Source organism: Pleurodeles waltl, chromosome 9 (assembly GCF_031143425.1).
Source record: "Pleurodeles waltl isolate 20211129_DDA chromosome 9, aPleWal1.hap1.20221129, whole genome shotgun sequence".
Lineage (NCBI taxonomy): Eukaryota > Metazoa > Chordata > Amphibia > Caudata > Salamandridae > Pleurodeles > Pleurodeles waltl.
In genome coordinates, this window is record NC_090448.1 from 1160798212 (window position 1) to 1160942390 (window position 144179).

A 144179-nucleotide genomic window follows, 5' to 3' on the forward strand; every position below is an offset into this window, starting at 1 on the left:
GCCACCTGTGAATTCACCACCAGCAATAAACATCTTTTATTCTGCGCTACGATGCACTGAGGGGTGGATGTGTGCTTTACAAATACACATTTTATTCTTTGTTATGCTTTCACCTGCACAGGGGAGAAGTACACTGTTCAGCGGTGTTATATTCCTTCGGTTGCAAGGGTTTGCATGTACCGTGTGGAGATGGAACCACATTGTGAGTGAAGCACAAAGGCTGAGAATGCTGGTGCATGTGGGTGGGTGAGAGCTAGGAATAATCCACAGTTGGTGGAGGAAGCAGTCCTCTCAAGACCCATGTTGGAAATTCTGTCCCTCTGTGGGAGTATGGTGAATAAAAGTTTTATGAACTATATTACAGCATCCTGTGGATCACTCTTGTAAAGACCTTCATCTCCAGGTGCAACATACTGGAAATCCTGCGTGCATGTGTCAGGAGAGACTGGAGGAGCCATTAAGCTGCCCTGGCATGAGTTGGCTCTGCCACGAAGAGACTGACACTGTGATTTGCTGGCTTCGCTTAAGGCTGACTGCCACACTTCCGCCAGCAACTTCTGTCAGCGTCTGCTCCTGGTGAGGAGGACCCCATCCAGAAAGATGGGCTTCTCCTGGGCGGGAGGAGCCCAGGGAAGGACCGCAAAGATGGGTTTCAGGCTGCGCTTGTGACAGATCGAAGCCCTGTGCTGGTGGGTTTTGGTGGCGTGTGAACGTCGGTGATTGTTGGTTGTCTTCTATAACTGATGGTTAGCAGAATCCCAGGGCACAACGTGGGCTATGTATTTGGAACTGGTTGTGGTGCTTAGCGTCAACGTTATATTGTTTCAGAGGTGGAGATATGAAGATTAGTCCTGAACATGGCACCTTGCATGATTATACCTCAGAACATGCATCTGTGGCCTGAGTCCTGCCAGGTGTGTGTGACTCTGACCTCTGGAGACCTGGGGATCATAGTTGGTAAGGGTGAAGAGGTGCCCCTGGTGGTGGCGTTCTTTAAACGTGGGGCTCGAGGTTCTCCATTGTGTGTACATGTCATTATGTGTGTTAAATGAATACCACATGTGGAATCAGAGCAACATGTGAGTGGTGCAATCTACCCATCTTTCCATTCCCTACCAGTACATTTCATGCATGATCAGACACATGGTTGAAACACGGCTATACGTAGGACACACAGACATATGGGGGAGCTTCTGTGGTTACCTCTTAACTAAGTGAGTGGGGGCTTCTGGGGCCAGAATAAGGAAAAAATGTTGGACCTGGGTTTACAAGGTCCTTTGCTGTAAGTTTTTCCCAATTCCAGGAATTTTAGCGCAGATCAGAGTAAGTGGTAATATCTGCAGGGGGACAGGTGTAGATTGCCGGGGGTTGGAGGAAGGGCGGGGGGGTCATGGGCAGTGTGGGGAGCCTGGGGAGTCTTTAGGGGTGCTTTGTCTCCTCCCTACATGGTGATGGAGGAGGTTGCGGGGGCCAGGCAGTCCCTAGGCCTGAAGCCCCTGTCTCTTTTCACTGGCGGGAAACCCCAGTCACGTGTTTCCGGATCCGGTGATTCCCAGACCGGAAACACAGGACAACCCATAGTTGTACAGATCGACATACGGCCCTGATATTCCACTCTTGGACCTCTTGAAATGAAGGCTTCGGTTTGATTGTCTGACGTCTGTCTGATTAATAGAAACTGAGTAGTCGTTATGTGTTCATGTGACCTTCAAACTGCCCTTACTGGGACCAGTCTGTTGTGTGTGAATCAGAGGGTTCGACAGGGGAGTGTCCTGGTTCCCACATACATGGGTGTTGGTTGTATGACGCGATTGGCGTGTATACATGTGGGTCTTAGTTTGGCAGATCACGCAGCATGAGGGTGTGTGGAGTGTTAGTGGACTCGTGTAGGACAATGTGCCTCACACATTGGCGAATGACCTGCTATATATATATATATATGTGCCACGTGCACGTTTATACCACACAGTTATCTTGCAGAGAATTTATTTTTACAGATTGAAGTTGAATGGGATTAACTTTCCATTCTCCACGCAAAGGGGACGGAGGACAATGTTTTTTTCTATTTGTAAGAGATTTTGAACCGGTCCATACCCTTTCGGAGCGAGCTCCTTGGAACGCATCCTCTTCTGGTAAGTGGAGTTGGCGTCTGGGTGTTTTGCGCTGCCGAAGTTGCTAGGTGATACGCGGCCCCCGGGATGCTGCCCACGAAATAATAAAGGACTCCTTAGCTGAGCTCTTCTTGTGCGAGGCCGGAGTTCTCTGCTGAGTGGAATGTTTTTTATCCGAGTAAGTATGACATTTAGACATTTACAATGAACCCACAGGTATTGTTGGGAAGATATCAGATCAGAGATATCAGCGGATATGTGGGAATTACTCACAAACTCTGCTTACATCTTGGTTTTGACTGCAACGTCTCACTTCAATGTTTCTGTTTAATTGTAGCTGTTTTTTATAGGGGAAATGCAGTTAAATGTCCAGAAGATGAAAATCTGTGGCCACTGTCCTACGTCCCTTTGGCACCGAGGCTACCTTAAGCGCACACTTGAGTAGCCCGAGTGGACACACACTAGCCTGGGTGGGCACACATCAGCCCGAGTGGACACACACTAGCCTGGGTGGGCACACATCAGCCCGAGTGGACACACACTAGCCTGGGTGGACACACAATAGCCCGGGTGGACACTTGCCTGGGTGGACACACACTAGCCCGGATGGACACACACTTCCATGGAACCAATGGAGAGCAGTCTGCTAAAACCTCATGTGTGTCTTTCCGCTCTAATGTGTAGCCATAAGAGCTGCACATCAACTCTGGTCCCATCAAAGTGTCCCGGGGCGCAACAGGCATATGCATTCGCTTTGCGTGCTCCGGGTACTTTGGTATTAAAGAACGGGCCACAGGGCTTGTGTGGACCCATTCTGTAATACAGACAGCGCTGGTCCACATGCAGCGCCTGCACTATCATCAGAGGGTGTTCCCTCATTTGCATAGGGGCGTGGCCGCATCGAAATAAGGGAATCTCTTTCCATCTGGGCCTGCGCCGTATTATAGATGAGGGCGCGGAGGCACACTGACAGTGCCCCACAAAAAGGTGGCGCTGTGTCGGTGCATCCCCTAATGGCAGTGCGCTTGATAAGGTGAAGGGGGTCCTATGGACCCCCCAGACATCCCCTTGCAGACAGGTGCAGTTTACAGAGTGTGAGTTTGTGGCCGGCCTGGGGGCAGCGCATTAATTCTAAAACTGCACACTCTCCTTTTTTGCGCAGGGTGCACCTTTTGAAAGGTGCACCTGGCGCAAACTTAGAAAATACGCCGTATTTGTAATACGGCCACTGGTTTGCACAATAACCACTGAACCTTTTAGGTACATTCTTCTCATGTGGACGTACTAAAAGTTTGCCAACGCTCAATCTTTTGTGGACAAGAGTCTGAAACGCATGATGTGTTCTAAAGTTGTACCAGGAGCATTTTCATTGTAGGCAACGCTCGCCTACTTCCACTTTTTAGTAAAATTAGAGTCGTATGCCTTTCAGGTGAAATAAGGTATTCCACCGTAATATCAACTTCATAATATTGTGGACAACACATCTAGGACCAAAATATCAACAGGGTAACTGTATATTGATAAATTTAGGTGTACTTAACTTTACAGCCCATATTTGAACCTTCACTGTATACATTTCTTCAAGTTACATACATGTGGAGCTAGGAATAATAATCTATACTTAGCTTCGTGCATTTGCATTCTGAATATTTTAGTCTTTAATATTTTGGTCATGTACAAAATGTTGGTATTACAATGTTTCTGTAGTCAATATTTCAGCATACAACCTAAAGTATCACAGAATATACAACGCATTAAAAAATGTGTTTGTTGGAAAGTGTCGGTCAGAGGTATATCGATGAGGTTCTGCAGAACTTTTTCAGGGGGGGGGGCATAATTTTAACATCATTCTCCGGCATCCGGGACTATTTTTGGCAGCGGCCACAGTCGTACTAGTGCAGGGCAGGCGAGGTAACACTACAGCGGGCAGCCGAAGTGTTACACTGTGAGGACAGGCTGCAACTAAATCCAAGGGGGAGGCAAGCACCCACTTGCCCCGCCCAGCAGGCACCCATGGGCGTATCGCCCGCTTCCTTCCGCGTAGATCAGTGGTCTCCAAACGTTTTGATGCCGCCCCCACCCAGTTGAAAAATAAAAATCATTGGGCCCCATTCAGAATTTTTCACAATTATTTTATAAAGATGGCAATGTTTAAATGTGTCTAGACTTATTTAAACATTGCAGTTAAGATCTGTTGCCTTTTTAAAAATGCAATAACATGCTTCTGCTTAAAACAAAGCACTGTAATGCTTCTTTTGGCCAGAGCCTGGCACCCCCCCCCCCCGGGATCACTGGAGGTCCCCCAATTTGAAGACCCCTGGCATAGAGGTAAGGAGCAGCTTCTAGATGCCATGGCACGAGCCATCAGCAGAAAGTGCAGTGGGAAGAAAAGGTCTGTGCTGGGAACACTGTGACATTCTGCAGCCGATCTGTCACCGGTAATAGGTTAGGAAGCGAGCTGACTAAGGGAGGTTCGCTTAGGGACTTGGCTTTGCTGCAGGCAGACACAAAATACCCTGAGCTCAGCATGGTGTACGTCAGGCCGAGCAGTGATACGAAAATTGATCGTAAATGCAGAATCTTCCTAAAAATATGTTTAGCATTGATTTGTGGTTCCAGATCAGTTTTTGAAGGGCCAGGACTTTCTACAAAGGTCCCCTGTTTACTATAAAAAAATGTGCGGAAAGGGACAAATTGAGCCCCTGTTCTCGTCTGCTGGGCCTGGTGACATTTGCTTTAACCTATTTGTATGAGGGTTTGCAAAGAGCTTTTTCAAACTTTGTAAAGTTATCTGGAAAATTGGAACTACACAGAGGTTTCGTAATGTTTGTGTTGCATGGAAAAACTGACTTTTGTGACAATATGGCACATACGGATCTCCTTCTTTCTAGATTTCATCAAAACTTCACTTTCTAGTAAGCTGCGTTTCTCAGGCCAGTTGTTTCCGAGCCCCATATCAAAACAATTCATTACATTTCAATAAAGTTGAACATTGGATCATTCACTAAGGGTGCATGTGTTTATGACTTCTCCTCGTTCTTAATTTGGTGGCATTCCAAGTAATGTTCTCTTCTTACCCAATGAGGGAAAGCCAGCATAAGTTCTCTGCTTTTAAGCTGTACCACCAGAAGATGCTGGCCCTTGACTAAATACTTGTGTATGTGTGGTGTTAGCAGTTCACAGGTTGTACGCTTCAATAACACCCCACACCAGACTCATACCATAATATATTATACAGTAACAGGCCATGACATACCACACCATAACATACTATACAATAAAAGACCATTCCATGCCATATTATACTATAACAAAGCTTACCATAAAATACCGTACCTTACTATACAATAGCAGGCCATACTATCAGAGGCGGCTCCTTCGCTATGGCGATGGAGCATCACTCTCCTGCCCAAGAGCCAGGAGATGAAAAATGAAACAATAGTTTTCTTTTGTTTTATTTTTCATCTGCTGGCTCAGAGCAGGGAGGGGCAGGGCTGGGCTGCGGGAGGTGGGAGTAGGGGAGAGTTTAGTAAGTGCACATGTGTGTTTGGCCAACCGTCTCCGGCCAGCCAAACACACATGCGCACTTAGGTTTCTCCAACCCAGCTGTGCTACACAACCGAGCTGGAGAAACTGCAGAGACCCCAGGCTTGTGTCTGAGAGCCAGTGACCAATCCTGACGCTGTTTACATGCTATGTTTAGCATGCAAGCAGCGCCCGGATTGCTTGGTAGCATGTGCTGGCGTCCCAGTGAATGCTGGGACACCACATAGAAAGAAGAGGAGCGCGAGGCGGCAGGAGACGGAGATGGCGGTAAGGTAAGCTTTTTTATTATTTATCCCCCCCCTCCGTCCCATCCCTCTCCTTCCCCACCCCTTGTGATTTGTGGTGGCTGTCGCTGCACACTATACCACAACCTACAATACAATGGCAGTCCATACCACACCATATCATATTATACCACCATGCTATACAATAGGAGGCCGTAACATACCACACAATAACAGCCCATACCATACCATAAAATAACAACATATACCATACCATACAATGACAGGCTGTACTATATCATACTATCCAATCAAGTCACCCTCGCCTCCTTTTACCTGTGCCTACCCCTGAATCATCAAGGCACCCTCACCTCCCGTTACCTCTACTCGACCCTGAGCCCTCAAGTCAACCTGCCTCCCTTTACCTCCATCTGTTCCTGAGTCCTCAAGTCACCCTCACCTCCCCTTAACTCTATCCACTCCTGAGCCCTCAAATCAGCCTCATCTCCCTTTATCCCTACCCACCGAGCCCTCAAGTCACCTTCACCTCCCTGTACATCTACTTCCTGAGCTGTCAAGTGACTCTCATCTCTTGTTACCTCTACCCTACCCTGAGCCCTCAAATCACTCTAACCTCTATTTTCAGCTACACACCTGATCCCTCAAGTCACCAGCACCTCCCTTTACCACTTACCTACCCCATGACTTTGAGTCACCCTCACCTCCCTTTACCTCTACCCACCACAAGCTCTCAGTTCACCGTCACCCCCCTTTACCTCTAACCACCTGCAGCCCTTGGTTACCCTCACCTCCCTTTACCTCTGCCCACCCTCAAACCCTCAAGTAACCCCCAACTTTTCTTATCTCTACTCACCTTTGAACCCTCAAGTCACCCTCACCTCCCTTTACCTCTACCCACCCGAACTCTCAAGTTATCCTCATCTCCCTTACCTCTGCCCACCCACGAACCGTCAAGTCACCCTCACCTCCTTTTACCTCTACCTACCCCTGAATCCTCAAGTCACCCTCATCTCCTTTACCTCTACCCACTATGAACCATCAAGTCACCCCATCCTCCGTTTACCCAATCTCAACTCTAAAGTCATGCTTACCTCATGTTACCTCTACCTATCACTAGATGCAAAATTAAATTTTTCACAAATAACATATTTTCTCCTCAGGCAGGACACAAATGCTTTAGAGGAACTCTCAGTTGTTTTATTCGCTTCAGTATGTGTGGTGGGCACTTTCAACTCTTTGTCAGTTTGCCCCATCCCTCCCCGCTCTCTAAACTTTAGATTTTGCCTGAGACAGCATGTGAGCTGTGTCTTACAAGACATTCTGTTTACTTAGCAGGCATAAAGTCTGCCCATTTCTTACCACTGGTTGGCATCAGTGGCACTCTCATTTTCTTGCTACTCTTTGGCCAGCAAATGCTGGCTTCAGTTCCTCTTTGTGTGTTTGGTATTACCATGGAGCATGGCCTAAGTACTGCTTCCTGTGCCCAGTGTCCTTCCACTACTCAATGCTTTCAGGGGTATTTATTTTCCTTTCATTTGCATCCTGTCCCTCCCCGGTCCCGCACTGTTACTTTCCCTGCCCCTCACCCTCCACCTGCATTGTTGCTTGTTTGGTCTGCCCCTTCCCTGCTATAAATTGAGTTGTCCATCCCCTCAGCTCCCTCTTTCTTTTCTGCACACTCTTGTCCCACCAGAAAAAGCACAAAAAAGAACACCAAAGGGTGTCAAAATATTACAAAGATGCCAACAGCAATTCGCTCCCTCCTCTGAATGCCATTTCTGGCGCTGTCTTTGTGCGGACCAAAATAGTGAACTTCAGCTTGCCATAGGATAAATGAACAGTTTTTTGTGAAGGCACAGATTAATCCCATACTAAGAAAACAAATCATAGGCGGGCTGCTGTACAACATGGCTAAAAGCAATTGATAAAACCTATATATATATATATACACACACACACACAAATATATATATATATATATATATATATATCTACCTTGTTTCCTTGGTCACGAGTAAACATAATGCCCATTTTACAGCTTATTTAAATCAATGTGCTTCGGTGTAAAAAACACCAACATAGACAATGGACTTTCCTTGTCCGGCTTCCTACTACATTCAGAAAAACGTCGGCAATCTTTAAACATGCTATTCTCTATTAATACCAAACAGATTTAAATGCCATAGCCCTGCCTTGGTGGTTACATAAAAATCAATACTCCTCACATATTTTAAACCATCATTCATCTATCATTGTTAAACTATTATCTCTGCACTGGGGGGTAACCAAAATGTAATCGTAATATAAAAAATATATATATTCACTAAAAAAACAAAGGTTAGAGGGATGTTAGAGTGATGTTATAGTTAGGTTCAGATTTTACATGCACAAAACCACAGAAATTCAACAGTTATAGGTACACTTATCTAAAGACACTATGGGGGTCATTGTGACCCCGCAGGTCCTGGACCGCCGGGGACAGGGTTGGCGGGAGCACCGCCAACAGGCTGGCGGTGCCCAGCAGGGCATTCTGACCGCGGCGGTTTGGCCGCGGTCAGAAGAGGAAAACCGGCGGTCTCCCGCCGGTTTTCCGCTGCCCAAAAGAATCCTCCATGGCGTCGCAGCTCGCTGCGCCGCCATGGGGATTCTGACACCCCATACCGCCATCCTGTTCCTGGCGGCTCTGCCGCCAGGAACAGGATGGCGGTATGGGGTGTTGTGGGGCCCCGTAAGAGGGCCCCACTTTGAATTTCACTGTCTGCATTGCAGACAGTGAAATTTGCGACGGGTGCAACTCCATTCAGAGCCGGCGTCCTCGTGGGAAGGTTGTTTTCCACTGGGCTGGCGGGCGGCCTTTTGGCGGTCGCCCGCCAGCCCAGTGGAAAACCCAGAATCACCGCAGCGGTCTTATGACCGCGGAGCGGTGTTCTGGAGGGGGGAACTCTGGCGGGCGGCCTCCGCCGCCCGTCAGGGTTAGAATCACCCCCTATAACTCGTGCTGTATAGTAACTAGAACTCATGCCCCCACCATGCGCAAGTTTCTCATCAATATTTTTATTGCAAATGTTGGTGTTATAAATGATGTCATAGTAGATGTTATTACTGATGTAATATGTGGGGTAAGTAGCAGTACATGGCAGGGCACAAGGTATAGAGCACATGTTATAATGTCTTGAGAAAAGTAAGAGTATAACTGTTGAATTTCTATAGTTTTGTAACTGGAAAATCTGTACCTAGCTATAATGTTCCTCCAACCTTTGTTTTTTTGTGAACTTCTAAGGTTCTTTTAATGATATTGCCTAACTATAATGTCCAGGTAACATTTGAACGTTTCAGTGAATTTCTTTGTTTTTTAAACATTAAGTAATATTTAATTATGTTACGATAATCCAACCCTCGCAGCGAATGGACTTTGGCAGTGCATGTCGGGGGTTGGCAGCAGGGCCTAGCCTGTGGCCTGACCCTGTGGTCAACCTCATGTAGGCACCTAATCCCATGTCATGCACAGTCTTTGGCCATGCACTTAAGCACCCAAACCTGCACCATGCAATGCCTTTGGCAATGTGTGGTGGGGGTTGGCTGCAGGGCCTGTCCAGGGGCCTACTGTGAGAAAGTAGCCTCTTTCTAGCCTTGTTACCCCCACTTTTGGCCTGTTTGTGAGTGTATGTCAGGGTGTTTTCACTGTCTCACTGGGTTCCTGCTAGCCAGGGCCCACTGCTCATAGTGAAAACCCTATGTTTTCAGTATGTTTGTTATGTGTCACTGGGACCCTGCTAGTCAGGACCCCAGTGCTCATAAGTTTGTGACCTATAGGTATGTGTTCCCTGTGTGATGCCTAACTGTCTCACTGCGGCTCTGCTAACCAGAACCTCAGTGGTTATGCGCTCTCATTTCTTTCAAATTGTCACTAACAGGCTAGTGACCAATTTCACCAATTCAGATTGGCATACTGGAACACCCTTATAATTCCCTAGTATATGGTACTGAGGTACCCGGGGTATTGGGGTTCCAGGAGATCCCTATGGGCTTCAGCATTTCTTTTGCCACCCATAGGGAGCTCTGACAATTCTTACACAGGCCTGCCACTGCAGCCTGAGTGAAATAACGTCCACGTTATTTCACAGCCATTTTACACTGCACTTAAGTAACTTATAAGTCACCTATATGTCTAACCTTTACCTGGTAAAGGTTGGGTGCTAAGTTACTTAGTGTGTGGGCACCCTGGCACTAGCCAAGGTGCCCCCACATTGTTCAGGGCCAATTCCCCGGACTTTGTGAGTGCGGGGACACCATTACATGCGTGCACTACATATAGGTCACTACCTATGTGTAGCTTCACAATGGTAACTCCGAATATGGCCATGTAACATGTCTAAGATCATGGAATTGCCCCCTCTATGCCATGCTGGCATTGTTGGCACAATCCCATGATCCCACGGGTCTCTAGCACAGACCCGGGTACTGCCAAACTGCCTTTTCAGGGGTTTCACTGCAGCTGCTGCTGCCGCCAACCCCTCAGACAGGTTTCCGACCTCCTGGGGTCCAGCCAGGCTTGGCCCAGGAAGGCAGAACAAAGGACTTCCTCAGAGAGAGGGTGTTACACCCTCTCCCTTTGGAATAAGGTGTTAAGGCAGGGGAGGAGTAGCCTCCCCCAGCCTCTGGAAATGCTTTCATGGGCACAGATGGTGCCCATTTCTGCATAAGCCAGTCTACACCGGTTCAGGGACCCCTCAGCCCTGCTCTGGCGCGAAACTGGACAAAGGAAAGGGGAGTGACCACTCCCCTGACCTGCACCTCCCCTGGGAGGTGCCCAGAGCTCCTCCAGTGTGCTCCAGACCTCTGCCATCTTGGAAACAGAGGTGCTGCTGGCACACTGGACTGCTCTGAGTGGCCAGGGCCAGCAGGTGACGTCAGAGACTCCTTCTGATAGGCTCCTTCAGGTGTTGCTAGCCTATCTTCCCTCCTAAGTAGCCAAACCCTCTTTTCTGGCTATTAAGGGTCTCTGCTTTGGGGATTTCCTTAGATAACTAATGCAAGAGCTCATCAGAGTTCCTCTGCATCTCTCTCTTCACCTTCTGCCAAGGAATCGACTGCTGACCGCGCTGGAAGCCTGCAAAACAAAGTAGCGAAGACAACTACTGCAACTCTGTAACACTGATCCTGCCGCCTTCTCGACTGCTTTCCTGGTGGTGCATGCTGTGGGGGTAGTCTGCCTCCTCTCTGCACTAGAAGCTCCGAAGAAATCTCCCGTGGGTCGACGGAATCGTCCCCCTGCAACCGCAGGCACCAAAGAACTGCATCACCGGTCCTCTGGGTCTCCTCTCAGCACGACGAGCGAGGTCCCTTGAATCCAACAACTCTGTCCAAGTGACTCCCACAGTCCAGTGACTCTTCAGTCCAAGTTTGGTGGAGGTAAGTCCTTGCCTCCCCACGCCAGACTGCATTGCTGGGAACCGCGTCATTTGCAGCTACTCCGGCTACTGTGCACTTTCCGAGGGAATACTTTGTGCACAGCCAAGCTAGGGTCCACGGCACTCTAACCTGCATTGCACGACCTCCTGAGTTGTCCTCCAGCGGCGTGGGACTCCTTTGTGCAACTTCGGGTGAGCACCGTTTCACTCCACTTTGTAGTGCCTGTTCCGGCACTTCTGCGGGTGCTGCATGCTTCTGAGAGGGCTCCTTGTCTTGCTGAGCGCCCCCTCTGTCCTCTGACGCAATTGGGGACATCCTGGTCCCTCCTGGGCCACAGCAGCATCCAAAAACCCTAACCACACGACTTGCAGCTAGCAAGGCTTGTTTGCGGTCTTTCTTCAGGAAAAGACTTCTGCACAACTCTCCACGGCGTGGGACATCCATCCTCCAAAGGGGAAGTTTCTAGCCCTTGTCGTTCCTGCAGAGTCCTCAGCTTCTACTGCCTAGTAGCAGCTTCTTTGCACCCACAGCTGGCATTTCCTGGGCATCTGCCCACTCTCGTCTTGCTTGTGACTTTTGGACTTGGTCCCCTTGTTACACAGGTACCCTCGTCTGGAAATCCATCATTGTTGCATTGCTGGTTTTGGTCTTTCCTGCAGAATTCCCCTATCACGACTTCTGTGCTCTTTGGGGAACTTTAGTGCACTTTGCACTCACTTTTCAGGGTCTTGGGGTGGGCTATTTTTCTAACCCTTACTATTTTCTAATAGTCCCAGCGACCCTCTACAAGGTCACATAGGTTTGGGGTCCATTCGTGGTTCGCATTCCACTTTTGGAGTATATGGTTTGTGTTGCCCCTATCCCTATGTGTCCCCATTGCATCCTATTGTAACTATACATTGTTTACACTGTTTTCTAAGACTATACTGCATATTTTTGGTATTGTGTACATATATCTTGTGTATATTTGCTATCCTCGTACTGAGGGTACTCACTGAGATACTTTGGCATATTGTCATAAAAATAAAGTACCTTTATTTTTAGTATATCTGTGTATTGTGTTTTCTTGTGATATTGTGCATATGACACTAGTGGTACTGTAGGAGCTTCACTCGTCTCCTAGTTCAGCCTAAGCTGCTCTGCTAAGCTACCATTATCTATCAGCCTAAGCTGCTAGACACCCTCTACACTAATAAGGGATACCTGGGCCTGGTGCAAGGTGTAAGTACCCCTTGGTACTCACTACAAGCCAGTCCAGCCTCCTACATTGGTTGTGCAGCGGTGGGATAAGTACTTTGTAACTACTTACCACTTTTGTCATTGTACTTTTCATAAGAGAAAAATATACAAAACAAGTTCAGTGTATGTACACCTAACCAATCAAATTTGCTTTTCTTTTCTCACTTCTTTTCTAAAGTGCTGAAAAGTACCTCTAAACTTTCTAAAAAGATCTTTAAAAGTTTTAAAAGTTTTTTTCTGTCTTTCCAAAAGTTCTGAAAAACTTTTTTCTCACTTTTTCTATCCCTTAAACACTTTCTAAAATGTCTGGCACAGGCCAAACTGTTGATCTGTCCAAACTTGCTTATGATCACCTTAGCTGGAAAGGAGCAAGGAGTCTCTGCACAGAAAGAGGTTTAAGTGTAAGGAAGAATCCCTCTAGAGAACTGTTGGTTAATATGCTTGTTGAACAGGATAAGGCCAGAGGTGCCACTTCTGTTGAGAAATTAGCTGATGGTTCCCAATCTGACCCTGGGGCACCCCTAGCAAAAGATTTAGAGAAGAAACTTCCTAGCCTGCCCATTATCAGACAACCTAGTATAGCTGGTACTGATGTAGAGTCACACCATACTGATAGTGTTGTCTCACATCACAGTAAGAGTATTCCTTCTCATCATAGTAGAAGTGATGTTTCTGTTAGCCAAGCTGTTAGGGTGCCATCTGTTAGGGACAGGTCTCCTTCTGTTCATTCTCACCATACTTCTGTTTCAAGGCATGTCCCACCCACCCACCCTGATGACAGAGTGTTAGAAAGGGAGCTCAATAGATTGAGAGTGGAACAATCCAGGCTGAAGCTCAAGAAGCAACAGCTGGATTTAGATAGGCAGTCCTTAGAGATAGAAAGAGAAAGACAGAAATTGGGTTTAGAAACCCATGGTGGCAGCAGCAGTATTCCAAATAGTCATCCTGCAAAAGAGCATGATTCTAGGAATCTGCACAAGATAGTTCCCCCTTATAAGGAGGGGGATGACATTAACAAGTGGTTTGCTGCACTTGAGAGGGCCTGTGTTGTACAGGATGTCCCTCAAAGGCAGTGGGCTGCTATCCTATGGCTATCATTTAGTGGAAAGGGTAGGGATAGGCTCCTTACTGTGAAAGAAAGTGATGCCAATAATTTTGCAGTTCTTAAGAATGCACTCCTGGATGGTTATGGCTTAACCACTGAACAGTACAGGATGAAGTTCAGAGAGACCAAAAAGGAGTCTTCACAAGACTGGGTAGACTTTGTTGACCATTCAGTGAAGGCCTTGGAGGGGTGGTTACATGGCAGTAAAGTTACTGATTATGAAAGCCTGTATAACTTAATCCTAAGAGAGCATATTCTTAATAATTGTGTGTCTGATTTGTTGCACCAGTATCTAGTGGACTCAGATCTGACCTCTCCCCAAGAACTGGGAAAGAAGGCAGACAAATGAGTCAGAACAAGAGTGAACAGAAAAGTTCATACAGGTGGTGACAAGGATGGCAAGAAGAAAGATGGTGAAAAATCTCAAGATAAGCATGGGGATAAGGGTAAAACCAAAGATCCCACTTCAAATCTTAAACACTCTTCAGAGGGTAGGGATAAAACAAATTCTTCCTCTTCTTCTCAACCTGCACACATTAAAAAGCCTTGGTGCTTTGTGTGTAAAAACAGAGGCCATAGGCCAGGGGATAAGTCCTGTCCAGGTAAACCCCCTGAGCCTACCACCACTAATACATCAAGCTCTAGTGCCCCTAGCAGTAGTGGTACTAGTGGTGGGACTGCTGGCAACAGTCAAGCAAAGGGTGTAGTTGGGTTCACTTATGGGTCCATCATAGAAACTGGGGTAGTCAGTCCCAAGACAGTTTCTGTCACACCTAGTGGCATTGGCCTTGCCACACTGGCTGCTTGTCCCCATACAATGGATAAGTACAGGCAGACAGTTTCAATAAATGGTGTTGAGGCCTTGGCCTACAGGGACACAGGTGCCAGTATCACTTTGGTGACTGAAAACCTAGTGGCTCCTGAACAACACATCATTGGACAACAGTATAAGATTATTGATGTCCATAACTCCACTAAGTTTCTTCCCTTAGCTATAATTCAGTTTAGTTGGGGTGGAGTTACTGGCCCTAAGCAGGTGGTGGTATCACCTAGCTTACCTGTAGACTGTCTCTTAGGTAATGACCTAGAGGCCTCAGGTTGGGCTGATGTAGAGTTTTATGCCCATGCAGCCATGCTGGGCATCCCAGAGGAATTGTTCCCTCTCATTTCTAATGAAATGAAAAAGCAAAGGAGAGAAGGCCTGAAAACTCAGGATCCCTCTCCATCAACAGGTAAAAAGGGTATCACAGTATCCCCTAACCACCCTGCCATTCAGGATACCATTCCTGTGGTGGGAGAAACCTCTCCTGGGGTGGCACCTGTTCCAAGGGAAACATCAGCTGGCATAGCTGTACTCCCTGAGGTGGAAGTACCTCTCTGTGGGATAACTAACATTGGTGAGGAAAAGAGCACCATTTTAGTTAACATGGAGCATCCCTCCAACCCTCCCAGAGAAACGTTAGTGCAGAAACCCTGCACTGCCTCACAACACTTAGGACAGCATCCCTGCCCTAGTGTGGAGCTAATAGGACAGCATCCCTGCCCTGCTCCAAATCAAGAGAAACAGCATCCCTGTTCTCTCTTCCAGCCATATGGACAAAGTTTTTGCCGAGCTATGGCTTTACTGAGACAGCATCCCTGTCTGGCATTTTCATCACTACAAATAGGTTCAGTGGACAATTCCCACTGCTCTAAACTAAAACTTACTGATAGAAACTCTGAAAATACATCTTCACATTGTTGCTTAGTTAAAAAACTTCAAACAGGGTGGTTTACATCCACACAGGGAAGTAACCATATAGTGGATGATAAAGGGAGTAACCAGTCTATTGCAGAGCTACTCTCTACTTATCACCACTTAGACAATAAAGTCTCAACTGGCCAAGGTTAGCCTTATTGTCCTTCGTATGGGGGGGGGGAGGTTGTGTGAGAAAGTAGCCTCTTTCTAGCCTTGTTACCCCCACTTTTGGCCTGTTTGCGAGTGTATGTCAGGGTGTTTTCACTGTCTCACTGGGATCCTGCTAGCCAGGGCCCAGTGCTCATAGTGAAAACCCTATGTTTTCAGTATGTTTGTTATGTGTCACTGGGACCCTGCTAGTCCACACCCCAGTGCTCATAAGTTTGTGACCTATAGGTGTGTGTTCCCTGTGTGATGCCTAACTGTCTCACTGAGGCTCTGCTAACCAGAACCTCAGTGGTTATGCTCTCTCATTTCTTTCAAATTGTCACTAACAGGCTAGTGACCAATTTCACCAATTCAGATTGGCATACTGGAACACCCTTATAATTCCCTAGTATATGGTACTGAGGTACCCAGGGTATTGGGGTTCCAGGAGATCCCTATGGGCTGCAGCATTTCTTTTGCCACCCAGAGGGAGCTCTGACAATTCTTACACAGGCCTGCCACTGCAGCCTGAGTGAAATAACGTCCACGTTATTTCACAGCTATTTTACACTGCACTTAAGTAACTTATAAGTCACCTATATGTCTAACCTTTACCTGGTAAAGGTTGGGTGCTAAGTTACTTAGTGTGTGGGCACCCTGGCACTAGCCAAGATGCCCCCACATTGTTCAGGGCCAATTCCCCGGACTTTGTGAGTGCGGGGACACCATTACACGCATGCACTACATATAGGTCACTACCTATGTGTAGCTTCACAATGGTAACTCCGAATATGGCCATGTAACATGTCTAAGATCATGGAATTCCCCCCTCTATGCCATCCTGGCATAGTTGGCACAATCCCATGATCCCACGGGTCTCTAGCACAGATCCGGGTACTGCCAAACTGCCTTTTCAGGGGTTTCACTGCAGCTGCTGCTGCTGCCAACCCCTCAGACAGGTTTCTGCCCTCCTGGGGTCCAGCCAGGCTTGGCCCAGGAAGGCAGAACAAAGGACTTCCTCAGAGAGAGGGTGTTACACCCTCTCCCTTTGGAATAAGGTGTTAAGGCAGGGGAGGAGTAGCCTCCCCCAGCCTCTGGAAATGCTTTCATGGGCACAGATGGTGCCCATTTCTGCATAAGCCAGTCTACACCGGTTCAGGGACCCCTCAGCCCTGCTCTGGCGCGAAACTGGACAAAGGAAAGGGGAGTGACCACTCCCCTGACCTGCACCTCCCCTGGGAGGTGCCCAGAGCTCCTCCTGTGTGCTCCAGACCTCTGCCATCTTGGAAACAGAGGTGCTGCTGGCACACTGGACTGCTCTGAGTGGCCAGGGCCAGCAGGTGACGTCAGAGACTCCTTCTGATAGGCTCCTTCAGGTGTTGCAAGCCTATCTTCCCTCCTAAGTAGCCAAACCCTCTTTTCTGGCTATTTAGGGTCTCTGCTTTGGGGATTTCCTTAGATAACGAATGCAAGAGCTCATCAGAGTTCCTCTGCATCTCTCTCTTCACCTTCTGCCAAGGAATCGACTGCTGACCGCGCTGGAAGCCTGCAAAACTGCAACAAAGTAGCGAAGACGACTACTGCAACTCTGTAACGCTGATCCTGCCGCCTTCTCGACTGCTTTCCTGGTGGTGCATGCTGTGGGGGTAGTCTGCCTCCTCTCTGCACTAGAAGCTCCGAAGAAATCTCCCGTGGGTCGACGGAATCGTCCCCCTGCAACCGCAGGCACCAAAGAACTGCATCACCGGTCCTCTAGGTCTCCTCTCAGCACAACGAGCGAGGTCCCTTGAATCCAGCAACTCTGTCTAAGTGACTCCCACAGTCCAGTGACTCTTCAGTCCAAGTTTGGAGGTAAGTCCTTGCCTCCCCACGCCAGACTGCATTGCTGGGAACCGCATCTTTTGCAGCTACTCCGGCTCCTGTGCACTATCCGAGGGAATCCTTTGTGCACAGCCAAGCTTGGGTCCACAGCACTCTAACCTGCATTGCACGACCTCCTGAGTTGTCCTCCGGCGGCGTGGGACTCCTTTGTGCAACTTCGGGTGAGCACCGTTTCACTCCACTTTGTAGTGCCTGTTCTGGCACTTCTGCGGGTGCTGCCTGCTTCTGAGAGGGCTCCTTGTCTTGCTGGGCGCCCCCTCTGTCCCCTGACGCAATTGGCGACATCCTGGTCCCTCCTGGGCCACAGCAGCATCCAAAAACCCTAACCGCACGACTTACAGCTAGCAAGGCTTGTTTGCGGTCTTTCTTTAGGAAAACACTTCTGCACGACTCTCCACGGCGTGGGACATCCATCCTCCAAAGGGGAAGTTTCTAGTCCTTGTCGTTCCTGCAGAATCCTCAGCTTTTACTGCCTAGTAGCAGCTTCTTTGCACCCACAGCTGGCATTTCCTGGGCATCTGCCCACTCTCGACTTGGTCGTGACTTTTGGACTTGGTCCCCTTGTTACACAGGTACCCTCATCTGGAAATCCATCGTTGTTGCATTGCTGGTTTTGGTCTTTCCTGCAGAATTCCCCTATCACGACTTCTGTGCTCTTTGGGGAACTTTAGTGCACTTTGCACTCACTTTTCAGGGTCTTGGGGTGGGCTATTTTTCTAACCCTCACTGTTTTCTTACAGTCCCAGCGACCCTCTACAAGGTCACATAGGTTTGGGGTCCATTCATGGTTCGCATTCCACTTTTGGAGTATATGGTTTGTGTTGCCCCTATCCCTATTTGTCCCCATTGCATCCTATTGTAACTATACATTGTTTGCACTGTTTTCTAATACTATACTGCATATTTTTTGGTATTGTGTACATATATCTTGTGTATTTTTGCTATCCTCATACTGAGGGTACTCACTGAGATACTTTGGCATATTGTCATAAAAATAAAGTACCTTTATTTTTAGTATATCTGTGTATTGTGTTTTCTTATGATATTGTGCATATGACACTAGTGGTACTGTAGGAGCTTCACTCGTCTCCTAGTTCAGCCTAAGCTGCTCTGCTAAGCTACCATTATCTATCAGCCTAAGCTGCTAGACACCCTATACACTAATAAGGGATACCTGGGCCTGGTGCAAGGTGTAAGTACCCCTTGGTACTCACTACAAGCCAGTCCAGCCTCCTACACCTACCCCCTGTAGGCACCCTACTCGATGCCATGCACGGTCTTCATCCATGCACTGTGGGTGTTGGCCACTGGGCCTGACTTGGACTAGGCCCTGCAGACAACTCCCCCGAAGGCACCTAATCCTGCACCACAGAATCATCTGTCCCGCAGCCAAGCTTTGCAGCGAACTCCCTGTAGGCACCCTATCCTGTGCCACGTACGGCCTTCGGCAATGCGCCACAGGGGTTGGCTGCAGGTTTTTTAGTGAATTTCTAAGTTTTTTTTTAATTCTACTTCCTAACTACAACGTCCCTGTAACCTTTGAGTGTCTCAATGAACTTCTATGTTTTTTAAAAACGTTAAGTAATGTTTAATAGCCTTATGTTAATCCAGCCCCCCCCCCACCCCCCAAAGGCAGTGTACCGCAGGGGTTGGCCGCAACCAACCCCCTTGTAGGCACCCAATCCCATGCCAAATACAGACTTTGAACGTGCACTGTGGGGGTTGGCTGCAGAGCATGGCCTGTGGCCAGGTCCTGCACCCAACCCCTCTTCAGCAACCCACTATGTGCCAAATATGGCCTTTGGCCGTGTGCAGGGATTTGGCCTCATTGGGATCCTGGGCAGTCGGCATTACTTCCGCACACAGGGAGCAGAAAAAAAAATGCTGCTCCATGCATGCGGGAGCAACTTTATCATCTGTTTTCCTGCCTGCTTAACAGCAGATAAGAAAACAGATGAAAAGTCCACTCCCAGTGGGGGAGAGCAGGTTCCTACTCCCATCCGCTGGGAGCAAACCTACTGTTTATTCTAACTTGGTGGGAGCTGTCAAATCTCCTGCCAAGCAAAACCAAACATATATGTCCCCATGGTGGGCACCTTGGGGCATAGGTAGTCAGCCCTGGGGGGTGGCGGTCCTCAGGGCCATTAATGGCTCCTGGAGGGTGCTGCGCGGCCCTGCTCTTTTGTTTTGCTGGCCCTGTCTAGGGGGGTGGTCATCCCTGGGGTCGAAATGGCCATGCGCAAAGGTGGGTCAGCTGTAGGGCCTGGCCTGTGGCCAGGCCTTGTGCCCAACCCTTTGTAGGCACCCTACCCCATACCACATACGGCCTTCAGCCGTGCGCAGCAGGAGTTGGCCACAGTTTTGTATTTTTAGTTAAATTCTAATGGTTTTTTAAATTCTATTTCCTAACTATAATATCCCCTTAACCTTTGTTTTTCCAGTGAATTTCTATGGCTTATTAAATGTTTAGTAATGTATAATTACCTTACATTAGTCCAACCCTCGAGGGTGGTGCGCAGCCAACCCCCGTAGGCACCCAATCCCGTGCCACACACATCCTTTGGCCGTGCAATGTGGGGGTTGGCCTCAGGGAGATCCAGAGGGGCCGACATTGCTCTTGCACCCAGGAAGCAGCAAAAAATGCTGCTCTATACGTGTGGGAGAAATTTTAACATCTGTTTTCCGAAAACAGATGAGAAGTCCGCTCCCAGCAGGCAGGAGCAGTTTTCCTGCTTCCGCCCGCTAGGAGCAGACTTACTGTTTGCTCTTGCTGGATGGGAGCTGTCAAATCTCCAGTCAAGTGGAAGCAAATATCTATGTCCCGAGGGTGGGCACCTCGGGAATAGGGAGCCAGCCCTGGTGGAGTGGTCCCCAGAGCCATTAATGGCTCCAGGAGGTGGCTGCACGGACCCCTCCTTTTGTTTTTGCAGGGCCTTCCTAGGGAGGTGGTGATCCCTGAAGCCACAAATGACCAGGGATGGGGGGCTGCATGAGCCCCCCTCCCTATTGAAAATTCGGGCTAGCCCTGGGGAGGTGGTGGTAGCCAGTAGGTAGTTTGGTCTAGGACCTAGATCTATAGGAAAAGCATTTGTTTATATACTAATAACTTTGGCGCCATTTGACGAATCTTCACTAAATTTTGAGAACTAAATTGCCAATCACTTAGCTGCTGTCTTGAAAGTTTTGGGGTGACCTGTTAAGCGGGGGTCCAAGAAAAAAATGGGTCTCAAAATGTGTGTTTCCCCATTCCTTTTTTTAAAAGGAAATGTAGCCACAGCTACAGCCTAAACCACTGATTAGATTTACATGCTCACCCTCTGTGATAAAAACTGTCTCCAAAGGCAAGACAGAATGTACACAACCTCCATCTGAAAGGTCAAGAAATGACACTGCACTCAGAGGCCACAGGCTCACCTAAAGAGTTCTCAGTCAATCAATCAGGATTTATAAAGCACAGCAAATAACCCATAAGGGTCTCAAGGCGCTGGAGTTGCTCCTGATTCGCAGTGCTCTGTTTATTCGAACAGCCATCTCATTTGTGAAGTCTGTAAACTTACCAGCACCTTAGCAAATGTAACTCTCAGTAGCTCTATGAAACTACAAAAGGTGCTACCTGCAAAGCGTATTGTCCTTTAACACTAATTGCCGATATCTCAGAGTCCCATTCCCTAAATCAAGCTTTACTCAGCAACCAACTTGGCTGGAGAGAAATTGAAGTTGCACCAGCATAATTTACGTAAGTTGGGGAATTTTGTTATTACTCTTGCTATGCAATAGTTACCCAAATCATACCATTATGCAATGCGGTGTAATTATGTGCTGTTTGTGGAAAGATTTAACTGCAGGTGAGCAGGAATAATGCAAATGGCCATAATGTAAGCAGCTGTTGCTTGTGCCACTTGTGTGTGTCACACAAATTGTTTTTACCGGGGAATGAGTCCTTGCACCAAAACTGATTCAAGGGCATATTTCAGCCTAAAATATAGAGCTAAATGATGTATTTGCATTTGGAAAAATATTGTGTAATGTTTCCCAAAATGTGGTCTAGTTACACACAAGCAAATTAACCACATTTCTCACACACCCTACACCCAACCCATACTACTGTCTTTCAGTCTACTTATAAATATTAAAACCACAAACTTAATTAAAACGATATACAAGGCTGGATCCCCAGTTCATCCGGACCTTTCAAACTTATTCAAAACCATTTTAAAAAAAATCATTTCTACTGGGGTCCAGAGCTGGGCCAGAGAGATTATCAACTCTTTCTTAACAACTGGGGAATTCCCAAGTGACCTGAGAGCATCATCTACAAAATCTAGTCTTAAAGAAGCAGGGTCTCAACCAGGCTTAGCCACGTCAATAGTAAATGGGTCCCTTTTGTGTAAACTCATCGAGAAGGCAGCTTTGTCCATGCATCAAAAGTCATTGAAAATCACACTCTACTGTAAGACACAGAGGATTCAGAGAAGCACGGAATCAGCAGTAACCTCCATCCGTGACATCCATGTCTCAACAACAGTGGGGTCGCTGCTCTATTACATTATTTTTTAAATTCAAAAGAGGTCGGTAAATGTTTTATTTTAAGTCTCTTCCTCCTCTATTTTCAATGGGAGGGAATTGCAGTATCAGTGGATGGCCGTGTGTAGTGCTGAACTTACTACAAAAGTAAATGGCTACAAAGGTGACGTTTGTGGATACTGAAAAGTAGCAAACATACTCAAAAGTGTAAACTTACTCCACAGTGCAGTTTGTGAATCAGACTCTCGGAGTGACTACATTCTTCTGATTGTATGAACATTTACCCTCTACATGTCACCATTTTGGAACCGGTGAGTGGGAGATTTTGAAAAAAATCAGAGGAATAGATTTTACCCATTGATTAGTCTTAAAGGCCAGGGCATTTCAGCTGGAAGACAGCAAAAATAAAGCCACTTTGGCTTCAGAAATTTGGAGTCTCCTAGCTAAATTGGGTGTATTGTAGGGATGGGAGGAACTTGCTGAGTTTTACTCTGTGGAATTCCGCAGAGTTACATAAAAAATTTGCGAGAGTCCGCGGAGTTCCGCACCCGGACGGAATCGTCATGTCATGCTGCTCATGCTTATTTTTAGCGCTGGGAGCTCATTCCACACTGAAAAATCAGCATGAGTGGCACCATGCGGTGCACCAAAGTGCTCTGCCACTGGAATAGATTTTCTACTCGGGCGGTAATTTTCTCTCGTTTGCAGTGAGAAAATCTTGCCAAGTGCCCTACTAACGCCCGAAAATCTCTCTAGGGGACACCAATTCTCGCTCACACTCAGCAACTTACTGTTGGTGAGCCACATGTGAGAAAGAACGCCCCCACATGGCTGTTGGCAGAATTTGGCCAGAATTCTGTGTTACAAACATGACACGGAGTGGCCAAAATTCCGCCAACTCCTCCAGAGGAGTGGAATGTGTCCCCCAATCCTAGTTTATTGGCATGGATGCCTACCTGGGACTCTTATACGAGTTACAAGGGTTTGGTTCAGTACTGAACCCATAGCCCAAAGGCAGCCCACTGTCCTACAGTCCACGGCTGGAGTGGAGGAGGGGTGGTTGTGTTACATGTGGAGCAAGGCCCTTGGGGTCTGCTCTCCCCTCACTTGCATGCCTTGTGATTCCAAACACGTACTATAAAAGGGTTAACACATGAAACGGCCGTATCCTCGTCGCCAAAGAGATGCTCTTGGACAACCTGATCGCCTAATGTGATTCTGAAATAAGATAGTTTAAAAATGTCTCCTTGTTTTTTCATAAAGCAGTAAGCTCTGTAAAAGGCCCCCTGCTGCCCCGAAGGAGCAAGCCGCAATAATGACTCCCTTCGGAAGGCCCCGGAGGTAGACCACGGAAGCCGCTCTGAGGGTCACCACTGCTCGCCTCCGAAGCGCTTCTGCTGAACAAACGCGGCTTCTCAGTCAGAACACATGTCGGATGTATACAGTAATGGGCTTTTTTAATTGTCTTGTTCCGGTGGAGCGTGACCACACAGCATGTGATTGGTTCCAAGGATGGAGGACTGAGTGGGTGCCGCCAGTTGTTATGTCTCATCATGTTCGTTGCTTCTAGAGCGTTTATGGCGTGCAAAGGCGGCTTCAAAGCGCTGAGCGGGGAGCGGCAGAGGAAAGCCGGGGAGAAGAGCGGGAAGTATTCAGTGCTTATTCTTTCCGGTGCTGAGCACCTGCACTTATTTTTCAGGGCCGGCGCTTATTCTTCTGCCTCAAGCATTTGCTGCGAGCAAAAGTCACATATGGGAAAGATGGAGGAAGGGAAAAACGAAAAAGCGTCACAATGGGAGAAAGCTGCAAGAGTGAGCTGAAGGGGCAGGGAGTGGTTGTAAATGTATTGAAGAGGCCCGAGATGGCTTCAGGATTACGCTGCCTCAGCATTCTGTGCTCGCAAATTAATTGCAGCAGCCGCGTGTTTAAGAGGAGGGCTTTAGGCACCGGCATCTTTTTATTTTCAAATTAAGCACTGGAACTAATGCACATAAATGGTAGCTATCCAAGGGGAGCCGAGCGGAAGGGAAACATGGGGGGCATATTTAAGTGCCCGTAGCTCCACTTTAGTGCCACCATAGCATCATTTTGTTTGACGCTAAAGCAGCGCTAAAATGGCTTTTGCCACGCGCCATATTTACAAAGTGGTGCAATGCAGGCAATGAGTCACTTTGTTGCCCCTTGCACCACATTGTGCCTGCGCCAGGCATAATGTATGCAAGAGTGGCGTTACGGCACAGGGAGGGAAGCACGAATGGCACAGTGACATTTAACTGATTTCACTGCGCCATTTTTGGCATAATATTTAACGCCTGCTCATTAAACCTATGGGCCTCCTTGCACTTTGCTACACTAGTGTTTTTTTGAAAAACTCCACAATAGCATCAAAAATGTTGATGCTATTGTGCTAATGACCTTCATGGTGCACCATATTGTAAATACGGCACAACCATGGTGTTGTTAGGTGCCGGATGAGGGGTGTTGAAAAAGTGGAGCATCAACTCTGATATGCTACTTTTTTAAATATGGACCATGGTTTTATGCAATGGGGATTGCGTGCTAAGCTCTTTTAATGCCTTCAACCCAAATACTGTCCCGAAGCAATTTTAAGTCAACATGTGGAAGGAGGGATGAAAGAAAAGAACACAGATGGAAACAGAGAATTAGAAAAAATGCAGAGGGACAGGTAGAAAGAACATGGTTATGTCATGATGGCTGCTGGCACAGCTCTTATTCTGCCTTAGGCCATTTCTAGGCGCAATGTTGATGGACAGGGAAGGGGACACATGAGAAGGAAGGAGTGAGGGGGTAAACAGTAGGGGGCGTATAGCCTGAAAGACACGTAGCATTTTGTTGTTATGACGACTGCATGAACAGTACCTAATCTGCCCTGTGAGACAGAGAGGGTAAGAGGGTGTCATGAGAAGGAAGGGGAGGAGAGGACGTAAGGAGGAGGACCTGGGGCGGAGGAAGATGAAGGAAGAGAGGGAAGACGTATGACATATTAATACGCCGTAATGGTTCCTTGGTTAATGCTCCAAGGGCAACTTCAAAGCGCTGCATATGCATTAAGGATTCTGATTTTCCACTGCATGCATGCAAGGAAAGTATATCCTGAATACTATCCATTTACGCGCAGGTCAGACCCCTTACAAGTGCTGGGTGGCTTCCCTGGCTGCATCTTGGCACTTCGCTCCAGGAATACTGAACTTTGTGGTGGGGGTCTCCTCACCTTCCAGTTCCAGGGCCAGATTTAGGGCAGTGCGAGCAGTGCGACTGCACCAGGGGTTCAGCACTAACTTAGAAACTTGTGATTTAAAAACATCAGCTGAAAAGTTTCTTGGGCACCCAGCCTTCAGGACGTAATTAAAATGTCAACATATCTCTTGTGATTAATGTTCTTGCTAGAGAGAGAGATGGGAGTTTTGGTCAGACTCGCCATAAAGTAGCGCAGAGGGGTAATATGCCTGCAGCAAAGAACAGATAATGTATTTTATGTGGATAGCTGAGTGGATTAGTAAAGCCAGCCTTTACAAGCGCTATAAAAGAAATGAATGTATGTGAAAGAAAGGTTATGGAGAGATGAGGGGCACATTTGCCAGGTGGTAGTGAGGGAATCTGAGGAGGTGGTCATGGGGTGGGGGGTGCCAAAAAAAGACTGCCGCACAGGGCGCCACCAGCGCTTAACCCGGCCCTGTCCAGTGCTACCCCCTCCGACCCACGAGGGGCCCAGCACCATATCTTGTCATGCTACAATCTCCATGGAAATGAAAGTCTCTGAGAATGGAATCTCAATGACACACCATGTCGAAGATCCTGTCCAGTTCCCCAAAGTCCCCGGAGTAGCAGGCCTCTGCCAACATGAGGTGGACACTTATTCTTCGGCGTCCCACAGACATGTGCCCATTGTCTCCTGCCCTCTAGAGCGCTTCACCCACCTCTCTTCTACCCCGGCCATCACTTATCTTGTACCAAGGGTCAGCTTTAGGGAAATGAGACTGGTGCGGCCGCACTGATCGCTGACCTGCAGGGTGGGAACTGACCTCAGGGGCGATTGCGGTGTTTAGCAATAACAAGTTCAAAATGCCTGCTGCAGAGTTCTTTCTGTGTCCAGCTTTCAGCCAGCTATAAAAATGTTCATATAAATCTTGTGATTAATGTTTCTGCTATACAGAAAGAGAGAGAGAGAGAGAGAGAGAGAGAGAGAGAGAGAGAGAGAGAGAGAGAGAGAGAGAGAGAGAGAGAGAGAGAGATGGAGTTTTGTCTAGTGGTAGTTATGACTCACCATATAGTATGGCAGAGGGTTAATACACCTGCTGCAAAGAACAGATCTATATTTTATGTGGGTACCTGAGCACATTAGTAAAGCCAGCCTTTACCAGCCCTTTAAAACAAATGAAATGTATGCAAAGGAGGGGCTATGGAGAAATAGTGGGGGGCACTTTTGCCGGGTGTTGTAAGGGAATCCGAGGAGGAGGTCATGGGGGTGCCAAAAAAGATTTTGCACCAGGTGTCAGCAGTGCTAAAGCTGGCCCTGATGTCTCCTGACCTCTAGAGCTCCAAGCCCACCTCCTCTTCTGCCCCGAGTTCTCATGCATGCGTGTCTCCTCCACTCTAGGTGCACCAAACCACCTCCTCTTCTGCCCCAGCCATCACTTATCTTGTGCCAGTATGTCTCCCGCCCTCCAGAGCACTGGACCAACTCCCTCTTCTATACCGACTGTTGGACCTGGCCCTTTTTACAGGGTCATCCCCAAACTTTTTGCCTCCTTCCTCCTATTTTTCTGACCTGTTGTTGTTGGCTTTTGAACTCTGAGCACTGTACCACTGCTAACTAGTGCTAAAGTGCAGATGCTCTCTGTGTAAATTGTACTGTTGATTGGTTTATTCATGATTGGCATATTTGATTTACTTATAAGTCCCTAGTGGAGTGCACTACATGTGCCCAGGGACTGTAGATTAAATGCTAATAGTGGGCCTGCAGCACTGGTTGTGCCACCCACTTTAGTAGCCCCTTTACCTTGTCTCAGGCCTGCCATTGCAAGGCCCCTGTGTGCAGTTTCACTGTCACTTCGACTTGGCATTTAAAAGTACTTGCCAAGCCTAATACTCCCCTTTTTCTACATATAAGTCACCCTTAAAATGTACCCTAGGTAACCAATAGAGCAGGGTGCTGTGTGGGTAAAAGGCAGGACATGTACCTGTGTAGTTTACATGTCCTGGTAGTGTAAAACTCCTAAATTCGTTTTTACACTACTGTGAGGCCTGCTCCCTTCATAGGCTAACATTGGAGCTGCCCTCATACATTGTTGAAGTGGTAGCTACTGATCTGAAAGGAGTAGGAAGGTCATATTTAGTATGGACAGAATGGTAATACAAAATCCTGCTGACTGGTGAAGTTGGATTTAATATTACGATTTTAGAAAGGCCATTTTTAGAAAGTGAGCATTTCTCTGCACTTAAATCTTTCTGTGCCTTAAAATCCACGTCTGGCTGGGTTTAGTTGACAGCTCCTTGTGCATTCACTCAGACACACCCCAAACACAGGGTACTCAGCCTCACTTGCATACATCTGCATTTTAAATGTGTCTTCCTGGGCTAGGAGGGTGGAGGGCCTGCCCTCACACAAAGGACTTCCACCCCCCCTACTGGGACCCTGGCAGACAGGATTGAACTGAAAGGGGACCTGGTGCACTTCTAAGCCACTCTTTGAAGTCTCCCCCACTTCAAAGGCACATTTGGGTATAAAACAGGGCCTCTGCCCTACCACCTCAGACACTTCCTGGAGAAGAAACCTGAGAAACCTGTACCAGAACCTGCACCCTGACAAAAAGAACTGCCTGGATGCATGAAGGATTCACCTGACTGCTTTCTGCAAAGGACTGCTGCCTTGCTGTTGCCCTGCTGTCTTGCTGCTCCCTTGCTTTGCTGCAGAAGTGCTCTCCAAGAGCTTGGATAGAGCTTGCCTCCTGTTCCCTGAAGTCTCAGGACCAAAAAGACTTCTCTCTTGCACCTGGACGCCTTGTGTGGTGAAAAATTCGAAGCACAGATTGTTCCGCGGTGAAAAATTCACTGCACGGCGAACCGGAAAGACGCCGCTCGACTTCGCGAGGAAAGATCGATGCGGCGCCTGCGGTGCGACCGGAACTTCGACGCACGGCCCACCTGGATAACGCAGCCCGACTTCCAGAAGGGAACTCGATGCAGCACCTGCCGAGAGTGAGAAAATTCCACGCACAGCCCACCGGAAAGACGTGCAGCTGGACAACAAGCCCAGGATTCCACGCACAGACCCCGGAGCGTCTGAAAACCCCATGACCCACAGAGGAGACCTGTCTGCGTGCCAGAAATCGACGCAACATCTTCCCCACATGAAAAATAACGGCACAAGTCCGTGTGTGAAGGGGCGAAACCGACGCACACACCATTTTCCACGCATCTCCTCCTTTGCGGCCCTTTGCAGAGATTTTTCACTCCAAACCAGGTACTTTGTGCTTGAAAGAGACTTTGTTTGCTTTTTAAAGACTTAAGACACTTTATATCACTTTCCAGTGATATCTTTACAATCTCTTATTGCATCTTTTATCGTTTTGACCTGCAAATATCCAGATAAATATTATATATTTTTCTAAACACTGTGTGGTGTATTTTTATGGTGCTATATTGTGTTATTGTACGCTTTATTGCATAAATACTTTACACATTGCCTTCTAAGTTAAGCCCGAGTGCTCAATGCCAAGCTACCAGAGGGTGGTCACAGGATAATTTGGATTGTGTGTGACTTGCCCTGACTAGAGTGAGGGTCCTTGCTTGGACGGGGGTAACCTGACTGCCAACCAAAGACCCCATTTCTAACACCGACCATCACTTATTTTGTGCCCATTTGTCTCCTGCCCTCTATGGCACTAAGCTTGCCTTCTTCGCAGCCCCAGGCATCCCTTACCTCGTACCTATGTGCCTCTGTCCCTCTAGAGCAGCAGCCCATCACATGTTCTGCAGTGACATAATTCATATTGTGCCCACGAGTCTCTTCCCCGCTAGAACAACAAATCCACCTCCTCTTGTGCCCCGGGCATCACTCATCTCATACCTCTGTGTTTCCTCCACTCCAGGGGCACCAACTCCATCTCCTCTTCTGCCCTCAGCATCATTCATCTCATACCTTTGTGTCTCCTCCCCTCTAGAGCATCAAACCCACCTTCTCTCCTTCTCCGGCCATCACTCATCTACTGCCAAGGTTCATCCTCTCCTCTAGAGCAGCAGGCCCACCTAAACACGCAGGAAGCACCAACCTGTCACATCTCCTCACCAGACCCTCAACCACTGACAACTCTTTCAACACCAGTCGAAATACCACTTAAGTCCACTTTTCATCCCTCTTCATGACCTTTCCATTGGACAACCTAGATATCACCAACTGCAATGCCTCATCCTCCAATAATGCTTGTCTCCATTCGTCCTCCATTATGGCCCTCTTGCAAGACTCCTCCATGCTGGCAACCATGCATTCATCTTCTTCCTCACAAACACTGTTGCTTAGTAGGAAACACGATAAGCAATCAGCATTGATATTTTTATTCCAAGCAAATAGTTAATGATAAATATGTGCTCTTGTAGATGTTACAGCCATCTAGCAATGTGACATGTGGCTTTACCCGCAGCCCTAGTTGAGAATAAATCAACCAGTGGTTTATGATCAATGCACAGTTCAAAATGAGTTCCTCATGCCTAAGCTTTAAAATGTTGCACACTCCTCCAGCAAGCTAAAACCTAATTTTCAATGGCAGACTATGTGCTTTCTACCCCCCCACCCCAGTGAGAGTGATGCAAACACCACTACGCTCTCATGCTCATCAAATTCCTGTATTAGCACTGGCCCTAAACCATAACCACTGGCATCAGCAACAACAACGTTTCTATCCTTTGGATCAAAGGGTTTTTAGAGCACAGCTTTACCAATGAACTCCTTAGTAGCTGCAAACGATCATTGATAAGCATCTGTCTACTCAAAGAGCGTAAAACATGAACTTTGTTAAAGAAGTGTTATGCAAGTTTGGAGTGGTACCCTGCTAAACCCAAGACGGAGCACAGTTTATTATCTGTGGGAGCTGATGTTTTTTCAATGGCCTCCACCAATTTTAATTTGTTTTTCATGCCTATTTCTGAAAAAGTATGTCCTTAAAACTGAACCTCATTAATGTCAAATTCACACTTCTCAACTTCCACTGTATCCCCAGCACATTCCAATCAACTGAAAACATTTTCCAAGACAGACTTGTATTCCTCTCTATCAGAACCCCAGATCACAATGTCATCCTGCAAAAACGAAATGTTTGACAAATTCTTCAAATACTCCTAGCGTATTATTCTGAAACACAACAGGTGCAGATGCTACCCCGAATGCTTTTTGCGCCAATTGAAAAACTCCTTCAGGTGTCACAAAGGATGTTAGATGCCTTGATTACAGATGGGGCTGCACCTCGTAACAGGCATTCAAGTAAAAAAATCAAATCAAATCAGTCTTTATAGAGGGCAACTACTCACCCGTAAGGGTCTCAAGGCGCTGAGGAGGGCTGTCCTCTGTGCTTCAGTTGAAGAGCCAGGTTTTAAGGTCCTTCCTGAATTGAGGTAACAGTGGAGCCCGAGGTGCAGGGGCAAGGTGTTCCAGCTCTTTGCCGCGAGGTAGGCAAAGGATCTTCTTCCAGCTGAGGTCTTCCATATGCAGGGTACGGTGGCTAGTGACTGTTGAGCAGAGTGGAGAAGTCTGGTGGGGGAGTAGAAGGTGATGCGATGGTTGAGGTTGGTGGGACGAGGAGTTTGAAGTTAATTCTTTTCTCGATAGGAAACCAATGGAGGTCTCTTAGGTGATTGGGGATGTGTTTGTGGTGGGGAACATCCAGGATGAGTCTGGCAGAGGTGTTTTAGATGTGCTGTCGTTTCTTCAGGTTCTTCTGGGTGGTGTCGGCATAGAGGGCGTTGCCATAGTCAAGTCTGCTGGTAACCAGGGCCTGGGTTATGACATTCACCAGGGCAGTTGAGAAGAAACTGGCACACCACACAACCCATAGCATTTCATTATTATGAGGAAGGGGATGTCACTTTATCTACTTGCACTCATTAAGATCCCTAGTATCTACACACAGCCGCAACTTGGTGTCAGCCTTCTTAACCATAAACAATGGGATTAAGTCATTCAGATGACTCAATAGATTCAATAGCACTACATTCACATCAATGGTTAAGTTCTTCCTTCAACAGACAACTTGAATGTAATAGAACCCTATTAACTTTGGGTACCTTTGGTGAGACAAGGTCCTTTAAAATAATCCTGTGCTCAAACTTCCTAAAAGATCCCAGATTTAAAAAAAAAAAAAAAAAAAACTTTTGAGAAACTTTGGGATAATTTGTCCACTACATCTTGTTTTGTGAGCGATAGTTGGTTATGATGGTTGGGATCTAACACTATGGGGTCATTATGACATCAATCTCCAGCCTGGTGGCCGTCACTTGGCTGCCTGCGGGATTATGAGCCCGCCTATCGCCATGGTTTTCGTGGCTTCCTTGCTGCCCTGAAAACCATGGCGGTAGGCACTATCAGTGACAGGGAATCCCTTCCCTGTCACTGATGGGGTCTTACCCGCCCCCCTCCGCTTCCCCCTCCACAGGCTCCCCACCCATCCCCCTTCCTCTCCAGGCCCCCCTTCATACACGCCCCTCCTTTTACACATGCACACATGCATACACACTCCCATTCCCACATTCATCCATGCATGCATACATCCATTCACACACATATCCACCACACACACTTACATACATACACGCAGACATGCATTCACACAACTCAACATACATGCACTTACACCCCCAAACATGCACATACATACAACATGCAACACACACCCGCATACACGCATGCACAGACATACACACACACACACACAACACCTCCCACCCCCTTCCCTGTCGGAACACCCACTTACCTGTGTCCAGGGGGTCCCCCGCAGGAGACGGGGCGCTGCTGCCAGCAGCAGCATCCACTAGCAGAACACCGCCAGGCTGTATCATCTCTCATGATACGGCCGGTGGCGGTCTACTGGCGTGGCGCTGGTGCTGGCAGCAGGGCCACCTCACCGCCATCCGCTGCCATGGCCACAGCCGGATTTCCGCCAACCTTCTGGTGGAAATCCGGCTGTGGTCATAATACGGAGGACGGCTGTTGGCCGCGCCGACAGTCTTTTGCTGGCCGTCGCCACAGCGGTAGGCGGCACTTACCGCCAGTTTTTTTAATGAGGGCCAATGTCCAATGCTAAATGTCCTCTTCATCCCAACAATGTTTTCCCTTTCTCCACCATATTCACCTTACCTGTCATCCTCCTATTTTTGTACACAGATCCAGCATTAAAGTTCCCACAACTGGTAACTTGACGCCACTATACCCTTCATGCTCGAGATCAGTCTGCGACAACCCACAATTTAAAAGACCTTCCTTTGCAGACTTGTCTACCAATGTGTATGGAGAGCTCAAATCAGCCCGCCCTAAAAACCTATTTTCCATTTACACACAACATTCATTTAGGAGGATGATAACCTTCCTGCTTTCCATTTTGGGACTTCACATCGCAAATCACCAGATCCTTCAGTTCCTCCTCACCTGTACTCACTTCACTCTGATATCTCCATCCTTCCACATTCTCACCAAGTCTCTTTGGTCCATTTTACATATTTTGGCAAAATGGCCTGATTTTTTACATTGATTTTTACACTTATAACACCCATGGTTTTAGTAGCAGGGCCAAGAATTTGATTCCGCCAAATGCTTCCCGCCTCTTCACCCGTAGCACTGATGCTTTTTTCCATCATTCTGCACGAAGACTCGATGAAAGGGAAGTAAATGGGCAGTAGAATGAAGATGTTTAGAGCCCAGACAGGTTCTTGTCTGCAGTCCATGACAGCTTGTGGTCTCGCAGAGTGCCGGGGAAGAGGCGTGGCTCCCTAGTGTTTGATGCAAGATGTCAGTGGTTGAACCTTGTCCCACTGCTTCCATCAGAGGGATGCACACCCCTACGGTGTGTGGAGCTTACAGAGGCATCATTTATGCAAAATCAACAGTGTTGCATTTGGGTGGTCGCTTGCCAACTGAGTTGTATCACCATGCCGTGTGAGTTAGGGCAGCGCCTCAAGACTCTTCCCACCTTTTACTTTTCTTGCACGTGAGCACGTTTTATGGTGGCATACGTGGGACTTATTGTTGCCGAATTCCCCTTACCTCGTTTGATCAGGTGTGAAGCATCAAGGTATAGTTGAGGACTATTTCACAGAATGCGAGTGTGAAGCTTTCTTTGTAGCAGGAGAGATCCCATGAGGAGATGATGTTGTGTGCATTATCATGTTTTGAAAGCCCTGATGAAGGTGGTTGTTACTAAGGGGCCTTGACCCTGAGGTATAATTCCACCGAAAGCGCGTTGGCTATTCCAAAAGCACATTTTTTGAAGTTTATGTGAAATGGATTTCATGATGATTTAAGAAGCGCTGTGCTATTCCAAAAGCACATTCTTGGAAATTAATGTGAAATGGACTTCAAGATGATTTAAGAAGTGCTTTACCTGTATCAATTGGAGAAAGTGACTATATTCTCAGTATAGACTGGATGGAGTAACATCGGCTTACATATGAACTGTTATTTTCAACAGCCATTGGTGCGCCGTTCTTTCCAACAAAAATATTTTGGATGTTTTCTGTACAATTATTTGAAATTCGTACCTGATTATATTTCATTGTGAGTTGAATGTAAATAGGGGTAATATTGGTGTTGTGAATGTTTATTTGTTTTGATGGTGATTGTTTTGTATGTCTTGGATGTGTATACATTTGTGATGTTGGAGTGGATTTGATTGTTTTGTGTGTGTTTTGTTTTGTATATTGGTTTTGTGGAAGGGGGTTTTATGATCAATAATTAAAAATATTTTTCTATCATTTTGATGAATGACTTTGCTAATGAGAACATGTGATTACTATTTAAAGCAGTTGCCTTTCAGTGTCCGTCCAACAGTGGACTGAACTGATTATCAAAAGATTTAGGGAGAGAAATATTTTTGTTGTTTTTGGCATACGTGGGAAGGACACGAATGGCCACAAAACATAGAATTCTGCATGGGTACGGGTCAAGGGGTTGTTTCCCATCTCTGGTGTCTGAGTGGCATCAGAGATGGGTGAGGGGGTGAACAAGAAGCAGAAGAGGGACCCTCCAGCCTAATGCTTGTTATATCTGTGAAGCATCATGCCTAAGTGAAATTGTGGGAGATCCTCAGCAGAACAGGTGGAGCATCTTTCTTTTCCAGCGTGTCACTGGCATCTCTTCCATGTGCTGGTGAACAGACACCCCCTTGTCAGCCTCTTCCATGTGCTGGTGAACAGACACCCCCTTGTCAGCCTCTTCCATGTGCTGGTGAACAGACACCCCCTTGTCAGCCTTTTTCATGTGCTGGAGAAAAGACATTCCCTTGTCAGCCTCTTCCATGTGCTGGCGAACAGACACCCCCTTGTCAGCCTCTTCCATGTGCTGATGAACAGACACCCCCTTGTCAGCCTCTTCCATGTGCTGGTGAACAGACATTCCCTTGTCAGCCTCTTCCATGTGCTGGCGAACAGACACCCCCTTGTCAGCCTCTTTCATGTGCTGGTGAACAGACACCCCCTTGTCAGCCTCTTTCATGTGCTGGTGAACAGACACCCCCTTGTCAGCCTCTTCCATGTGCTGGTGAACAGACACCCCCTTGTCAGCCTCTTCCATGTGCTGGAGAACAGACACCCCCTTGTCAGCCTCTTTCATGTGCTGGTGAACAGACACCCCCTTGTCAGCCTCTTCCATGTGCTGGTGAACAGACACCCCCTTGTCAGCCTCTTCCATGTGCTGGAGAACAGACACCCCCTTGTCAGCCTCTTCCATGTGCTGGCGAACAGACACCCCCTTGTCAGCCTCTTCCATGTGCTGGTGAACAGACACCCCCTTGTCAGCCTCTTCCATGTGCTGGTGAACAGACACCCCCTTGTCAGCCTCTTTCATATGCTGGTGAACAGACATTCCCTTGTCAGCCTCTTCCATGTGCTGGCGAACAGACACCCCCTTGTCAGCCTCTTCAATGTGCTGGAGAACAGACACCCCCTTGTCAGCCTCTTCCATGTGCTGGCAAACAGTCACCCCATTGTCAGCCTCTTCCATGTGCTGGTGAACAGACACCCCCTTGTCAGCCTCTTTCATATGCTGGTGAACAGACATTCCCTTGTCAGCCTCTTCCATGTGCTGGCGAACAGACACCCCCTTGTCAGCCTCTTCAATGTGCTGGAGAACAGACACCCCCTTGTCAGCCTTTTCCATGTGCTGGTGAACAGACACCCCCTTGTCAGCCTCTTCCATGTGCTGGTGAACAGACACCCCCTTGTCAGCCTCTTCCATGTGCTGGTGAACAGACACCCCCTTGTCAGCCTCTTCCATGTGCTGGCAAACAGTCACCCCCTTGTCAGCCTCTTCCATGTGCTGGTGAACAGACATTCCCTTGTCAGCCTCTTCCATGTGCTGGCGAACAGACACCCCCTTGTCAGCCTCTTCCATGTGCTGGAGAACAGACATTCCCTTGTCAGCCTCTTCCATGTGCTGGCGAACAGACACCCCCTTGTCAGCCTCTTCCATGTGCTGGCGAACAGACACCCCCTTGTCAGCCTCTTCCATGTGCTGGAGAACAGACACCCCCTTGTCAGCCTCTTTCATGTGCTGGAGAACAGACATTCCCTTGTCAGCCTCTTCCATGTGCTGGCGAACAGACACCCCCTTGCCAGCCTATTCCATGTGCTGGTGAACAGACACCACTTGTCAGCCTCTTCCGTGTGCTAGAGAACAGGTAGCTCCTTGCCTGCCTCTCCCATGTGCTGGTGAACAGACACCCCCTTGCGCACACATCAGTGGCCGTCTGTGCTTTGCATGTTTTCCCACGGTGATCCCTTCGGGGAAGCACCTTGCACTGCTGTTTCAATAAAATCTCTAATCTGATTTGGTCAGAAATGTCTGTGCTTGTGAAATAGTTCTGTGGCAGATAATACCAAATAACCCGAATTTAGCGTGCCTCTTGCTAAGGAAGAATTGAATGTACTGATTCTCCAAGGAACGCATCTGCAAGCCTTGGCCAGTGGCCCATGGCTAATGGAGGTGGCTCTGGACACCGTGAGGGGTGGGTCTGGATTGCTAGTTAGCCCAAGGACGACCCCACAGTGTGAGCTGTCATCCACCTTCGCTCAGATGGATGGATGGATCCCAAAGGCCATTTTGTGCTCCCTGACCTCACCTCGTTAGTGCTTCCTGTTTCCGGTCCATGAAGTCCACCCGGCCCTGCGCTTCTGTGGTCCCAGCTGAGTGATTTTATCTGCGGGGAGTCGATCATCAGTCATGCGAGACTCGCTCGGTGACCTCCACAGAGGCACTGACCTGCTCAGCCAGACCTTGGGAGACATGGAGGGAGCGAACCGCCCCCCGCCGAAGGTGGATACCAGCATGAATCATGAATGTGTCATGTATGTCCTGCCAGTGTCCCCTCCAGTGCACCTGACTTGTGACATCACCACCGCGCCAACACGCGTCCATCCTTCTCCGCTCTACTCGGGGTGCAGACAGAATATATTTATTACAAGTTGACGTAATTTGATTTACGTGGGTGATATACTTCCTTCTCTACACCTCTCACTCGTACTCACATTACTAATGCGGGGAATGAAGCAGTCCTCTCTATGATAATGTATGGACACTGCCATTGCCAGGACCGGCTTTACGGCGGTGCGACCGGTGCAGCTGCACCTGGCGCTGACTTTGGTGGGGGGCTTTGTGTTTAAAAATAACGTCTTGGTTTAAGGGAAGTTCCTTGACCTTCAGCAATTTCAGGCAACAATAAAAATGCCTAGATAACTCTGATGATTAATGTTGCTGCTGGTGAGAGATCGGAATTTTGTCTAGTGGCGGTTTTGACTACCAATAAAGTAGCGCAGAGTGTTAATGTTCCTGCTGCTAAGGATAGATGTGAGAGTGAATTACTGGAGAAGGAGTTCATGGGTGGGGGGGTTCGGGGGGGCCACGTAATCTATTCTAAAGCCGGTCCAGACCATTACCGCTGTATGTAACACTAGTCTACCCCCCATGATGACAGACAGGCACAGTACTGCTTTGTCGTACAGTATCCTGTTCTGCCTCTTTAAGTGAGGATAGGTGCACACTTCTCAGCGCTACGCTTCCCTACCCGTGAGGACAGATGCATACTTTCTGTAGTGCCGAACGCTATCCTCGTCTCCCCATCTAGATAGATGCATACCCCTGTAGTGCCTAACACAGCCCACCTCTCCCTAAATGCACACCTGTGCTGTTCTTCGCTTGAAAATAGATGCTCATCCCGTATACGGTCTAACACTGTCCCGTTCTCCCCAGCAGGACAGATGCTCACCTCCTGTAGGGTCTAACACTGTCCCGTTCTCCCCAGCAGGACAGATGCTCACCTCCTGTAGGGTCTAACACTGTCCCGACAGATGCGCACCTCCTGTAGGGTCTAACACTGTCCCGTACTCCCCAGCAGGACAGATGCGCACCTCCTGTAGGGTCTAACACTGTCCCGTTCTCCCCAGCAGGACAGATGCGCACCTCCTGTAGGGTCTAACACTGTCCCGTTCCCCCCAGCAGGATAGATGCGCACATCTTGTAGCGTCTAAAACTGTCCTGTTCCCCCCAGCAGGATAGATGTGCACCTCCTGTAGGGTCTAACACTGTCCTGTTCTCCCCAGTAGGATAGATGCGCACCTCCTGTAGGGTCTAACACTGTCCCGTTCTCCCCAGCATGATAGATGCGCACCTCCTGTAGGGTCTATCACTGTCCTGTTCTACCCAGCAGGATAGATGCGCACCTCCTGTAGGGTCTATCACTGTCCTGTTCTACCCTGGAGGATAGATGCGCACCTCCTGTAGGGTCTATCACTGTACTGTTCTACCCAGCAGGATAGATGCGCACCTCCTGTAGGGTCTAACACTGTCCTGTTCTCCCCAGCAGGATAGATGCGCACCTCCTGTAGGGTCTAACACTGTCCCGTTCCCCCCAGCAGGATAGATGTGCACCTCCTGTAGGGTCTAAAACTGTCCTGTTCTCCCCAGCAGGATAGATGCGCACATCTTGTAGCGTCTAACACTGTCCTGTTCTCCCCAGCAGGATAGATGCGCACCTCCTGTAGGGTCTAACACTGTCCTGTTCTCCCCAGCAGGATAGATGTGCACCTCCTGTAGGGACTAACACTGTCTGTTCTCCCCAGCAGGATAGATGCGCACCTCCTGTAGCGTCTAACACTGTCCCGTTCTCCCCAGCAGGATAGATGCTCACCTCCTGTAGGGTCTATCACTGTCCCGTTCCCCCCAGCAGGATAGATGTGCACCTCCTGTAGGGTCTAACACTGTCCTGTTCTCCCCAGCAGGATAGATGCGCACCTCCTGTAGGGTCTAACACTGTCCCGTTCCCCCCAGCAGGATAGATGTGCACCTCCTGTAGGGTCTAACACTGTCCTGGTCTACCCTGGAGGATAGATGCACACTAGATGCGCACCTCCTGTAGGGTCTAACACTGTCCCGTTCTCCCCAGCATGATAGATGCGCACCTCCTGTAGGGTCTATCACTGTCCCGTTCCCCCCAGCAGGATAGATGTGCACCTCCTGTAGGGTCTAACACTGTCCCGTTCTCCCAAGCAGGATAGATGCGCACCTCCTGTAGGGTCTAACACTGTCCCGTTCCCCCCAGCAGGATAGATGTGCACCTCCTGTAGAGTCTAACACTGTCCTGTTCTCCCCAGCAGGATAGATGCGCACCTCCTGTAGGGTCTAACACTGTCCTGTTCTCCCCAGCAGGATAGATGCGCACATCTTGTAGCGTCTAACACTGTCCTGTTCTCCCCAGCAGGATAGATGCGCACCTCCTGTAGGGCCTAACACTGTCCTGTTCTACCCAGGAGTATAGATGCGCACCTCCTGTAGGGACTAACACTGTCCCGTTCTCCCCAGCATGATAGATGCGCACATCTTGTAGCGTCTAACACTGTCCTGTTCTACCCAGGAGTATAGATGCGCACCTCCTGTAGGGACTAACACTGTCCCGTTCTCTCCAGCAGAATAGATGCACACATCTTGTAGCGTCTAACACTGTCCTGTTCTACCCTGGAGGATAGATGCTCATCCCCTGTACGGTCTAACACTGTCCCGTTCTCCCCAGCAGGACAGATGCTCACCTCCTGTAGGGTCTAACACTGTCCCGTTCTCCCCAGCAGGATAGATGCGCACCTCCTGTAGGGTCTAACACTGTCCCGTTCCCCCCAGCAGGATAGATGCGCACCTCCTGTAGGGTCTAACACTGTCCCGTTCTCCCCAGCAGGATAGATGCGCACCTCCTGTAGGGTCTAACACTGTCCCGTTCTCCCCAGCAGGATAGATGCGCACCTCCTGTAGGGTCTAACACTGTCCCGTTCTCCCCAGCAGGATAGATGCACACCTCCTGTAGGGTCTAACACTGTCCTGTTCTCCCCAGCAGGACAGATGCGCACCTCCTGTAGGGTCTAACACTGTCCTGTTCTACCCTGAAGGATAGATGCACAGCTCCTGTAGGGTCTAACACTGTCCCGTTCTCCCCAGCATGATAGATGCGCACCTCCTGTAGGGTCTAACACTGTCCTGTTCTACCCTGAAGGATAGATGCACAGCTCCTGTAGGGTCTAACACTGTCCTGTTCTACCCTGGAGGATAGATGCGCACCTCCTGTAGGGACTAACACTGTCTGTTCTCCCCAGCAGGATAGATGCGCACCTCCTGTAGGGTCTAACACTGTCCTGTTCTCCCCAGCAGGACAGATGCTCACCTCCTGTAGGGTCTAACACTGTCCCGTTTTCCCCAGCAGGATAGATGCACACCTCCTGTAGGGTCTAACACTGTCCCGTTCCCCCCAGCAGGATAGATGTGCACCTCCTGTAGGGTCTAACACTGTCCTGTTCTCCCCAGCAGGATAGATGCGCACCTCCTGTAGGGTCTAACACTGTCCTGTTCTCCCCAGCAGGATAGATGCGCACCTCCTGTAGGGTCTAACACTGGCCTGTTCTACCCAGGAGGATAGATGCGCACCTCCTGTAGGGTCTAACACTGTCCCGTTCCCCCCAGCAGGATAGATGTGCACCTCCTGTAGGGTCTAACACTGTCCCGTTCTCCCCAGCAGGATAGATGCGCACCTCCTGTAGGGACTAACACTGTCCTGTTCTCCCCAGCAGGATAGATGCGCACCTCCTGTAGGGTCTAACACTGTCCCGTTCCCCCTAGCAGGATAGATGCGCACATCATGTAGCGTCTAAAACTGTCCCGTTCCCCCCAGCAGGATAGATGCGCACCTCCTGTAGGGTCTAACACTGTCCTGTTATCCCCAGCAGGATAGATGTGCACCTCCTGTAGGGTCTAACACTGTCCTGTTCTCCCCAGCAGGACAGATGCTCACCTCCTGTAGGGTCTAACACTGTCCTGTTCTCCCCAGCAGGACAGATGCTCACCTCCTGTAGGGTCTAACACTGTCCCGTTCTCCCCAGCAGGACAGATGCGCACCTCCTGTAGGGTCTAACACTGTCCCGTTCCCCCCAGCAGGACAGATGCGCACCTGCTGTAGGGTCTAACACTGTCCCGTTCTCCCCAGCAGGATAGATGCGCACCTCCTGTAGGGTCTAACACTGTCCCGTTCTCCCCAGCAGGATAGATGCGCACCTCCTGTAGGGTCTAACACTGTCCCGTTCTACCCAGGAGGATAGATGCGCACCTCCTGTAGGGTCTAACACTGTCCCGTTCCCCCCAGCAGGATAGATGTGCACCTCCTGTAGGGTCTAACACTGTCCCGTTCTCCCTAGCAGGATAGATACGCACCTCCTGTAGGGACTAACACTGTCCCGTTCTCCCCAGCAGGATAGATGCGCACCTCCTGTAGGGTCTAACACTGTCCCGTTCTCCCCAGCAGGATAGATGCGCACCTCCTGTAGGGTCTAACACTGTCCCGTTCTCCCCAGCAGGACAGATGCGCACCTCCTGTAGGGTCTAACACTGTCCCGTTCTCCCCAGCAGGATAGATGCGCACCTCCTGTAGGGTCTAACACTGTCCCGTTCTCCCCAGCAGGATAGATGCGCACCTCCTGTAGGGACTAACACTGTCCCGTTCTCCCCAGCAGGATAGATGCGCACCTCCTGTAGGGACTAACACTGTCCTGTTCTCCCCAGCAGGATAGATGCGCACCTCCTGTAGGGTCTAACACTGTCCCGTTCCCCCTAGCAGGATAGATGCGCACATCATGTAGCGTCTAAAACTGTCCCGTTCCCCCCAGCAGGATAGATGCGCACCTCCTGTAGGGTCTAACACTGTCCTGTTCTCCCTAGCAGGATAGATGTGCACCTCCTGTAGGGACTAACACTGTCCTGTTCTCCCCAGCAGGATAGATGTGCACCTCCTGTAGGGACTAACACTGTCCTGTTCTCCCCAGCAGGATAGATGTGCACCTCCTGTAGGGTCTAAAACTGTTTGTTCTGCACAGCAGGATAGATGCACAGCTCCTAGAGGGTCTCACACTGTCCTGTTCTACCCTGAAGGATACATGCGCACCTCCTGTAGGGTCTAACACTGTCCTGTTCTCCCCAGCATGATAGATGCGCACCTCCTAGAGGGTCTAACACTGTCCTGTTCTACCCTGGAGGATAGATGCGCACCTCCTAGAGGGTCTAACACTGTCCCGTTCTACCCTGGAGGATAGATGCGCACCTCCTTCAGGGTCTAACACTGTCCATTGGCAGAGAGTGCGCAGAATCAGTATTCATGCAGTGAGATAGTGCTTAGGTGGGAAGGCAATATGACGTTTAATAGAACCGTCCTCCAATTTGCTAAAACTGTAATTCATTTGTTCACACCATGATGATTTTGCAGAAATCAATGTTTTTCCGTGGAAGAAAATGGTATATAAATACCAGTTTTTGTTGGTGAGCCAGAAGACTTTCCTTATTCTCTTAGGTTCTACTAGGGATGCTGCCTGATTTCTCATTGATTTTGTTGCTTTTTTGGGACCTAGAATTCCTCTGATTTTGCACCTTGTTCCGTATTGCACTATTGACTCTGAGCTTTCATGAATTTGCATTTACAATGTCTGTACTGTTCCTTTAAATTCTTTATAATGAATCTTTTAAAAATGTCTATTCCTCCTCTAGGACTCAATTATTGAGTTGGCCCTTACTCAGTTGACAGTATTTTGATATGCGCTAAGGTGCATTATCTCAGGGACACATTGTCTCATGAAATGTAGGTGTAACAGTGTTAAAAATTGGGTCTTTGGTTGACAGTCAGGTTACACCCTGTTCAAGCAAGGACCCTCACTCTAGTCAGGGTAAAAGAGAATCACCCTCAGCTAACCCCTGTTTACCCCCTTGGTAGCTTGGCAGGAGCAGTAGGCTTAGTAACTTAATGAAAAGACTACAAAATGACACAACACCAGTTTAGAAAAATAAAGAATATTTATCTAAACAAAACAGGACCAAAATGACAAAAATCCACAATACACAAGTCAAGTTCTCAATTAAAAAGCAAAAAGAGTCTTTATGTAGTTTAAAACACACACTAACACTGTTAGCGTGAAAATGTACCTTGGGTGCGTCAAAAATAACCCCGCACTGGCGAGTGTGCATCAAAAAGAGCTTGCAATGCGTTGATTCCACTCACGCGCGGTACCTTGCGTTGTTTTTCCTTTCGTCGGGTCGGGGCACGTAATTTCTTCTCTCCACAGGAGACTGATGCGTCAATCCGGTCAGTACTCCCGGGTCTGGGCAGGCCTTGCGTTGTTTTTACACGCCCAGCGGTATTTGCGTGGGAAATCCAGCCTCACAATGGTCCGAAAACCATGCAGCGCGGGTTGTGATCTCCCAGCCTCTGTCAGCCATGCTGCGCGTCATTTCTCCTGCTCTGTGCATCGATTCTTTGGTCACGTTTCCGGCGAGCGTCATTTTTCAGCCGCGGAGCCGACGCGCCTCTTTTCTTCAGCCGCAGATCGGGGTTGCGTCGATCTTTTCCCCGCACAGTGCTCTGTGTGTGGATTTCTTATTCTTAGGCTGCCAGCTTCTCCTTTCAGGGTCCCAGGAACTGGAGGGGCACCACAGGGCAGAGTAGGAGTTTCTCCAGAGGCTCCAGGTGCTGGCAGAGAGAAGTCTTTGCTGTCCCTGAGACTTCAAACAACTGGAGGCAAGCTCTAAATCAATCCCTTGGAGAGTTCTTCTCAAGATGCAAGGCGCACAAAGTCCAGTCTCTGCCCTCTTACTCTGGCAGAAGCAGCAACTGCAGGATAGCTCCACAAAGCAGTCACAGGCAGGGCAGCTCTTCTTCCTCAGCTCTTTAGCTCTCCTCCAGGCAGAGGTTCCTCTTGTTTTCAGAACTGTTTCTAAAGTCTGTGGTTTTGGGTGCCCTTCTCATACTCAATTTCTCCTTTGAAGTAGGCTTACTTCAAAGTAAAGTCTCTTTTGAATGTGAAATCCTGCCTTGCCCAGGCCAGGCCCCAGACACTCACCAGGGGGTTGGAGACTGCATTGTGTGAGGGCAGCCACAGCCCTTGTGAGTGACAACTCCTCCCCTCCCTCCTAGCATAGATGGCCCATCAGGAAATGCAGACTACACCCCAGCTCCCTTTGTGTCACTGTCTAGTGTGAGGTGCAACCAGCCCAACTGTCAAACTGACCCAGACAGGGAATTACAAACAGGCAGAGTCACAGAAATGGTATAAGCAAGAAAATGCTCACTTTCTAAAAGTGGCATTTGAAAACACACAATCTTAAAATCAACTTTACTAAAATATGTATTTTTAAATTGTGAGCTCAGAGACCCCAAACTTCAGATGTCCATCCGCTCCCAAAGGGAATCTATACTTTAATCAGATTTAAAGGTAGGCCCCATGTTAACCTATCAGAGGGACAGGCCTTCCCGCAGTGAAAAACAAATTTAGCAATATTTCACTGCCAGGACATATAAAACACATTACTATATGTCCTACCTTAACCATACACTGCACCCTGCCCTTGGGGCTACCTAGGGCCTACCTTAGAGGTTTCTGACATGTAAGAAAAGGGAAGGTTGAGGTCTGGCAAGTGGGTACACTTGCCAAGTCGAATTGGCAGTTTAAACTGTCACACAGACACTGCAGTGGCAGGTCTGAGACATGATTACAGAGCTACTTATGTGGGTGGCACAACCAGTGCTGCAGGCCCACTAGTAGCATTTGATTTACAGTCCCTGGCACCTCTAGTGCACTTTACTAGGGACTTACTAGAAAATCAAATATGCCAGTCATGGATAAACCAATTACATACAATTTACACAGAGAGCATTTGCACTTTAGCACTGGTTAGCAGTGGTAAAGTGCTCAGAGTTCAAAAGCCAACAGCAACAGGTCAGACAAAATAGGAGGCAGAAGGCACAAAGATTGGGAATGTCCCTGCATAAGCAAAATGTCCAACAAACACAGTTTTCAATTCATCCACTCATGAGCGTGCTATTGAGGTAATATTTTGGAGTTTACACTTATTAATGGGGTTACTAGGCTCTATTCAGTCTCTGCATATGAGGCTTGGTAGATGCTCTCACTGTTTTGGCGTAAAGGTTCTAGTTTGTTCTCTCAATATGTGGCTAGGTAGATGCTCTTATTACTGTGGCGTGTAGGCTCCATTTTGTTCTTTCAATATGAGACCAGGTAGACACGCTCATTCCTGTGGTGTGAAGGCTACATTCTGTTCTCTCAACATAAGGCTAAGTAGACATGCTCATTCCTGTGGTGTGTAGGCTCTTCTGTTCTCTCAATATGAGGCTAAGTAGGTGCTCTCATTGCGGTGCCTTGAAGGTTCTATTCTTTTTTCTGAACATGAGGCTAGGTAGACACTCTCATTACTGTGGGATGAAGGCTGTAGGATGTGAAGGCTCCATTTTGTTCTCTCAGTATGAGGCTAGGTAGACACTTTCATTACTGTGGCGTGTATTTATGTAATTCCTTGTATTACAGTATTACACCCATCCCTAGAAATGTGCACAACACACACACTGCAGAGTGGTTGGCCATTTTGGAGGGATATTGTAACCGGGGGCGGCCCCTCCACGAGAGCAGAGGAGCATTGCCTTGCTAAAAAAAATGCCCCAGAACTAAAAAATAGAATAGTAATAAACTTTGCTTATTACCATTTTATCTTACTGCACCCCATCCTGAGCTGAGTGTCAGGATGGGGGAAGAGGAAATTGCATCCGAGTGGCAGCAGGGAGCTGTGCACTAGTTTAAAGTGCACATATCCCTTTGGCCAGCCATCTTGCGGTGGCCAGCTAAACATGCACACTTTAAACTTCTCTAACCCCGCTGTCTTAAGACAGCGGGGTTAGAGAAAACACAGGCCTCCAGCGCTCTTGTGAGCGCTGAGGGAGGCCGTTCCCACCAATCCTGATGCTTCTTTCTTCCTGATACCAGCATGAAAACACTGCCAGGATTGGCTAGTGCAGTTTCCTGCGTCTTGTCGAGCGCTGGAGCCAGGAGAGAAGGAGAGACAACAAGAAGAGGACGTCCGTCCTATGGTAAGTGCCGCTTTTTTATTTTTTATTTTATTATTATTGTACACCCTTCCCGCCTTCACATTGTAAATACGAGCCAGCCGCCGCTGATTGTAACATCAAAGGGGACTTCAGGAGGTAAACTAATGGCACAAGTTGTTTCTTGTGAGAGGAAGAGCATTCCTGCCACACCGGGCTGCACTAAACAATCTACCAGCAATGAAGAACACAAGCAGGATTGGGAGCAAAGATGTCAGGTGACATACTTTATACAACGAAGAGCCCATTATTTAAGGGAATTGGTGAGGTCCAAGTAGGTGAAAAATACTCCAATGTGCGAATGGGCAAGAAACCTGATTTACAGAAGACACTCTAATACTTCAAGGAATGCGGTGAGGTTAAAGTATACCTTTATGTGTAAGGTCATGCCCGCATTACAGATGAAAGAGCCGGTTAGTCAGGGGCAGTGGTGACCCCAAGTATATGTAGCATAACCTTAAGCACACAAGGGAAAGGGTTGTGCCTTACAGGTGGAAGTGCTCCTTGTTGTGGGGTAGTAATGAGGTCCATTTAGGCGTAGTACATATTACTGCACAAAAGGGAGAGTTGGATACTTTCTAGAAGCGAGAACCAAATATGGCGGGAGAGTATGGTGACATTTAAGGAGAAGCATATCCTTATATTTTTACACACTAAAGGGAGAGGTAGCTACTTTACAGGCGGAAGATCCCAATATTGCAGGTAAGAGGTCAGTTTGGAGTATTAGTGGCATACCCTTATGTGCCAGGGGCCGAGGTATATGCTTTACAGATGGAAGAACCCATGATGTGGGAAGAGTGGTGAGATCAGAGTAGGAGTAGCATACCCTTAAATAGAAGAGGGTGGACTCTCTACAGGGCCATTATTGTGGGAGACTGGTAAGGTCCAAGTAGGAGTAAAAGGGGGGGCACCCGCTTGGCCGATGGAACAGCCTATTATTGCGAGGTGAGGGTGAATGGAGTGTGAGTAGTGTACCCATAAAAGCAACAGTGTGATGGCTCTTCGTCCACCTAGTACCTGGGCTCAGTATTTATTATGCAGAGTACTATTGCACTTTACAGCAACTTACCTTACAATAAGTTACCCAGATGTACTATTCAATGGTGTAATATTTACAAACACTATAAACTAAAGTGGAGAAAAGGAAATTAGATTTCTGGGAAATGTCCAAGAATGAAACAAGCAGACATTCTTGAAAGCACTGCATCAAATAGAAGAAACAATATGTGGAATTCATGAAAACTAGGTAAGGGTGCTTAGCTGGTGGCAGCTGCGGTGACCCTGGAGTACGCAGGGAAGGAAGCACCAATATATTTACAGTGTGCTGCATTCCGGTTGTGTGTTACTAGCCCTAGAGGTGCACCAGGGTAGAAACTGGTTTACGAAATCGGAAGGAAGTGAGGGAAACAGAAGGGGCTGAGCGTTCTTAGAAGCACGAGAAGAGGGCAGCTGATGCAGCAACTAAGAAAGAAGCAGAGTCTGAAAGTAGAAAGAACAATAGGGTTCTGTTGGACTTGGCCTTTTCTGCAGGGTCACCCTCAGACTTTATTGCCTTCCCCCTCCTATTTTTGCTGAATTTGTTTTTGTTGGCCTTAGGATTCTGTGCACTTTACCACTGTCCACGTGCCCCTAAACATGGGAAGACTGGCTTATATTCAATAGGCATATTTAATGTAATTATACATCCCAAGTAAAGTGGTGCAAAAGACCTCTAAATTAATGCTACTAGTGGACATGCTGCATTGATAGTGCCACCCACTTAAGTAGCCCTTTAAACATTTTTCAGGCCTGCCATTACAGCCTGTATGTGCAGTTTTAAAATTACCAATTCGACCAGGCAATATATACCTTTTGTCAGGTCCAAACCATCCATTTGGGCCGTGGACAGCCCAGAGGGCCAAGTGCAGTTTATTTAAAATCTTGGACCTGTATTTTTAAGTTTTACATGTCCTGCTAGCGAAAAACTCTTAAATTATTGTTCACTACTGCAAGGCCTACCTCTCCCATGGAATAACATTGGGGTTACCTTATTACTTTTGATGAGCTGTAACTTCCAATGGGGACCAGGTAAACAGATCAGGTTTGGTGTCTAAAGAATTGTAAATACAAGCCCTCTTTAATTGTAAAGTTGTATATTTAATCACAATTCTGAAAATACCACCCCTAGTAAGAAGGCATTTTTTTGTCCTGGCCATTTGGTGCCTGCAGCATATACCTGCCTGCTACTAGGTGCAGCTGACAGTTGTTCTTTGTATACTGCTACCAGACAGGGAAGGGAAGATAGGTGTCAGCAGGTTGGGCCACTCTGAGTTAACGAGGGTGAGGAGCTGTTACCTACCACACTTACACGTCACAAGGGCTCTACCTGAGCACCCTCACAAAGGGCCTATCCCTATTCTGTTGTGACCACACACTAGGTGGGGCCAGGGAAGGGAGGAAGGGAATGCCCGACACCTCAGTGGGGTGGGTTGGAAACCTCTAGAAACTTCCTCCACTTCAAAGTAGGGCACTAGCTATAAATATTAGACCCCATACCAAGCACTTCATTACTCTTCTGAACCTGTGGATACTCTGACAGGAAGAAGTACTGCTGTGCTGCTGAAATGACTGCTGCTCTGTAGGACTGCTGCCCTGCTGTGCTGACCTGCGGCCTACTGCACTCTTGTCTGTGTGAGAAGGACTGGACCTGCATCTTTTGAACCCAGGACCCCAAAGTGACTCCAAGTGCTAGCTGGCTGGCCTCCTGACTCGTGCTTCTGCAACAGAAGGCTCTAACAACCTCGACCCCAGCACCTAGGCTCTGCCTCTGTGAATTTAAGTTACCAAGTGGTGTCATGCTATCTGTGAATCTACCCTGCCAAGTCGTGCCATCCCAGTCCTGAACCCTTGGAACTGGGCCTAAGGTGCTTTGCCAGCCTCTGGGGACCCAACAGAACCAATGCATCTCATCTGCTGTGCAACCTCAAGCAGAACTGACACATTGCTGCTGCTGCATGTATTTTCTCCATCGCAAAAAGCTGCATTGCCTTCACAGAGAGCAGCCTCCTTGGAACCCCCGCTCGGCGACACATCCCTCGGTGCAGGCCTCTGCATCCCTCAACAACAGCAGCCTCGACAGCAACACTGGACTCTGCATCAAAGCCTTGCAGCTAATTGGAACCAATGCATTGCCTCAACTGCCTCGACTGCACAATGGAGCCTCAACGTCGGACCTCACGTCGCAAGCCCTCATCTAAGAGATCCTCGATGATGACTCAGACCTCGACGTGCAGCCTCGTACCATCTCGAAATTGACTCAGTGCTTCAGTTGCGCAATGCATCTCCGATTCTTCAACGTAAAGCTTTTCAAACCAGGATTTAAGGCACTCTGGGGCATATTTATCAGCACCTAGCGCTACCTTTCACCACATTAGCATAATTTTTTAATGCTAATGTGGTTCAACAAGGCCAAAATCCTAGCGTCATATTTACAAAGTGGTGCAATGCATGCATTGCGCCACTATCTAACCCTTTGCGCTACATTATGCCTGCGCCAGGTATAATTTATGCAAAGGGGGCATTTCCCCATTACAAGGAGGGGGTAGATAAAATGGCGCAAGGAAATCTAAGAGACTCCCTTGCATCATTTTGTACAGCACTTTTAATGCTTGCTCCGAGCAGGCGTTTAAAGGGGGCTTCCATTATTTATAATGGGCACCTATGTACTCTGCAGGAGTAGCACCAATATTTTGTCATAAAAAATGATGCTATTGCCCTCTACCCTGCGCCATAGTGGGCCATATTTTAAACACAACGCACATATGGTGGCTGTAGGGGGGCACTTAGGGGTGCAGGGAAAGTGGCGCTGTAATTGTGCAACACCACTTTCCATGATTCTGCCCCTTTGTTTAGTGGGCCTAACTGGGTCACTGTAGCTGGCCCATACTCCTTCAGGGTCAGCCTGAACTTGTGACTTTGTCCCGGTCTGGTGCAACCAGATAGCCACATTTGGCACTTTGTGCTTTTTCCCACTATTTTCACTGAAACCTTTAAAACAGCATATGTCCAGTTCTTCTAATTGGATTTTTGTTGTTTTGGTCTTTTTTTATTTATTAAAATAACTCTATTTTGCTGTCTTGGTGTACAATCCTTTTTGTGTGGTTTTTCACTTTATTACTGTTTGAAGTGTTTCACAAATACTTTACACATTTCCCCTGAATTAAGCCTGACTGCTCTGTGCCAAGCTACCAGAGGGTTGAGTACAGGTTAATGTAGGGTTGGCTTGTGCCTCACCCCGACAAGGATTGTGGTTGATGCTTTACCAGGGCTCACACCCCACTCAACCAATAACCCAATTTCTTACAAGTTAGCAATTTGGACACTGTCGGGGCAGTGTAATTAACTTGATGCATTTACCATTACAGAAATTAAATTGTTCATTCCCTGACAGTGCTGGACGGCACAAGTATTCTTCATTCCTCGTTCTGTGCATTCCTGAACCACTGCATCAAAAGAGAAAATATTGTACTATAGGGCATTCCACTTTTATTAGACTCTGGAAACCTAGATGCAAAATCGCGGGTGGAATTTTGTTAAGTGTGGATTTAAAAGATACACAACTTTCGCCAATCTTGTTCAATGATAGAAAGGGGCTGTGACTATAGGGGAGCTGGAGGAAGACATTTTGGATGCAGATTGTGGGAAGAGGGTGGAGGAGGTTGCATTAAAGCTATGATGAGAGGAGGTGTATGATAGATGCCTTTGGAATAACTCTTGTTGACTGGAATAATATGGGATAGTCTGATTCATAAGGGAAGTGCTATGCTTCCCTCAGTGGAGTTGGTGCTTGTGCTTTCAACAAGAGGCATACATCTGCAGAGCCTGGCTCTACTGAAAAGAGGTGCACTCAGAGTCCTCCAAACAGGTCAGTCACTCAGCCAAGAGTACTTTATTCAGTTGACTAAGAATAAACGCACACATGAAAAAATACAGTATCAAAGTGCATTAAAACATAAAAAATTCCCAGCAATTTCCTTCAAGGTTCATTCAAAGTTGAAGAATAAATATTTCTTATAAAAGAATACAGTTGATAAAATCAAAAAATGCATTCATATACAATGCTACTTACAATCAATTTTAAATAAAACTTTTTCCTAGTTCTGTGAGCCCCTATTAAAAATCTGCCACGTTAAAACATACCAATACATTTGTAGATTTATTAGAGCTGATCTTACCTGCTGGAATTGTTTCTCTTTTAACAATGGGGCTATAAAATGTTGTCTAAATCACAAAACATCATTAAGTGCAATGTGTCTTGTAAGGAGAAATGATCACAAGGCCAGTGGTCCAGCTCCTCCATTTTACATTGTGCTTACGGGACGGCCATTACCCAATGTTAGAGGTTAACCTAAACCTTGTCAGCAAAAGGCGGTGGTGGGGAATTGTGACCATAATTAAGTAGGACTCAACTGTTACACAGATCTTTAGCAGGATACAAGCCCTTACTGAGGGTTTGATACCCTCTCTCTCAGTCGCCATACATGAGAGAAAGTGCCTCTTAACTCCTAGCAAATCTCTTTACAATACTCTTTGGGTTCTCAAATAACTTTGGGCTTCCCACTTTAACTGTTAAGTTTTGATACACATAAGCCAGGTGATGTGGAGTGCATCCTCCATGGTCACCCAATCATTAATCATTTCCTGATTAAGCTCTAGGTCTGGATTGGACCACATCCTTGTCCATCTCATCAAAGGGGCAAGTGCTAAAAGGTCAGATATGTTTCCCATACCCAGTTCTTCTTGGAATATGTATGCAGGAACTGCTTGGGGGACTGCTAGAAGCTTTCCCAGAAATGTATTTTCTACTGTTTGCAAGCCCATGATATCCTTATAGACCCATAACGTGCCATAGGGATACCTTTTGCTTGCTACACGTTGATCAGACCCTACACCGGTTTGGACCCCAGTCTTTTCACAAAATCAAAAATCATCGCCACAGCTCTTGACAATGTATTCTTCTTTTGGGCTACGCACAGCCCCCCGCTCATCAGAGAGGACCCCTTGATAGAGCTTGGCTCTGGTCAATTCTGTGCCACTTCCAAAATATTTTTCCTGATCTTTTTTCTTTGATTCCACCACCATGGTACGCAATTTGGAGAAATTTGTGCTCAAATCTAGCGCCTCTATAAAATCAATGAAGAAATCAAGCAAGTGCTTTAGGCCCGCTGGTGTTCTAGCTATCAGGACCGCATCATCGGCGTAAAAGTGTGGAGATTCGTTGGGATCCTGCAGGGGGGGCTATTCTTACAAGCAGCCCAGAGAATTGAGCCCAAATTATTAAAATATAAGGTGAATAAAAGTGAGGCTAAAATACACCCTTGTCTCACACCTCTGCGCACTTTTACAGGTGCAGACAAGCTGCCATCCAGGTTATATCTCACTGACGCCAAGAGGTCAAAATGGAGCTCATGTAAGCATTTTACTATATGTCTATCTCCTCCCCCCCTTAATGAGCATAACCCAGAGTTTGGATCCATTCACTCGGTCAAACGCTGATGTGAGAATCATAAAAACAAAATAATCTTCCCCTCTTGGCTACCGTATATTTGCCAATTATCATCTGCAAGTTTGTACACTGGTCTAAGGTCCCTTTCCCCGGTCTGAACCCATATTGTAAATTTGAAATAACATTATTTTGCTCCAGCCATTCAGTTAATCTCGCGAGGCCACCCATCCCCCCCATAATTTTCACAGCAGTATATATCATAGAAATGGATCAATAACATTAGGGCTCTGCCCTTGACCCCGTCTAAAAGACTTTAACATTATTGGGTCTGGATCAAAAGGGTGAAAGTCCTTTTTACAGGCGGCATTAAACACTCATATAAGGATCTTGGCCCAGGATAAAGGGTCCTCGTTGTACAGATCGGCAGAAACCCTTTCCAGGCCAGGTGCTTCGTCTCTTGACATGATTACAATGGTGTCAAAACCCTCTTTTCTGCAAATGTCATGGTAAGATCTTCTCTAGTAAATGCTAAATCCAAATTTTGTCAATCTGCAACTACACTCCCATAAATACTCTGAAAATGCGTGACCCTGTTTCTGGCACAATAGTGCAATCAATCATGGTATTCCCAGACCCTGCGAAAATGGGTTGATTCACTACTTCCCAAAATATGGCACTATTGTTTAACACACTCGTCTGTAGGAGATTGTTCCAAGCCCGCCTTGATTTTCCTCAGTAGGCTCCTAAGATTATTTGCAATCTGCCCATATGACCTCTTAAAACCAGCCAGAACCTCCTCCTCACGGGAAGCATCATCTAAACATGCACTAATGTCTTGGGCGTTGTCAATATAAAGGTTATTAACAAAAGATTCAGGCACCACCCTACTCCATTTCAGTCTAGGGCCTGATCCTCAGGGGTAATTTTGGTGTTCTTGGGGCCAACCATCAAGCTATCTACTTCTCCCAGCCCCCATTCCATTCCAACATTAATGGGTTATGATTCTGGAACTTATGCCAGGTAACCTTCAGGCGTTTGACGTGATAGGCCAGCAAAGCAGTCAATTATGGAGTGACCACCTCTCCCCGTAAATGATGGAGTTGCTTCGCCCTCGGCATCCTGATCAGTACGGTGCAGATTGCTGGCTGATAAAAGTCCTCCAGCAAGCCCCCCTACGCAGAATGGTCAAAATGGGCACTAGTGGTGCCCTGAAGATAGAGATCTTCGTAGACAACACATCCCAGTTGGCATAAATGAATGCTGAAATTGTCCAAAATTATAACCGAGTAAGGGCAGGTCTGGTTTTCCTTAAACCCCTCAAGACATTTTTTTTAACCCAAGCAGGAGCTCTAATGTGTTCACCTGCACAAAAGAGTTATTAAAGTTGACAACCAGCAAACTCAGGACATTCTTCTAATCTAGCTGCGCCCCCAGCAGATTGCTAGAGCCTGTCTCTGTTAAGTGGAGGTGACATGGAATCCCAAGGGAGACTGAGATGAGTAACAACCCATCCATGTAGAAGGAATTATTAGTATCTCGGGTTTCTTGCATCACCACTATATGGTGGCCAGATATAAACCTGGCCATCTTTCGTCTTCTCTTTTGTTGTTTAAGCGCGCAATGGTCCAGCTAGCTCCTCTCAGGATGACCCCTGCTCTAGAAGGGACCTGAGCCAATGGGCTGCCCGTGCCATGTCCCCTGCTGTGACTGATGTGAGTGGGGCTCATGGGTGGGGGTTCAGTCAGTCATTGCTATATAACCCGCTCACTAGCGGAAACCTATTTGTCAAGGAGATAGGCCTAACCTGGTCCCCTCACATTGCTTCTGGGCTTATTCTCAACACAGAGCCGCTCTTCCCTGGGCAATACAAGATTTGAGGTGGATAAAAAGTGCTCAGGGGCAGGACCCTAATCTAAGTGGCAGGTTTAGGTTTATTTAATCCGCATTGTAAACGCTGTCTTGGGTACACGGGATGCCTACAATTAACCACTATATAATTCCCTTCGTCTATTTTCTCTTTTTTGGCCCACCCAGCCCACTCGTCGTCCCATGATTGTGTGTGTGTGTGTGTGGGGGTGGGGGGGGCACATAGTATCCGTCCTCCAGGGCATTGTCACACCCATGTTTGACTTTAGTATTAATTCGTGGGTTGGCTACAACTCCCACTTTCAGAGGTGGCACACCCACGAAAACAGCTGCTATGGGCATCAAGTCAGGAGGGTGATGTAATCTAATAGAGCTGCCCAACCGTTCTTTGTATTTCGTTTTGGGGCCCAGCAAAAATCCCTGATTAACCCCAATATTTTGGCCAGAAATCACCCAAGAAGAATTCAGCTCACAATAGCTGGACTCATCTTCCCACCAGTGGCTTAACGAAACTTGAAGGGCACCTCTGCAAAGCCCTCCCCCCTCCCCCCACACACCCTGGACTCAGTCAGGGGCCTGCCTCCTGTGCACAGTGTACAGTGCTGAGGGGGCCCCCTGGGGCTCATGGCCGTCTCGCACCGCGGGGGCTGCGGGGGCATTTGTTACACCACTGCTTCCCCTTTCCCCGTTGGGCTTGCTTTGTTCCGCACGGGGTGTTCATGTGGGACGGTCCTTGGCCCTTGCGGCCCATCCAGGGTTTCTTTCTCTAGGCGTGGCTCCATAAGGCCTAACATCTGGGAGATGAGTCTTGGAGATTCGACTTGCTACGTGGTAGGTTGGACTATATGAGTGGATGAGACCTCTATGGTCCCCAGCCTTGCTTGTAACCCCTTCAAGGATATTGACAGAGATTTCATAACGTCATCACATAAATTGTTTAGCAGAACTTCCAGGAAAGTTCCTAACTGGGGGCCACAGAGCAGTTAATACTGATGAATCTATTGAGGTGGAAATAAGTAAAGCGGAGCTTAAGTTATAAATAAAAACGTTTCGGTGCTCAAAGCTCTCGTCTGAAACTCGCGGCTGCTGCGCTTAAATGTGCGAGCACGGAATACTGAGGCAGCGTAATCCTGAAGCCATCTCGGGCCTCTTTAATCCTTTTGCAGCCACTCCCTCCCCCTTCAGCTCACTCTTGCAGCTTTCTCCCCTTGTGACGCTTTTTCGTTTTTATCTTCCTCCGTCTTTCCAATATGTGTCTTTTGCTCTCAGTAAATGCTTGAGACAGAAAAATAAGTGCTAGTGCCCTGCACCAGAAACCACCGCCTCAAATTAAGCCCTGGGCCTTCACCTGATCGCAATCCTTATCAGGCGTCCGTGCCGAGTCACCATGTTTGAGGTGTGACATAGCACAGTTCTTTTTAATTTTCTGCCCCAATGATGAGTGTTGATCCGAAAACCCATTTTTGGGCTGACCTCATCTGTGGGGTGCCTCTCCGTGATGCCCTCGCCCATCTTTTGTCCCCGCTTGCCCTATACTCTGTGGAGCTGCTAACGCCTCAGCCACTGGCCCTGGCCCCGAACCCTCACTTCGCTCAGGCCATGACTAAGCGTGGTTTTGTCTGCCCCAGGCCGTTTTTTGTATTTCCTCAGTCAATGGCCCCACAGCAGACGTCAAATATGAAATAACAGAGGCCCGTTTGGGAGGGATTTTTGAGGCATCTAAGTCCGTGCTGCAAGTTGATTTGCTCTAACCCATCATAAGACGTGAAATAAAAGAGGGGTGGCCCAGTCCAGGCTCTTCCGGGTAATGATGGGCGCAGGACGTGCCTGCCCTGGGCCCAGGCTTTGCTATGGTCCGCACATGTCCAGGGCAGCGGTATGCGTCAACGCGCTTCATAGCAGTCAGGAGCTTGGTTTCAGGTGCAAGGAAAACAGAGACCTCCTCCTGGGGCCTATAGGGTCAGCCGGAACAGCGGTAATGAAGACGCCGAGCCGCCGACTGCTTGAAAACGCTTTTATTCAAACACACTCTCTGTGAAACTAACTTTCGTGCCTTCGCGCTCACCTTATATCCCCTCGGATACGTCATGCCTGGGCGCTGGCATTAGGCCCACGCAAGAGGGGTATCCTAGGGTGACATCCCTGCAATACAGTGCAGGGTGGGCTGGCTCAACCACGGGGGCCGGTGCTACAGGGCCCTGTGCACACTGGGACTTGGTGTCCCCACTGACTACTTTGGCTACTTCTGGTAATCCTGCGCAGCGAATGCGGCAAAGCGCTTTATAGCGCTCAGGGGCCAGGTTCAGGTGGAAGGAAAACACAGACCGTCTCCTGGAGCCCTGTGCATACTGGGTCTCAAAGTCCGCGCTGACTACTTTGGCAGCTTCTGCTAATCCCCAAATAAGTCATTTGTGCATATGTATGGATTTGGTATTTCTATACTAACATTGATACAGATGGCGTCATGAATTCTGCGCTAATACAGAATACGCCATCTGGCACCATTGCCTTAATCAAGATGGGCCCATTGAATTTCCCGGGTGTGGAAACATTGGATCCAATTTTACTGGGCAGGAATTTTGCCCAGTAAAACCACATGAGGTCCTGGTCACCAAAAAAGTTAGCGTTTGGCAGGGGCGGGAGTGTTGTGCAATGCTCCTCCCGACCAAAACTATTCTTGCCTCTCCCTCCGCTACCCTCACAGCCCTGCTCTCATCATCCCCATCCCACAGGGAAGACACTGCTCCCCATTACCCCCAGTTTAGGGCAGGGTGTATGAAACACCCTCGGAATAGGGAATGCTGTGTGGAATTTCAGCAGTAATTTAGCATCTGCACAGTGGTTCCCTATTCAGAGTGTTCAAGGAATTAACAGGCAATATCCTACAGCATCCATTTTAGGACATCCTCATTCCTCACTCTTCATCCCTACTTCTCATCCCTGCTTCTCATCCATCATCCCCACTTCTCATCCATCATACATCATCCCTACTTCTCATCCATCATCTGTGCTTCTCTTCCATCATCCCTACTTCTCATCCATCATCCTTACTTCTCATCCATCATTCATCATCCCTACTCTTCATCCATCATCCCTACTTCTCATCCATCATCTGTGCTTCTCTTCCATCATCCCTACTTCTCATCCATCATCCCTACTTCTCATCAATCATCCCTACTTCTAATCCATCATTCATCATCCCTACTCCTCATCCATCATCCCTACTTCTCATTCATCATCCATCATTCCTACTTTTCATCCATCATGTATCATCCCTCCTTCTCATCCATCACCCCTACTTCTCATCCATCATCCATACTTCTCATCCATCGTACATCATCCCTAGTTCTCATCCATTATACATCATCCCCTACTTCTCATACATCATCCCTACTTCTTATCCCTTGTACCTGCTTCTCATCCCTACTATTCATCCATCATCCCTTCTTCTCATCCTTACTTCTCATCCATCATCCCTACTTCTCATCCATCATCCATTATCCCTACTTCTCATCCATCATCCTTACTTCTCTTCCATCATCCCTCATCCATACTTCTTTTCCATTATCCCTACTTCTCTTCTATCATTTATACTTCTCACCTCTCATCCCTGCTTCTCATTCCTACTTCTCAACCATTTTACATCATTTATACTTCTCATGCCTCAGCCATCATCCTTACTCCTCATCCATCATCCCTACTCCTCTTTCTTCATCCCTCAGTCATACCAACACATTTACAGTTTTGTGAAACACACCACATTGATGGGTTGGCAACAGCCAATCAGAGTTATGTGAGAGGCCTGCATTCTATTTCACTGAAAAACAGCCTTCTCATTGCACGTGCTGGGTGAAGAGGGAGGAGAGGAAATGCAACTGTGTGTTTGTTTCCAGTAAATTCAAGACTGTACAACATTTCAGGCCCCACCTACCTGAACAGTGGTATCTCCCTCTCTTTCCACCAACCACCCAGACACCTCCGCACTAAAGGACTCCTACTTGAACACATCCCTTGCATACACAGAACCTGATCAGGAAGAAAGGAATTCTCTAACATCACTCCTAAAGCGTAGAATGGCTCCGCACTCCACATCCTTCTCTTCTCTTCTTGAATTCTGCAAGAAGCTAAAGTCCTGGCTTTTCAATTAACCATCCTACCACAGGCAGGGTTAGGCACACACACCAGCACAATGGCAAGATACCCTTGCGGATGATAGTGTGTTTTGTTAATACACACAACACAGACTCACCAGGCCTTTAGATTGGAGATTTTCTTGCACCAAGTGCTTCCCCTGTGTAATTGTAAACCTAGTGCACCTTATTTTGTGCAGCACTATAATAAGTGGCTTGTCTTACCAGGGAACCTTAGATAAGTGGCTCTGGGAGAAGCATTATGAACCTAAGGAGTTTGTGCAATACCAAACTGGGTAATCATTATCCCAGCCATAACCAAAAAATCTCAGAGTAATAGTGCACAGCGGGCTAGTGGTGAGGCAGAATAACAGTATGTCACTGTCACCACTCTGACAACTCTGCCTCATCGTTCGACAATGTGAAGGAACTGCGATTGGTGGTCTAGTGTTCGGGTGAAACAGCACTGCCCCATACTTCACTACACTGGAGATGTATTTCCGGACACGCGGATTCCGGCCTATTCAAACATGGACCGGGATGGGATGAAAATTGTTCAGTGGCCCGCATTGGGGAACAAGCAGGTGTATCAGAAGGCATTTCCTCTAGACCGGTGGTTCCCGACCTTTTGACTTCTGTGGACCCCATTTTATCATTACTGGAACACAGGGACCCCCACAGAATCATATTTGGTATCCGGGGACCCACCATTAAGTGGTCACTGGAAGCTGGGGACCCCAGCCTAAACATCATTAATGATTTGAAGCACAAAACAATACAAAAAATGCACAAACAAGCGTTCATGAAGCACATACACAAATGATAACACATTTTATTCAATTTACAAACAAATATAAATAAAATAAATCATGTTAATATGAAGGTTAGATCTTTTCTAAATTCAATTGAAGCCACACATCGTCCATACTATATTCTGTTTATGCACCTGCACGGCTCCCACAAAACATTCTGATGATACTAATTTAATTGTAAGCCTCCATTTTCAAATTCCTTGCCACTTACAGTACATTTTAAAATGTTCAATTGTACATTTAGCCACTTTGTTTAAACACACTTTATTAATCTGTTAATATTATTTACTTTTCAAAGCAGTCATGGACCCCCTGGAGGAGGCTACATGGACCCCCAGGGGTTCGTTGACCCCCAGGGATCCCCGGACCACAGGTTGGGAACCACTGCTCTAGATAAAGTACTTCGGTGCTTGTGGGCCCTACTTACTATAGTGGATAACACTTCCATTACTCCTGAATAGGCCATGTTTCTGTTTCTCTTAGGGGGTGATTTATCGATCTCCACAGTCTGATCATTGGAGCTTTGGCACTGAGTATTTGGAATTACAAAACCCAAGGGAGATCTCTAGACAATTAAGACCTTTCAGCTACACTTTTGACTTCCTGATCAAGGCATACAAAAATATGTTAATCTGAAATATATGTTAAGTTGTCTGGTTTCTGTGTGTTTGCCTGTCTTCATTTCATTCAGCTTTTTAAAATTGATAAAGAAATGAGCAGAGATGTTCATCAGTATAACCACTAGCATTGTATATATTTTAGGGATAGGACCCTCTTCAACTCACTTATGACCAAAACTAAAAGAAAATGAGGGCCTGTCAACTAGTTGTCTTCAAATGCTTCAGGATTTTTTTTATTTTCCGTTAAATTGTCGTAATGACTTTACCCATTGGGGCACAGTGACTATTGTAGTCGACATGAAAATATTGGTCCCATACATGAAGGATGTGTACACATACTAGAATGCACATTGTTTTGTAATAAAAGGCATTCCTAATTTCACAAAGTGTGTGACTACAGAGGGATGCCTCCTCAATGCCACTGGCAATATTCTGGACCCACCCATATCTTAGGGTAAGTGCTGAATATATGTATGTGTGCTGAGGAACAAGATGGCATGCCCAGGTGTGCAGTGCTGTTGGTGTGTTTTTTGTACTTATTTCACAGTATAAGTTGCTAGCAAATGATGGCATGTTCATCAATGGGAAGGAGGTGACATGCGTGGCAAGCTTTTTGAACCCCACGCTGGGTTGGTGAGTTATTTATCATATACTTATATAATGTATAAGCATTTTGTTCCTACTATCCCTGCAGGTTTTGATCACATGGCTTTTAGCAGTATTCAGTATGAGAACATTAGGCCTCATGATTGCTGCATGGAATAAATGTATAAATAGGCAGAGGATATAGTGGCCCTGAAGAAGGTCATATATCCACTGGCTTTTTTAGATAGTCGAAACATGTTCGCATTGGAAAAGGGCTAGATGAACCATAGTTATTTTACCATAGGCTCAACATATCTTTTTTTATTCAAACTAAAAGTATGCAATAATGAAGAGAAATCATTTGGTTTACCTTTAAGTATTTTTATTACATATCTGGATCCCTACAATTAATCCAACAATCATTTATAAGACCTACCAGTCCTGGATGAGTCTGCCTAGGTGGTATTTACCTCCCGAGGTATGAGGAACAACCAATGATGAAGCATTCCACAACAAGTTGTGGGTGAGGTGTTCTCCTCAAAATCTTTTGGATTCCTGTAGATTCAGTAGGACATTCTCTTACATAACCTAAACTTCTGTAGTGATTTAATCTTTTCAATTAACCAACCTACCATAGGCAGGGCCTTGCACACACACTGGCTCAGGGCTAAGATACCCTCAAAGGTGATAGTGTAATTTACTAGTACACATAACATAGCTACCTCCATTTCATTAGACTCCATCTTGTATGTGCGGCCAGCCGACATCCTGATACAATAATTTTATGACCACTACATCATATACTATTTTCCAATGTGCCTGGCTTTTAAGCATACCCACATCTCGGATAATGTAATTTTGTGCATTTATAATTATCGTATTTGTATATCTGTACCTTATGCAATGAACCATTTCTTGTCACAAGCTACTCGTCGTTTATGTCTTTGGCCCCCTGGAACTGCAGAAGGGTCTCGATTCTTGTAGGTTCTGCCTTGACCAAGGTAAGGGCGGCCCTTTCTGGTAGCCACGGTGCTGCCGACGAAGTAACGCCAAAAAAGCAGTCAGTGCTCTCCAGAAGGAGTCCCAGAGGAAAAAACCCCAAAGGGAAAAACCTCTAAAGCAAGAACTCCCTGGAACAAAAAGAAGCAAAAAGGTGAGTCTTCCAAACAGGAAAAAAAAATTCTGGAAGAAGCTGGTACAGGCGAGGTAAATAACTGTAGAAAAATAAGCAGGAGCGAAGATCACCGCCAAAGGAAGTGTTGCAGCGCAAGGAGAACAAGAATCAATCACCTTATATACCCAAGAACAGGAAATGACCAACAGGAAGTAGAAAGTCACCATACTGGATTGGGAAAGAAACATAGGAACATATAGAGAAAATACGCCATTTTGAAAAAGGGTCCTAAGGCATACAGGGAAAAAGAAGGCAAGCTGGGAAAAAGAAAGAACACGTTGCTGAATGTACACATAAAAACACGAGGAAAAGAAGAAAAAGTAGAGAAAAGAAGAAAAAAGGACAGGCTCACCAGGTAAGTGAGGGGTAGGAGAGAAGGTGCCCAAGTAAATATGGAGGGCGTGCCGCGCCCAAGACTCGCGGTCCCATGCCCAATTTGGGGCCTTGGGCGGGAAAGTAAAGCAGAGAAGGGGCACGGCACGCCCGGCCGCTCTGAACCGCAGCCACATTACTATTGTAAAGCACTCTAGCACTTTTGGGTACTGTCCCTGCCATATAAAAACATGTAAATAAATAAATAACTGGATCAGTTCTAACTACTACTGTGAGCAGGGCTTAGCCAAAGTCCATGCCTAGTTTGCAGAACTCACTGATACCAGTTAGGGATAAGCAAACTTTTAACTCTTTCCACAAAGTTGGTAAAGTGTGCCCTTTGTGTAGGTGCAAGAATTTCCCTGATTTCACATGAGGCATAGTTTAGCTACTTTGATTCAATTTCTCTGTAGGTGGAGGCCCTGTCCAAAAAGGGTTGGGTATCCAACTGCGGGAATGTAGGTCCTGCGCACAAAGGGTGGAGTGACTGGCCCTGGGGATCTGGCTCTCTAGTGGGAGAGTTTTTTTCCTCACAACTCCTCAGGGTTGTTCGCAACTTTGAGTGATTTTGAGGAAATGATGGAATATCCATGCACCGTTCACTCCCCACCAGTCCCACCTTAAGGAGTGGGAGTTAGGGCAGGAGGAGGGAATGCAGCTACTTTCCATACTTAAACCCTCCACCAGAAGTCCCACCATAAAGCCGGGTAAGGGACAGGACTCGTGAAACGCAGAGGCTGGAGAGAATGTTGCTGCTGAGTGGCAGTGACCTCCTTGAAACCCCTTGTGGCACTGAGGACACTTTCCCTGACTTTGCGAGACATATTTTATTGCTTTTTTAAACCTCATCAACTTCACACATTACAAAGCTGATGAAGCTTAAAAGGGTGTGAATCCCTTGACTTCAGCCCTTCACAAGGCCCTTGTACCAGTGCAGAGTTAGAATTAGTGTGATTGTCAGGGTTTGGGCCAGGCTAGCTGTCAGGGTTGATATTATCATAGCACTTAATGCCAAAGCATTAAATTGCAGCAAATCTGATTCAGTTTGAGAGTCCTGCGACTAAATTTAGCCTTTGTAGGGAAAAAAGTATTTCCGCTCCTCTGGGGTGTTTTGTGCCCCGACACTTATGGATGCGCAACATGTAATTTCACAGCCTGGAGTTTGCAAGTCAATATACAGATTTTTAGCTCTTATAAACGAGTGAGATTGACAGATTCACGTTCTGTCAGACAGCTATACATGTTTTTTTTAAATAAATGTATGTGTATAGGTAAAAATAAACTGGATGTATTGACATAAAAAAAGCATTTGCAATGCAATGGGTCTCGCATTTGCCCGACTTAGAGCCATGAGCGTTGCAAAGTCCTAACCAGACTTTTAATGCCATATAAAATGAAAAGTAATACAGTTTTACATAAGCGAGCCAATTTAAAGCGCCACGCCATGAGCGTGAAGGAGCACACAAAATGAAACATAAGTTCACTAGCAGTCAAACGTATCGGCAAATGTGCAGCAAGAACGTGCTGCGAAGGAAATAAAAAGAAAAAGTAGTCCAGAAACCATGCTGAATACATAGAGCTTCGTATGTTTTCAGTAGCTGGCCAGTGCGCTCGAGGAGGGCGAAACACCGGAAAATGCATGAATACGTATTCATGCCTTTCACAAATAAAATCAAGCGATTTTTAAAAAGCAAGCACACAAACTAACAAAACTGATGGATGTGCGGTGGGCGTGGTTAAAAGCCCACAGAGAGATTACAGAAGGCTAGAGCGCTTGCGCACTCGACCCTAAAAAGCAACAAGACGGAAGTACTCTGTGTCTCCACGTCAAGATTGGTGTTGTACCACCCAGTGTGTTTTTGTTTTTGTTTTTTGGGGGATATTCTTGGGTCACACTCCAAAGCTATGCTGTGGAAACACAGATCGCAAACACACATTTTGTGCCCCCTCTATATGTTTTCTCATTAATTAGATTAAGAGGCTCACTATAAACTTGGCGGGTTACCCCTCCGACAGCCGCGCTGACGGTTGACCGCCAGCACGGTGAAGCCCCCGCCGGCCCTATAATGATTTTCCCGCTCTGTGAAAACAGTGTTTCTGCGCGCCGCCCAGCGGGAAACAGGGCCTTTACATTGACGCCAGCTCCCAATGGAGCCGGCGCAAATGTGGCAGTGCGGCCGGTGCAGCGGCATCTGTCACGCATTCCACTGCCCATAATTCGGGCAGGGAAATGCGCAACGGGGCTGTGCATGGGGGCTCCTGCACTGCACATGCCAAATGCATGGGCAGTGCAGGGGCCCCGCATGGGGGGCCCAGAGTCACCCATTCCACCAACCTTTCCCTGGCAGTGTAAACCGCCGGGAAAATGCTGGTGGAATGGGACTCATAACACGCAGGGCAGCGATGCTTGCGGTGCTGCCCTGTTGAATCTGAAACGCCACCACCGCCAGGCTGCCTGGTGGCGGGAGCCTGGTGGTGGCAGCGTTTCCACTTTGGCGTTTTTGCCACGCCATAATAAGGCGGGCGGACTGCCACTACTGCAGCAGTCCGCCCGCCACCATGAGTTTGGAGGTCTATGGACCACCAGATTCATAATGAGGATGTAAGTTCTTCGAGGAGTTAATGTGTCTGCATGAATATGTTTACACATATTTTATGAAACAAGGCCAAAGTTATTATTGATTAAAAAGAATTCTCAACGACCACCCATGTGTTCTAGAACTACAATGTTGCTATTGTTAAGTCCTCTATAAAATGCCCCCCCCCCCTTTTCTTTCCACCATCACCCCCGAGTGTTATTAGATCATAACCCTCTTCTTATGATGGTAGCCTGTACTGATTCCCACTTGCAGGCTGCCAGTCTCGATGCTAGATGGCCCACTGTTCCGTCTGCCAGTATCTAAACACATTGAGACCTTTTTCAGGATAATGTAGGAACCTCCTTTTCCCCTTTGGTAGAATGGGAACCTTTAAAGTTTGTCACAAGGGGCTTGTGCATTAAAGCCACAGTAGATGTCTGCATGGTGCTCATACGGGATATCCAACAAGCTGAATTGATCCTGTCGGGGCTGGAACGAGCAGTGTTGCTCTCCCCTGACAGAGTGGATGAGTTGAGAGAAGCATGAGCTAAGTACTTTGACACTGTTGAAATGTTTCGCTGCCATGACTGTGCCGCCTATCTGGTTGGAACCCACAAAGAAAGGAGACCAGTTTAGTCACTTACTGCATGCTTGGTTTCCTCTCGCTTGCCGGATTCTACCCCACTGAGTATCTCTTTCCCCTCTAGGAGCATGGACCACACCCAGACGTCTATCAACACTGTCTTTCACAGTTACAGGGACTCACAGGATGCTCCACTGATACTGCCAGATGACCAGTTTGATTGTTTTCTTGCCCAACTTCTACTTTTTCATCTAACACCAGAGGCTCGAATGTCCCTCGACACGCCCATTACATCACCAGAGATTCTCCTGATCCTAAAGGACCTCCCACTAGGAAAGGCCCAGGGTACGGGAGACCCACCGGCTGAATTTTACACCAAGTTTGTCCAGCAATTGGCACCTCAATTATTGACACTTTACAAAGCCACCTTTGCTAAGGCCTCCCTTCCCCCACCTCTTAGTACTGCACTCATCTCTATAAAATTGAAGCCCCACAAGGATCCAGTGGACTTGGTGTTGTATTGCTTGTTCTTTATTTTTAATACTGACTATAACGTTTTAACCAAATTACTCACATGTCTTCTATTACCGGACCTACCAGACTTAATTCATGAAGAACCAGGCAGGCTTTATGTTAGGTTGGAACACCATTCTCAGTCTTCTCAGGCTGTGCCCTATTAATAGTGAATCAGCAACTTCTTTTCCCAACACTGTCTGCATTTCATTGGATTTGGAGAAAGCCTTTGATTTCCTGCATTGAAACTATATGCACAAAGTGCATGGATTATTAGGGATAGGTCCGTATTGGTGGAAATGGATACAAATTCCTTACTCTGCCTCATCGGCTCAGATTAAGAGTGGGTAGGGCATCTCGGCACCATGGCCCACAGGTGGAGTCACCCAGTAGGGTTGTTCCCTATCACCGCTATTATTCGCCTTGGTCATGGAACATTATGCAGGGTGTTTCTGAGTTTACTTCCCAATCGGGCCTCTGGGTGAATTGGGCTAGATCCTGTATCTTTCCTTTACACCACAATGGCAGACACATCACCCCCTGTTGGACCCTGGGGTAAAATTAGCAACAACTAAATTTTGATACTTGGGTATCAACATAAATCATACGCCTAGGTATCTACGCATAGCAACATGGGTACAACAATGTGAACACTCAGAACGCAAAGAACATGTTGGTTTCCCTACCCCTCTTGGTAATTGGTTGGGTGGCTCTAGTGAAAATGGTTGTGCTTCCCCGATTCCTTTATTATTTTACTAACACCAAGACACTTCCTTTGTCACTTTAATTTGGGGGGTCAGGAGGGCGTAGGGTATCACTTGCTACACTGAAACTCCCGGTGGATTCAGGAGGGCTGCCCCTCCCTAATTTTGAGAGTTACTACTTAGACACACAATGGCAGTAGACAACCTGCTGCCTCACTGGTCATTCCCTAAATGAAACGGGGCATTCAGTGGCTGACTATAGGGACAGTGTGTTGAATTATCTTTTATTTCCTTCTGCTCGTCTGCCTCCCTGAGCCACAAGCCTCTTCCATCTGGCAAAGGCCTGTTTGGCCAGAACCAGTAAGTAAACGGGTACACCAAAGCCTTTTGCTCCTGCTGTTCCCTTGCTAGTTCTGCTCTGACCACAGGGGCACTTGTGGGTGGGACATCTATGACTCTGTTACACAGCTGGACTCTCTACCACTGGTCATCTCTTCCATAATGATGAGGCAATTGATTGTCATACACCAGTGGCAGACAGCGATATCTCGCCCGGTCAATTTGTTGCGTAAGAACATATCCTACACTCCTTTCATACCTTCTTTCATGCACGACTTTGAATACCCCGACATGCGAGGTGCACCAGACACTATACAGGGCAGGAACATGGGGGGAACAAATCTGGTGGCTTCATAGAGCATTTCAGCAACGGTTGACAGGTCTCGATTACATCTTCGAACCACATGGGACGTCGATCTTGCCAGATCTTTTCATGACACTGAATGGGCCAAGATACTAGAATACCCAGTATAGTATCCTTAGGGGTTTGTTTCAAGTACGTTCAGTTCAATGTTTTGAATAGAGCCTACCTCACCCCGGCTCAGATTGATGGAATGTTTCCTGGTTCCAGGGCATCCTGTCCCCGGTGCTGTCTCCATATGTTATGGTCCTGCCCCCTGCTACATACCTACTGGTCTCGATGGCTACAACAGCTAGGCACTTTAATAGCGCCTCCAAGCCTAACTCCCCAGATGTGGTGCTTGTGGGATTATTAGCTCGTCCCAAACTAGAGAGGATTGCACTTAAATTCTTGGCGCTTGTGCTGATTTTAGCAAAACATACCATTGCTACACATTGGGAACTACCTATGGCTCCCTCCCTGGTGACCTGGGCTGTGGCCTCTTAGGGTCGAGCAGAAGGTACATTGCATCACAGGGGAGAGCTAGAGGGCCTCAGGACATATTTCATTGCCCAGACTTGGGCTTTGATCCTGGAGAAATTCAAAGCCATCACCAAAGATGACACCCACCCTGGCATATAGATAAAGACATTGTTAACCATGATTGACAAATGATGTGGACGGTTTGGGACCTAATGCAGGGAAGATCTTGTTTAGATAGGCTTAAGGGGATAAGGGACTCAGGGCCAGATGTAGCAAGCAGTTTTGCCCATTCTGTGTCTATGGGGAAAATGTGTTCGTACATATGGCCCTCAGTTACCTGCTGGAGTGCCGATGCTCTGCGGTTCAGATCTATGGCTCAGACGCTAGTGGAGGGGGGGGTGGGTAAGTTACGAGTTTGTTGCTTTGGTTTACATTGAGCAGGAGGTCAAGATTAAAGAAAAAAGTAACCGTACATTGCAACAATGATGACTCGATGCTTAAACAAGCAGTGGACACTATGTAAACGTGGGATGTGTCAACAGCTACATGGCCATCTTTTGAGCCTATCTCTGTATCCGTGCCATACCTTGAACTGCAATAAAACAATAGACAAACAAAAACTTCAACTAATTGTAGAAGGTACATATTGTAGTTGGAACAGTGCAAAGGTACTTTCAACCCACTGTCTTTGCAGCACAGCTATAAATGAATGTAGCCAGAAGCTCTATTTCCATTGAAAGCAAACACTTTCGGCTCATAGATCCTATGTTCTTAGGGCAAAGGTCATGCCTTTGGCACCTTCTTCTACCCTAAAGTTGTTATTCTTTCAACTAGGAAGAACTTTCCCATTTCGTTGGGCTCTGATAGATAAGATCCACTCACTAAGGAGCCAACATCCCATTCTCCAGTAAAAGCCCTGCAGCTCAAAGAGGGTTTTTAGACATTGTTGTACTTTCGATGGTATGAGACCTCTCACTAGGTCCATGGAAGACCTGTTGGTAAAAACACAGGGGCATATATACGGGAACAGGGCAGCGCAGCTACAGTGAAAGGGCAGGAATGCACCATATTTATCAAATACAGCGCAAGCCTGTCCTTTCCCCCTTCGTTGGTGCCAATATGGCTGCCTATCACCAACGCTGGCACCCTTGCACCATTATGCAAGGGTGTCCGATTTGATTGCACAATTGTTTTGTGCAGGAAGGGGCACCTTCCTACACAAAACAATCCTGAGAGGTGTTTTCCTGTGCTCCATAATGAACACATAGAAAGAGGAAGAAACGGGGAGAAATAAGCCTAGTAAGTTGTGTGGGAACACCCATGCAACACCCATGGAATGCCTTCCTAGGACAGAGTAAGGCAATGCAGCGATTTTCGCAGCATTGCATTAATCAGTATTTGTGAAGCCATTCAAAGCCAGGCGGAGTGGCTTTACGTTGCTTCATTAATATGACTTGGAGCTTTGCATCGTGCATGTACCATGTTGCATGGTGCAAGCATGACACAAGGCCCTCGTAAATATGTCCCACGGTTTCCAGTGATTGGTCAAATTATGATGAAGGCAGAGAGAAGTTTTTTATCCAGGAGGCAGGTAACAAGTGTAAAGCCGGTATGCCCATATGTCTGCTCAAACCTCCTCTCTAGATGCTCAGGTCCCTTCAAATGTTCAATGTGTTTTACTCCTTGCGGTAACATCTGAAGGGTTAGGAGATACAACACTCAAACATCAGTAGGTCCAGATGTGTCTGTCTTTCACTCAAGCAGCAGAAAGGAGTTGTCTCGGTGACCTTAGAACAGATGTTGGATGGATGTTGACATTGGTGGTGTCACACATGTGGTAGGTTGAGGACCTACAGTCCTCCAGGCCAACCCGAAGGAACTGTGAGTGTCAAACACAACCTGGAACCCATGGTATCCCAGGTGATGAATTTATAGTGCAGAACCACCTTACCTCTCTCTTGTGGATTGTGGAGTCTCCCAGGACTCTTGCTGTCCCCAGACTTGCTCTCTGATCATGTCCATCACCTGGGAGCCCTGATGCAGGGATAATGACAATTACAAGGTCACTTAGCAGAAAGTGAGAGCACCATTCAAAATGAATTCTAAGTGACCAATGTGCTCCTGCAAAAGAGATGTTTAGAAAATCTGATAAAGACGTAAACACTATACCTTAGTTATAAATACTTTGCCCATTGCCACAAGTATATTATAAGTATTTTTGCATGAGACAATTCATAACTTGTTCTTTTTACTTTCTTTCATTTTAAGGTGGTAATTTAGGTTTCCGAGGAATGGGACCCACGAGAAGGTATCTCAGTGCGGATATCTGAGCTGGTAACATAAACATAGTACTCAACAGATGAGCAGAACTATAATTAATATCAGACAAATTACATTGCAATATTGTGTCTGTAGGCAAACACGCGGTGGGTTGAAGCGTGTGGAGAAAATTATGCTGTAATATGAATTAATACAATGTGAGGGTTCGGAAGGATGACTCTGTTTAACTAGAAAAAATAATGAAGACACCTTATCATTTTCCAATTTAGAAAACCGTTTAAGGGAGAGTTCTTGCCATGTGTAATTAGTAGGAAAACACTATGAATATTAATAGAATTACTTTCACAAGCCCTCGAAGGAAGTAATGAGTATTAGCCGTGTTTAATTGTAATTAATTGTTCAATAAAGACAGATCTGTGATGAGGAAATAGATGTTCTTTTTCTTTTTTGAGAAGGTTGGACCGAGGCTGTATCTGCCCCCCTTGCCCGGTAGAGCAGGTCATGCTCTGAGATGCTGCCTGCACGCTCATGTCCTCCCCTCACTGCCTGCACGCTCATGTTCTCCCCTCACTGCCTGCACGCTCATGTTCTCCCCTCACTGCCTGCACGCTCATGTTCTCCTCTGTACTGCCTGCACGCTCATGTCCTCCCCTCACTGCCTGCACGCTCATGTTCTCCCCTCACTGCCTGCACGCTCATGTTCTCCCCTGCACTGTCTGCACGCTCATGTTCTCCCCTGCACTGTCTGCACGCTCATGTCCTCCCCTCACTGTCTGCACGCTCATGTTCTCCCCTCACTGCCTGCACGCTCATGTTCTCCCCTCACTGCCTGCACGCTCATGTTCTCCTCTGTACTGCCTGCACGCTCATGTCCTCCCCTCCCTGCCTGCACGCTCATGTTCTCCCCTCACTGCCTGCACGCTCATGTTCTCCCCTGCACTGTCTGCACGCTCATGTCCTCCCCTCACTGCCTGCACGCTCATGTTCTCCCCTCACTGCCTGCACGCTCATGTTCTCCCCTGCACTGTCTGCACGCTCATGTTCTCCCCTGCACTGTCTGCACGCTCATGTCCTCCCCTCACTGTCTGCACGCTCATGTTCTCCCCTCACTGCCTGCACGCTCATGTTCTCCCCTCACTGCCTGCACGCTCATGTTCTCCTCTGTACTGCCTGCACGCTCATGTCCTCCCCTCCCTGCCTGCACGCTCATGTTCTCCCCTCACTGCCTGCACGCTCATGTTCTCCCCTGCACTGTCTGCACGCTCATGTCCTCCCCTCACTGCCTGCACGCTCATGTTCTCCCCTCACTGCCTGCACGCTCATGTTCTCCCCTGCACTGTCTGCACGCTCATGTTCTCCTCTGTACTGCCTGCACGCTCATGTCCTCCCCTCACTGCCTGCACGCTCATGTTCTCCCCTCACTGCCTGCACGCTCATGTTCTCCCCTGCACTGTCTGCACGCTCATGTCCTCCCCTCACTGCCTGCACGCTCATGTTCTCCCCTCACTGTCTGCACGCTCATGTTCTCCCCTGCACTGTCTGCACGCTCATGTCCTCCCCTCACTGCCTGCACGCTCATGTTCTCCTCTGTACTGCCTGCACGCTCATGTCCTCCCCTCACTGTCTGCACGCTCATGTTCTCCCCTCACTGCCTGCACGCTCATGTTCTCCCCTGCACTGTCTGCACGCTCATGTTCTCCCCTGCACTGTCTGCACGCTCATGTCCTCCCCTCACTGTCTGCACGCTCATGTTCTCCCCTCACTGCCTGCACGCTCATGTTCTCCCCTGCACTGTCTGCACGCTCATGTCCTCCCCTCACTGCCTGCACGCTCATGTTCTCCCCTGCACTGTCTGCACGCTCATGTCCTCCCCTCACTGCCTGCACGCTCATGTTCTCCCCTCACTGCCTGCACGCTCATGTTCTCCCCTCACTGCCTGCACGCTCATGTTCTCCTCTGTACTGCCTGCACGCTCATGTCCTCCCCTCCCTGCCTGCACGCTCATGTTCTCCCCTCACTGCCTGCACGCTCATGTCCTCCCCTCACTGTCTGCACGCTCATGTTCTCCCCTCACTGCCTGCACGCTCATGTTCTCCCCTGCACTGTCTGCACGCTCATGTCCTCCCCTCACTGCCTGCACGCTCATGTTCTCCCCTCACTGTCTGCACGCTCATGTTCTCCCCTGCACTGTCTGCACGCTCATGTCCTCCCCTCACTGCCTGCACGCTCATGTTCTCCTCTGTACTGCCTGCACGCTCATGTCCTCCCCTCACTGTCTGCACGCTCATGTTCTCCCCTCACTGCCTGCACGCTCATGTTCTCCCCTGCACTGTCTGCACGCTCATGTCCTCCCCTCACTGCCTGCACGCTCATGTTCTCCCCTCACTGTCTGCACGCTCATGTTCTCCCCTGCACTGTCTGCACGCTCATGTCCTCCCCTCACTGCCTGCACGCTCATGTTCTCCCCTCACTGTCTGCACACTCTCTACTCCGCCTGCTTTGCTAGTCCCTGTCTGTACTCACTCACTCACTGCACGGTGCTCACCCAACTCACTGCACTTCAGTTCTCCCAACTGGCTGCACAACTCTTCTCTCCCACTCAGTCTGTACAGCGCTTCGCTCCCACTCACTGTCTGGAGAGCTTCCCCAACACAATGTCTTCACAATCACAGCCCTTCTCCCTACACAATGTCTTCACAATCACAGCCCTTCTCCCAACACAATGTCTTCACAATCACAAGCCCTTCTCCCTACACAATGTCTTCACAATCACAGCCCTTCTCCCAACACAATGTCTTCACAATCACAAGCCCTTCTCCCTACACAATGTCTTCACAATCACAGCCCTTCTCCCAACACAATGTGTTCACAACCGCAGCCCTTCTCCCTACACAGTCTTCACAATCACAGCTCTTCTCCCAGCTCACTGTCTTCACAGCCCTTCTCCCAATTCTTTGTCTTCACAACCCTTCTCCCAACTCACTATTTTCACAGCACTGCTCCCAACTCACTCTTCCCCCACTTTCTGTTGGCACAGTGCATGTCCCTCAGTCCCTGAATACTAAGGGGGTCATTCCGACCCTGGCGGTCCATGACCGCCAGGGCCGGGGACCGTGGAAGCACCGCCAACAGGCTGGCGGTGCTTCCTGGCCAATTCTGACCGCGGCGCTAAAGCCGCGGTCAGAAAAGGGGAACCGGCGGTTTCCCGCCGGTTTTCCCCTGGCCAAAGGAATCCTCCATGGCGGCGCTGCAAGCAGCGCCGCCATGGGGATTCCGACCCCCTTCCCGCCAGCCTGTTCCTGGCGGTTTACACCACCAGGAAGAGGCTGGCGGTAACGGGTGTCGAGGGGCCCCTGGGGGCCCCTGCACTGCCCATGCCACTGGCATGGGCAGTGCAGGTGCCCCCTAACAGGGCCCCATAAAGATTTTCAGTGTCTGCTTGGCGGACACTGAAAATCGCGACGGGTGCCACTGCACCCGTCGCACCGCAGCAAATCCGCCGGCTCCATTCGGAGCCGGCTTCATCTTTCCTGGGGCTTTCCCGCTGGGCCGGCGGGCGATCTTTTGCAGATCGCCCGCCGGCCCAGCGGGAAAGTCGGAATGTCCCCCGTGGTCATCTGACCGCGGGGCGGTGTTTGGGTGGTTTCCGCCCGGCGGGTGGCGCCCGCCGCCCGCCGGGGTCGGAATGACCCCCTAAGTCCCCCCCTCACTGTCCAGACACTGTTTCTCACTGACTCACTGCACAATGCATCACCCACTCTCAGTGTGTTTGCAGGGCTTTCTCGCAGTCACTGTCTGCACAGTGCTTCTGTCCTCCCACTGTTGCAGCTCACCTCATTCACTGTGTGCCCAGCTCTTCCTCATCATTCACCCACATCACTGACTACCTTTATGTAGTGCTTACCCGGCGTTTCTCCCTCGCTCAGTCACACTCAGTGGCTGCACTGCCCACCTCCCCCAGGAACACCTGTATGGAGCGGAAAACAGCGTAAACCACGACTCCAAAACCACGAGGAGCGTAGTCCACGAGAGCGGAACAACGTTTTCGTGAACAACGACCCTATTTTTCTCTGCCTTAGCCACGCATGTGCTGGACAATGAACATGCGTGGTTAAGGCAGAGGAAAACAGACTCAGGATCGGGAGAGGACGCGGTCACGTAAATGGGGCTGGGGTACAGTAGTTTTTGTTTTTTAGGGACGGGGTGGGGGGTCGGGGTAGTTTTAGGTGTTAATGGCGGGGGTAGAGGTAGTTTTAGGGGCAGGAGTGAGGGGTTGGGGTAGTTTAAGTTTTAGGGGCGGGGTCGGGGTAGTTTTAGGTTTTAGGGGCCAGGTGGGGTCGCAGTAGTAATTTTTGTTTTTAGGGGTGGGGGTGGGGGGTCGAGGTAGTTTTAGGTTTTTTAGGGGCGGGGAGTGGGGTCGCTGTAGTTTTAGGGGCGGAAGCGGGGGGTCAGGGTAATTTTAGTTTTATGGGGCGGGGTGGGGGGTCAGGGTAGTTTTAGGTTTTAGGGGTGGGGGTTGGGGTAGTTTTAGGTTTTAGGCACGGGGTGGGGGGTCGGGGTAGTTTAAGTTTTAGGGGTGGGGTGGGGGTTGGGTAGTTTAAGTTTTAGGGGTGGGGTGGGGGGTCGGGGTAGTTTTAGGTTTTAGGGGCCAGGTGGGGTCGCAGTAGTTTTAGGGGCAGGGGTGGGGGTCAGGGTAATTTTTGTTTTTAGGGGTGGGGGTGGGGGGTCGAGGTAGTTTTAGGTTTTTTAGGGGCGGGGAGTGGGGTCGCTGTAGTTTTAGGGGCGGAAGCGGGGGGTCAGGGTAATTTTAGTTTTATGGGGCGGGGTGGGGGGTCAGGGTGGTTTTAGGTTTTAGGGGTGGGGGTTGGGGTAGTTTTAGGTTTTAGGCACGGGGTGGGGGGTCGGGGTAGTTTAAGTTTTAGGGGTGGGGTGGGGGTTGGGTAGTTTAAGTTTTAGGGGTGGGGTGGGGGGTCGGGGTAGTTTTAGGTTTTAGGGGCCAGGTGGGGTCGCAGTAGTTTTAGGGGCAGGGGTGGGGGTCAGGGTAATATTTGTTTTTAGGGGTGGGGGGGTCGAGGTAGTTTTAGGTTTTTTAGGGGCGGGGAGTGAGGTCGCTGTAGTTTTAGGGGCGGAAGCGGGGGGTCAGGGTAATTTTAGTTTTATGGGGTGGGGTGGGGGGTCAGGGTAGTTTTAGGTTTTAGGGGTGGGGGTTGGGGTAGTTTTAGGTTTTAGGCACGGGGTGGAGGGTCGGGGTAGTTTAAGTTTTAGGGGTGGGGTGGGGGGTCGGGGTAGTTTTAGGTTTTAGGGGCCAGGTGGGGTCGCAGTAGTTTTAGGGGCAGGGGTGGGGGTCAGGGTAATTTTTGTTTTTAGGGGTGGGGGTGGGGGGTCGAGGGAGTTTTAGATTTTTTAGGGGCGGGGAGTGGGGTCGCTGTAGTTTTAGGGGCGGAAGCGGGGGGTCAGGGTAATTTTAGTTTTATGGGGCGGGGTGGGGGGTCAGGGTGGTTTTAGATTTTAGGGGTGGGGGTTGGGGTAGTTTTAGGTTTTAGGCACGGGGTGGGGGGTCGGGGTAGTTTAAGTTTTAGGGGTGGGGTGGGGGTTGGGTAGTTTAAGTTTTAGGGGTGGGGTGGGGGGTCGGGGTAGTTTTAGGTTTTAGGGGCCAGGTGGGGTCGCAGTAGTTTTAGGGGCAGGGGTGGGGGTCAGGGTAATATTTGTTTTTAGGGGTGGGGGGGTCGAGGTAGTTTTAGGTTTTTTAGGGGCGGGGAGTGAGGTCGCTGTAGTTTTAGGGGCGGAAGCGGGGGTCAGGGTAATTTTAGTTTTATGGGGCGGGGTCAGGGTAGTTTTAGGTTTTAGGGTTGGGGGTTGGGGTAGTTTTAGGTTTTAGGCACGGGGTGGGGGGTCGGGGTAGTTTAAGTTTTAGGGGTGGGGTGGGGGGTCGGGGTAGTTTTAGGTTTTAGGGGCCAGGTGGGGTCGCAGTAGTTTTAGGGGCAGGGGTGGGGGTCAGGGTAATTTTTGTTTTTAGGGGTGGGGGTGGGGGGTCGAGGTAGTTTTAGTTTTTTTATGGGTGGGGAGTGGGGTCGCTGTAGTTTTAGGGGCGGAAGCGGGGGGTCAGGGTAATTTTAGTTTTATGGGGCGGGTGGGGGGTCAGGGTAGTTTTAGGTTTTAGGGGTGGGGGTTGGGGTAGTTTTAGGTTTTAGGCACGGGGTGGGGGGTCGGGTAGTTTAAGTTTTAGGGGTGGGGGGTCGGGTAGTTTTCGTTTTTTGGGGGGGTGACAGTACTTTTAGGGGCGGGGTGGGGGGGTCAGAGGGCGCATGCTAGAACAATGCATGCCGTTCCACACATGCATTTACCAGGCATGCCTTTACAATGAAAAATCATTGTTAAGGCATTCGTGGTAAAGGCATTATTGGAGCAACGCAGTCGTTGTTCTGACCGCATTGTTCAACCATTTGTTGTTTCCTGCATTAGTTGTTCCGTCATATATTCGTATGGAGCTTGTCCCTCATGTGCCCATAGGCACTAGTTGCACTGTTGCTCCCTCATGTAATATTTGACGGGTGCTTCTCCCTTGCAGCCACTCTCACTAGCTGCACTATAACTTCCCCATCTAATGCCTGAAGATGCTTATCGCTAATGCATGCTAACTCACACTTTTGCACTGTACGCAGCCATGTAGTGCCTGCGTGGTGCTTTTCCCTCCCTCACTCACACTGTCTGCACTGTATCTCCCTCGGGTAGTGCCTGCATGGTGCTTCTCCCTTATGCACCCAGGCACACTGGCTCCATTGTAGTCTCCCATGTAGTGCCTACATGGTGCTGCACTCTCCCCCACTCCCACTCACAGGCTGGCTGCACTGTACACCCCTATGTAGCGTAGCGCTGCCTTGCATTACTTTGCCTCGGGTAGGCATTACAGGGGTGGAGCATTGGTGTTCCTGGGCTTCCACCCACGTATTTTGACCCAAACCCAGATTTACAAAAACGTGTGAACCAGGGTTCCTGACAACATTGTTTGTCTACCCGAAAGATGCGTAACAAGGAGAAATATTTTAATTTCTTCTTGTTAATCTCTCTATCCATGTGTGCTGCATTCTGCAACACACAGAAGAGGAATATGCCTCTAATGGTTGCTTTTGTGCCATAACATAGGCATCCTTGCACCATGGTACCATGCACTTTTACCTGCCTGTGTTTGCTCTAGGCAGCCTCAGGTGGACCAGGAAGGACACAGAGGAAGTTTAACAGCTCCATAGCTTGGAAAATACGCTACTGTTCAGCTCTCTCCCATCCACACAAGGTGGTGAACCAAGTTTCCTTACTGTGCTGGGTTGCATGCACATTTAGTAATTATGGCCCTTTCGAGTGTGTGAACCCCTTCCACAGAGCTGTTTGCACGCAAAACTCAGACTCACACGTACAGATAGCTCTATCATGAGTGGAAGGTATTCCAAAAAGATGACTTTTAACTCCAAACCAGTTACTCCTGAGTAATGTTACTGTATGGTGGAATGATTTTGTGCATTAGAAAATCCTACCCAAAGGGAGGGCTTTTTGAGGGCAGGGTTCCCTGTAATGTATAGGAATGCCCACGAACTTGGGGATTGTTGGGTGGTCTGAAAGTTCTCTGATCCAGTAAATAGATGTGGACTTGCTCATGCCAGAGGTAGGAATAAATCCCTTTTCATAGTGGTAATGGAAAAGACTCCTCCTCACCCCCAAAAAATGGTGGAGGTTCCTGGAAGGTGTTCCTTCATGGGAAAAATATTTTCCCTGTGGACAGGACAATGTTTCTATAGAAAAAAACGTTTTTTGACTTGCCTATATCATTGGCACCATTTGACAAATCTTCATGAAATTTGTGCATGGAAAGTTTTGGGGTGATCCGTTAAGTGGGGGCCAAGAAAAAGAGGGGGTCAAAAAAGTTGTATTATATTAATTCCCATCATACCTTTAGACACAATCACAGCCTGAACCGCTGGACAGAATTACACCACGTTTGGCAGAAAGCTAGCTTTCGGTTCGCAGATTGTGTTTTCGCTTATTTGGTGTAAATCCGTCCACTGGTTTTGGAGATATTATAGGAAAATAAATTTGTATATCTCTGGCCACAAATAAATCACAAATTTTAATGAATGCACACCTGAATAGACGTACTGTAATTGGCTGGCAACAACCTGACTAGGAAGTTGCAGCTGCCATTTTATGTTATCAGAGAGGGCCCTCAGGGCTGAAAATAGGAATGATAAGTGGTATAAAGGGTCAGGGTGGAGGTGCCCTGACTGCAGGGTTGTGATATGGGGGTGTTTTAGGGTCAAATTATGGGTTTAAAACGACTTTTCTTCCTCATGCGCAATATCCTCAAATATTCGAGGATATTCAAGGATATAGAAAAAAAGCATTCACAGACTAATTCATACACTAATTCATCCACTAATACCTGCACTCAGAGACTCATGCACCAACTCACAAACCCACTCAGACACTCATGCACCCACTCAGACCCACTTATAGACTCACACACCCACTTTCAGACCCACTCAAACACTCACACACCCACTCACAGATCCATTGACAGAGACAGGCCCTGTGGCTAATCCCTGCTGCGCACGGTCAAAGGCCGTATGTGGCACAGGGTTCGAGGGTTATAACGGCTTAGAGAAGGCCCTGCGGCCCATCCCTGCTGCATACGGCTAAAGGCTGTGCGCAGTGGTGGTTGGATTAAAATCTAGTAATTAAAATTAATTTACATTCAAAAACATATATTTTCACTGAAAAAAGCAAAGGTTACAGAGCCGTTATAGTTAGGTTCTGCATTTACTTGTTCAAAAACATAGAAATTCAGCAGTTATAATTAGGGTTATTTCAAGTAACTATAACTTGCACCTTCGCCATGTACACAGCTAATTACCCCACATATTATATTATTGATGACATCTTCTATGGCCTCTTTTATATTAGCACTGCAACATTTGCAGTAAAATTATTGGTAAGAAAACTGCTCATTGCAAGGGAGAGAGTTATAGTTACCTTATAAGGGTGTGAGGTATAGCTTCCTGCGTGGCAGGGGTTGGCCGGAGGGCCTGTTCTGCAGCCAGGCCTGCAGCCAACCCGCCTACAAACTCCCAACCCTGTGCCATGCAGCGGGTGTTGCCTTCGGCCATACGAGGCTAGGTTGGCTGCAGGGCCTGGCATAGTTTGTCCTGGGGAGCTGGCGGTCCCCAGGGTGCAGTGGGCCGACATGGCACCCAGCTTTTTTTATTTTAGGAGCTCGCATGTTCCCGGGAACTGGCCCAACCAAGGGCAAAATTAAAAACAATTGTGGGATACCGTGTTTGCTTTGTTTCAAATTCGCTGCAAAATTTGCACATATTCACAAATTTCACTGTGAATTTAAAAAAATGCCTTTTTGCCTTGGGGTTGGGTTGCTGAAGCTGAGTCTCAAAATGGCTGGCAACACTTCCTGGCTAAAGTGTTGGCAGCCAATGGGATATCAGCACCGGGACAGTTGGATCCACGGATTCTCCAAGTCCCTAGATATCTATATTGTTTAACCTTTAATATCTATAAACTACTGGATGGATTTACACCAATGCACAATCTGCGCACCAAGATCAGGCTTCCTGCCAAATTTGGTGTAATTCCATTCAGCGGTTCGGGATGTGGGCTTGTCTAAAAACCCTATGGGAAAATGAATTGGGATAACAGGTTTCTCGTTCCCCGCTTGACGGATCACCCTGAAACACTCAAGACAGCAGCTGAACCAACTGTCGTATTAGTTTTGAAAATTTTGTGAAGATTCGTCAAGCGGTGCTAAAGTTATTGTCAAAACAAAAAATACTTTTCCTATGAAACTAGATCCTAACTATAACTATGTAATGCTGACTGCCAGTAGGTAACATATATATATATATATATATATATATATATATATATATATATATATATATATATATATATATATCAGAAGAAAACCCCGACTTATCGAGGCTCATGTGCGGTGGTCTTGACATGGGATCGGGAATCCCATCAATATTAAAGCAATATATCTCACCCAATTAGGACAAGAAATCAAGACACAAAAACGGACTGTTCCAAAATATATTAAAGGAAAGAAAATTCGTCCTCCTCCCAATGCGTTTCAGCCGTAGCCTTGTTCACGGATGGGGGAATACTACATACAACAGACATAAATACAAATACATAGACACAAAAGAAGGACTTAAATCAACATACAAATGTATATCCAAGTACAAGAATGAGCACCATCTTGTAACGGTTACATAAACCATAGTATCAAAAGTATATCCATACTATAATGTAGTTACCTTAAATATATACAACTGCTGCAAGTTACATGTTCAATTCCTCAATTATTAACTGTGTAACCTTAGATATTGTACTTGACAATCCTACTATATTTCATATCTCTAACAAATTTAAATATGGTGAAATCACAAACCCCCACATAAAACTTCCTATCAAAAATTAGAACCAATAGTTTTTTTGCAAAGCTAATACATGAATATCAAAAAAAGAGCTCGAAAAGAAAACAAAAAATCCAGTAAATGGCCATTTAACTGCCAAGATGAGTATTCATCTCTTCACTTAAATTTAACCCATTGGGAGACAGAGTCATAAATTTAATGATGTATTTTGATTCAAGAACCCGTAACATCTTCTGTCTATCACCACCTCGTGAATTCAGTTTGATCTGGTCACAGACCAGATACGTAAGTTGTTTTTCATCACCTTGATGTACTTCATGAAAGTGTCGTGCTACAGGGTAATTGCGGTCAAAATTACGTATGGCTCTTACATGCTCCAGCATTCTCTTTTTTGCTTTATGGATTGTACTGCCCACATATATTTTATTATGTGACCAGATCAAACTGAATTCACGAGGTGGTGATAGACAGAAGATGTTACGGGTTCTTGAATCAAAATACATCATGTCAAACAACTGGCAGTGAGGGAGAGCCATCAAACAGCTCTCCCTCACTGTGAGCGGAGTATTCCTCTATTTCCCTACCTGCAGAGATGCAAGCAGGGAAACAGAGCAAACATTGCGCTCACAGCGAGGGAGCTGCTTTAGCCCCTCTTTGTGATGGCTATGCGGGCTCCCACAGGAGGTGGGGACCCAGCTGGGACTGCGGGCCCTTCAGGTTCTCCTGCAGTCCCCACCATTGTGACTTGGTGCCCTGGGGGCACCCAGGTGACATGACCGGGCCCTGATGGATGGGGTCCCTGGGGCAAAGATTGGCCTGGGGAGGTGGGGTGCACAGCCCCCCACCCCCAAAATAATTAAATATTTGGGCTGGGCCCTGGTGGATGGGGTCTCCAGGGCTGATATTGGCCTGAGGAGAGGGGGCCATGGCGGGTTTGGTTGATATAGGGGTTGGGCACAAGGCCCGGCCGCAGGCCAGGCCCTGCGGCCAACATCCACTGCACACAGCCTTTGGCGGCCGTGCGCAGCGTTGGGTGGTTATAGGGGTTGGCTGTATACATTCTTTTATATCATGGCTTGATTCACATGTTCTACAGTTATCTGAAAATACTATTAACTTTCATCACTTCTATGTGAGTTTTTGTTTTTGTTTTTTTAGACTGATTTTATTGAGTTTCGCATAAGCACTGAGCAAGTAGAATGAATCAGGATGAACCATGTTTAGGAAACCCCACCCTTCGCTCTCATATGTAGTTATCTGTACAGCACAAAGTTCAAGGGAGAGCAGGAGAGGTTTAGTGGAAACTAAAGTCAGTAAGCCACCTGAGACTTTTTGGCAACCGTCAACACAAAGTGCAACAAAGCCTTCTACAACAGACCTCTTCTACAGTCAAATTTCTTAGAACAATAGATTATGGAACTGGTTTAGTGCTAGCCCCTGATTATCTTCTTTGATTATTCAATCAAATCCATGAACCTTTCAGTTCACCAACTTAAGGTTGCAAGAGAGCACTTCATAATATTTGACATTCTGACACAGTGAGAGCAGCGAACAACCATATTGGGTAAAATATAATGATTTGGACATGAATTCTTGGATGGGGCCCTTATTCCCTCACTTTTAACTTCATATCTTATTAACATACAAAGGTTAGTTTGATTAGAAGGGAAACGATCATTTATTTGCTTTTCTTGTCATTGACTGAGAGTGCATTGACTACCCTGAAAAGATTCATATCAGATACTGTTGTGCATTATTTCCTAATAAATGATTTCAACTTCGCTTGATATTGTTATTGTTTAATTAAGACTAGAGTGTCAGTTTTATTTCTATACCAATTGCATTGATAGAGCCTGATGCTTTTATAATCCTACTCTTTATGAATGAAGAGAAAAGAGAGATTTTTGTTAGCTTTCTTCCATTTGTAGTAGTGACTAACCCCATAGATCTGAAATCCTTTGAGCTTTTTTCTGCAATATCCAGAATTCGATTAAATAACAAGAGGCTTTTTGGATCTGTTCAGTGGGCGGAGTTTCTTCACTTTTTTACCTCTGTGAGAGATATTGAAATATAGATCCAGGTCTTCATCATTATTATCTTCAATATTATCTTTCTTCCAGTAGTCATAATCTCAATGTCCCCGGATTCAATTACTCTGAAATCTACGTATATGATATCCCCTCTAACCACTCAATTTCTTTCCTTTTTGGCATAATTTTTCCTGGCGTAGATACTACAATTTTTGCTATTCATATCTTTTCTCAGGACATATCTCTGCTTAGCAAATCGACATTCTAAAATATGCAACAAAAAAATTATTTGATCATATGTGCTGGTTTAGGATGTGGTGCCTACTTCTTATATATGCAACAATAACAATGTCATTTAAGAAATGTTTAAATTAATCTCAGCTACTTGCAATCGCTCACGTCGCATTACAGTCCATAATTTTTTGCCCACCATGCATCTCTAGACAAAGACCTGCCTTATGGAAATAAGTATCAACCTAGCCCCTCCTGGGAACAGTCTGTCCCAAACTGCCATATGAGGCACCCTCCAGAAGGGACCACAAGCATTCCTAAATTGGTTTCGACCTACTTAGGTCTCATCAGTGAGGTACTGTTTGAGTCTTTTGACACAATGAGCACAAGCCCTATATCTAGGCATACCGGTCACACTTAGACATAAACTTCAGCAGCAATAAGGTAATGGACGCAATGCTTGAACAAATCTGAGGCAGTGGCAATCACATGGACAAAATTACAGTCCCTTGTTTTTAACCCACCATGCTGCTCTAGACAAATGCCCACCTTATGCAATACAACACTGGCCCATCTCCTCATGGGAACAGCCCATCCCAAGTTGCCAGTTGAATCCCCATCCAGAAGAGACCACAAGCAACTGAAGACCGGTTTCAGACTTTTATTTATGAGCTGTTAGTCTTGCTAGTGGCACTTTATAGAATTTCTAATGTTTTCCTGTTTTTGAGCTGTGTGGAGAGAGTGATCTTATTGGATGATAATTTTATGGGTGCATGGTTATACAGTCTCCTTCTTAACAGCAAAAATCTAAACAAGGAAAAGAGGACAGGTAAGTCCCCTTTGGATTGGGACAAGATAAAAAAATGTATTAAAGGGACTGATTGCTTCCTGTTAATTGATGGTTAGATTACATTATCTATTACATTTACGTTGGCAACTTGTCTGCTCCAATCACGCGAAGCAGCGCTGTTCCTCTCCCCATATATGTTTTTAATAACTTGATGACTGATCTTGTGTTTTAAAAATGTTTGTTAACAAAATTCCGAATCGATTTGGCTAAAGGTGGGCGGGGCAGGTTTTTGTACTGGGAACCTCTATTGCTGCGATGGAGCTTTGGCTAGTACCCTTTCCGTTAAAGTTTACTCAGTTTTCTTCGCAAGTTGCTTCCTTTTTCCGTTGTTTTCTTTTCGTGTAATCTACGAGGGGGTATGTTATTTATTTCTTGATTTCTCTAGATTTAATCCAGTTTCAATCATAATGGGATTGGTATATGCCATGGTAGAGATCAAATAGTAATCTTCTTTCCCCAATTTAAAACATACCTGGAAGTGCCATCACCAGCTATATAGGCTGGCAGGGAGAAAGGCCCGCATTCTGCTGTGATTTTACTGAGTTTAGTTTATAGTCAGTCTGTTATGATGACCTCTGGCTTTTCTCGTTCTCCTACCTGACGTACTGGTTCTGCCTAGAGTTCAGTGGACCCTTTCCCCCAGGCCCTTCCGCACGCCCAACCAGTCTCAGACTTCTTGAGGCTGGGAGGACCGTAGTGGCCCTGGGTCCAGGCAAACAAGTTGGCGAAGAAGTAGCCTCTAGTGTACTCTTACTTGGCACTTGGAAGGTGCAGAATCATCTGGTCATAAAGATCTCATTGGGATGTAGGGACACAGGAAGTCACTAAGACCGGAAGACTATTGCCCATAAAAATGATCTGGACATCTTCAGACCATGGCCATTCAGGTCATGCACAGCTTGGTAGACCTTTGTAGAGACTGTTGCAATAATCCAGTCTCCAAAGAACACATGCAGCATCCACAGTCAGGTAGATTTTTTAAGCAACGTAGCAGAACCTTTCAAAAAAGGCAACAGGTGGAAACTGGTCCTAGATATTCATTGATCCGTGCATTCAGTGAGAGTTTTCGTTCAATAATCCCTCCTTTTCCACAGAGCAGCTATGCTGGGAAGTGATTCTGCAATGGAAGGAAAGTCCTCGGAGAGACTTCATCTCAGAAATAATCTTGTATGATGTCTGTTGAACCAAAAGGACAAATACTTGAGGTTTGCGTCTCCTCGTGAATTGATTTTCACCCAAAATGGAGTCGGTCGCACATGCCTGATATGGGAGCAGTGCATCCTTTCTAAATTAAAGATCTGAGCCTACTGTCCCCCAGATAGCTATAGAGACCAATATCTCTTGAGTACTTCACTGCAAAGAACAGCAAAAGGGAGGCAGAGAGTTCTCTGTTCTGGTTCCACCCTTGTGGACAAAAACTTCCTCATTCATTAAGGGGGAAAGAAAACAGCTGTACTTTTTGGAAAGCCTTACAGACGGATCGATTCACAGATATATTTTGATGCTTTGATACCCTCTGTTGTGTCCTGGCCCTAAACCCACATGTAGCGTAAAGGATGACATAGGCACATGGTTATATTATGGTAGATAACTGGCCACGAGCAGGAGCATTTGGGCTGTTTTATTGGCAGGGTCACCTGACCGGTGACACCTGTGTTGGATGGGCGTGGGGCGGGTGTAAAGGCCAGCCCTTCAGGAATGGCTGGGGTAGCTGTGTAGCCGACAATAGAATGTGTCCAGCAGGGCACTACACCCTCTGCTAGGTTGTCTGTTTCCAGTGCCATGAAAGCCAGTCTCTAAGCACTCGATAAAGAATTATGTAGATCCACAATTCGATGGATGAAGCCAAGAAGCTCCTGATGCAGGTGCCCAGGTCCTCTTGGCCCCCATAACAGAGCACAGTTCAGTGACATTCACACTTTTCTGACACAAACAACACTTTGAAAAAATATGGCTACTGATGCGCATCAGCATCAAGTGTGTGGGAACTCACTCGTTTTTTAGAAGCTTTTTTGAAAACTTTGCAAGGTTCTTGAACTTTGCTAATGTTGCAAAGTTTAAAAAAATAAAATTGAAAAATCTTCCCAAAACCTAGATGTAGCGGGAAAATGTTTCAGCGAATCTCTGCCTATAGCGTCCATTTTTGTCTAAAAATGAGTGTTTCCGACCTAAATCTGGCGTGATGGTGTCACAAAGAAGGGTGTTGTTACTCCTTTATTTTTAGCCTAGGCAAGAAATGATAACTGCTGCAGATGAATTGTGGTTGGAACAGGTGTGACAAGCAGCCTTTCCGCTGACCCGCCATTTCTTCCAAACAAAGAGAGCAGGGGCCTCCGTAAATATCCCTCTTTCTGTCACGTCAGCAGGTGCTTTAGGAATATCAGCCATCATAGCACTTCCAGTGAATCCCATTTTTATTTATTTATGGTGTTTTGTGATGCGCCAAACAAATCAATCCGTTTCACAGCAGTGAGGGGGAGGGGAGTGACAGCGACCATCTCCTTCAAAGGTACAGCATCTCCAGGCGTCTCCTTGATGAATACATGATCTAAGGGGTGCCTGGCAGTAAATCTCGCGAGAATACACGTGAAAGAGGTCCCTAGCACAGAAACATCCTCCCGCTTGGCTATGTTTAGAGTCCCTACATTGATTTTATTTCCCTTCCGGTGCAGTAGCCGGAGACAAGTTCAATGCGTTGTCAAAAATATAGATTTTTATTTCTAGGGCTGGCGCAGAAAAGGATCTTGCAGGAAAATAGTCAAGCAATCTCAAGGAGTTCATGCATGTCAGTCCAAATGATTAACAGGCCCTGGGGAAGCATGAGGTGGAAGGAGGGACTATGGACACTTTGAACTAGGCCCGGGCGAAATCTAAATTACGCCAGTGTAATTCGCTTCATATCTGAAATTTTGCAGCACGCTTCTTATGGAAAATACTAGTGGTTCCGACATTATGGCGCATCTCGTAATCATGTCACCTCTCGTGGCAAAATTATAAAGCAGGAATAATGCAAACAAACAGAATATGAGCTGCTGCTGTTCACTGCACTTGTGTTTTTAATCTTTTTTTTGGATGAATTTGACGCAAGCACACATTTTTTGCTAAAATATAGCCCTAAATGACAGATTAGCATTTCATGTAATTATGCATAATTTTGTGTATTTTCGCACAATTTTCCTTAGTTTTAATAAAATTTTGCAAAAATTGTGCCTTATTTAAGTGAAAACAAAATGATGATAATTCCCCACACCTCTCCTTCGAACCGTCCTTTAGTTGGCCTAGGAAGGTCCATTGTGTAGGGTTTCTGGGCAATGTAGGGCCCGGGGGTAGAATGAAGTATGCACACACCAGACTAGGGTCTAAAGGGGAACTGCGTCAGCGCAGCCCCTTGCTTTATTACGTCAGCTCGGTTCCGCTTTTGAGCCGGATGTTAGAGGGAAATCTGTTAATAAAATAAAACAAATCATTTTGACACAATAATATAAATTTAATCGATTTTCAGCTGGGAACAACAGGCAGTCTCACATAGAGGCCATGACTGAAGTTCAAAGTTCTGGTTCAAACACCAGTAGCATTTATACTGTAAAAACCACAAAAAACTGTGGTCAAGAGTTCAGCATTTACGTAAGCAACTACAAGCAGTACAGATAAGGTAATGAGGTGCCTCTGGAAAGAAGCACTTGCACTTGTTGGCCTCATGGGTGTGTAAGTTACAATGACGTCATTCACCATATCTATCTTTCTGCACAACAAGAGATTATATGTTGCGTGCTGCTCAAGGTAGCCCTCCCTTGCAAATACTTATCTGACCCTTTACACAGTTCCCCTTACCACGATATGAATGACTTGTGGTTTTTAGGACCCCTGTGCTAAGGAAGGATACACCCTTCTGTTCCACCCTGTTCATGCTAAGTGAACATTATGAAAGCAACAGTTGGTGCAGCTTTAAAGAAAAACTCTCATTCTAATGTGGCTTGGGCCTCTTGTGTGTTTCAGCACAGCTAACTTAACAATGCAGCATGTATATATGTTTCCTAACTAATAAGTGTTTGTTTGTCCTAAATATGACCTGCCTTTTCTATTGAACCCACAGTCTGTCTTTTTTTAACATGTCATGTATTAAGCCTTTCACTACTTACATTGGTTTACAACTATCTAGCCTAAAATGCTTGTATTGGGATTTGGGAATTTATGTTTATTTGTATGTGATGTATTCCTATTCTTCCTACATCATTCCTCCCTCTAGTTGATTATTCAACTACTTTTCCTACCTTCCCATCTACTAATGAAATTAGGGGAATCATCACATACCCACTACTCTGTCCCTACCAATTTAGCTGTCATCCTTTTGCAACATGCTATTATTACCTGAAAAATAAGACACATCAAAAGCAACAACACAATCAAAGGCAACAAGGCCTTGAACAACCCTGACATCCAGGACGGCACCCATTCGATCCAGCCCTCGAACCACCCATCAGGGGCACCCCCCTCATCGATCATTTTCTTTTGTAGATCATGCAATGTCTGAATGACCTGAGTTAATGTCCCATTGTCCGCATCATTGGCCGGCACATAAAGATCCAATCTTCTTACACACCCCTCCTTCCATGGCCATCATTAAATCAAATACATATCTGTGTTGCATTAACATCAGCCTAAGGGCTCGAAGTTCTTCCTTGATAGCATTGAACCCATCTTCAATTGCATTTATGGTCTTCATCAATTCAAAGTGCGTGATCTGCAGCCAGCGTGCAGTTGCCTTCACCTGAATAAATGGTAGGATGCTACCAAAAAAGATTTGGGCATCATTAAATAGTCTAAGTTCCTGTGGAACGTCTTTCCACACTTCAGTACCAAGAAACTCAGCAGCTCATTTTGTCCGATAATGGTGAAGCAAGGTTGTTGGATGGCTCATGGGATGGTCATGTAACTGAGAGATGTCCACACCTGGTATCACCAGGGAGGGGATGTGCAAAGTTACTAGGGAGCAGAGGCCATTCCAGTTCGGGGGTAGTTGCATGTGGAGCCGGGCCCCACACATCCAGTAGTGATCCATCAGGCTGAAGGTGCCGCCCTGCATATCAGCGTTGTAGGTGGTGATGTTGCAGTTGAGGTTACTCCCCACCTTTATTGTCCCATTCCCTCTGAAACAAAGAGAAAACTGTGTTAATTTCATTGCTATTCTAGGGTGTATGGGAGTCCCTGTCCATGTATATCTCTGTTCGCATCCCATATTTCCTGACACTGGCCTATTATCTTATTAAAGCTTAGTGGACCTTGTGTCTCTGTACCATTTATCATGGGCAAATACTGATCTTGTGATACTAATAACTGGCCTGCCTGCGCAATCAGGAAGCAGGGGTTTAGCTCGTGCAGTCACAGGACTAACATGAGTTGGCTGTAGCTGTGCTCTCATTCTGCATAAAAATAGGTGCAGGAGACAATGTGTAATGTTTGGGGATACCTTTTTAGGGAGATGCAATTTATCTACTCCAGCAGCATGGGGGATGAGAGAGCATACATAACAACTGGTGTTGGATGTGCCTATACTGTGCATGTACTGATACCACACATTGTCAAACAAAGCAATATGGAGAGGGTGATGGTCAGTATCATTATCAACAGTTCTACGCATGCGTGTAATAATTGATATAGGATCAAAAAAATTAAAATATCCAAGGGCTAAACGCAGCAAAATCAGTGCAACGAGGAGGAAAAACAAACATAAAATACATAACTTAAAAGAAGAATTGTCTAAAATTGAGGCTTTAGAGGGAGGCATTACTCCGGTTGCTTCTCCTGTTCTCCCCCCTCTTTTTCCTGCTCGTTGTCCAAAGGGATGGATGGCACTGGGAAGGGTCCATTAAATTTGCAGTTCTTCCATTGTCTTGCAAAATTGCTAAAGTTCCCAAAGGTAATGGTGTTTGTTGATGCTTTACAGGAGATGCGTTGGCGCGCTTCTTGGCTGCACGTGTAACCTGTTTAGAGAAGAACTTTGCAACTTTGGTTAGCTCAGACATGTATTCATTCATTTCAGTTTGTACAACTTCAGGTGCACTCTCAGTCTCCAACTTATGTCTGGTTGGTGGCACAAATGTGCTCATTGTTCTACCTGTCACTATTTGATGAGGAGTCAAATAGTGCTCTGATCCTGGGGTATTTCTCAAAGCAAAGAGGGTTAACAGACTTGGCATTATGGTGAATACAAGGTCCTGCTTCAATCCACCTTGAGAATGGGCAGACTACAACTATAAGATAGCGATAATGATTGCATCTGTCAATCATATCAATGTAGTCAATGTGCAGTTCCTTAAAGGGACCTTGTGGGCGAGGTATTGTAGAAGCTATTACCTTAGAGGTGGGATTTGGTGAATACTGCTGGCACACTGTGCAGGTGTGTGTGTACATTATAATAATCTCATGTAAGTAAGGGACAAACCAATCCTGACGTATTTGGAGGGACATATTGTGTCTAGCAGTATGTGAAGGAAGATGTAGCTGGTTTAGAGCTATCAGTAGCAATGCTTGGGGCATGACAGGCTTCCCTGTTGATATTTGTCTGTATATTAAATCTGTTCCTGTCTGTGTGCATACTCTGGCTTCCCACAACTGTTTCTCATGTTCTGGTGCATTTTCTTGTATCTCTCTTATATGCAGATGAGCTGTTTCTGTGTAATGTCTGGATGCATTCAAAGGGTCTGAAGATGTCAATGTTTCACTAACTAACAAAACTGTGGTATGTGTATCACTAAGAGGGCGTGTTGCTGCATCTTTGGCTGCCCAATCAGCCAGGACATTTCCACGGGACACAAAATCTGAGCATTAGTGTGGGCTGCACATTTCACTACTGCAACTGCATGTGGCAGTGTTAAAGCTTGTATCAAGTCCTCTAAAAGGGGACGGTGCATGACAGGGCTTCCATCAGACTTGAGAAATCCCCGTCTATTCCACCGCATAATGCTGGAATGCACTGTTATAGTGACATAGGCTGAATCAGAGTATACTGTTATTGTTTCTCCTTCCCCTTGTTTGATAGCTGCCCCTAAAGCTACTAATTCAGCAGCCTGGGCTGAATATTGAGATGGCAAAGTTATCTGTTCAGTTATCTGCAGTGTGTCTGAAGAGTTGTGCTGCATCGCTCTGACCACTGCAGCACCTGTATGTCTTACTCCTGTGTCCTGATCTATTGTGGAAGTTTCATCCACAAAATATACAACACTACCTGGAATGGGGTCTTCTGTTGCTTTGCTACACTCATCTGGAGTATATGTGGCACAATCATGGGCATCATCGTCAGTGTCTGAAATGGGATGTGCAAAGAAGGTAGCAGGATTGATTTGTGTGGCATTTAACCACCTTCAAGGATGTTAGTGATAATATTATCTCATAGCCTGATACTCTCTGTGTTGTTAATGTTGTTTTAGCTTTCTGAATTATTGCAAACACAGCAGGTTCAGCATACAGGGTCAAGGGTGCACCCATGACAATGGGAGCACTTTTCTCTACTACAAAGGCTGCTGTGGCTAGTGCTTGTTCACAAGGGTAATTACTTTTCATGACAGAATCAAGTAGGCCACTAAAATATGCAACTGGTTTGTGGCCTAAAGGATACTTTTGGGTGAGGACAGCCGTCATCACCTGGCCATTACAGTGGCAATTCCTTCCTCTGTTTTCTTGGCTAGTTTCTGCTGGACCAATTTAGCTGCTGCTTTCTCTATTTTATCTTCCTCTCTCTTTTCTTTTTCTTGTCTCTTCTTACAAAATGTATTATGTGTGCTTGTATCTCTGTCCATGGTTTGGCCTCCAAGGCAACTATATTATCTAATTTATCCTGCACTTCAGCTGGCAGACGCTTTTTCACTACATTGAAAAATAGTATTGCGTTCTGTCCAGTGACATCCCAACTCTCCTCCACTTCCTGTGTCCATTTTTCCTTCATTCTGCTAAGGAATTGGTCTGGGTCCTCATTTGGCTTCATTGTTTGTGCCATAAGGGACCCAATGTCTGGCCTGTCTGGATTCATTTTCCTCAGTTGTTTCCAAACAATTCCCCTTACTCTATTAAAGGGTGCCCCATCACATTTTGGGTTGGTCAATGTCACATCCTTTACTCCTGCCTTTGTGAACAGTGTGTCTGTGTCATCTCCTATAAGGGAACTTAGTAAACTCTTAATGTCCCCTATTGCAAGAGTAATCCCTGCAGTATGTTTCTCCAGAGCTGCTATCCATTTCTCAGCACCCTCAGAATGTTGTGGCAACTATTTTTTAATATTTTCTTTGTCCATCTGGAGCCATGGTATATATTGAGGCACCCCTGGGCCCTTGAATATCAAGGGCAGTTGTGACAGGACTGTAGTCCTATTGCCAGTATGGTGACGAGAGTCATACTTACAAGCATATCTCTGCCACACCCTTAGGCTTTTCTGCATATAGGGATAATCCCAGTAAGGATCCACTGTGGCCTAAAAAATGCACATTTCTGCATTAGCCATGTCTCAGGGTTCAAAGGAACCCTCTTGCGGCCATGGTGTCATCTGTGATGCCAATCCTTCTGTCCAACCTACTAGGTTGTCAGTAAAAGGGACAACATTATACCAACTATTTTCATTCTGAGCTACTATTTAATTGGGTGTCAAATTATTGCCAGGGCATACAGGGAATGCATGTGCCATGTCTTTCCTCAGTGTCATTTTTCCTGCCTTATCAAATGTTCCCTTTCTCTCATATGGGCGTGCATGCGCCCCATCAAATACTAATCTCTGTAATTCTCTTGGCTTCTTTTGTAAAGTCTGTCCTGTCTTATTGTTTTCTTCTCCCTCACAGGCATATTGTGACTGTTCCTTGTTATGGTCCTCAAAAAGGGACATTCTTTTAACATGTTCAGTGATGTCATCTAATGCCCCCTCTGATCCTTTGTAAGATTTTTCTAAATCCAGATCTTTTTCACCTAAGCTGCTGTGTGTGGAGACTGTGTCATCTAGTCCTTCTTGTTTAATCATTTGTGGCCTAGTGAGGGCCCTTGACTGCCTCAGGGGCCCGTCCTCCTTTTCCCAAGTCGCTCTTTTGTCTACCCATCCATCTTCCTGCTCTGTGATCCACTTGCCTACACTATTCTCCTCTGCTCCTGGGTACGTGAACCTCCAGTACTCTGTGGGAGAACTTTCTGGTGTGAAAGCTAACCTTCTTGTCTTATTTTTAATATTGGTACTCGTTTTTTTTTCAAAACACCTTCTTTTTTTCTAGCCCCATCCATTCTCTGTGCCTCTCTTGATCCCTCATTAGGTATACCCTCATTCTTTCTAGTGGGGGACATCTCGTCCTCTAAATGAAGTGTAAATGTAGCATCTACTGTCCCTATGTATTTAGTTCTGTCCCCACCTGACATTTCCCGTGGTGTACTGGCCATTTGAGGACATGGAGATGGGTGAACATATTCTCTATGTTTAGAAAAAGATTCTAATGGTGGGCTATACTCTGGGTCTGTATATCCCACAGCAGGGGGATGTGAAGAGGTGGGTAAAGAGTGTGGGGCACCAGGTTGCAACGTATACATGCCCTGTACCTTTGCACTGCCTAACCTTAATTGCACGTCTTGATAGGGGGGTGGAGGAGCCGAAGGGAGGGTTTGAGGTTTTGTATTTGACTCATTCATATTTGTTTCACAAAAGACCCTCCATAGGTCTAGTGTGATCTTCCTTTTCTCTAGTTTATTTCCCTTGTATTTACTCTGTAGGAAGGTGCCCATGTGTTCTATTATTGTATTATCAAATGTGCCCTCTTTGGGCCATACATGAGCAAGTTTTAATGTTGCTTTGTGCCATTCCTTACAGTATTTTCCTATCCGTTCCCTGTCTCAAGAGAACACTTTAACCATGTGTTCTAAAGGAGACCCCATGTCTGTTTAGTGAACTTAATCTTTTGTACTATATGTTTTACACTCTAAATGGGCTTCTATTTACTTCCTATGGTATTTCCAGACTTCACATAAACTATTATTAGGCTGTGAAGGTGAACATCAGATATATATATATATCCCTAATCTCTGAAAGACTTTATTCATTTATATATAGATATATATGGTAGGTGAATTTATGTGTGGCCTAAGTGGTTTGTTTGCCTGACACAACAAACAATAATGTTATTGTGATCTATATTCATGTTTATTAATTACTCATATCCTAAATTCCACCCTGGGAGGTCCCTAATAAATGCATACAGTAGGAGGTCTAATACTAAATATGAGTCTGTTGTTATTGCAGGGAATTCACGTGACTGTTGCCCATGGTTCCACTGAAAAATTGCAGTAACTTCAATATATTCACTTTCTGGCCACAATGTGGCTCCAGTGTCACACATGAGAAAATTAAAACAAAATGTATTTATTTTTAGAGGCCTTCAAATGAGTGCTTTACTCTTGGAAAGACAACTGCAACAGGTTTTGTACATTTCAAAATAAACTCTTTTATTCTAATTATGTGAAGATCCTGTTCACATCTATATGAAAGGTAGTTAAATATATTTGTATGTATAGTAGCTGATATTTCTCCTTCTATTTGTATACCTTCAATATATATGTGTATGTCCCAGTCTATACTATTTGATAATTCATCTAGCCTCCAATCTTAAGGCTCTATAGTTTCATAATGGGGATAACAGTAGTGTCAATATTTGTTATGGGGTTCATGAGGCTACTACACTACTTTTAACTTGGAGGATAATGTCCTTGTATTAGTTCTTTGAATATTTTTTTATAATTGTCTAACAGGCATTTCTTCTATGTCAATGTAGATTGTTTTAAGGCCTAGAGGTGATATACTATAAATACATAAACTTCTGACTTAAAAAAAAATGATTCTATGGTATTGATATTGCTGATCTACTAAGGTCAGTTCTGTTGCAGAGGGCGACAGCCTGACTGTTATAAACATTTATAATTAATTCAGGAATGTGGAATTAATTAGTTGACTTTTTGGGACCTGCTCAATCCAGTCAATTACTTTACTTTTGAGTATACTATTATAACTTAACCTTCATAAGAATAGGAGGTCTGATACTTATTCCTAAATTATACACTAAATAACAAACTTATATATTGACATTATTATGTGGCCACATTTCTGTCTATACATGCATATACATACACAGTAAATTTTAATATACATACACAGTAATTCTTAATTTCATACTAGGGCAAACAAAATACTACTGGTCACTTCCCTCTGGATTCATAGAGGGGACAACTTTTCACTATTTTCAACAAAAAAGTGACTTCCAGATTTAATATCTGGGTTAGGTTGACATGAGTGTTCTTTAAAACATACACTGATTGCTCAGCCCCCACGTCCAACACTACTCCTGACCACTTTTGACTTACTTAGTCAAGCTCCCTGTATCTTCCGGACTTACCACCGGGATCCCTTAATATTATCTCAATTCATACACAATCTTACATGCAAACACAAAAATTACATATATTACAGTGTCAAAATTGTAAATGTCTTTATAAAATAAAAGGAACAGACCTCGTACTTTGTCCACCTCACTACCTTCCACTGAGACCCATCTGTCCCCACGAAATCAGAGATTTTTACATAAATGTAGGCATCTCCCTTACCTCTTTAAAATGTGCACAAACCACCTCGTGGAGACAGGCAGGGCCCCCAGTTCAGCAGTTGGTGAGATCAAAGTAGAGCTCCTGGCTTAGCTCGCCAATATGTTAGAGGGAAATCTGTTAATAAAATAAAACAAATCATTTTGACACAATAATATAAATTTAATCGATTTTCAGCTGGGAACAACAGGCAGTCTCACATAGAGGCCATGACTGAAGTTCAAAGTTCTGGTTCAAACACCAGTAGCATTTATACTGTAAAAACCACAAAAAACTGTGGTCAAGAGTTCAGCATTTACGTAAGCAACTACAAGCAGTACAGATAAGGTAATGAGGTGCCTCTGGAAAGAAGCACTTGCACTTGTTGGCCTCATGGGTGTGTAAGTTACAATGACGTCATTCACCATATCTATCTTTCTGCACAACAAGAGATTATATGTTGCGTGCTGCTCAAGGTAGCCCTCCCTTGCAAATACTTATCTGACCCTTTACACAGTTCCCCTTACCACGATATGAATGACTTGTGGTTTTTAGGACCCCTGTGCTAAGGAAGGATACACCCTTCTGTTCCACCCTGTTCATGCTAAGTGAACATTATGAAAGCAACAGTTGGTGCAGCTTTAAAGAAAAACTCTCATTCTAATGTGGCTTGGGCCTCTTGTGTGTTTCAGCACAGCTAACTTAACAATGCAGCATGTATATATGTTTCCTAACTAATAAGTGTTTGTTTGTCCTAAATATGACCTGCCTTTTCTATTGAACCCACAGTCTGTCTTTTTTTAACATGTCATGTATTAAGCCTTTCACTACTTACATTGGTTTACAACTATCTAGCCTAAAATGCTTGTATTGGGATTTGGGAATTTATGTTTATTTGTATGTGATGTATTCCTATTCTTCCTACATCACGGACGCGCTGAACGTGGCATAACAAAAAGGAGAGCCCGGGTGGCTCTCTACATCCCTCCCATGTTTTACTTCACACAGAAGAGAAAGAAAATATACAGAAAAAACCTAAAAACCCGCTAAATGAGATGGAAACACAATACTAACGAAACAGAACAAAAGGATATAAAGTCCCGGGGACAACGCCCCTCTGATGAACAGGCAATGATGGTCCAACATTGTTTCCTAGGGACCCAGGGTACAGACAAAGGGGGTTATTACAACTTTGGAGGAGGTGTTAATCCGTCCCAAAAGTGACGGTAAAGTGACGGACATACCACCAGCCGTATTACGAGTCCATTATATCCTATGGAACTCGTAATACGGCTGGTGGTATATCCGTCACTTTACCGTCACTTTTGGGACGGATTAACACCTCCTCCAAAGTTGTAATAACCCCCAAAGTCTCTGAGCTGGCTGTTCGGCTCTGGGTTGGGGCGTAGATGATAACGTCCACCCCTGGGAAGTGATTCTCCCCGGCCGGCATTTTCACCTGGAGGGTGTCGTGCACTTGGCGCCGCTACCTGAGCACCTTCAGTCTGTATCTCCGCAGCTGGAGGCTCAACCATCGAATCATCGAGCTCTCCTTCTTCCTCAGATGTGGCCGAGACTCCTGCTCTCCTGAAGTGTGATATATTCCTAGTTACTCTCTGCCTGCCTCGTGAGGCTGTTATCATGGCACCCCGCACACTGACGACTTACCAGGGTTCAGGCTCAAATGGAGTTTGAAATTTCCCACCTGGCCGGCGGTTCCTCACTACCACCATATCTCCTTCCTGAAACCCTCGGTACCGACCACGCCGTCGTTCAGTAGCCTTTTGATTAGTGCGTTCTCTGCGTTGCTGCGTGGCTTCGACATCCAGCTCTGGTGATGTCCACTGCGGACCAGCCGGGATGCAATCTCGAGGCGGAACTTTGAACATAAGTGCGGCGGGGGCACACCCCATGGTACTATGAGGTGTCTGGCGGTAAGCACCCAGAAATTGTTGTAGACATTGCTCACTGTCGGCTCGTTGTTCAACACCTATTCTGAGGGCTCGGTTTAAAGTACGCATGAACCTCTCGACATCCCCTTTAGCCTGGGGCCAGTAGGGCATGACCTTGCGATGATGTATGGCTAACCCTTCCAGGTAAGACCGAAACTCCTGTCCATTGAAAGGGGGACCATTGTCCATTCGGACTTCGTCAGGGAGCCCAAACATAGCAAACGCCTTTTGAAGCACTGGCCCCACATTCTCGAACGCTGTGGACGATACCACGTCCACCACAGGGAACTTGGTGCAGGAGTCGATGAGGAAACTCCCAAAATCCATACTCACTTTTGTCCAGGGCTTTGTGCTAGCCGATTCAGTGACCACTGGACAGCAGGGTGGTTCCCCTGATGTGATGACGCATGAATGGCATTTTCCCACCAATTCGTCCACCTGACTATCCATGCCAGGGAACCACACTTTGGCCCGCAATCTTGCCTTGGTTTTCGCAGTGCCCTGATGGCCTTGATGTGCTAGTTCCACCACTCTGGCCCACAAACTCTGAGGCAGTACAATTCTTCTTCCTCGAAGAACCAGTCCTTGGCCATCTGTGGACAACTCGTCTCGCACCCTCCACATCCCTTGCATCGCTACTTTGCATTCGTGATTGGCCACTTTAGTCTTTTCCAAGAAAAGCTTCCACTTCCTATGACTCAACGTTTCTTTGACCTGATTGAGTACCATGTCCACCTTTGTAGCATCAACAATGTCTCTTACACTTAGGGCATTGGGACATTCCGATTGTACCACCATGTTGACGAACACTTCCGTACTCACCTCGTCGTTCTCTTGAGAGTCATCAGTCGTGATTGGTGATGGGTGGCGAGATAAGTAGTCTGCCGGGTTATTTGCTCCTGGTCGATAAATGACGGTAAACCGGTAAGGCTGCAACAAGACAGTCCACCGCTCTTTTCTCGGGGGTGCCAAGCGAGGAGACCCGGCAAACAGTGTGACCAGAGGCTTATGATCGGTCACCACCTGGCACTCTTGGCCATACAAGTACAGGTGAAAATGTTTGCACGCCCACCGAATCGCCAGAGCTTCTCGTTCTATCTGGGCATAACGGGTCTCAACTGAAGACAATGCTCTGCTGGCATACGCAACCGGAACCCACTCCTGCGGGCTCTGCTCCTGGAGGAGAACAGTGCCAAGACCTACTGGACTTGCAACCACCACCACCTCGGTCCGTCTGCGAGGGTTAAAATAAGCCATTGTTGATTTGTCTAGTAGCGCGGCCTTAATGTCAGCAAACGCCTTGCCCGTCATAGGGCTCCACTCCCACCGATGAACGAGATCACAAAGATGTCTTCATCCTCATCTTCCTCGAAGACCGGATTTCTCTGAGCCGTGGTTTCACCAGATTCATCCGTCTCTTTGGTTACACTTCTGACCTTGGTGTCCCTTCCTTTCTGGTTTCCTTGCCAGGCTTTTCCTGACCTGCACACCTTCGCAAAATGATTGTCTTTGCCACACTTATCACACGTTTTCCCTTTTGCCGGGCACACCATTGGTGGTTTGTGTTCGTACCCACAGCTCCTACAGGTGCGCGCGCTCTGTCTAACAAAGTTTGCTTTTCGTCCCGGCGGTTGACGAGTCTGAATGGCATCTACCTGCTCTTCTTTCACCTGGACTGAACGTGTGGTTGACGCAGTGGCCAGTGATTGTCCTCTTACTGCTGCCATAGCATCCGCCCGCACCGCTGATAGTTCGTGTGAACGTGCCAAAACCAAAATGTCGTCGAGGGGCATGCCTTGCTGGCATAGGATGAGCTTCCTTAGTGCGTTCGATTGGCACCCTTGAATAATCTGTGCTCTGATCTCCTCTTGTTGATTTAGGCCTAATCGAGCTTGCTAGCTTCCTTAGTCGCGCATAAAACATGTCCATCGACTCAACATCCATCTGCTGAGCCTGCCGGAGTTTGAAGCGTTCAAAATCTGAGTTCAGCTGTGGATCGAAATGCTTGTTCAGGGCTTCCACTGCCGCATTGAAATCCGACTTATCACCTGCGTTTGGGAGTGCGAACAGTTCCTGCAGTTCATCACCCCCCATGAGCAGCATAAGCGATCTGCGCACGGCCCCATCTGTCTCTCTTGTGGCGCAGAAGTAGTTTTCTAATCGGTTTAACCAGAGGCACCATCTTGGCGAAGCTGTGGCCGGGTCAATCAGTTGACTGAATGGGGCAGGGCAGTGACTGAGGAGTAAGCACTGGTGCCCGCTTGCACAGGCAGCTGGGGGTTTTCTTGCGGTGGGGCGCTCATGATGTCTCACGGTCTGCGGGCACTTTGTTCCAATGTTGCAGGTTCTTTTCTCACAGTTTCTCTTTAAAGTTCATGGTGTCTACGTATTTGTTTCCAATGCAATTCCCCCTTTTCTTTCCTTCTAAGGCCAATGTTAGTTGTGGTTCATATTACCAAGAGAAGAAGAAAAGAAGAGAAAGAGAAGAAAAAAAAAATCCTCTCCTCTTTTCTTTTCACTGTGTCCTTATTCTCCTTATGCCACTTTGATATGCTGTCTTTAGTGTGTCTTTTATTTTTCCTTCTTTAACTTTTTTTTTCTTTTTCCCCACCCTTTTCCAGGGCCTTTTAGGGCTAACTGCCCTTCCTCGTTTATTAAACGGGGCTCATGCCCCTCCGGCTCTTGTGCTGCGTTCCCCTCCCTGGGGAATCCAGCCTGAGCATCACGTTGCTGGACTCTGGGGCGTGCGCAAGTATTTATTTAAATGCGCACAGCCCTGCGTGGTGCTGCAAGGCCTCCTGGGGAAAGACGGCTGTGATTAGCCAGCGCCGGAGGTGAGGCTGTTTTCACTCTTCTCCTCGCGCACGGGCCGCGGCGAAGGTTTACAGTTTATGGCACACGGCCGGGGCACTCACCGGAGAGGGAGGCGGGGCACACCTTCTCTCAGCAGGGCGCGCCTCCTCTCCAGGCCGAGCGCCGTCCTGGCCACGCGTTGTTCTTTTCACAGCGAGTGGGCGCTGTGCCGGTCGGTTTCTTTTTTTTTTTTTTGGGTGTCTGGGGCAGCCCCTCCGCGATGTGGGAGTGTCGGGATCCCGCTCGTTGCCAATGTAGGGTTTCTGGGCAATGTAGGGCCCGGGGGTAAAATGAAGTACGCACACACAAGACTAGGGTCTAAAGGGGAACTGCGTCAGCGCAGCCCCTTGCTTTATTACTTCAGCTCGGTTCCGCTTTCGAGCCGGACGCGCTGAACGTGCTATAACAAAAGGGAGAGCCCGGGTGGCTCTCGACACATTGGATGCCAGCAGCAGAGCATCCTGGGAAAAATGGGCTTTTGTGAGTCTTGATAAACGGGTTAACACAACAAAGTGCCATGTGAAAGGTGAGCATGTTATGGCTCCATGTAGAGCGGCAAGATGTTTCCAGTTTGTGAGTTTCCTACAACCAGCTGATGTCTTCTGGGGGCTGCGTTTATCTGTCTTTTCACTTGACCCAACTGGAAGAAATTAATAGCTTTCAAGATAGAGTGACAAGAATTTTAAGGCCAAAAACCGGGACATTTCACACAAAAATAGAAGAAGGCCTACATTTTTTCTTCAAACGAGCGCTGGTCAGCTCAGATTTGCAGAAGAGGTACTAAGAACATAAATAAAATGCAATTTTTAAAGCCATTATAATGCCTGTGAACTAAATTGCTTCCTGATAATACCTGCTAACTCTTTTCCTTAGAAAACTAAAAAATCAGCTCCCACAGTTTTCAGGCAACCCTCTCTAAAAACTGGGACATGAGCTAAATTTCACGAAATGTTCAGGGACAGCTGGTGAAAACCGGGACTTTCCTGGCAAATCCGGGACGCCTGGTCACCCTGTTTCAAGAGCTTCTAAAGAGAAACCCAAAGGGGCGGGACCATGAGCTACATCTGCAAGGTATTTGTCTGCTCTCATAGGTAGGCCTGGGTAAAATTTAAATTTACGGTTTAATTTGAATAATTTCGGGAATTTCTTGTTAAACTTATTACGCAAAATCTCAAAATTATGCTTGTACGCCAATTTGCATAATTATATGCCATTTTCAGGAACAGCACAGGAACAACAGAATTTGTCTGGCTGTTTTGTGCTTTTGGTTTTTTGAGCTACTAGTGCAAAATGTGACCTTGCATCACAAATTAATGCAAGGATGCGTTTCGCTCTAAAATATAGAGCAAAATCATGGATTTCACATACTTTCTTGTAATTGTGCCAAAATATTTCATAATTACCTGGAACAAATTACACAAATATCACACACCCCTGCTCACAAGGTCATTTAGACCCTGTTAGGGGGCTCACTGGCCCACCAGGTAAGCAGAGGCCATGGTCTTTACTCCTCTGCCAGAGAACCGCTTGCCAAATGTAGGGACATATTTACAAGCCCCTCAAGCCGCCCTAGCCTCATTTTATTTTACTCTAAGGAGGCGTTAAGGAGGCCCCCACCATGTGTCATATTTACAAATTGGTGCAATGCTTGCATTGCACCACTTTGTAACCCAGTGCGCCACATTATACCTGTGCCAGGTATAATGTATGCAAGGGGGGAAGGGGGGGGCGTTCCCACGCAAGAAGACCCAAAAAAATGTTGCAGTGAAATTTACAAGATGTCACTGCTCCATTTTTTGCTCATCACTTTTAACACCTGCTCAAGGCAGGCATTAAAGTGACACTGCCATAATACTCTATGTACCTCTTTGACCTTTTCTGGACTGGCGTCAACATTTTTTACGCTAGTCCAGCAAAGCGTCACAATAGCGTCAAAAAGTTTGATGCTATTTTGCTAACGTGAGCCATGGTGCGCTATATAGTTAACACAGCGCTGCCATGGTGACGTTAGGGGGCAGAGGGCGACGCAAGAAAAGTGGCACATCAGATCTGATGCGCCACTTTGTTGTAAATATGCCCCTTAGTGTCCTCCACTAGGGAGGCGTCGATCAATGTGCGCTCTTGGAGGAGCTACTGTGTCTGTGGCTATACTGAGGGCCCTGAACCCTTCTATGTTGACTTCATGTTTATTGTGCACACACATCAAATAGTTTCTGTTTTCAACATTCAGACTCCCAGGTCAGGAGTTTGTTTCTTGGAAATAAGATAAACAATTGCCCTACTGCACCAGAAGTTTTCTCCCTGCGTTTGGGTGTGAGGGGGAGGGGGAGCATTTTCATTATTTTTTCTTTGGAATGCCAGGCTTTTCCAGCCAGGTAAAAGCAGATAAAATATACGTCAGAAGGACTGCCCAAAAATAAGGCAGTTTGCCTGGTGTATAATGACAAATAGCCCTATCGCAAATAGGCTATCTATGAAACGTTTCTGGTAGCATAGTCAGCAGAGGTGAAATTGCCCAAAACCTGGTACCTTGCTCTTCTTTAAACAGGGTGGGCAAACAGCGAGTTTGGCACATGGAGAGTTTGCCATTTTTTGTCAGATGCCCCAATCCAACAAGCTCTAAATAACCCTTCTGGTCAGAAAGAATTCCATCAGAGTTGTTAGGTGTTTGGCCGAGCAGGCCATAGGCCATAATTTGCCTGTTCACTCACCACATCTTTCCTGTAGTTTCCTTGTGCCATTAAGAGGCAGAGAGGCCTCAGGGCATGTGGAATCTCAGTTCCAGGGTCCCTACTTTGGCATCTCATATGCTACTGGACTTCAATGGCGCAGTAATGGTGGTAGTTCTCTATATAGGGTGGATCAACCATCTCTAGATGTTTCAGTCTCGGACACCCATGGCATTTTGCTTTTGAAGACAAAAAACCTTGCTGAGCTTGGCCAAAAGAACATGGTGCCCACTCAGCAAGGTGCTCTCCTTTCAGAGGAACTTTTGCACTGGGGGATGCTCTGAAGGCAGTGAGATGCCTTCCATGGTGGGTGGCCCCCTGCCAGCACTGAGCTAATAGTCAGGCGGGTCGTCCGTCATGGTCTAAATGACCCCCATTAGTGTCATGAATAAAGTTATTGCATTAAAAACTGTCTGCATGGGCAGTTATTTAGATGTTTCTCTGCTTTGGGTCACTTTAGTGAGCTTGTCCATTATTGGTGCCCTCTTCGGACAAAACATGACCAGCTATCAAAGTATGAGGTAAAGGCATATGGATGAGGATGAGGATCATCCCGTACTTCCATTTCCCACATGATCACCTCACGTGAAGTCCACCATCATCAAGGGCGAAGGAAGAGTCAGCACAGTGTTCACCAACAACTGTGTCCCACAAAAGTCTGCTCGGCAAAGAGAACCTAACAGAGGGGGAGGCTTCACAACTGGAAGAACCAGTCTTCCATCCCTCAAGATGTTCTCCACGTCCATACTTATGATCATTCTTTCTGCAGAATAACACTTATGCTCTTTCCAAGCAGAGTGGCAGTCCTGGGTTTGGACTTCCTGCAACCATATACATCTCACCCTCACTCTTTGTGCAACCAAGGCAGCCTTTTTCATACTGCAAACTGCCCTCTGAGATGAGGTTATATTGCAAACACACAGGCTCCGAAGAGGTGTTCTACATTTTTAGAACAGCAATACAACCTATATTTTTATGCGCATCAAACTTGGTAATACAAAAATATTTACAAATGTAGTTTTTCTACATTTTGTGCAAGAAGTGAGATGCAATCTGTTAGTATTTTACACACCTGTACTCTGTGTTTTAGATCATTGAAAGGGAAGGGGGGGTTACACATTATACTTTGCAGATTTTGCAAACAGTTTCCTCAACAAACCTCTTAAAGGTTGCAAAGTTTAAAAAAGTAATTTACTTGAAAACATTTGCAAAAGTGTTTTTCGTGAAACTACCTCTGCAAAGAAAAAAACATTTTCCTGCAGAAAATGGTTTTGTGGAAAATTGTTGTTGCAAACATTTGCCTTTATAAGACTGTTTGGTCGCATATGAAGTTTTGCAGTATTTACTAACTTTGGGACTTTGATAAGCTGTGAAGCTTTCCACCTTCACATAACTTTGCTCTTAAAATCACAAGTTCACACACTCTCCTCTATGTATTCAGGTGCATGTTTGGATTGTTTAATAAGACCAGGCCCCAGTAGAACTGAAATTGTATTGTAGAAGCCGAATGATCGATAAAACAAATGCTTTGTAAAACACAATGGCGTGGAGGCCGCCTCTGTGTAGGGCTGTCTCATTGTACCACAAAGTTTATATGGACTTTCATACCTTCTGATACATCTTGCCTAATTAACACAGCCAATCGGACATTACCTGGCGTTTGGGAATTTCAAAACATTTATCCAATTATTGATCAACAACAGACATTTGGATATATTTGGATATTGACTTATGAAATGTTCTGCAACCAAAGCAAAGTACATTCTTAATCTATTGATTTCCTATATTTGTCAAGGCTTTGCGGTCACTGCGAATTCAGCAAAGGGCAGCAGGCACTTACGCCTTCTGGAGGCTCCTATACGTGTCGCAGAATGGAAACAGAATAGATTCTACAATATGTCCTGGTGAGCGGAACCACAAGCCGCAGTTCTTTATTAATGCACTCTCCAAGACTCATAGTTACAAGTACATTGTGAGGTCAGACAAACAGACGAAATCTTAATTCGGAGTTCTTTGCCATAAAAGCATAATCATAACAGTAAAACAATGTCATTAATTCTTTCGGAAAAACCTGATAAAGCCTAAAACAAGTTACCTAAAAATAATAAATAAAATTATCATATAAAAATCCTACAGGGGTCGCGACCTACAATCTACAATATAGTGGGGGTCATCTGCTGTTCATATCGGTTTCTTCTCAGTTGTAACGTGGCCCCAATGAAGTTCAGGACTGCATAACATATATATATATATATTTGTATTTATTATATATATATATATATATATATATATATATATATATATATATATATATATATATATATATATATATACACACATAAATATATATATATATATATATATATATATATATATATATATATATAGATGTATATATATATATAGTACATCACATCCTTAAAATTGAAAGGAAATGCTCGGACAATGTTTGTAGTTGCATACGTTGTTTTTAGTAAAGCGATGTCTCCTCACAACTCGTTTCAGCCGTAGCCTTGTTCACGTATGGGACAGCTGTTAAATTTGCATATTAAATACCATCTCAAATGCAAACACAAACGATGGACTAACTCACATGTACAGCACTACAATACATAGAAAGGCAGCCGTCATCTTGGAGTGTCAAATCCTACTTAGTATCTCCTTCCATATATACAATTCCTATTGAGAATATCCTCGACTGTGCAGAAGATAAATTTGTTAAAAACTTTGTATACCATAATCAAATTTATATGCAAAGTCCTGCAATCAGCATATTATATTTTTTATATATTCATATTCTCTTATATTTAATTGATTATGCATGCATGTTCAAGTAAGCTTGTATCGCCACAGTCAAATTCTCATATTATATTTTTATATTCTCTTATCTCTCTCTAATTCTCACTGCAAGCTGATTTACACATTCCAAATTACCTTACTGCACCCCACTAAATATGACAAATCAAAACAAACCCAACCCCACACCTATAAAAAAAAATCATAAACACCTAATGTGTATCAAAATCCCAAGAAAAAAGCCCATTAGAGGTCGTAAACTTATATGCCTCTGTAATGATTTAGCTAACCCAAATGTACATTAATTTCTTCACTCGAGTTCAAATCCAAGGGACTTAAGGTATTCAACTTGATGATTAACTTGGATGTCAGGATCCGCAACTTTTTCACTCTATTCCCCCCACGATGATAGAGAGCATCCAGTATGGAGAATTATTAATAGCTAGACGGATTTGTAGTACTTGGGATGGCTACCAACGTGAAAGTTTGACAATGTGCACTATAATCAAAGAAAGGGGCAATAGAAATAATTCCATCCTACAAACCAAGTATAAGGTAGATAACATCAAGAGAGAGGAAATTTTATATACAAGGGAAGATGAACACAAATCAGATGAAAGTTTGAGATTCATCACGACATATTCAAACCAGGCATTTGCATTAAAACATATCCTTACAAAAAGTTGGCATATTTTACAGACGGATCCTACTTTAGACACCCAGCTTACGAGTATGCCATTGGTCACTTTCCGTAAGGGAATATCACTAAAAGACAGTCTAAGTCAGAATGTGGTGACGAACATTCAAGATGCAAGAATACCATCGGGTAATCTGGCTGGATTTTATTGTTGTACTCGACATAAAGCTTGTAAATATGGTACAAATTGTATGGATGTGCCAATTGATAATGGATACAGGATCCATTTGATTAAGGGCCATTACAATTGCAACACAGATTTTTGTGTATACTGTCTGAAGTGCCCTTGTAATAAGTTCTATGTGGGGAGCACAATACACAAGGCCAAAAAGAGAGTTGTGGAACATATAAGAGCTATCCGCAACTATGATCACAACTACCCCATGGCCAGACATTTCCATACAACACACAATGGGGATGAAAGCCTGCTTAGTTTTGTGGTTATTGATCAGATCAATCAAAACATATGTGGGGGGAATAGAGAGAAAAAGTTGTGTATCCTGGAATCCAAATTAATCATCAAGTTGAATACCTTAACTTTCTTGGGTTTGAACTTGAGTGAAGAAATTAATGTACATTTGGGTCAACGAAACAATTACAGACGGATATAAGTTTACGACCTCTAATGGGATTTTTCTTGAGATTTTGATACACATTAGGTGTTTATGATTTTTTTATAGGTGTGGGGTTGGGTTTGTTTTGATTTGTCATATTTAGTGGGGTGCAGTAAGGTAATTTGAACTGTGTAAATCAGCTTGCAGTGAGAATTAGAGAGAGATAACAGAATATAAAAATGTAATATGAGAATTTGACTGTGGCGATACAACTTTACTTGAACATGCATGCATAATCAATTAAATACAAGAAAATATGAATATATAAAAAATATAATATGCTGATTGCAGGATTGTGCATATAAATTTGATTATGGTATACAAAGTTTTTCACAAATGTATTGTCTGCACAGTTGAGGATATTCTTAATAGAAATTGTAGATATGGAAGGAAAGACTAAGTAGGATTTGACACTCCATGATGGCAGCTGCCTTTCTATGTATTGTAGTTATATATGTGAGTTAGTCCGTCGTTTGAGTTTGTATTTGAGATGGTATTTAATATGCAAATTTAACAGCTGTCCCATACATGAACAAGGCTACGGCTGAAACGCATTGTGAGGAGGCATTGTTTTACTAAAAACAACGTATGCAACTACAAATATTGTCCAAGCATTTCCTTCAATTTTAAGGATGTGATGTACTATATTTGTGGGTTTCCGGGTTCACGCTCGGACCGCTACGGAGGTGAGCCTCGGGATTCCGGTAAAAGTGCTGTGTTATATATATATATATATATATATATATATATATGTACATATATATATATATATATATATAAATATATATATATATATGTATATATATGTATATGTATATATATCTTTGTAAAAATGTAATAGTGGGCGAAACCTGTTTAGAACCATCCTGGCACGGTAAAGGTATTAAAAAGGCAGATCTGGGGCTTGAATACGAAGAACAGAATAAAATAAAGCGGCTCGTGCTTTGCTTAGAAACATATTTACTATGGCATGATGGTAGACCATGTTTCCATGTATGGGAAAGTGACTTTAAAATGTAGAAGATTTAATCTAAAAAAGGGTTAGATGAAAACAATGGGATGGATTCTCAAAACAAGGCAAATAAGGCTCAACATTTTCACCGGGCCTATGGGAACATTTACTTACATGGCCTTCAAAGTCAGCACATTACATAATCTTTCTTTTGTGCAAAACTCTGCATAGTGGGATTTCAATATCCTTTGTGTCACCCTTAATCGATGTAGGTTGTGTAAACATCTCAGGAAGGCCTATTTTGCAAAAACCTGTTTTAACATAAGCCAGCCAGGGTATCTTATTCCATTTTGTAAAGATTAACATTCCAGGATGCACTCTTTCACCAGTTCTGCTTCTGGCTTCAGCCAACATTTGATCCAAAGAAGATGGGGCAGTTTTTACTAGGTCCCTACGAAGGATAAACACAGCTCTTCATGGCAGATAAAATGTTGACTGAAGCCAGAAACTGAATTTAGGAACAGCCAGTAACCTGCTTCCAAAGCTATTCTTAAAACACTGCACTGCGTCAACATTCTGGTAGCCCCAAACACCAGCCCCATAGACAGCTACAGAGATAAATTTGCCTTGAGCAAAGTAATCATCTCCGACAAAGGGTTGTGATTTAAAATCCTTGCAAAACGAAAAATAGCTTCTATATCGCTTCCCATTTGCTGCAATTTCATGTGTGCTCGCCTACGTAAATTGGAGCTAAAAGTAATACCCAGATAGTTAAAACCTCTTGCCCTCTTAAGAATAGATCCCCCTTTCTAAGGGGCTTAGTTTCTGTGTTTGCGGGCCCACCTGTCATGATGTAAGATTTAGACTGATTTACTTTTAAGTCCACACCCTCCATCAATTCGATAAATTGCTTCAATAATATCTGTAAACGATTAGGTGTGCATGCGAGCAAGACAGTTTAGGAAAGAACTGCTCACACATCTCTGGTACATCTGCCCCTGCTTTTAAAGGGTGTTCAGCTATGCCATTAATATATACCAGGAACAGAAAAGGGGCTAAGATACAGCCCTGTGTTACTCCTCTATGGGATTCTATCTGTGAAGTTAATTCCCCCCGGGGACCATAACGGACAAATCATAATGCAGATGTTTTAACAAGGAAAGGAAATCTGATTCAACCCCCATCTTCTGCATTATAACCAGTAGTTTTTCGCTGTTAATTTAATAGACACTCTTGAAAGATTTATAAAAGTAATGTGGATGTCCCCCCTTTTGCCTTTACATATTTGCTAATGATCAAATGCAAATTTAGGGATTGCTCTTGGTGCGAGCCAAGATTACCCTCCCAGGTAGCATCAGTCAAGGAGATAGGCCTATAACAAGTCAGTGATAATTTATTTCCTTTTTTGAAAATGGGGACCAGGATAGCAGATTTCCATGATTCTGGTATCTTACCCTTGAGCGCAGTTATCAGGATATTAGGATCGGTCCCCACAGATGGATTTCTGATTTGAAGAGCACCATTGGGACCGGGGGCTTTCCCAGAAGCTGAGAGATTTAGGGCCTGATTACAACTTTGGAGGACGGTGTTAATCCGTCCCAAATGTGACGGATATACCACCTACCGTATTACAAGTCCATTATATCCTATGGAACTCGTAATATGGTAGGTGGTATATCCGTCACATTTGGGACGGATTAACACCGTCCTCCAAAGTTGTAATCAGGCCCTTAATGTCCTAACTACCGCATCCAGTGCAATAGGCAATGATAGAGGCATGGCGGGAAAGTCTACAAGCAAAGGCCCAAAATGGTCAACCCAGGGCTGCTGATCTGCCCCATCCACTCTGCTAGAAAATGCCAGAGAAATGAGTTACCCACTCCACCTCATGGCTCAGGGCTTCTACATTGGGAGTGTCAGGCTCTGAGAAGAAAATGTGATTGATGACCTCCCAGAACTTTGCGCTGTTCCTTGAGGCAGGTGCGATTGACAAATCTACCTAGGCTTTTCTCCTTATCTCCTTTTTTGTTGCCTCCACTGTATCCTTATATTCACGTCTTACCTTATGCGCACACAAGGGACAGTGCGGCATAGATTTTACTGCAAGCTTCAAATGCTTATAGGCTGCCAAACATGCAGCATTGAACCAGCAATGTAAAGGGGCACTCTGTGATGACTTGCGGGCCGTCAAGCCTTCTCTGATTGCTCCACATACCTGGTTAAATCCTCTTAATACTGAAGAATGGGAGGAATCCTCAGTCAGGCAAGCTTTTATGGATTCCATATTCTCCCTTTTATAAGTAAGGATTACAGGCTCTAAATGTTCCCATCTCACCGTAATGCCTTTCCTCCTATTAAACACCTGATTGCACCCAATATCAGAAGAGTTGATCTTGGTGTTGAAATCAAGGGTAATGCAAACAGGGTTATGGTCACTAAGGCAATTGGGAATAGTTTTGTGCTCTAGGACCAGAGGTACAGCAGTTGCTGAGATATTAATAAAATCTATTGCAATCCCAATAGCCCCTCCAGAAAACGTACGGATATAGGCACACGGGTCGCCCTTTGTTTCACATACAATTTGTAGGCCTAGTTTAAAAATAAGTGAGTTCAAAGCTTCACCCAGTAAATTATGTTTAGAATGAACCCTGAACCCTACTCAAGCCCTCATCGTCCCGAGGCATGCCACATAGCTGGCTATCACCCCAGGAACATAGCCTGGTCCCCAACCTATACCACAATAACTTTCTTACTCATATTCAAAAAGAAAGTGTCTAAATATTCTTCGAGATCCTCTATTGCTTTGAGTGCTTGAGGACTGAAAATGTTATTGTAAAATTAAACATAAAGGGGGTCATTCTGACCCTGGCGGCCGGTGACCGCCAGGGTCACCGACCACGGGAGCACCGCCAACAGGCTGGCGGTGCTCCCGAGGGCATTCTGACCGCGGCGGTTCAGCCGCGGCCAGAAAGGGTAAACCGGCGGTCTCCCGCCGGTTTACCACTGCCCTTGTGAATCCTCCATGGCTGCGGAGCGCGCTCCGCAGCCATGGGGATTCTGACACCCCCTACCGCCACCCGCCAGGAACAGGATGGCGGTAGGGGGTGCCGCGGGTCCCTGGGGGCCCCTGCAGTGCCCATGCCCATGGCATGGGCACTGCAGGGGCCCCCGTAAGAGGGCCCCGCAAAGTATTTCAGTGTCTGCTAAGCAGACACTGAAATACGCGACGGGTGCAACTGCACCCGTCGCACCCCTGCAACTACGCCGGCTCAATTCTGAGCCGGCGTCCTCGTTGCAGGGGCATTTCCTCTGGGCCGGCGGGTGCTCTTTTGGAGAGCGCCCGCCGGCCCAGAGGAAATGTCTGAATGGCCGCCGCGGTCTTTTGACCGCGGTGCGGTCATTCAGCGGCGGTACCTTGGCGGACGGCCTCCGCCGTCCGCCAAGGTCAAAATGACCCCCAAAATGTCCCATTTGCCCCTTAAAGATATTTGTGGCACTAAAAACTGTGGGAAAGTTACACTTACAAACAACGTTGACCTTATCAATTTTTACTGAGACAAAAGTAAGCAGCCCATCTTGTGATCTACCAGGGGGAGAAGGGAGAGCTGGTTGGAACAAAGCATAAAAAATATTTATTTGAAAGGAATTTGTCAACCAAGTTTCTTGCACACAAATAAGGTCGAACGAAGACATAAAGGGGGTCATTCTGACCCTGGCGGCCGGTGACCGCCAGGGTCACCGACCACGGGAGCACCGCCAACAGGCTGGCGGTGCTCCCGAGGGCATTCTGACCGCGGCGGTTCAGCCGCGGCCAGAAAGGGTAAACCGGCGGTTTCCCGCCGGTTTACCACTGCCCTTGTGAATCCTCCATGGCTGCGGAGCACGCTCCGCAGCCATGGGGATTCTGACACCCCCTACCGCCATCCTGTTCCTGGCGGGTCTCCCGCCAGGAACAGGATGGCGGTAGGGGGTGCCGCAGGGGCCCCCGTAAGAGGGCCCCGCAAAGTATTTCAGTGTCTGCTAAGCAGACACTGAAATACGCGACGGGTGCAACTGCACCCGTCGCACCCCTGCAACTACGCCGGCTCAATTCTGAGCCGGCGTCCTCGTTGCAGGGGCATTTCCTCTGGGCCGGCGGGCGCTCTTTTGGAGAGCGCCCGCCGGCCCAGAGGAAATGTCTGAATGGCCGCCGCGGTCTTTTGACCGCGGTGCGGTCATTCAGCGGCGGTACCTTGGCGGACGGCCTCCGCCGTCCGCCAAGGTCAAAATGACCCCCAAAGTCTAACCAATCAGGGTTATCTAGCTTACGATGAGCACCTGCAATAGTCCCCGTGCCCACAAGCAGACCTTTCGGTTGATGTTTGGCAGCGGTGGGTGAGCACAAAGCAGGCTTTTGGGGTCTAATACTTTGGGAACTAATATCCAGGACTGGTAGCTCTGATGCAGAAGGACCTCCCAAAAGGCTTGAGTGAGGCACTTGACCTCTAATTCCACTCTAACCCAGGAACCCTTCTATGGGAGTGTACTCACACAAAGCAATGGGCCACTCTCAACCTCCGGCTCATCTCTGTGATCGGTAGTACTAACAGAAAGACAGCTCTCCCCGGCACAGAGTCAATCATTTTCATCCAAGGAGGCGAGAGCCCCGAATCTATTTCCTTCCAACACCTGGTTATCTGGGCGACCCCTATTTCTCTCATTTGAATAGGTCTCTGTGAGTTTTTCCCTTCTATAGTCATCCCTCTGAGTTTATCAAACCTTGAACCTGTATTGTGTAGCGAGGTTTAAAAGTAGGCACCAGGCAATTTATGGGTTCTTTTAAAGAAGCCTAGGTAACAATATTTCATATATTCCTATGATTTTCAGCACCACTTTTAACTTTCAGCCTAAAAGGGCTCAAGAGCAGGGACATGTTTCAGGCCTAAATGATGCTCAAGTAATCTCTCTTATGGGCCTCAACTCATCTAAAATGATAACTACCCATGTATACTGAAAGCAATTACTACGGTTTACAACAATGGCAGGTCCTTGCTGTTTGACAGATGAGCCAGAAATATTGAATGATTGATAGGTGAACCGGAAATAGCCATTGATTGACAGGCAAGCTAGAAATATTTGATTGACAGGTGAGCCAGAAATATCCAAAGATTGACAGGTGAGTCAGAAATACTCAGTGATTGACAGGTGAACCAAAATATGCAGTGATTGACAGATGGGCCCGAAATAGTTGAGGATGATCGGGTCATTTTCTACTTAGGGGCTCAGCCTCCAGTGAACGAGGCAAGACTGGAATTCCTGGGCATAACAGGGCACTTACGATTGAGGAATGAACACCCATTCCATAGTTTTGTTCGATCCATTCAATGAGCAACATCACTTGAATATGGTAAAATGATTACTCAGCCCTTCTTCGCACTTGGGGACAAACTTGCAGAGCTCTGTAACAAGTGAATCTATCACACCAATCCATTTCAAAGATACAGCTAAAGCCATTAACTCTTACACCAAACAGTAAAAGTCAATTACTCTTGCAGTACCCAAGCACCAAAATATTAGAAAGATGCACTTCAGAGTAATTGATTTGTCTCGGTTAAAGGTACAGTGTTGACAGTCGCTGAAAGGATACAAAGGCCCAGGTTTATCGTTTTTTGTGCAAAACTGCACTAATGCAGATTTGCATCAAAAACTTTACCGCCAGCTTGCATCATTCTCGGATGCATGCCAGGTATCACATTTATAGAATGGTGCAAGCCGGTGGTAAGGCCTGGCTAGCGTCCTGAAAAATTACGTTAGCCGGGTGGGGATGGCGGTAGTGAAGGAGGAGGTTGTGCCCAAAAAATTACGCTAGCCTGGTTAGAAGCAAAAACAATTCCACTAACCAGACTAGCGTGATTTCCTGGCGCACAACCACCAAAAACATGACTCCTGTCTTAGAAAAGACAGGAGTCACGACCACCACCGCAATGGCCAGCACAGCGGACAAGTGTCTCCTGGGCATGGCCACTGCAAACTGTGCCATGCAAGGGGCCCCAAGTTAGGGCCCCCGATGGCACTTTAAAAGATAATGAAAGCATACTTACCTCTATTTACCTTACTTATCTGGGATGGGGTCCCCCATCCTGTGGTGTCCCTCGGGTGTGGGTGGGGTGTTCCTGGGGCTTGGGTTGGGCACCTGTGGCCCCATTCCGTGGTGTCTGACCATGGAAATGGCTCCTCAAGTCCCCTAATGCCTGGTCTGACCCAAGCGTTAAATAATGGTGCTGAGCAAGCTTAGCACCATTGTTTAGCCCCGCCTCCCACCTGTGCATCATTTTAGCACAGGGGGATAAATATGGAGCTATGGGGATAGCGCCATTTTTTTGGATGGGAACACCTACTCTCACTGATACAAGGTAGGTTCATGCATTCAAAAAATGGTGCAAACTCCTATATTTTGACGTTAAACGTGTCTAATGTCCAAATATAAATATGGAGTTAAGTTTGCGCTGAATTTGCGTAAAAGAAATGATGCAAATTCAGCGCAAACAATGTATAAATATGCCCCAAAGTGTTTTGTATTACACAGTGAACTTAGTAATCGATTGCAGCCTCCACCCAGGATGAAATGTGCATTTTTGTAGAAAAATATTTTTACAATCAATATTTTCACATAAAAGACTCTGCAATCCGCCAGCTACGGTGAGCATGTCACTCTAATAGACGGGATCCCAGTCAGGATGACTTTGTCAGTGATTCAGCTGGGTTGGAAAGTGGTGGCTTCCAGCAAGGAGGGACCAGAGAAGCTGCATCATGGTGGTGTCATGTGCCTACAGGCCTTACCTGAGGCATGCTGCAGTGTATAGAATGCTGTTCTTGGACACTAAAGCAGGAATCTCAGATGCGGTCAATAAAAGAAAACCATGGGAAACGGAGAAGGCAAGTGAGGAAAACGAGGAGGATACCTTCAATGGTTTGAGTTTCCCCATACTGGCAGGCAATGCTGGGGGTGCCTACTGACACTCCTGGTACTGGAGAAGTGCCTGGGTATAGGCTGGTGGGCAAGGCACAAGCATGGACCACACAGGTGAGTGCAGTGAGTGAGGACAGCAACAGTGCTACAAGCCAAAGAGAACAGAAAAATAGTATAGTAAATGCAAGATTGAGTCGGGAAACTGACACAATAACACCTAACTTACCACTCCAGCTGCAGCCTCACTCCCCCATTTCAAAACACTGAATCAAAACACTGAATCATAGTGTTCGGCCCAGCCGTTCAATTATAACCCGGGAGTGTCTTAGAATGAGTGCAGGGCATGGAGCGAGTACATTTAAAAGAATGCCCCCACTCAAACAAAATACTCCTTTGGCTAGTTAAACGGAGACTGATGACCTAAATTACATTTTGGATATCCAACCAAATGCTCTCTGACCCTTACAAGACTACCCAGGCCCGGTGTGCACCCTAAATATGAACCCTAGAACATTGAGGGGACACAACATTGAGAACAAAATATCGAAAAAAATATCACCAGGTAAGTAACTGCCTGATTTAGATAATTGAGGATCCCTTGGAAATAATGGGATTTCGATTTCAGCAGACAGGATATCCGTCACCATTGCGAAAGAGTAACCCATCCGCCAATATCTAAATCAGGCCCTTAGTATAGATTTTCTATCCCTAACTCCATAGATATGTACAAACATGGTATACGTATCTTCAAGATGCATAGATTTGGAGTTAGGAATGGTAAATCTATATGTCCCTATGTGCACCTACGTTTGGATAATTTGTCCTTCAATATTCTGTCCTCGGTATTCTTGCAAAGCTATGTTCTGGTGGTCGATATTTAGTAGTACAATCTCCAGGCCATGGACTAGGGGGCTGGGTTACCATTTTAGTTCCTTGGTCCCCATCTGATCTCTTAAACACCCTCTGTAGTTCCTTAAACTATGAGACAACTCTCAAAAGTTCAGAGAAGAACTGCAAACTGTGTTTGAATGTTAGTAATCCCATTGGGCACATGTGAAGCAATTGTTAAGTGTAATAATGCTTGGAGAGGAGAAAGATAGGCTGCGGGCCATGGCAAAATGTTGTTTCAAGAACCTGTATGCAGTTGCGGCTCGCAGCTCATAAAATGGGCGGGGCGGGTGCTGCGCAACGGGGAGGGGAAGGGGGCAGGGGAAGGTGGGTGCGGGGGGGTGAAATACATTAAATTATTTAAAAAAAAATAAAAAAAAAAACTTACCTGAACTCGCCGCGTGCCGCTCCTCCGCCTCTGCTGCCTTCTGCTGCAGGCACAGGCTCCCAGCCTGCCCTGCGCTAATCCAGTGTCAGGATTGTCGGGGAGCACCCAGCCAGGGTGCTCCCAGGCAGACTGGGGGCCTGTGCAGGCTCTGTCCAGCCCGGCAACACAGTTGCCGGGCTGGAGACAGCCTACTGCGCATGTGTGTTTGGCCGGCCCGAGACGGCCGGCCAAACACACATGCACTCTGAGGGGGAGTGCTGTGCACTCTCCCTCAGTGCACATCACCCCCAATGCCCCGCCCCTTTCAGAATGAAAGGATGATAAACATAGTTTATCATCCTTCCGTTCTGAAAGGTTTGCAGCTTCTGCTGCTGGCAGGGGGGCGACGCTCCTCCGCTCATATGGAGGAGCCGCCCCTGCCTGTATGTAAAGCTGCCCCTGTTGCTGCTGGTGATGCACTGTTGGAATGCTATTATTGATTTCAAACTGTGTTGGTCTAAAAATTATTAATTTCAAGCAAAACAAACTGGAACCTGGAACCCCTGCTGATTATCTGTATCACTTCACAGGTGTGTTCAACTGTTACTCTGGTATTTCTGATGCTATGGAAACTACTCAGGAGGGTCAGTGCGCCTGCTGGGTGGTATTTGGTCAAGAGTTATTACCCAAGGCACAGGAACAATTGAGAACTATACAAATTGATTGTCAAGCAAAAGAGTTTTCAGAATTGGTTTCAGTTACAAATCTCATTGTTGCTGTCCATGTTTGTAAGAAATAATCCACAGAATCTAAATGCATCTCTCCACAAACAAAATCTTCACAGCAAACAGTCCTGGTGAGGGGAGAGGAAGTAATTGGAAGACAGAATTAACAGGGGGGACAGGGAGGCGAGAGGCCTGGGAAGATCCAGGAAATTGGGAATGTGAGAGTTTACACCACCAGGTGGTCCCTCATGCTTCAAATGTGGTCAGGTAGGGCACTCGGAGTGGGATTGCCTGAACTTACTTCAGGGCTACCAGGAAAATCCCAAACAAGCCAACTTCATTCAGTTGCATTAAAGTGCATTTCTGCAGGTGGAGTGGCACAGCAGCAAATGGGAGCTGCCAGACCCTCCATTAAATGTAAAAATTAAGGGGGTCATTACGACCCTGGCGGACGGCGGAGAAGCGGCGGTAAGACCGCCAACAGGCTGGCGGTCAATTTTTTGCAATTATGACCATGGCGGTTACCGCCATGGTCATCCGCCACTTCTCCGTTCCGCCCGCCAGGGTGGAGAGGACCGCTGGGCTGGAGACCTGGGTCTCCAGCCCAGCGGTCGTCCCTATACCGCCGGGGGTATTTGGACCCGGCTAACTGCCATGGATTTCATGGGGTTTGGAACCGCCATGAAATCCATGGCGGTAAGCACTATCAGTGCCAGGGAATTACTTCCCTGGCACTAATAGGGGTCTCCCCCACCCCCACCCCGACTCCCTCCCCTACACTTCCACCACCCCTGCCACCCCCCAAAGGTGGCAGGACCCCCCTCCCCACCCCTACCCCCATCATCACATCACTCATTCACACCCGACATGCACGCAGGCACCACCAACACACATACACACACACCGACATACATGCCAACAGCCACACACAAAGTCAGACACGCACATCCACATGCAAACATACATGCACACATCCATACAGACATACCTACAGACATACACGCACTCATTCCCAAACACACAACACCCCCGCAGGCATACACGCACTCACACACCCCCTCTACATACACACACGCACCCCCCCATGCACGCACACAACACACAACACCCCCCCACCCCCCTCCCCTAACAGACGATCAACTTACCTTGTCCGTTGATCCTCCGGGAGGGGACGGGATCCATGGGGGCTGCTCCGCCGAAACCACACCGTCAACAGTACACCGCCATGCCGAATCACAGGACGTGATTCGCTGGGCGGTGTTCTGTTGACGTGGCGGTGGAGGTGGATCAACCTCCACTTCCCCGCCGACCGCCAGTATGGCTGTTGGCGGCTCTCCGTCTGAAAAAGGACGGAGAGCTGCCCACAGTCATAATACGCTGAGCGGAAAACCGCCACCACTGGCAGTCTTCAGCACGGCGGTCCCTCGGCGGTCTTGACAAAAGACCGCCGAGGTCAAAATGACCCCCTAAATATTTAATGGCCCACAAGGGTGGGTAAGCAACAGAGGAGCAGGTGAGGAAAACAACAGACACTGGATGGAAAGATTAAATAAAATAAAGCCAGGTGGGGGAGAAGGGAAGAACAGGAGCACTTGTTCATTATTTGAACAGCTGCACATGAGGGAGTGACCAAGAGGTAGAGGAGGAAGCTGGTATTAAAAGAAAAGCAGCACACAAGGGAGACAGCTGAAAACTACATCCACTCTCATGGAGAACTTAACAAAAAGAAAAAAAAAGTTTCCTAAATGTAAGCAGTGGAAAGACACAAGTTAGCTAATCAAAAGCATGGTAAACAGGATATGCTACTGGGTAGGGACAAACGCAAGAGAAAGGCGAGCCTTCAGGTTTTGCTGTTTGGCAGCAAGGCATCTTTCTGGCCCCCAAGTTAGTGGCCACAAGAGCTTGGACCACTTCCACCCCAGCTCCCAAGGTCAAGAATTTGGGAAAGTCTTTGACAGTAAATTATCTTTTGATGGCCATACTAACACCATCACTTCAGCTTCCTTTTATATCTCGAAGCTTCACAGAAAAATCTTCCTGTGTATTCCACGGGATTTACAGAAAACTGTGATTTCGACACTCATTCTGTCATGAATCGATTATTGTAATGCCCTTTTCACAAACGTTCAAAATAAATGCCTTGACAAAATACACATTCTACAAAATGCTGCTACTCGCCTTCTTCTTGGCATTCCCAGACACAAGTCGGTGTCCTTTGCACTCACTCACCTCCATTGGCTTTCAGTCAATAGGCGCATTGACTTCAAGGCGCTCTGTATCGCCTTTAAGGCACTCCGCGGCATAGGTCCCGAATATCTCAGACAAAGCTTTCACTTGTATATTCTGTCTTGATCGTTCCACTCTGCCGCAGACTTCAACCTAGTAGTCCATGAATTAAACAAATCTTGGGGTGGGAGGAGTTTTGTGACATGTAGTGCCACACTATGGAACTCCTTCCCCATCGATCTCAAGAAAGATACTCAACTGTTAGCTTTTAGTTTAGCTCTCAAAACGTGGCTTTTTAAACAATAACATTTCTGTCTTTACCTTCTCTGTGTCTTTGTGGCCACCTTGTTTGCTGGGTTTAGCGACTAGATACCCTAGGGTAGTAGTGCGCTTTAGAAATTATTTTCATTTAAATCAAAGAAGAAGCAAGGAAATGAGAGTGACATTAAAGCCAACCAATGGTAAAGAATGGGCGGGTCCTAAGCCCACTATAAGTGTTTGATATGGTCCACAACAGATTTCACCTACAAATAGTTATAAGCTGTCTGGTGTGCAAGACCTAAAAAGAGGCAAATAAAAGCAACTGCTAACATAAAGTAACTAAAAACAGTAACCAAATCCACCTTGCAAGTGACCAGGCACCAGCTGCTGATACAAAGAGAAAAGTCAAAGGAACAAAAGCAAAGTTAATTAAAAATGGGAAACTTAATTTCCAAGCATATCCAGTGCCAGCATTCAAGTTAGTAATGTTATCAAGGTTTGAGAAGTGATTCCAAAAGTTGTTCCCCAGATCCCCTACTCCGACCACAATGGTGAAGGGTCACCCAGTTGCAGTGCTTAATTTGTAAATAAAAACGTGCCGGTGCCCAAAGCCCTCCTCTTAAACACGCGGCTGCCGCAATTAAATGTGAGAATACGGAATACTCAGGCGGCTTAGTCCTGAAGCCATCTCGGGCCTCTTCAATCCATATTTAGCCACTCCCTGCCCTTCAGCTCACTCTTGCAGCTTTCTGCCCTCTCCCTTTGTGACGCTTTTTCGTTTTTCTCTTCCACCGTCTTCCCCATATGATGCTTTTGCTCGCAGCAAATGCTTGAGGCAGAAGATAAGCCCCGGCCCTCAAAAACAAGTGCCGTGCTCAGCACCGGAAATAACGAGGCACAAATTAAGCACTGCCCAGTTGATGTTGTGAGCTCAACACAGGGAACAAAGGAAAAGCAGAGTGACTTCAGATCACACCTACCACCCTGCTGGCCCCGTTCCCACACTGCACAAGTTACTTCTAGCACACGGTAGACGGTAGTTAAAGAAAGGTAATTAAGTTTGCTCTATTGTAAATTGAGTGTGTAACCAGGGTGGGATTCAGGGTTGGTGGTACTTGGTGCGACTATCTTAGCACTCCCCATGCCCTCCTCCTCGAATTCCCTCACCACCACCGAGGAAAAGTGCCCCTCATCTCTCCATAGCCCCTCTCACACATATATTTCATTTGTTTTAAAATGCTTGTAAAGACTGGCTTTACTATTCCACTCAGCTATCCAAATAAAATACAGATCTGTTCTTTGCAGCAGGCATATTATCCCTCTGTGCTACTTTATGGCTCCAAAACTGCCACTGGACAAAACTCTGATCTGTCTCTCTAGCATGTGTATTGCTGCATGAAAGCTGGACTCACAAGGAACTCTACATCAGGTGATTTTAAATCGTACATTACTGCTAAACACAGCGCCCCCTGCCCTGAGGTCAGAGCTTCACCTCCTTGTCAGCGCCCAGTGTTGCCGCACCAGCCGCACTGCCCTAAAGCCGGCCACAGGTGCGTCAGTGATGGCTTCATGTGGGAGAGCTGGGCACACATCCTGTCCCTCTGCACAAATGGGGAATTTACACAGACAGAAATGTATTTGGTAAAGTCCCCAGTTTTACAAACATTGTCCTTTTGGAAAAACAGATGCACGGGTGTTGCGCAGTGCTTAATTTGTGGTTGTTGTTTCAGGTGCGGAGCACCGGCACTTATTTTATAGGGCCGGCGCTTATTCTTCTGCCTCAGGCATATATTGCGAGCAAAAGACACATATGGGAAAGAAGGAGGTTGAGAAAACGAAAAAGCGTCACCGTGGGAGAAAGCAGAAAGCTGCAAGAGTGAGCTGAAGGGGCAGGGAGTGGCTTTAAATGGATTGAAGAGGCCCGAGATGGCTTTAGGATTTTGGCGCCTCAGTATCCCGTGTTCGCACATTTTATTGCAGCAGCCGCGTGTTTAAGAGGAGGGCTTTGAGCACTGGCACGTTTTTATTTACAAATTAAGCACTGGTCTTGCGTGGACATCGTCAATTTTTTAATACATACTCACCAGTTCTCATGAAACACTGCAAACCTGGGTGTTCACTGGCGCACAGAGACGGAAGCATCACGTCCATTTAGGTACCATTAAAAATGCAAATCGAGGCGCCATGAAAATGTGCCGCACCGCGCATCCGCCCGCATAGCCTTTTGTGCTGAGCAAAGATACTCTGGACTCTGCTATGCTGCACAAGGAACACTGGAGTGAAAACGTGCTGGTGGGTGCGCCCTGGTGTTGGCACCCGGGCAGAGTTTCTGGAACCGGGGCTCAGATCCATGCCACTCTACACAGAGGACCGCCAAGCGGGATCGATCGTTAATTCAAAGCAGCCAATTACTGATTATTGACCACCAGGCGAGAGTCAGTCGGTTCATTAGTGGTCAGGAATAAATACTGCACCTTGGAGCGTTTCTGCCATTAACCAATCAGATGTGCGTCCTGGGGGTTAAAGAGCTTGTATGGGCCCCAGCAGGACACTGGCAGCAGTGTCTGTCCACCTCACCTGCATGTCTCTCTGACTCAGAGCAGAGCTTCTGGCCCCCTCCATCACTTCAACTGAACATCTGCCTCTTCCCTGCAGGACATGTGCCTTGCGCACCCCTGGAAATGCAGCCGGCAACTGGACATGGGTCATGGCTAGGAAGCAGAGGTCAGGCATCTCTACCAGACTGGCCACAGGAGTCCTAGGCGACCGGGGACCGGGTCCTGGGGCTCACTGTCAAGGAAACCTCGAAACGACACTGCCCCCTGTCAAATGGGAGTAGTCAATGCCAGTTTCAGATGCTGGGGAAGAAGGAATCAAATAGGTTCACTAGACCTTTGGTGAAAGTTTGACCACAAAGTCCACCTGCCTCCTTACCCTCCTGGAGCTTGAAATAGGACGCTTCTAAAGAAATGAGAACATAGAGGCTAAAAAGGGTGGTATGTATGGCATGTATGAGTTTGGTGAATGGGAGTTTCCCAAATCAAGGCACACAAAGAGGATACTAACGGGATCCTTGTGGGGTACTGACAAAAGCCAATTAGCCCAGTGAGGCATTGGTGTGATGACTGAAACATGCTGACCCAGGGATACAGAGGATACTCATTTCCTTAGTGTATTCCCACCTGTTTTTAACCCTGCCAGGGTGCCCTTCATAAATAAAATTAACCCTCAGGCCCAGCGAGCTCTCTTGGCTACCAAGGATGAGCCAATCCAGATATACAAGGTATCCGGACGAGGTCCCTATGATAAAGCATGCCACTTGGAATCCCAGTGGGTGAGAGTCCTTTTAATACCATAGGGCTATCCCCTTGAGCTGGTATGGAAAGATAGGCTTAGCACAGTAGGTGGTTTCCTCCTGTTGTTTTTGTATGGTTAGATCCTTCTTGGAATATAGCTTCACACCAACTCCAACAGAGCCTCACACAGCCTCCAACAGAGCCTTACACACCCTTCAAGAGAGAATCACACTGTTCGATAAAGCCTTACACAGCCTAGAAAAGAGTATCACACACCCTTTGACAGGCCTACACACAGCCTCCAAGAAAGTCTCACACCATCTCCACAGAGCATCACACAACCTTTGAAAGCTCACACAGCCCCCAGGAGCACCTTACAGAGCCTCCAAGAGAGACTCCACTGTTCGATAGAGCCTCGCATAACCTCCAAGAGAGAATCGTACACCATTAAACGGAGCCTTACACAGCCTCCGTGAGAGCCTTACACTGCTTCCAACAGAGCTTCAACAGCCTTCAACAGAGCCTCACACAGACTTTGAAAGCTCACACAGCCCCCAAGAGAAAATTACACACCCTTCGACAGAGCTACACGCATCCTCCAGGAGATCCTTACACTGTCCCCACCACAGCCCCTAACAGAGCCTTACACAGCTTCAAAGAGAGATTTGCTCACCTTTTGATAGAGCTTTGAATCACCTTGAAAAGACTCTCACACAGCCTGTGAAAGTGTCTCGCCCACTCTTTAACAGAACCTTAAATAACCTCCAATAGGTCCTCACACAGCCTTAAAAAGCTTACACAGCCCCCAGGGCAGGCGATATCTCAACCATAAATGGCCACCAACAGCCTTTGAGAACTGCACAGGGCCTGGATAGCTCTTATCATAGCCTAAGTCAGAATCTTACATTACAAAACACAGTGCATGCATAGTATATCTACAGTGCAAACAAGATTACACATTCCCAGAACATAGTTGTAGACTCATGCTTGTCCTCTCGAACAAGTCTTCCCCATAGGGCATGGTCCAGCACCTTGTGGAGCTCACGGACTGTGCATACAGAGGAACAAGGCCTGGCAGATGTGGCCCTAATAACCAAGCCAAAAGTCAGGATACTTCTAAGAGATGTGTCTTGGCATCCTGACCACAACCTGCTCCCCTGGCACAAGCCCATCTTCCTCCTCCCTGTGGGCAGTATGATGGGGTACCCAGAAAACGGGCTGCAAAGAACCGTGCAAGCTTCTACCAAGCTTCCTGACACCAACAGAGCTGCAGAGCCCACATGGGGTAAAGACAACCATTGGATGTGGCATTTGATGTGGGATGCCAAGCCGTATCCATGCCCATCATTAGGCTGGCCCACCACAGAGCCAACCCAAAATATGACACAAATCAAATAACAGAACTAATTAAGAGCATCCCTGAGACACCACTAGCTGCTTCCTTACAGAGTCCGGGTTGGGTGGTGATAAAAGGAAAGGAATACTCTGAGGAAACATGGACAGGAGGCGGAGGGGGGTCACTGGGGAAAAAGAGTCCCTTAACCTTCAGCTCATGAATTTACAGCTATATTCCAGTTTTATCTCGAGCCGTATTAGGTATTAGGATCTACCATCTTGCCCCTAAATGTTACTCACAAGGGCCCTTTGAGTAAAAGGCTTTAAATCAGTATAGGAAAATATACACACCCCTCCTTAGTATACTTAGTTTCTCTTTTTCTTCAAGTCCAGCTTTTGTGTCCTCCTTCTCTGATGCATTATGGTCCTTGAAGTTCCCTCTGCCTTCCTAGATTACGTCCTGGTGGTGGTTCTCTGTTCACTGGTGTGGTTCTTGGATCCTACTGTTATTCTCACACTTTAATGGCTGCTCTCTGGAGCTTACTCTCTCTTGGCTCTGACCTGGGCTCGGTTCCTGGCTTTGCTATTTCCTGTCTTGTGCCTCCTAGTTTTGCTAGTCTCCCCCTTTCCAAGCCCCAGCTCAGCCTTCCCTTCGTTGATTCTTTGCATCCTGGCTCTCTCCCTGCTCCGGGCTCTGTCCAGAGCCCCATCTACTCCAGCCCTGTAAGCCCAGGCTGCAGCAGCTCATACTGGCTGCCTCCTGCTCAGTCTGTGCTGCTCTGTCGTGTTACTGCTGCTCCCATTCCAGGCGTGTTCTTTCATTTTGTTTCCTTGATTTCACAAACCCACTTCCCTGTTTTTTGACTAATTTGTAGCATCTGATTCTGTGTCTTGTTATCTGCATCTCTCTTCCTGTGTTAGCCATTGTCCCTAGTCTCTCGTCTGCACTCTTGATCTGCTCTAGTTTCCCAGGTCCACGTGGGAGGTGCTGATCCAGTCCAGGTTTTTGTCTTTAAATCCTAGGAGTTGTAGTCTTTTTTTATTCCATTTGAAAACAGGAGTACAAACCCCGAATTCAAAGAAAAGGCCTGTACTGGAGCAGCACCTCACACCCGGGCCTGAGGGACCTGGCATCTGTAGCCTTGTTATATGCAGAGTCCGTGTCTTGTGCTCTGTGTTGCTGTTTGTCTGCATATTTACATCTTGCCTTGCTAGAGTCTAGATTTTTCCTGCCTTGGTTTCAGTATTCACAGTTCTGTGCATTCCTGCCTTGTTCCAGACCCAGGTTCCATTCTGCTTTTCCCTGGGTGCAGTGTCTGCTGTGGTCTGCTTTATTCTGTTGCCTCTTGCCTTTTCTTGTGTTATCCTTCAGTGTTTTTCATCAGTGTTACCAGGGGTGCCAGTCTCCTCTCATGCAGAGATCCACCCAGAGCTCTTATTCCACAGGAGCTTCTGGGTGTCTCCCTGAACTCTGAGAGATTAATCTGCTCCTTGCATTTTGGAAGGATCTTTTTCACCTTGCAGAGTAATCACTTCCAAAGAGCAGACAGTCTAATTTATGACAGTTTGCCTATTGTTTCCCTGCTTCTACCTTCCTGTTCTTTGTACTTGTGTTATCTTTATCCTTCCAGTTCCTTCTTCACTGCCTGTTCCAACCTGCTTCTGTCCTCAGCTTCTGCCGTGCTTCAGCCCTCAGCCTACGCCGTGCTTCAGCCCTCAGCTTCTGCCGTGCTTCAGTCCCAGCATCTGCCGTGCTTCTGTCCTCAGCTTCTGCCGTGCTTCTGTCCTCAGCTTCTGCCGTGCTTCAGCCCTCAGCTTCTGCCGCGCTTCAGCCCTCAGCTTCTGCCGCGCTTCTGTCCTCAGCTTCTTCCGCGCTTCGGCCCTCAGCTTCTGCCGTGCTTCTGTCCTCAGCTTCTGCCGTGCTTCAACCCTCAGCTTCTGCAGCGCTTCTGTCCTCAGCTTCTTCCGCGCTTCAGTCCTCAACTTCTGCCGTGCTTCGGCCCTCAGCTTATGCCGTGCTTCTGTCCTCAGCTTCTGCCGCGCTTCAGCCCTCAGCTTCTTCCGCGCTTCAGTCCTCAGCTTCTGCCACGCTTCGGCCCTCAGCTTCTGCCGTGCTTCTGTCCTCAGCTTCTGCCGTGCTTCAGCCCTCAGCTTCTGGTGTGCTTCTGTCCTCAGCTTCTTCCGCGCTTCTGTCCTCAGCTTCTGCCGTCCTTCAGCCCTCAGCTTCTGGTGTGCTTCTGTCCTCAGCTTCTGCCGTGCTTCAGCCCTCAGCTTCTGCCGTGCTTCAGTCCTCAGCTTCTGCCGTGCTTCAGCCCTCAGCTTCTGCCGTGCTTCAGCCCTCAGCTTCTGCCGTGCTTCGGCCCTCAGCTTATGCTGTCCTTCTGTCCTAAGCTTCTGCCGTGCTTCAGCCCTCAGCTTCTGCCGTGCTTCTGTCCTCAGCTTCTGCCGTGCTTCAGTCCTCAGCTTATGCCGTGCTTCTGCCCTCAGCTTCTGCCGTGCTTCAGCACTAAGCTTCTGCCGTGCTTCAGTCCTCAGCTTCTGCCCTGCTTCAGTCCTCAGCTTCTGCCCTGCTTCAGCCCCAGCTTCTACTGTGCTTCTGTCCTCAGCTTCTGCTGTGCTTCTGTCCTCAGCTTCTGCCATGCTTCTGTCCTCAGCTTCTGCCGTGCTTCGGTCCTCAGCTTATGCCGTGCTTCTGTCCTAAGCTTTTGCCGTGCTTCAGCCCTTAGCTTCTGCCGTGCTTCTGTCCTCAGCTTCTGCCGTGCTTCAGCCCTAAGCTTCTGCCGTGCTTCAGTCCTCAGCTTCTGCCCTGCTTCAGTCCTCAGCTTCTGCCCTGCTTCAGCCCCAGCTTCTACTGTGCTTCTGTCCTCAGCTTCTGCTGTGCTTCTGTCCTCAGCTTCTGCCGTGCTTCTGTCCTCAGCTTCTGCCGTGCTTCGGTCCTCAGCTTATGCCGTGCTTCTGTCCTAAGCTTTTGCCGTGCTTCAGCCCTTAGCTTCTGCCGTGCTTCTGTCCTCAGCTTCTGCCGTGCTTCAGTCCTCAGCTTTTGCCATGCTTCTGTCCCAGCTTCTGCCGTGCTTCAGTCCCAGCTTCTGCCGTGCTTCTGTCCCAGCTTCTGCCGTGCTTCTGTCCTCAGCTTCTGCCGTGCTTGATCCCTCAGCTTCTGCCGTGCTTCAGTCCTCACCTTCTGCCGTGCTTCAGTCCTCAGCTTCTGCCCTGCTACAGACCTCAGCTTCTGCCGTGCTTCAGCCCTCAGCTTCTGCCATGCTTCAGTCTCAGCTTCTGTCCTGCTTCAGTCCTCAGCGCCTTCCGTGCTTCAGTCCTCAGCTTTTTTCGTGCTTCAGTCCTCAGCTTCTGCCGTGCTTCAGTCCCAGCTTCTGCCGTGCTTCAGTCCCATCTTCTGCCATGCTTCTGTCCCAGCTTCAGGTACTCTTTTGTTTATATTCTACCCCTTCTTGGGAAACCCCTTACCCCGTAGAAAGGACACACCCTTTGTAGCCCAGTCTTGTCAGGAACACACCCTGCTAGCCCCTGACATCTGGGCACCGAATGCCCAACCCAGCTCCCGTAGGAAGCCCGCTTTCTTGGGCTTCGGCACAGTCCCAACAGGAAGCCCCCCGGCAGCCATTACACTGTTGCTTCCTGTAGTGGTAGGCCTGTTCCTGTGAGCAGCCCCCTCCTTGTCAGGGTGCACCCCATGTTAGGAGTCCCCTTAGTCTCCTGACGATCAAACCAATTAAAGGCTGTAGACATCCTGGTTTCATACATCGGCCATAATGAACGTCTTTTAGTTCACTGCTAGATTTGAACAATTATAGAAATGAGGCAAGCAATAATGTAATGTTCCCAGATCTGATAATTTTTGGTGCACCTGGGAAGCTAAAATTACATTTTAGGTTTTCGGATTAAGTGAATACAGTAAATCTCCTTGACCCAGAACCAAAGAAAGCAGATATCTGTCAGTGAAGGCAGGGGTTTACTGCCCTTGAAATTAAAACATCTGTTAAAAAGTTTGTCTAGTGCAGAAGTATTTAAGCTTTCTGGGTGAAGATCTACTTATGTTCAATGAAATCATAAGGAGCTACTAATATTAATAGTATGATGGTGACCACAACAGATCTGGTGGCCACCTCATGTAGGATTACCAGCAGCGAATCACTTCAGTTCATCAGACACGATTCCTAGCATTATTGTTGGGAAAAAAGATGTATTAATTTGAAATGCCTCAAGGTTGCATATTGATGGCTGCAATGCCTCTGGCACCAGGTTAATAATCATGCAAATAAGTCTCTGCAGTTCCTTTTGATGGATTGCTCAAATATCAGCTCTACATATATTTTAGGTTTCCAACCATATTTTTCAAGCATTAGTTTCAGTTCTGAAAATACATCCATTTTTCACTTGAATGCGCAATTTTGGGATGCGCATATTAATTCAAGGAAGCAAACGCTTCTAATTTATTGGTCTTGGCTGCACACAGGAGAGCTACTTTACAGGTTAGCTGAAGAGCTACCAGTAGCTTGTGAGCTACTCGTTGAAGAAGCCTGGTCTAGCGTAAATAAAATCCATTTCACTTTACCCTGCATGATTTACAATAATTTAGATTGCGCCTTTGTCAGATTCCAAGGTTACATCTGGGTGGCTTTTTCCAGAATGCCACTTTTTCTCATGAGATCTGGTTGGGTTGTCTAGAATGGCCCTAGTTTGATGATGTCTGATTGCATTATGGATTCTGGAATGACTACTTGCTTGAAGTGTGCCCGGGAAGCATGTTCTAGAATGTCCCTTATTTGATGATTTCTGATTGGTTTGTGGATTCTGGCATGCTCACTTGTTTGATGATTTCGGAATTTTAGAATCTCCACTTGTTTGAGGATGTTTTGTTGATTTTGGATTCTAGAACACCCCTCTGTTTTATAAAGCCTCGATGGGTTGTTTGAGTTTTTGGCCTTTTGTAACACCACTAAATGGATGGCTGCACTGCAAGTCTTCAAACACGCCTGCATGCACCATCATGCTTAGCGCTGTTAGTTAAAAAAAAGCAGGACTGGTTTCGACTCTCCTTCATGTCATGGGTACCCTTTGAAGCTATGCTATAAGCAGGGCCAATGCAACTATGCAATTATGCAACCGCTGCGATTTTCGCATATTTATAGATTTGACGCATTTGCCACATAATCCATCATCTGCCGCATAAACTGCAGATTTTAACAAAAACAATTGTTTCTACCTCAAACGGTTCAAAAGTTACTTAAAATGCTGCGTAGTGAAAGGCCCTATGGAAGCCAGGTATTGTCAACTTTTTGTTGCTTAATGAGATCTTTGGGTATTAATTTGGTGCTAATAAGGTGCAAGCAATGCTCGGACAGGGTTACCAGGTTTAGAAATGATGGCATAATTAAGTAATACTACTACAAACTGCGTCGCTTTGTGCTGCATAATTTGCCTTTTCTTGCCACATAATTCACTCAACCCTGCTGCATAATTTGGCCCTCTCCTGACGCATAATTGCAGTGGCCCTGACCATAAGAGGTCCATGTCGGTGGTTTTAACACCCTCTGCAAAAACATTTCTCACTTTATGTTGGGTTTTAGGAATGGAGTATTCTTACCCCAGAGCTAACAAGGGTGCCGCAGATAGATTACACTAGGGAGAGAGGCGGGATTATAAATGCACGTCGTCTTTATTACCCTTTCATGGTCGACGACGGCGACCTGGCATAGAGCTTGATAATGAATGTTCTCGAGCTAATGAGTGACCCTCACCCCGTGCTGCGTTCCTACCAGCGCTAGAACACCCCAGAGACTCTGGGGTCTTGAAGAGATTCCACGTCATAGGAGATTTCCTGGTATTCCAATTAGACCAAGAGAACGGGGCCCTTTAGCATGTCTTTCGCGCTACCTCGTCAACCCTTTGATGGCGCCCGAGTCAGCCTCGCGCCTTAATGAGCGCATCATCGGGCGCCGCAGCCAATGGGAGACTGTAGCCAAGTGCCCTGAGGGGGGATGGACAGGTGGGACCGCAAGAGGTGGGTGCCGATTCTCCAGAGGGGGGATGGCCAGGTGGGACCGCAAGATGTGGGTGTGGAGTCTCCAAAGGGGGTGTGGACAGGTGGGACCGCAAGAGGTGGGCGCGGATTCTCCAGGGGGGGGTTGGACAGGTGGGACCTCAAGAGGTGGGCGCGGATTCTCCAAAGAGGGGATGGACAGGTGGGACCGCAAGAGGTGGGCGCGGATCCTCCAGAGGGGGGGGGGGGGGTTGGACAGGTGGGACCTCAAGAGGTGGACGCGGATTCTCCAGAGGGGGGGTTGGACAGGTGGGACCTCAAGAGGTGGGCGTGGATTTTCCAGAGGGGGGAGTTGGACAGATGGTACCTCAAGAGGTGGGTGCGGATTTTCCAGAGGGGGGATGGACAGGTGGGACCGCAAGAGGTGGGCGCGGATTCTCCAAAGGGGGGATGGACAGGTGGGACAGCAAGACGTGGGTGCGGATTCTCCAAAGGGGGGGTGGACAGGTGGGACAGCAAGACGTGGGTGCGGATTCTCCAAAGGGGGGGTGGACAGGTGGGACCGCAAGAGGTGGGCGCGGATTCTCCAAAGGGGGGATGGACAGGTGGGACAGCAAGACGTGGGTGCGGATTCTCCAAAGGGGGGGTGGACAGGTGGGACCGCAAGAGGTGGGTGCGGATTCTCCAGAGGGGGCAATGTACAGGTGGGACCGCAAGATGTGGGTGCAGATTCTCCAAAGGGGGGATGGACAGGTGGGACCGCAAGAGGTGGGTGCAGATTCTCCAAAGGGGGGATGGACAGGTGGGACCGCAAGAGTTGGGCGCGGATTCTCCAAAGGGGGGATGGACAGGTGGGACCGCAAGAGGTGGGCGCGGATTCTCCAGAGGGGGGGTGGACAGGTGGGACCGCAAGAGGTGGGCGTGGATTCTCCAGAGGGGGGGTTGGACAGGTGGGACCGCAAGAGGTGGGTGTGGATTCTCCAAAGGGGGGGTGGACAGGTGGGACCGCAAGAGGTGGGCGCGGATTCTCCAGAGGGGGGGTTGGACAGGTGGGACCGCAAGAGTTGGGCGCGGATTCTCCAAAGGGGCGGTGGACAGGTGGGACCGCAAGAGGTGGGCGTGGATTCTCCAGAGGGGGGGTTGGACAGGTGGGACCGCAAGAGGTGGTCGCGGATTCTCCAAAAGGGGGGTTGGACAGGTGGGACCGCAAGAGGTGGGTGTGGATTCTCCAAAGGGGGGATGGACAGCTGGGATCGCAAGAGTTGGGCGCGGATTCTCCAAAGGGGGGGTGGGCAGGTGGGACCGCAAGAGGTGGGCGCGGATCCTCCAGCACTAGACAAGGCGAGACGAGCTGTTAAGATAGTTGAGTGGTTTGCGCCCCTGCTGCCCACACCTGTACCTCACCGATTTTAAACACCGTTGGACTCCAAAGAGGCCCACAAAACGAGATATTCACAGACCATCCTGTTTCACGTAGGAGTACCTTGCCCAGTACTGTCAGTGGCTGCGCACTCTGGTGCTGGCATCCCAGGGGCATTGTGAAATCTTCCTCCAACGTCAACAAGAATCCAGGAAGAGAAATAGATTGAGGAGACCAAACCACATTGATACAGGTGGAATGGGCCTTGCAACAGCAGAGTTCCCCCAAGCAAAACAAAGACCCACTCGTCCTGTTTCTGGGGGTTCTGGTGGTACCACGTTGCATTTGTTGAAGGCTGGGTCCATGTTACCAAGGTGCTGCTGGTGTGGTGCTTGAAAGTGGGCCGGTCTGGGCTAGGCTGGCAAGGACAGGCTCCTGTCCACATTCAGAGGTCCAGCTGGACAGTGCAGCTGCTTATTAAACCCAATGGTGTCCTTGTTTAGAGCCTATACAGAGTGCATCCAAGGGTGGGCTCGCACCTACCAATAATACAGCAGGGGCAGCGCACATGGACCCCCTACCCCTCAAATACAACTATTTATTTTAATTGGCAAACCATCAGGTGGGCCCATTTTCCTTGCATTAGGGCGTGTGGCGCCATGGCTACCCCCTGCCTAGAGCAGCATCTCTCTCTTGCCACATGATTGGCTGTTTGGAGTAGCATTCCTCCTCCTTTGCAGTGCTTATGTTGCAATCCATGAGGTGATATTTGCATCTCAAAAGTACACTGATTTACCATACATTAAATTCTTTACCCCATGAGCACATTGTATACAAAAAGCAAAATTTTATTTTTGAATTAGCTACCAATGGGCGTTTTTTTTAGGTACTTGGCGCTCTCCTTCAATTCAATCGATATAATATCATTGATTACTCAAACGGTGCCAATCACTGGGATAAAACCACCCAACAAACCCAGTAATAATAACATCAAAATGCTATCCAAAGTATATATATGAAAGGCACACGTCTAAATTTAGAATGCTGTAATATTCAAAATAGCATTATATACTCAAAAGTCCTTAATTGAAACATGGTCCAATATTTGACTCATATTCTTCTTTATTCTTTTTGAAAAATTCCTTAGTCCAAAATTGCTCCTGTTCCAGTCAACACGTGTTTCGTCTGGGGATTACCCCTCAAATTCTTCAGGACTTTCTGATCTCTTAAGGTCAATCACATATATCAAATTCGTAGTTCTGATAATTTATATTGTTAATTTTGTGGTACCAGTTGCCTTCTGGCCGTCTATGTTTGTTTAATACGACTTTTATCTTGACCCGGATGCTCCAATATAATCTTGCAGATAAGCGTGTCCTGTGATTAGCTTCGTGGAGTCTGTGAGTACGCCGATTCTACCAAAGAAAAAAAAGTTGACTGGAACGGGAGCAATTTTGGACTAAGGAACTTTTCAAGAAGAATAAAGAAGAACATGAGTGAAATATTGGATCGTGTTTGAATTAAGGACTTTTGAGTATATAATGCTATTTTGAATATTACAGCATTCTAGATTTAGACGTGTGCCTTTCATAGATATATATTATTTTTGAGCATATTGTAATCAAAAAGCAACATTTTATTTGTTTTTTTTGTTGCACAAGGGCATTAGGTCTGGCTCGACACATTGCAGCTATCAGTTGACCTTCAATGGTGAAAAAAGAGTACTACTGAAATTGGGGTTTAGGCTCCACCCACATGTTGGTTCCTCTGAGTACAGGATTTAATTGTGCATGTTGTGTACTCCCCCTGAAATCAGTGCTTGTGTTACACTTTTTAACTTGAGGCAAAATGTATGCTCAGTAGAGCAGGACAGGACTGATTAAGCTATGGTGGCAAGCCAATGATCATGGTAATAAGCCTGATCTGTTTATTATAAAATGTTACGATAATTGCAGCAACTATATTGGGAAAAAGCACATGTTTACACTAATCCATTTAAGGGTGGTTTATTATTACTCTGTATGAAAACCTGCAGAGAAGGATTTTGTTACATTTAATCTCGCAGATTACTGTGGTGGGCAAGGGTTTTGATGTTGGTTACTCCCTGTGACAAACTGTGTACATGGAAGATTTACTCCGTGGAATCCTTGCTAGGCTAATTTAGGAGAATAGAAGAACTTTGCTTTGCCAACTGTAATTTTGCATTTCATTGTAATTTGATGGCTGTGTCCCTGAAGGTTGTCTTGTGGTAAAGTTTATGCTCAAAACTGTAGGCCTAAATTGTTATGGTAACCTGCTTTAGGCCTGATTGGCGCACTGGGAAAATGTATGTCCAGTGCCGTAGGTCTGATCTGCTTTTATGAAAAGTTATGACAAACGCAGTAGGAGCAGCATATTTACTGCAAAAAACATTTGTTAAAGCCAGTAAGCCTCTATTAGTGAAAGTTATCACATTGTTTTATAGTTTATAGACAAATATTTCAATGCATGTAATCTCACAGATTACAGTAGTAGGCAAGGGTTTTGGTGTTGGCCACCCACTCAAAGTCTGGGGGTTTTCATTGTAATGACTGAGGGAATTGTGTATTTTTTTGTTGGCTGTAATTCTGTACATATTTTTAATTGTGAGATTGTATGCAAGATGGTTGCCGGTTATGCACACTTCAGTAGACCTCTGCGAATGGTAAAGGCTACAGCCCTAATGGCTCACAGGAAAAAGTTATGTCATGTCAGATTGCTTAGGTGTGACCTGTTTGTTATGAAAAGTTATAACAAAGCAAGTAGGCCTGGTGTATGCATAGTGAAAAACTTGTGTTAAAAGCAAAAGGGTTTTAAGGGTGGATTGTAATTACACTGTGCTGAACCTTGAAGGTAGGTATTTTGTTACACAGAATGTTGCAGATTTATTTGTATTTTAGAATATGACATAAAAGAAACATAAACTATGATGAAGGTCATAAGAAACACAGGATCGAAATAGAAATGGAAATGAAGTATATCCATGATAATTGTAATCACCAAAGAAAATATTGTAGAAAAGAAAGCAACCAAAATTACCTAACACTAACAAAGGCACTACAAATTTAAATTCGACTGTCAGCCTTCCTTTTTTTGAAACTCTTTTGATTACACAGTGCTCATTGTATTGTAATAGTATTTATATAGCGCTTACTACCCCTGACGAGGCGTTGAAGTGCTACTCTGGAACCCAAGTGGTGGATTAGTATAGGGAAATATGAGTACAGTATTAGTATTAGTATGAGTTAATTTGAGCAGAGGATATGTAAGTTTGTTGGATTTACTAGAGTAATGGAGGGATAGAGGAGGGAAGAATCCAGAATTGTTAATTGGGAGTTTATAGTAATAGGATGAGGCTTGGGATGAGTAAAGGAGAGATGGAGAAGGGAATAGTCTGTTGAAAGGGATTAGGGAGATCATAGTAGCAGGAGGGGTTTTGGATGAGTCAAAGGTGAGATGAATGAGGGTAACATTTAGTAGGGTTGTTTGGGAGATCGTGGTAGTAAATTGAGGTTTGGGGTGAGCCAGGAGCAGTAGAGGAGGGAAGAGCTTAGGCAGGGTTATTTTGGAGATGAAAGTAGTAGAATGGGTTTGGGATGAGTCAGAGTGGGGATGGAGGATAGATTGATAAGAGACATGTCATATGGTGATGGGTAGACAAAGTAAAGCTTACAAGAGAGTACATTTATATTATTTGTATTTATTTATTATTTTATTCATATATATATATATATATACATATATATATATACATATTATTAATTATTATATTTATTTTTCTTTCATTTATTCATTATTATTATTATTTTTAATTTACATATTTATAGTTTTGATTTTATTTATAGATTTTATTTTATTTATTTTTATTTTATTTTCCTCTAGTACAGTAGGACTAGAGTAATAAATAAATAGATATGGAAATACATAGTAAGGGAATATATGTACGAGGAATCTAATAATGGGTATAATAATATGAGAAGAAAAGTAGTATTGTAGAAACACAGACGTAGTCAAAAACACATCAAGTTAACTTGGTCAACTTGTGTTATATTGTGATTCACATTATTTTAGTGGTTCCTATTGGTTCCCTCTGCTGGACAGTGCATTTCAAACCAAACACACAATCAACAGTAAATAAAACTAAACATCATGCATTTAGCTGATAGGCAAAGTAAGTGCACAAAATAGATGGTAGCAAGAGTGAGCAACACTGAATTCAAGACACAGACAACAATTAAAGACATATTCGGTGTGATTGTCAGAAATCGTAAGCCCCCATTGACAACAAACTGCAGAATCCAATTACCCCCACCGCCCATTGCCTCAATCTCTTCCTGTTTAATATCCTCTGTATGTGCGCCAGTTGCCCCACACCTTTTCCAAATTTTTAGGGCAGACTCTGCTTTGGTAAATCACGTTTTCCGCCTTTTGGCACCAATCCATGTCAGATTCCCAGTCTTCAGCATGCGGTGGTTCCGCTGTGCCCCAAGTGTGTGGTATGTTACGCTTGGCCACCCCTGCCGCTCCCACTAGCCACATCTTGTGGTACCGGGACCATGTTGTCTCTCCTGCTATGGTCAGTAGGAGCCATTTTACGTCCAGGGGAACCACTAGTCCAAGCACCGGAGCCATTCTATGTACCACCATGGCCCAGTAGCTTTGAATCACCGGGCATTACCAGAGAATATGGAAAAGGGTGCCCTGCTGTCCACAGCCCCAACGGCACAGTGGAGACTCCCTTGTCGCAATCATGTGGAGTAGCACTCTAGAGTAGTATGATCTGTGCAGGATCCGTAACTGGGCTAATCCGAAGCGGGACAGTTTTGCTATCTCACATAGGCTCTGTAGAGCCTCTGCCCAATCATCAGCTTCTAATGCCCAGATGTCTCCCTCCCAAGCCTCTCTCAATACTAACATTGGGGCTGGGGGGTTGTTTATTTTTTCCTGGTATATAAGGGCTACGGCTTTATTTGTTAGCGGGTCCAAGAGGAGGAGTTCCTCTATCCGTGGTACCTCAGGCAACTCTTCCCCTTCCAGTATGTGCTGTTTCAGGGCATGACCCAATTGTAGGTCCCCTTAGCGCTCAGTCTCTGCCATGTCATATTCCTGCTGGAGGTCCTCAAATGTTATCAGCAATTGGCCCCTCTACATGTCACCCAGTCGTTCTATGCCAATGAAGTCCCATCTCGATAAACCTCGCAGCACACCCACCTCTTTCAGGAGGTCACTGTTCCAGAGTGGAATGACTTCCAGCCTTCCATGAATGTCCCAAGATACCTCTTTATCCCATGCTAAACAAAAAAGAAATACTAAGTGCAAGACAAAAGAATAAAAGATAGATATCGAGGTATAAAAATAATATTGATGACCCCACGCTGCCTCAGACTCATTAGAGGCAGAGATACAACAATGTAAGATTTTTGCGTTATTTGTTAATGTTTGTCAGGTCTTTCAGCAGCATTCTACATTTGGGTGGTACTATGTTTTTTCACTACTATAAAATGAAGCTTTCAGACATAATTAAGGCTCTAAAAGAAAACCTAGACACATGATATTGGAAGGAGAGATGAGTCCTGGTGATGAAGTACCAATGGAGCTGGAACTTCAGGTCACTTATCAGATTCAGAAACTAAATATTTCCAGAAATCAATAACTCAACTACCAAAGCATGTGAATTGTGAAAGAGTATCTGGCACTTTGCTTCAACACTAGTAGACATTCTCAGCAGAAGAATAATAGTTAGACATTAGAAATGTAGTTCATTATTTTAAAAAAGGCCTCTGTTGTGTCAATCGCAGAGAGAGGTTTCAAAATGTAAGCACATGGGGAAGGCCTGCAATTCAAGTGCTCTAAACCCAATCCTAATTTGTATGAGCAAGCACTACATACTTGAGAACGCTATCAATGAGGCAATCTACGTATGAAAAATGTGCATAACTTGGATGCTAGTAACCCCCTTCCTCACATCAAAGTGGTGTAGAGACCAAGCCAACCAGCTCTTTCCCCTCCTATTATTGATATACCCAATAAAGAACAAAATATCTGGGATCTGCTAGACTTCTTGTCCTGCAGAATAAATGTGTTCAGACAGTGAAATGGCACAGGTCATCACTGACCCCAATAACAAGAAAAATGTTTCACTACAAAGATAACTTATTTATCAAAGACCCGCAGAACAAAGTTCTGCCATTAATCCACATTTTAGGGTTTCGACACTGGGGAGAGATTTGCAAACTTGCAACCCCAGTACCTTCATTTCTGAAGAAATGTTGCCACCCACAATGCAAAGAACTTGGAGATATCAGAAGATTTGCCCAAACTTAGGCCCTCATTCTGACCTTGGCGGGCGGCGGAGGCCGCCCGCCAAAGTCCCGCCGTCAGGTTACCGTTCCGCGGTCGAAAGACCGCGGCGGTAATTCTGACATTCCCGCTGGGCTGGCGGGCGGCCGCCTTCAGGCCGCCCGCCAGCCCAGCGGGAAAGAGGCTTCCACGATGAAGCCGGCTCGGAATCGAGCCGGCGGAGTGAAAGCTGTGCGACGGGTGCAGTTGCACCCGTCGCGTATTTCACTGTCTGCGCAGCAGACAGTGAAATACTTGTAGGGGCCCTCTTACGGGGGCCCCTGCAGTGCCCATGCCAGTGGCATGGGCACTGCAGGGGCCCCCAGGGGCCCCGCGACCCCCCCTACCGCCATCCGGTTCCCGGCGGTCCGATGGCGGTAGGGGGGGTCGGAATCCCCTCGGCGGCGCAGCAAGCTGCGCCGCCTTGGAGGATTCAATGAGGCGGCGGGACACTGGCGGGAGCCCGCCAGTGTTGCCGGTCCGACCGCGGCTTTACCGCCGCAGTCGGAATCCCCATTGGAGCACCGCCGGCCTGTCGGCGGTGCTCCCGCGGTCCTCCGCCCTGGCGGTCTTTGACCGCCAGGGTCAGAATGACCGCCTTAATCTTCTCTCTGTAGAAACACCTTTCAAGAGGGGAGTACAGCTTCATCACTGATCATCATCCCTGAGTCTTTCAGCCAGAGAGATCACCTGGGAAAGGTTATTATGGAAAAGTAAAGCAGCCCTTTAATGGCTAAAACCTGAAGGTGCAAACTCCACCGGAGGGATCAGCTTTAGAGGAACCCAAGAAAATTTACAGCTGTTCACCGCACCCCATAAAAATTCCCCAGTTACTTTGCAGGTTGGTTAAAGTTCTTTCTAACCCAAGTTATAAGGCGGACACAAGGTAATGTATCACATTCTAGGCAGCGCGTATTTTTTTTGAATAGGTTAATTGTGACCAAGATGTCAATGCTGATCTAAGCCCATTGATCAGTCATCTTTAGTTCACAACACAGATTTTTTAGTTGAATCTCAAAACTGTATTCACGTTGCATAGTATTTAAATCCCTAAGTAACTAAGTCATAGGATAATTTAATCCTCTATTTATTAAATGAATTACTTTTTACACAAGATACACATGTAAGAAACACTACCATTTTAAATACTTTAAGTATGTATCAAAAATATTTATTGTGGTCTCAGATAAACATGAGGCATGACCCATTGAGGCTTCCTGACTGGAAAGCAGGAGTAGAGATCCATCAACATAGCACAATAGCTTATACTATATTAGATGTCAGAAACTAACCCATCATTTTCTCAGTCGAATCGCTGAATGTTCAAAAGCAAGATTTTACAAGGTGGGTGCTTGAGGGCTTCCTGACTAATATGCTGCTGCAGGAACACTTTTTCAGACAATTCTTCATTGTTAGAAACACAGGAACCAGCAATACTGTCCATGATACAAAAGTACTTCACACAAACAGAATGAAGAGAAATCTCAATTGTTTGAACAATACCTCCAGAGTAGTGATGTGCAAGTAATTGTGCACGCTATCTTTATACAAAGGGGGCAAAGCTAACTATATTTAGTTGCAGCGTTTGCCACTTCCTTAAAACATTGACTGAATGACAAAGATTCCCACCCAAAGTTGCTGCCAAGAACATTTCCTACAAAAACGGTTGTGAACAGGCTGAAAGAGGTCTTTCAGTGGTCAGTGTGTTAGACTTCTGCGAAAATACTTTGAGGGTTGTTTTCATGCAGCCCTTTTTCTAGGTTTGGCTTGACAACATAGTGCCTGCACCAAATTTAGTCATGTACAGTGGACTTCAGAAGAGTCAGCATGCCTCACCATATGGTGATGGCTGTTTGGCATCTCATGCCACTCCAATAATTGAGGTGCGTTATTTTCAGCATGTGGCAGAATATCCCTTGGAATGCAGAATCCATCTTCCCTCTCTAAAATCAGCACATTCAACATTAGAAGAATATGCTTACTAAGAATATTACCCGAAAATTAAGTATGTAAATGCATTATATTATGTATTTTAAAGAAAATTATAGTTTGGTGTGACAAAATGCTAACTACAAAGATAATTTTCTTCAAAAATAATATTTGACAAATATCATGTAGCATTTGCACACTTTTCTTGATGAATTAGTCATTAGTTTACTCTGGTTTCCACTCCATTCCCAAAGTTGGAACAACTAGTTTCCTTTCACTGTGAGTTTGCGCCTCACAAAGATTGCATGCCATTGTGGTCCTTCGTGTGCCTAGCTCTCTGTACAGGCTGTTGTGGTTCTTCAGAGACACTCACTGCGTGTGCCGCTGTGGTCCTTCTCCTCCTTTGCGGATTCCATGAGCCAGTTTGGTTCCTTCTGCGCTGCTGATGATAACTGTTATTGTGTTCTTTGGTGACTGGAGTGTTCTGTGATGGGCTCATGCATCACAGAACCTCCTCCATCACTGTGGAATCTTGTTGTCTGTCTGAGGAGCACTTCTGTTCTTCTCAGTCCATGGCAGACCACTGGGAGGACATTGTAATTTTGCTGTGCCTCATTAAAGACATAACTTCTCTCACTACATGGCCTGCATGTGGATTGGATCTGATATTTCAGAATAGGTGACCAGCTGGTCTTCTGATGACCCGCCTCATTCCTCTGACTAAAGTCAGCTTTCCGACTCACGACAGCCGTGCGGTTCATAAAGTTGGACCTCAAGGCAGCTTACCACCGGATTGTCTTAGACCCTGACTCCAGGCACTACACTGCTTTTGCTACTGCCACAGGCACAATTCTGATGAACCACATCTGACATCCACTTTCCAAAGGGTTATGGCAGAAATGTCTAAGTTGTGGGCTTCTGGGGACATATATTTATTTTTGGTGAAACATTGCAACAACACTTGAAGCGGTGGAGAATGTGTTGTTTGTTTTAAGAGCTATACAGAGATGCTAGAGAAAGGAAAATGCATCTTTAGAACTTTGGAGGTTTCATAGGTCGGCCATGTCCTTGCCACCAAGGGTGCCAAGCCAAAGACAAAGAACACTTGAGGTCTTTCCTCCAGATGTGTGAGCTTTATTCAAAGTTCATGAAAGGTTTTGTCAAATTATCAGAAAGTTCCAGACCTTTGTTAAAAAAAGAATGTGTGTGTCGAATGGAACAATGCTTGTGGTGAGGCTTTCTCTCACATACAGATGTTGATCTCTGAAGCCCCTGCCTTACAGTTCTTTTCAGAAAACCATGTCAGCCACATCACAGTCGATGTCAGTGCTTGCACAATGGGTGCAGTTTATCCTGAGCAGAGGGCCAGAAAGAGTTCACAGTGGGATTTGCATCAATAACTTTGAGACTGGTGGAGTGTAGGAATTAGGTGATCATAAATGCCGGCATGCATGTGGAATGTAGAAAGCATCAAGACTGATGTGCGGGCAATGTTTGTAATGAAAGCTGATCTCCGGCAACGCAGTTCTTGGAATACAATTTCAAAATCCAGTATATTCCAGATAGATACAACATGAGAGCGGAGTGCTTGTCAAGGCTGTCCATTTGTTAATGCCTTTTTGGGACTCTTGGATGCCATAAAAAAATGTATTATTGTATAGTGTGAAGTCAATGTGGTTGTGTGAAGACAAGTGGAGGAAGGAAATGTCCCAGCAAAGGGTCATGTAGGAATTCATAACGTTCCTGTTAAATGTGGGGTGGTCCAGGAAACATAGATGAGCAGCCATTCTGGAAGATCGCTAACAAATTGTCTGAAATAAATGGCTTACTATAAAAGGGGAGAAAAGTTAGTTCCAATCATCAGTTTGCATGAAACGTTTCTTGAGGTTGCTCCCAGCAGGCTCTTTTATACTACTCATGCTAAAACAAGGATTAGGGAAGAATATTGTTGCCCATGCATGGACAGTAAGTTGGAAAGAAGTGTTGAAAAACATGTGCAGTGTTCTGGGAGTGATAAACATGTCTTAACTTTGACTCCTTATGAGCCTTTGATGTTAGAAAGAACTTGGAAATAAGTGGGGTTGCATGTTCTAGGCCGATTTTAGGTTGAGCTCGCCAGCGCTTCTGACCTATTATTATCTATTCTCTGGGTTTAAACCACGCCCATCACTTTCATTTCTTCCTGGGCTTGTGTTTCAAAATTCCCTTAATTTTATTTCTTAGAGGCATGCATACGTCATGCCATTTCCGGTGTTTAGCCCTCCTCAAGAGCACTGGTCAACTACTGTTAACATACGCAGCGTCCATGTCTTAGACGGTTTGTGGACTACTTTTTTACTACCAGCTTGACCTTCTCTCGATCGGCAGTATTGGAGTGATTTGCATAACTTCCAGTTACTTGTGATTGTTACTTTTTTCAGTCACGCTCATGGCACTTACAATTTTTATACAGCGGGAACTCGATCGGCAGTATTGGAGCGCTTTATGCAAAACGCTCCAATACTGCAGACCGAGTTCCCGCTGTATAAAAATTGAAAGAGCCATGAGCGTGACTAAAAAACAAAAGATATAATGACAAGTAACTGGAAGTTATGCAAATTGCTCCAATACTGCTGATCGAATTCCTGCAGAACTCGATCAGCAGTATTGGAGCAATTTGAATAACTACAAGTTACTTGTCATTGTTTATTTTATGATCTTAGTCATGCTCATGGAACATTTATATTTTATACAGCGGGAATTCGATCTGCAGTGTTGGAGCGCTTTATGCAAATTACTCCAATACTGCTGATCAAGTTCCCGCTGTATAAAAATTGAAAGCGCCAAGAGTATAACTCAAAAACAAAAGAAACAATAACAAGTAACTAACTGGTAGTTATGCTCATCGCTCAAATACTACCAATCGAGATCCTGCTAGGCAGTATTGGAGCGATTTGCATAACTACAAGTTAGTTGTCCTTCTTTTTTTTGTCTTTTAGTTGCGCTCATGGCGCTTTTATTTTTTATACAGCGGAAACTCGATCAGCAGTATTGGAGAGCTTTATGCAAATTGCTCCAATACTGCCGATTGAGTTCCCAATGTGTAAAAATGTAAAGCGCCATGAATGCAACTCAAAAACAAAAGAAACAGTAACAAGTAACCAGTAGTTATGTACATCGCTCCAATACTGCAGATCGAGCTCCCGCTACTGAAACTCGATCGGCAGTATTGGAGCGATTTGCATGGCTACAAGTTACTTCACGTTGTTTCTTTTGTTTTTCATTTGCGCTCATAGCGCAATAAGAAGTACTGGAGCACTTTGCATGACTCCCGGTTACTTCTCATTGTTTATTTTGCTTTTCTTATGCACTCAGGGTGGTCATAGTGCATTCAAGTTTGACACAGCTCAGTGGTCAGTATTGGAGTGCTTTGCATGACTGCCAGTTACTTCTCTGTGTTTATTTTGTTTCTCTTGGTGCCCATGGCACTTTAAAGTTTTACACAGTGCAATAGGCACTATTGGAGCACTTTGCATGACTACCAGTTACTTCTTATTGTCTGTTTTGTTTTTCCACCACACTCATGGTGCCCATAGCACTTTCAAGTTTTATACAGCATAATGGGCAGTTTTGGAGCGATTTGCATAACTACCAGTTGCTTGTCATTGTTTGTTTTCTTTTTCCTTTGTGCTCATGGCACTTTCAGGTTTTACATGGCGCAATGGGCAGTATTGAAGTGTTTTGCATGAATATCAGTTACTTCACATTTTTTCTTAGTTACCTCACATCACAGTCACGGAGAGGACGGTGCATCCCGTTCGTGCACAACTTACAAAATGTCAGCGCGAAGCTTCTTTAACTATAGCAAAGCACTTAAATTTTGTTCATCATTGTATAGAGCTATGATACCCTATCTTTGACAATTCTTGTTCCACTGTTTCTCATTAAAAGTTTACTTTTGTCACGCATGATCTTGTAGAGCTGCTTGCTCAGTGGTAATATGTGGCAGGAAAGGACCAATGATGAGGCAGGGTTGACCAATTTATGTGGCCAAAAAGTCCACTTATCCATTTACAATGCCAATAGCTCTAACCCTCGTAAATGTGAGACCTAATGCATTGCAAATGCCTGTTACATTCTGGTGGTAGAGTTACACTATATGCTTGTTTTGGTTGACACAATGAGTCGAGGTTAAATTCCTCTGTGAGAACAGCTGTAGGTGTAGTGAATTATCTTCATGATATGTTTGTCAAAGAAGGTACTGTTTCTATACTTCTATCCACAGAAAAATCAGTTTCTTCCATTCTCTTTTACAGGTAACAACAATGGTGCAAAATGTTTTCGCCACATATCTAGTTTCTTTTGCACCAGCTATGATGGCCCACAAAGTGTATTTTTTTTTTTTTTTTTAACTTTTGCTTCTATCATGTTTTTAGGCCTAGCAAGATATCACGGTTGTCTGACGACTTATTGCCGTAATCCTTTACAATAAAGAGAGAACTGTCTTTGGCTTCAGCCAGAGAAGCATTGCTCTCTCGCCTTATGCTATTGGCTGTTTGGTGTATAATGTCGCCGCCCTGGAGTGCTTGCATTGCAACATGGGCTGTTTTACATCTCAAAAGTGCGCCTGCTCATCACTCATAAAATCCCTGTTCCCTTTAAAGCATTATGTAGAGACAGCAGCAGGCTGCAGGCTTTTTAAAAGTTTTCTTCAGGACTCAAACACCACCAGACCAAGTGGCTTTGGCAATGCTTGTTTAAAAAATGCAGTTTATTCCTGAGCTGATCGCACCTCGGGACTCCAGTGCTCACCTAAACGAGTACGTGCTATTTTGGAGGTGTTAGGATGCCCCCCTTTACATTTGAACGATATACAGAGGTGCCTCCAACGTTTATATTTGGTGCTTGAGTCCCAGCTGCTCTGGTGTGACACACTGTGTGACGAACTGCCTGACAGCATCCCGGGCAGAGACATAACCCCTGTGAGGTGACTTAAGGACAGTGAGATTAGATTCAAAGGAAAAGCACCCCCTTGTCAGCATGATGCTTGCCAGACTGATATCCTTATAGGGTAGGGTGACCACCCGTCGGAATTTCACGGACTGTCCGTAATTTCGCCCTGCTGTCCGTTGTCCGTGATGAAAGTCTTCACGGACAGCATTTGTCCGTAATTTTAGCCTTTCACCTAAAGGACAACGGAGGCAGGGCAAAATTACCAGCACATCAGTCTCCCCAGCAGGACTGGAAGGCAGGGAGTCTCCTGTGCTCTGAGGGA